The sequence below is a fragment of the Coregonus lavaretus genome (assembly GCF_964263955.1).
Source record: "Coregonus lavaretus genome assembly, chromosome: 2".
Taxonomy (NCBI): Eukaryota; Metazoa; Chordata; class Actinopteri; order Salmoniformes; family Salmonidae; genus Coregonus; species Coregonus lavaretus.
Genome location: NC_139989.1, coordinates 26,703,603 through 26,832,075, shown reverse-complemented (window position 1 = coordinate 26,832,075; position 128,473 = coordinate 26,703,603). Strand labels below are relative to the sequence as shown.

The window sequence follows — 128,473 nt, the reverse complement described above, 5'->3', positions numbered from 1 at the left end:
TATATACACACACAAAAGTATGTGGACACCCCTTCAAATTAGTGGATTCGGCTATTTCAGCCAGGTGTATAAAATCAAGCACACAGCCATGCAATCTCCATAATCAAACATTGGCAGTAGAATGACCTTACTGAAAAGCTATGACTTTCAACATGGCACCGTCATAGGATGCTACCTTTCCAACAAGTCAGTTCGACACATTTCTGCCCTGCTAGAGCTGCCCCCGTCAACTGTAAGTGCTGTTATTGTGAAGTGGAAACATCTAGGAGCAACAACGGCTTAGCCGCGATGTGGTAGGTCACACAAGCTCATAGACCAGGACTGCTGAAGCGCGTAAAAATAGTCTGTCCTCGGTTGCAACATTCACTACCGAGTTCCAAACTGCCTCTGGAAGCAACGTCAGCAAAATAACTGTTTGCCGGGAGCTTCATGAAATTGGTTTCCATCGTCGAGCCGACGAATGCTCAGTTTGATGCACTTGGCTGTCCACACCACACTCTGTAGCGCTTTGCGATCAAAGGCGGTGCATTTGCCATACCAAGCGGTGATGCAGCCAGTCAAGATGCTCTCGATGGCGCAGCTGTAGAAGTTGAGGATCCTAGGGTCCATGCCAAACCTTTTCAGGAGGAAAAGATGCTGCCGTGCCCTCTTCACGACTGTGCGGGTGTGTGTGGACCATGTTAAGTCCTTAGTGATGTCGACCCCAAGGAACCTGAAGCTCTCGACCTGCTCCACAACAGCCCCGCTGATGTGGATGGGGGCGTGCTCTCCCCTCTTTCTCCTATAGTCCACGATCAGCTCCTTGGTCTTACTGACACTTGTGTGTAACAGAACAAATACAAGCACCCCCCTAAATTATTTTGTTATTATAAATTATTTGCTAACCAAATATGAAAAGCAAACCATGGCTCAGTGTACCAAAGATGTGAGTGTCCTGTAATTTTAGCTGACCTATATGCTAGTCAATGTCGCCCTCTTGTGGCATAACCTTAGTACTGCAAAGCATTGGGGTTATTTCTTACTTCAACCAGTCTTCTATACTGAACAAAAATATAAAACGACACATGCAACAATTTCAACGGTTTTAATGTGTTACAGTTCATAAGGAAATCAGTAAATTGAAATAAATAAATTAGGCCCTAATCTATGGATTTCACGACTGGGCAGGGGACAGCCATGGGTGGGCCTAGGTCGGCCTGGTATGTGTGTCGCACACTGCGCCCTAGAAAACGTTGCAAGTTCAGGTTGCGCTCGCACATACCAACTGAGACGCAAAAATACCATCTGAGACGCACGCGCTATGCAGACCAGGTGGCGTCAGCGTGCATAATCTGCAGGTGGATGCTTCTCGAAGATTAGCCAATATCAAATTAAACAACTATCATTAGCAATTAGCTTGTGATAGCCATTGATACAATGCTGCTGTTTAGCAGTAATCAACACATTTCAGACCAACCTTTACAGTACAAAAAGTGGATTTAATATATTTCTGAATATTTTCTCGAAATCTGAGTTCTACCGGCAACTGGACACATACGTTTATAAGACACAGGTGCCTTCCGAATCGAGAACGAAGTAAGTATCGTCAAGTAAGGGTTAGTCGAAAATATCCAGATTATGGCTGAACAGCAGAATTATGCTCGACAAGCTTTAGAAAGCTATGCCGCTGAGGTTCGATTTCACGTTGCTATCATAAGACAGGATGTAGGCGCAAACCTCCTAGAGCTACTGGGCGTGCAAGCACATGCTCCAGCCCTGCTGTAACACACCCAAATTCAGCTAATCCAGAGAATGATAGAGGCCTCTAGTGGCCAAAAGGCCATATTAGCACAGATAGAACAATGAGCAAGGGGCCTCATTTTTAATGCATTTTAGAATAAGGCTGTAACGTAACAAAATGTGGGAAAAGGGAAGGGGTTTGAATACCTTCCGAATGCACTGTATGAACTGTATCATTAGGCCTATAAATGCATACAGCTAGATCTCACCCATACTGATGATGGGAGGGTGTGGTCTTCCGCCTGTAGAGTGGGGGTGTTTGGTCCACATGCTAAGAACGTACTCCATGCTTATCATCCATTTGGGAATGGGAATAACTCCATAGTGGCCTGGAAAGCAGAGAAAATAAACTGTAGTACTTGTTTTGATGTCATTGTGTACATGTTGTCCAAAGGACGTCAAACCTATATCCTCAAATTCAAAATCTGGATCTTGAACGTTTACACAGATACTGGTATGTTGAAAGATAGTGTAGGCTATATTTAAAGAAATACACTTAATAAAATACAAATATAGGTTACTGAAATTACTCAATAGTCTGCTAAACTTAAATTGGTCTCGTGCGGGGCAACAGGTTTAGTACAGAGTACTGGTAACTCCTTACTCCACCCACCACAATGTAGGGCTGGGCAATCATTCAAATTAATTAGAATTTATATTTGTTCGATATTCCAAATGCCTGTAACACAAGGTTTTGTTATTTTTCGATTTTATGAGCGTTTATGTCTGCTTGTTCTCATGTTGTATTTTTGGTCTTGTCTCCTTCGCTCCTCTGTGCTGTGTATACCTTCCCCATTTACCCCAGAGATGTGTATGTAATGACGAGATGTACGTCTTCGCCCTAACAATGAGAGTCATTGTCCCAAAGGTGGAAAGGCAGGCGACAAGCTTAGTCCAAAATAAGCCCATAGAAACGCATTGGCCTTATTTTGGACATATTTTAGCAAGAGAAACCTCTCGCTTCACCTCTTCCTCTATGGTTTACACACACACCAAGCCCCTCTCCCTGTCTCTCACGCCAACAAAGTTGAGAGATCACATCTTTCTCTCTCGCAAGCGGTTTCAACTCGCTATTTGCATTTTGGTCCAAAATAAAAATCGGTAATATGGACACCAAAACACATTGATACATTTTACAGTAGTAGAGAAGTTCATTGTTGTAAATGATACCCTTTTTATGTCTCAACTACTCAAATTGCACGCAGTGCAGTCACTACTAAAACAATAGTATCAATGAACATTGATTCCTGAAAATGAATGCTCAGTTTGTTGCGCTCTGCATTGCGGTACCAAGTACCACTAGCAGCATTTTAGCCAAAGACTGTTTTACTAGCTGTCTAGTCTGTGTTTTATGAAAGTGCAATAAGCATAAAACACAATTTTATAAGGAATTTGCAACTCGTTCTCATTTTTTGAAATAAGGTAGGCCACTTGATTTCAACATCTGAACAAAGTAGACAGGCTAACATGCTTTTCAAACAGTTGGAGAAAGAAAGTTGTGTTCATAACAATTCAACTGTTCAACCTTGTTAGCTAGCAAATAGATCCAAATTGGCTAAACTTGAAATATAAAGATTAGCTGGCTAATCACTAGTACGTGGGCTTGAGAGGTTGTTGATGAGACCTGTTTTAATTTTCTATAGCCTAATGCCTGCTACAAGAAGTTAGTCATTAATAGGGTGAATGTGCATTATGCATGGTTCTAGTTAAATTTGTAACAAAAAAAAGGGAATTTTCATAGACATACTTAAAAAGCCAGATCAGTGATTATTGAGGGGGAAAAAAGCTAGTTGAACTATTTTGATAAAATAATTAAATTATTAGGGGTTCTTATGGTTGTGGAAGGCTTATATTTAGCCTAGGTATAACTTCACAAGCCCTCAATTCATTAGATTGCTGTCTGTTTGAAATGCAGTGTTTGTGACCTTTAAAAATTGTACAACGCTTATTGAGATTTTTTTTTTTTTTTTTTTTTTTTTTTAACATGAGGTATGATTTTTAGGCCATATTGCCCAGCCCTACTGCAATGCAATACACAGTATTTGGGTTGTAAAGAAAAAAGAAAAAAAACTTTACTACCCGTCTCAGCTAAAGTGGGGTGGGTAATACTCAGTAGGGTCGCTACTAACCAAATGTGTAGTTTTGGAGGGGGACTGTGTCGTACATATCCAGCAGCACTTCGTTCGCCACCGGTACAATAATGTCCACTTCACTTCCATGCTACAAGCCCTAACTCACCTGCTTCTCTCCGTCCTCTCTTCCTGCACATCAGTTTTTTAAAGTGATGGCGAGCGGAGATGGAGACCCTGATCAGTTTTCTGTTGTTACATTGGAGCAGCGCGAGCTAAATTGATACATTGTATATAATTTAATCCCTGGTATAACCAAGAGCACAGGCCAGTCTTAGTATAGGCAAGTTCGCTTACATTTACATTTTAGTCATTTAGCAGACGCTCTTATCCAGAGCGACTTACAGTTAGTGAGTGCATACATTATATTTTTCATACTGGCCCCCCGTGGGAAGCGAACCCACAACCCTGGCGTTGCAAACGCCATGCTCTACCAACTGAGCTACATCCCTGCCGGCCAGTCCCTCCCCTACCCTGGACGACGCTGGGCCAATTGTGCGCCGCCCCATGGGTCTCCCGGTTACGGCCGGCTACGACAGTCACGCAGCAGTGCCAGAGGAAAAACAGCTTCGCGACAGGCATGCATGCATGCAGCTTTACAGCATAGCAAATGGCTTGTCTCTAGCTCAAATTTTATTTATTTATTTATTAAAAATTAAAAGACTCATAACCAGAGCTACTTTTTTTCTTCTTGCGAGATTTCGCGAGAATTTTATATAATTTCACAAACCATGTCACAATGCAAATGGTACAGGTAGTCATGATTAGCTGTTCAGGAGTCTTATGGCTTGGGGGTAGAAGCTGTTAAGAAGACTTTTGGACCTAGACTTGGCGCTCCGGTACCGCTTCCCGTGCGGTAGCAGAGAGAACAGTCTATGACTAGGGTGGCTGGAGTCTGACAATTTTTAGGGCCTTCCTCTGACACCGCCTGGTATAGAGGTCCTGGATGGCAGGAAGCTCGGTGCCAGTGATGTACTGGGCCGTACGCACTATCCTCTGTAGTGCCTTGCGGTCGGAGGCTGAGCAGTTGCCATACCAGGCAGCGACGCAACCAGTCAGGATGATCTCGATGGTGCAGCTGTAGAGCGTTTTGAGGATCTGAGGACCCATGCCAAATCGTTTCAGTCCCCTGTGGGGGAATAGGCTTTCCCGACTGTCTTGGTGTGTTTGGACCATTATAGTTTGTTGGTGATGTGGACACCAAGGAACTTAAAGCTCTCAACCTGTTCCACTACAGCCCCGTCGATGAGAATGGGGGCGTGCTTAGTCCTTTTTTCTTCTCCTGTAGTCCACAATCATCTCCTTTGTCTTGATCACGTTGAGGGAGAGGTTGTTATCCTGGCACCACACGGTATTACAGACTCAGTCAGGGACATGCTGAAAAATGTTAGTGAAGACACTTGCCAGTTGGTCAGCGCATTCTCGGAGTACACGTCCTGGTAACCCGTCTGGCCCTGCGGCCTTGTGAATGTTGACCTGCTTAAAAGTCTTACTCACAGTCGGCTACGGAGAGCGTGATCACGTAGTCATCAGGAACAGCTGGTGCTCTCATGCATGCTTCACTGTTGCTTGCCTCGAAGCAAGCATAGAAGTGATGTAGCTCGTATGGTAAGATCGCGTCACTGGGCAGCTCACGGCTGTGCTTCCCTTTGTAGCCTGTAATAGTTTGCAAGCCCTGCCACAACCGACGAGTGTCGAAGCCGGTGTAGTACAATTCGATCTTAGTCCTGTATTGACTCTTTGCCTGTTTGATTGATTCGTTGGAGGGCATAGCGGGATATCTTATAAGTGTCCGGGTTAGAGTCTTGCTCCTTGAAAGCGGCAGCTCTACCCTTTAGCTCAGTGCGGACGTTGCCTGTAATCCATGGCTTCTGGTTGGGGTATGTACGTACGGTTACTGTGGTGACGACATCATCGATGCATTTATTGATGAAGCCAGTGACTGATGTGGTGTACTCTTCAATGCCATCAGAAGAATCCCGGAATATATTCCAGTCTGTGCTAGCAAAACAGTCCTGTAGCTTAGCATCTGCTTCATCTGACCACTTCCTTATTAACCGAGTCACTGGTGCTTCCTGCTTTAGATTTTGCTTATAAGCAGGAATCAGGAGGATAGAGTTATGGTCAGATTTGCCAAATGGAGGGTGAGGGAGAGCTTTGTACGCGTCTCTGTGTGTGGAGTAAAGGTGGTCTAGAATTTTTCTTCCTCTGGTTGCACATTTAACATGCTGGTAGAACGGATTTAAGTTTCCCTGCATTAAAGTCCCCGGCCACTAGGAGCGCTGCCTCCGGATGAGCGTTTTTCCGGTTTGCTTATGGTCTTATATAGCTCTTTGAGTGCAGTCTTAGTGCCAGCATCGGTTTGTTGTGGTAAATCGACAGCTACGGAAAAAAATAGATGAAAACTCTCTTGGTAAATAGTGTGGTCTACAGCTCATCATGAGATACTCTACCTCAGGCGAGCAAAACCTCGAGACTTCCTTAACCTCTACTGGATGGGTGTCCCGAAATCAGGACAGTTGTTACTCAATACGGATAATGGACTACAATGACGTTGTAAACAAAAGCACATTTTCACGGACATATACATGTCTTATATGGGCAGAAAGCGTCAACAGTGAAGAGGCGACTCCGGGACGCTGACCTTCTAGGCAGAGTTGCAAAGAAAAAGCCATCTCAGACTGGCCAATAAAAAGAAAAGACTAAGATGGGCAGTCTGAGATATGGCTTTTTCTTTGCAACTCTTCCTAGAAGGTCAGCATCCCGGAGTCGCCTCTTCACTGTTGACGTTGAGACTGGTGTTTTGCGGGTACTATTTAATGAAGCTGCCAGTTGAGGACCTGTGAGGCGTCTGTTTCTCAAACTAGACACTAATGTATATGTCCTCTTGCTCAGTTGTGCACCGGGGCCTCCCACTCCTCTTTCTTTTCTGGTTAGAGCCAGTTTGTGCTGTTCTGTGAAGGGAGTAGTACACAGTGTTGTACGAGATCTTCAGTTGCTTGGCAATTTCTCACATGGAATAGCCTTCATTTCTCAGAACAAGAATAGACTGACGAGTTTCAGAAGAAAGTTCTTTGTTTCTGGCCATTTTGAGCCTGTAATCGAACCCACAATTGCTGATGCTCCAGATACTCAACTAGTCTCAAGAAGGCCAGTTTTATTGCTTCTTTAAATCAGCACAACAGTTTTCAGCTGTGCTAACATAATTGCAAAAGGGTTTTCTAATGATCAATTAGCCTTTTAAAATGATAAACTTGGATTAGTAAACACAACGTGCCATTGGAACACAGGACTGATGGTTGCTGATAATGGGCCTCTGTGTCATGGTCTGGGGCGGTGTGACTGAGCTTGTTGTCATTGCAGGCAATCTCAACACTGTGCGTTACTGGGAAGACATCCTCCTCCCTCATGTGGTACCCTTCCTGCAGGCTCATCCTGACATGACCCTCCTGCATGACAATGCCACCAGCCATACTGCTCGTTCTGTGCGTGATTTCCTGCAAGACAGGAATGTCAGTGTTCTGCCATGGCCAGCGAAGAGCCTGGATCTCAATCCCATTGAGCACGTCTGGGACCTGTTGGATCAGAGGGTGAGGGCTAGGGCCATTCCCCCCAGAAATGTCCGGGAACTTGCAGGTGCCTTGGTGGAAGAGTGGGGTAACATCTCACAGCAAGAACTGGCAAATCTGGTGCAGTCCATGAGGAGGAGATGCACTGCAGTACTTAATGCAGCTGGTGGCCACACCAGATACTGACTGTTACTTTTGATTTTGACCCCCACTTTGTTCAGGGACATATTATTCAATTTATGTTAGTCATATGTCTGTGGAACTTGTTCAGTTTATGTCTCAGTTGTTGAATCTCGTTATGTTCATACAAATATTTACAAGTTAAGTTTGCTGAAAATAAACGCAGTTGACAGTGAGGGTACGTTTCTGTTTTTGCTGAGCTTTTATTTATATATATATATATATATACACATACAGTGGGGGAAAAAAGTATTTAGTCAGCCACCAATTGTGCAAGTTCTCCCACTTAAAAAGATGAGAGAGGCCTGTAATTTTCATCATAGGTACACGTCAACTATGACAGACAAATTGAGAAAAGAAAATCCTGAAAATCACATTGTAGGATTTTTTATGAATTTATTTGCAAATTATGGTGGAAAATTTGGTCACCTACAAACAAGCAAGATTTCTGGCTCTCACAGACCTGTAACTTCTTCTTTAAGAGGCTCCTCTGTCCTCCACTCGTTACCTGTATTAATGGCACCTGTTTGAACTTGTTATCAGTATAAAAGACACCTGTCCACAATCTCAAACAGTCACACTCCAAACTCCACTATGGCCAAGACCAAAGAGCTGTCAAAGGACACCAGAAACAAAATTGTAGACCTGCACCAGGCTGGGAAGACTGAATCTGCAATAGGTAAGCAGCTTGGTTTGAAGAAATCAACTGTGGGAGCAATTATTAGGAAATGGAAGACATACAAGACCACTGATAATCTCCCTCGATCTGGGGCTCCACGCAAGATCTCACCCCGTGGGATCAAAATGATCACAAGAATGGTGAGCAAAAATCCCAGAACCACACAGGGGGACCTAGTGAATGACCTGCAGAGAGCTGGGACCAAAGTAACAAAGCCTACCATCAGTAACACACTACGCCGCCAGGGACTCAAATCCTGCAGTGCAAGACGTGTCCCCCTGCTTAAGCCAGTACATGTCCAGGCCCGTCTGAAGTTTGCTAGAGTGCATTTGGATGATCCAGAAGAGGATTGGGAGAATGTCATATGGTCAGATGAAACCAAAATATAACTTTTTGGTAAAAACTAAACTCGTCGTGTTTGGAGGACAAAGAATGCTGAGTTGCATCCAAAGAACACCATACCTACTGTGAAGCATGGGGGTGGAAACATCATGCTTTGGGGCTGTTTTTCTGCAAAGGGACAAGGACGACTGATCCGTGTAAAGGAAAGAATGAATGGGGCCATGTATCATGAGATTTTGAGTGAAAACCTCCTTCCATCAGCAAGGGCATTGAAGATGAAACGTGGCTGAGTCTTTCAGCATGACAATGATCCCAAACACACCGCCCGGGCAACGAAGGAGTGGCTTCGTAAGAAGCATTTCAAGGTCCTGGAGTGGCCTAGCCAGTCTCCAGATCTCAACCCCATAGAAAATCTTTGGAGGGAGTTGAAAGTCTGTGTTGCCCAGCGACAGCCCCAAAACATCACTGCTCTAGAAGAGATCTGCATGGAGGAATGGGCCAGAATACCAGCAACAGTGTCTGAAGACTTACAGAAAACGTTTGACCTGTGTCATTGCCAACAAAGGGTATATAACAAAGTATTGAGAAACTTTTGTTATTGACCAAATACTTATTTTCCACCATAATTTGCAAATAAATTCATTAAAAATCCTACAATGTGATTTTCTGGATTTTTTTTTCTCATTTTGTCTGTCATAGTTGACGTGTACCTATGATGAAAATTACAGGCCTCTCTCATCTTTTTAAGTGGGAGAATTTGCACAATTGGTGGCTGACTAAATACTTTTTTTCCCCCACTGTATATATATATATATATATATATATATATATACACACAGTGAGGGAAAAAAGTATTTGATCCCCTGCTGATTTTGTACGTTTGCCCACTGACAAAGACATGATCAGTCTATAATTTTAATGGTAGGTTTATTTGAACAGTGAGAGACAGAATAACAACAACAAAAATTCAGAAAATCACATGTCAAAACTATTATACATTGATTTGCATTTTAATGAGGGAAATAAGTATTTGACCACTCTGCAAAACATGACTTAGTACTTGGTGGCAAAACCCTTTTTGGCAATCACAGAGGTCAGACGTTTCATGTAGTTGGCCACCAGGTTTGCACACATCTCAGGAGGAATTTTGTCCCACTCCTCTTTGCAGATCTTCTCCAAGTCATTAAGGTTTCGAGCCTGACGTTTGGCAACTCGAACCTTCAGCTCCCTCCACAGATTTTCTATGGGATTAAGGTCTGGAGACCGGCTAGGCCACTCCAGGACCTTAATGTGCTTCTTCTTGAGCCACTCCTTTGTTGCCTTGGCCGTGTGTTTTGGGTCATTGTGTTCTTGGGGTCATAGGCAGCATTCCTCCTCATCCAAACAAGACGAGTTGAGTTGATGCCAAAGAGCTCCATTTTGGTCTTATCTGACCACAACACTTTCACCCAGTTCTCCTCTGAATCATTCAGATGTTCATTGGCAAACTTCAGAGGGCACTGTATATGTGCTTTCTTGAGCAGGGGGACCTTGCGGGGGCTGCAGGATTTCAGTCCTTCACGGCGTAATGTGTTACCAATTGTTTTCTTGGTGACTATGGTCCCAGCTGCCTTGAGATCATTGACAAGATCCTCCCGTGTAGTTCTGGGCTGATTCCTCACCGTTCTCATGATCATTGCAATTCCACGAGGTGAGATCTTGCATGGAGCCCCAGGCCGAGGGAGATTGACAGTTCTTTTGTGTTTCTTCCATTTGCAAAATAATCACACCAACTGTTGTCACCTTCTGAACAAGCTGCTTGACGATGGTCTTGTAGCCCATTCCAGCCTTGTGTAGGTCTACAATCTTGTCCCTGACATCCTTAGAGAGCTCTTTGGTCTTGGCCATGGTGGAGAGTTTGGAATCTGATTGATTGCTTCTGTGGACAGGTGTCTTTTATACAGTTAACAAGCTGAGATTAGGAGCACTCCCTTTAAGAGTGTGCTCCTAATCTCAGCTCGTTACCTGTATAAAAAGACACCTGGGAGCCAGAAATCTTTCTGATTGAGAGGGGGTCAAATACTTATTTCCCTCATTAAAATGCAAATCAATTTATAACATTTTTGACATGCGTTTTTCTGGATTTTTGTGTTGTTATTCTGTCTCTCACTGTTCAAATAAACCTACCATTAAAATTATAGACTGATCATTTCTTTGTCAGTGGGCAAACGTACAAAATCAGCAGGGGATCAAATACTTTTTTCCCTCACTGTATGTCAACTTCCGACTTCAACTGTGTGTGTGTAAATATATATATATATATATATATATATATATATATATATATAAGCCAGTGGGGGCTGGTGACGGGAGGACGGCCCACAACAATGGCCGGAATGTAGTTAATGGAACAGCACCAAACAGACGAAAACCATGTGCTTGATACCATTCCACTCACCCCACCCACCACTACGAGCCGTCCTCCCCTCACCAGCCTTATTTACCATTGGTACACACACTTCACCACAGTGATTGTGTTCCCCCTACTCTAGATATGATATGTGTTGTTTATTTTATTTTTACTTTTTAGGGGGTAGATCAGCTTTAATATTTCAGATAGATTGTAACTTCCATCAATGTAATTGTCTGCATCACTTCCAATCCCCCATGTTTTTTTTCTCTCGCAATATATATATATATATATATATATATATATATATATATATATATATATATATATATATATATATATATATATATATATATATATATATATATATATACACATACATACATACATACATACATATCCTTTTTTAAATTATATTGCCCTTCATTACTTTCCAACCCCACCACCCCTTCCCCGATTGGAATAAACTAGTGAACAACAACGCTTAGGCCTCTACTTCCAGCCCATACATACTATATACATTTTATGGACACAGTCAAATTCTACAATAATTATATTTTGTTTGTTTTTACTCCAGAACTTCCTCCGATCATTTTCATGATGTCCATCTGGTTTGCTTCTATATGCCATATTTTTCTAACTGTGCTCTTTCACAAAAGCTCTCAACCTACAACCTATATACTTATTATGGACACAGTATGCTTTACATTAGTTATCTTGTTGTTATTAGTTGTTGTTATTAGTCCCATCCTTCAGCTCCATTCAACACCTCCCAGCTATCTCTTAACACCATCCATGTGTTGTTTATTTGATGTATTGATGCAGGGCTCAGCCGTAAAAGTATTGCATTTTTCTATTTATTCAGTCCGACCCCTGCTGCTGTCTCTGGCTCCACACCTACCCCCACCCGGCCATCTAGAGGTGTGAAGAGGCCAGCCCAGAAGATCTTCATTTTCACCCCTCTACTCCTGCCACCAGTTGTGTTCACTTACCAAAATACATAACTGTTGACATGAATGTGCCTCAGGGCCAAAAGAGCACAGCTGGGAGGCATTGTTGTATTTGTATTTATTATTGATCCCCATTAGCTGTTGCCAAGGCAGCAGCTACTCTTCCTGGGGTCCAGCAAAATTAAACATTACAATACATTCACAACACACTGTGTGCCCTCAGGCCCCTACTCCACTACCACATACAGTGGGGAGAACAAGTATTTGATACACTGCCGATTTTGCAGGTTTTCCTACTTACAAAGCATGTAGAGGTCTGTAATTTTTATCATAGGTACACTTCAACTGTGAGACGGAATCTAAAACAAAAATCCAGAAAATCACATTGTATGATTTTTAAGTAATTAATTTGCATTTTATTGCATGACATAAGTATTTGATCACCTACCAACCAGTAAGAATTCCATCTCTAACAGACCTGTTAGTTTTTCTTTAAGAAGCACTCCTGTTCTCCACTCATTACCTGTATAAAAGACACCTGTCCACACACTCAAACAAACAGACTCCAACCTCTCCACAATGGCCAAGACCAGAGAGCTGTGTAAGGACATCGGGGATAAAATTGTAGACCTGCACAAGGCTGGGATGGGCTACAGGACAATAGGCAAGCAGCTTGGTGAGAAGGCAACAACTGTTGGCGCAATTATTAGAAAATGGAAGAAGTTCAAGATGACAGTCAATCACCCTCGGTCTGGGGCTCCATGCAAGATCTCACCTCGTGGGGCATCAATGATCATGAGGAAGGTGAGGGATCAGCCCAGAACTACACGGCAGGACCTGGTCAATGACCTGAAGAGAACTGGGACCACAGTCTCAAAGAAAACCATTAGTAACACACTACACCGTCATGGATTAAAATCCTGCAGCGCACGCAAGGTCCCCCTGCTCAAGCCAGCGCATGTCCAGGCCCGTCTGAAGTTTGCAGATGACCATCTGGATGATCCAGAGGAGGAATGGTAGAAGGTCATGTGGTCTGATGAGACAACAATATAGCTTTTTGGTCTAAACTGGAGGTGGAAACATCATTCTTTGGGGATGCTTTTCTGCAAAGGGGACAGGACGACTGCACCGTATTGAGGGGAGGATGGATGGGGCCATGTATCGCGAGATCTTGGCCAACAACCTCATTCCCTCAGTAAGAGCATTGAAGATGGGTCGTGGCTGGGTCTTCCAGCATGACAACGACCCAAAACACACAGCCAGGGCAACTAAGGAGTGGCTCCGTAAGAAGCATCTCAAGGTCCTGGAGTGGCCTAGCTAGTCTCCAGACCTGAACCCAATAGAAAATCTTTGGAGGGAGCTGAAAGTCCGTATTGCCCAGCGACAGCCCCAAAACCTGAAGGATCTGGAGAAGGTCTGTATGGAGGAGTGGGCCAAAATCCCTGCTGCAGTGTGTGCAAACCTGGTCAAGACCTACAGGAAACGTATGATCTCTGTAATTGCAAACAAAGGTTTCTGTACCAAATATTAAGTTCTGCTTTTCTGATGTATCAAATACGTATGTCATTCAATAAAATGCTAATTAATTACTTAAAAATCATACAATGTGATTTTCTGGATGTTTGTTTTAGATTCCGTCTCTCACAGTTGAAGTGTACCTATGATAAAAATTACAGACCTCGACATGCTTTGTAAGTAGGAAAACCTGCAAAATCGGCAGTGTATCAAATACTTGTTCTCCCCACTGTATCTACAGTACAATGTCCATGTGTATAGTGCGTATGTTTTCGTGTGTGTTAGTATGCATGTGTCTATGTTTGTGTTGCTTCACAGTCCCTGCTGTTCCATAAGGTATATGAATGAGGGACCTACATAATATTTAGTATGATGTCACCCAGGTGTCTTCACAAGAAATCTCCCATCACCTGCACTACTTTTTCTGTTACCCTCTGCTTTAGAGCAGAAAGAGACTACTATGGGACTTGGCATCAGCAGCACAATCTTGTGTAGAGGACTGAGGGTGTTCTAAATACTAATATATTGTAAATAGTGTGTAAAAAGTATTCTTTTTTTAAAAACTTTGTGTGTGATTTGTGGTGTGTTCACTTATGACATTAGATCAGTGTTGGCTGCTAACTTTGCCCTTGTCTTAAATAGTTAACTTCTGTGTTGGGAGGCATTGGATCAGCATTCTCGTCGCATCTCCTGTTAGTACCATTTATTTAGGGAAGCTAATGAGCCATCGTGTATGACATTCCTGGGAGTGTGTAAACTTGTATTTTGCATTACCATAGCATTTTTGTATGTTCTCTATAGTTATGTACTTGAAAATATATCAATTTACCAATTCGCCCACTTGGGTACATTTGGGCAAACTCGTGAGGGACACCTGGGTGACTTCATACTAAATATAATGTAGCTCCCTCATTATTGAAGGTATCAGTCTGAAACTTTGCACATACACTGTTACCCTCTTGTAGACAACATCTAAATTACCTCCAGCTTCCTATCTGAATGTATGGCTTTTCTTTTTCATGTCAAAGATGATGCAATAAAATACAAATTGAAAACATATGTTTTTATGTTTGTTTTATCTTTTACCAGGTCTATTGTGTTGTGTTCCCCTACATTAATTTCACATCTCCACAAACTTCAAAGTGTTTCGTTTCAAATAGTATCAAGAATATGCATATAATTGCTTCAGGTCCTGAGCTACAGGCAGTTAGATTTGGGTATGTCATTTTAGGTGGAAATTGAAAAGAGGTTAATATTAGACTTCCTGAACCAGCTGTTGTTTACAAATACACACAGACTGCCACCCCTTGTCTTACCGGAGTCAGCCGTTTTATCCTGCCGATATAGCGTATATCCCACCAGCTGTATGTTATCCATGTCGTCGTTCAGCCACGACTCTGTGAAACATAAGATATTACAGTTTAATGACCCGTTGGTAGGATATCTGTGATCGTAGGTCGTCCATTTAGTTTTCCAGTGATTGTACGTTGGCTAATAGGTCGCCGTCGGATCCTTACAAGGCACCCCGACCTACATCCCCGATATCTCTGTCTCTTTCTCATGCGAATGACAGGGATTTGGGCCTTGTCAGGTGTCTGTAGAATATCCTTCGCGCCCGACTCGTTGAAGAAAAAATAATTGTCCAATAAGAGGTGAGTAATCGCTGTCCTGATATCCAGAAGCTCTTTTTGGTCATAAGAGACGGTGGCAGAAACATTATGTACAGAATAAATTACAAATAAGCCGAAAAAACACATATTAGCACAATTGGTTAGGGGGGCGTAAAACGGCAGCCATCTTCTCTGACGCCATTCTTGAGTATGACTCTACAAGCTTGGCACATCTGTATTTGGGGAGTCTCTCCCATTCTTCTCTGCAGATCCTCTCAAGCTATGTCAGGTTGGATGGGGATCGTCACTGCACAGCTATTTTCAGGTCTGTCCAGAGATGTTCGATTGGGTTCAAGTCTGGGCTCTGGCTGGGCCACTCAAGGACATTCAGAGACTTGTCCGAAGCCACTCCTGCGTTGTCTTGGCTGTGTGCTTAGGGGTTTTGTCCTGTTGGAAGGTGAACCTTCGCCCCAGTCTGAGCGCTCTGGAGCAGGTTTTCATCAAGGATCTCTCTGTACTTTGCTCCGTTCATCTTTGCCTCGATCCTGACTAGTCTCCCAGTCGCTGACACTGAAAAACATCCCCACAGTATGATGCTGCCACCACCATGCTTCAAAATAGGGATGGTTCCAGGTTTCCTCCAGACGTGGCGCTTGGTATTCAGGCCAAAGAGTTCAATCTTGGTTTCATCAGACCAGATAATCTTGTTTCTCACAGTATGCAAGTCTTTAGGTGCCTTTTGTCAAACTCCAAGCGGGCTGTCATGTGCCTTTCACTGAGAGTCTTTCCGTCTGGCCACTCTACCATAAAGGCCTGATTGATGGAGTGCTGCAGAGATGGTTGTCCTTCTGGAAGGTTCTCCCATCTCCACAGAGGAACTCTAAAGCTCTGTCAAAGTGACCATTGGGTTCTTGGTCACCTCCCTGACCAAGGCCCTTCTCCCCCAATTGCTCAGTTTGGCCGGGCGGCCAGCTCTAGGAAGAGTCTAGGTGGTTCCAAACTTCTTCCATTTAAGAATGATGGATGACACTGTGTTCTTAGGGACCTTCAATGCTGCAGAAATGTTTTGGTACCCTTCCCCAGATCTGTGCCTCGACACAATCTACGGAAAATTCCTTCGACTTCATGGCTTGGTTTTTGCTCTGACATGCACTGTCAACTGTGGGACCTCATATAGACAGCTGTGTGCCTTTCCAAATCATGTCCAATCAATTGAATTTACCAAAAGTGTACCCCAATCAAGTTGTAGAAACATCTCAAGGATGATAAATGGAAACAGGATGCACCTGAGCTCAATTTCGAGTCTCATAGCAAAGTGTCTGAATACTTATGTAAAGAAGATATGTTTATTTATTTATAAAACATTTGCACAAAAAAAATCACTTTTTCATAATGGGGTATTATGTGTAGATTGCTGAGGATTTTTATTTAAATGTAATCCATTTTAGAATAAGGCTGTAACGTAACAAAATGTGGGGAAAAAAATCAAGGGGTCTGAATACTTTCTGAAGGTACTGTATATTCCTTCCTCCCATTCCTCCAGCCAAATCACAGGTAGGCCTTTGCAAATATGAGCAAATTAGCCATTTTATGCAGTATTCTATACTGAATTTTTTTTTTAAATGCAACAATTTCAACGATTTACTGAGTTACAGTTCATATAAGGAATTGAAATTAATTAATTAGGCACTAACCTATCGATTTCACATGACTGGGCAGGGGCACAGGCCCACCCACTTGGGAGACAGGCTCAGCCATTAAGAATCAGTTTTCCCCACAAAAGGGCTTTATTGCAAACAGAAATACTCTTCAGTTTCATCAGCTGTCTGGGTGGCTGGTCTCAGACAATCCCGCAGGTGAAGAAGCCGAATGTGGAGGTCCTGGTTACACGTGGTCTGCAAATGTGAGGCCGGTTAGACGTACTGCCAAATTCTCTAAAACGACGTTGGAGGCGACAAAACTGCACATTTTAGAGTGGCCTTTTATTGTCCCCAACACAAGGTGCACCTGTGTAATGATCATGCTGTTTAATCATCTTATTGATATGTAACACCTGTCAGGTGGATGGATTATCTTGGCAAATGAGAAATGCTCACTAATAGGGATGTAAACACATTTGTGTACAAAACTTTTATTTCAGCTCATGAAACATGGGACTAACACTTTACATTTTGCGTTTATATTTTTGTTCAGTATATTATACAGTTAACAGTGTGAAGTTAAATTCAATTTGTGTTGTATTGAGTAGAAGTGTGAATATCAGTGACAGATATGTAGCACATGCACATAACGTTTAGAAAATGGGAATAAGGCGAACAGGACGCAGGGCCACTGAATTTCCCCCATTGTATCGCGATACTACTCGGTATCGTGATACTTGGTCTGGTATCGTAAGTAAAATGTTGGTATCGTGACAACACTAGTCTCTACTAACAGAATTTTGTTCGTTTTGAGGTGGACTGTGTTGCACGGCCTACTGCTGGCTTTTCACTCCACCCCCTCCATAGCCCCCAATGCATTACACTATAATAGACTGTACATGGAATACATATTGGCTTGTAGCTAAAGTTGGGTGGAAAATACTCAGTTGGGTCTCTACTAACCAAATATGTGTAGGTTGAGGGGGACTGTGTCGTACATATCCCCATCTCCACCCCCTCCATAGCCCCCAATGCAATACATTGTAGACTTATTCATATTTGCATGTAGAGATAACTTTTCTACCCATCTCAGCTAAAGTGGGGTGGGAAATACTCAGTCCCCCTGAAAAACTAACCATATAAAACTAACTTTTTTTTGTCATTTGGCAGAAGCTCTTATCCAGAGTGACTTACAGTAGTGAGTGTATACAACTCTGTATTGTACAACTCTGCATTGTTGGAAAAGGACCCGTAAGTAAGCATTTCACTGTTAGTCTACACCTGTTGTCTACGTAGTCAATTTTATTTGATAGATAATCAAAAGTATTAAACGTTTCAGCTAGCTAATGTAGCTAGTTCTTTTTTATTTAACGTTTATATTATAAGGGAGTCATACTGAGACCTAGGTCTCTTACAGATGAGCCCTGAATTACATATATTACAAAAGAATACACATATTAAAATATTAAAATCAAAATGCAAGCAGAAAGAAAAACACTGTAATAAAAAACTAACACATTCATCCTCTACCAGCTTTCTGAATTGCCCTAAAGGCACCAAAACATCAAATGTAAGAACATTTAAGATTGTTGCACAACTATAGTGCAAGAAAACGAAAAGCTGATTTACCTAACTCAGTAGAGACCAACGGAATTTCAAGAGTTAGATAGATCCCTGAGACAGTGTGTGGTAACTCATAAGTCTAAAGTTTAGTAAAGATGTTTGGTACAGTGGGACTTTTTGTAAAAGGCCCTTATAAATGAAAACATACACTATATGACCAAAAGTATGTGGACACCTGACCATCGAACATCTCATTCCAAAAACATGGCTATTAATTTTGAGTCTGTCCCACTTTGCAGCTATAACAACCCCCGCTCTTCTGGGAAGGCTTTCCACTAGATGTTGGAACATTGCTGCAGGGACTTGCTTCCATTCAGCCACAAGAGCATTAGTGAAGTTGGGCACTGATGTGGGCGATTAGGCCTGGCTCAAAGTAGGCATTCCAATTCATCCCAAATGTGTTTGATGGGGTTGAGGTCAGGGCTCTGTGCAGGCCAGTCAAGTTATTCCACAGCAATCCCGACAAACCATTTCTGTATGGACCTCGCTTTGTGTACGGGGGCATTGTCATGCTGAAACAGCAAAGGGCCTTCCCCAAACTGTTGCCACAAAGTTGGAAGCACAGAATAATCTAGAATGTCATTGTATGCTGTAGAGTTAAGATTTCCTTTCACTGGAACTAAGGGGCCTAGCCCGAACCATGAAAAACAGCTCCAGACCATTATTCCTCCTCCACCAAACTTTACAGTTGGCACTATGCATTGGGGCAGGTAGCGTTCTCCTGGTATACGCGAAACCCAGATTTGTCCGTCAGACTGCCAGATGGTGAAGCGTGATTCATCACGCCAGAGAACGCGTTTCTTTCCACTGCTCCAGAGTCCAATGGCGGCAAGCTTTACACCACTTCAGCCGCCGCTTGGCATTGCGCATGGTGATCTTAGGCTTGTGTGTGGCTGCTCGGATATGGAAACCCATTTCATGAAGCTCCCAGCGAACAGTTATTGTGCTGACGTTGCTTCCAGAGGTAGTTTGGAACTCGGTAGTGAGTGTTGCAACCGAGGACAGACTATCTTTACACGCTACAGCACTCTGCGATCCCATTCTGTGAGCTCTTAAGAGTTCTACTTCACAATAACAGCACTTACAGTTGACCAGGGCAGCTCTAGCAGGGCAGAAATGTGTCGAACTGACTTGTTGGAAAGGTGGCATCCTATGACGGTGCCACGTTGAAAGTCACTGAGCTCTTCAGTAAGGTCATTCTACTGCCAATGGTTGTTAATGGAGATTGCATGGCTGTGTGCGCGATTATATACACCTGTCAGCAACGGGTGTGGCTGAAAGATCCGAATCCACTAATTTGAAGGGGTGTCCACATACTTTTGTATATATAGTGTAGTAATGTATCTATCAACCTACGTGACATCAAAGAGGGCCAACCAACGTTCTGGTAGAGAATGCAGTGTTAGAGACAGACACAAAATTGTACAACAATAGCGAACGTTAGCGAGATTTGCTAGGTGGTCACTTGACTTGGTTACGAATGTCGAATAATTGGCTAATTTCCAGTTATAATAAAAAAGTAGGTAACTAGCGTTAGCTAGTTGACTAGCTAGGTAATTTAGTTAGCCAACTTGTCGAGTTAACGTTACACCCCACGATAAAATAACATTTAATAAACAGCTTTTCAATCCTTGACCTCAGCGAATGTTTGGTCACACAGTCCAGGCAGATGTTGGGGTAGCTAACTTAGCTAGTTTTTCTCAAGAACGACAACAGTTAATGTTAGCAGTTAAGTTAAATAACTATATAAAAGTATAGATATAAATGAGAAGTTTCCGTAGCTAACAGGCTAGATTATGGGGAAGGGCATTTGATTACCAAGTTACATTTGCACCGTTTTTAAAAACGAGGGTTGTGAATTTAAAGACACGGGCGTCGATAGCAAATGTCGTTAACTTGCTAACGTTAGCCAATGTCTATTCCCTTTCTTTGGCTAGTTATATTCAAAAACGTGTCAAATTTACATTACAATATTTTATTCTAGCATGGATACAGTCTAAGAGGGACAAACCCCACACAAGAAAATGAACTTACCAGCGAAACCACCAGGGAGGATGATGACAACTCTGGTCGAAATGAGTGACGAATATCCTAGCTCGCTAACGTTATCCATAGGAAACGTCCGCATATATATTAGTTGCTGGGTTGCTTGCTGGCTAGCTTTAGCTTAGCAATCAAGCTATTGAGCAATCCACAAACACTATGCAGTATTTAGAATGTAGCTACACTTTTCCCGGTTTTTATTTTAAATTGTGTGTTGGATCAATATTTTGCTGTCCAACATCAGAACTTCAAGGGATATCATAGCTGTTGCTAAAAATGTGTTCGTCCAAAAAGATTACAGCTGACCAAAACAAAATTTGCGTTGGCAAACAGACGGTTTGTGATTGGACAGCGAGTGCCACCAATCACCTGTGGAGAGGATGAGCTCACTGTTTAGTTTACTTCAGAGGACCTAGTAAAAACCTTACGTTCTGTGTGGTGCATACGTTGGATTTATCGAACATATGCGTCAAACTGTATGTGTAAACGGGTTGACAGAAATGGTAGCAGAAGGTGAATGTTGAACTTTTCTTGCACACATATCTAGATGATGCTGCATACTATTTTGCGCAAAAACGAAGTCGGTGTGTTCAAAGTGTTACTGAACGGACCGGGCAGATGTAGCAGATGAATTATATATTCTACTATTACTCCATTAATTATTGATTAAGCCAATTGGAAGACTGTGAAATGTGTGAATGTATTGTATTAAAATTGAATTGTATACATGTATGGCTAATTTGATGTAAATTCCCTGCAGCTAGACAATGTACATGGATAATTTAATCTGACCTGATAATATGAATTTAGTGTGGGAAAGTATTGCTGGAGCAGCAGTGTAGACACACTCATGTACCAGGCAGACAGACACAGTGACAATATTCCATATGAAATACATTGTTGCAGTGTGATGCAACATTTTCCCTCTCCCCTCAAGGGAAAGGAGTGTCTCTCTCACCCTCCCCCACCCCACCACCTCTCTCCCTCTCCTTTCACAGCTTTGGTGTGCAGAGATCCGTCCTGCTTTCAGCTGCTTCTGCCTGCCTCCCTTCGGATGGGCTAATGCTGCGATGTCTACAGCCCACATTGCCCATCAGACACAGATGAGAGCGAGAGAGAGAGTCGGAGGAAGCATATGGAATTATCTTAAAATAAACCTCTTGGCTGTAAAAACTCTGCATTTAACAGAGTTCTGTGCTAGCTAGATGTTTGCATCGTGTCACAGAGGGAGGAGGGTAACATAACATAGTGATTCATATCACATTCTCAGCAATGTCATCACCAGCCATCTGGGTTTATACAAATGTTTATGAGAAATTGACTGTACAAATTGTGCGCCATGTGATCACAAAGAGATCCCTCTTTAGCACTGCCCTGTGGTTTACAGTGAGAACATTCTAGGAGAGAAATGATTGTGGCTGAGACAGGTCAATGGGTTTGTAAAGGAGGGACTAAAGGCTGTGTCCCAAATGGCACCCTATTCCTTACATACAGTAGCAACCTAAAAGGGCAGTCCCCCTTACACTGTCTGACTGCCCCAAACTGAGACATAACAAGTGGTGCTATTTACAGTGCCTTCGGAAAGTATTCAGACCCCTTGACTTTTTCCACATTTTGTTAGGAAACAACCTTATTCTAAAATTGATTAAATAGTATTTTTCCCTCATCAATCTACACACAATATCCCATAACCTCCCGAGTGGTGCAGTGGTCCTGGTTCGAATCCAGGCTCTGTCGTAGCCAGCCGCGACCGGGAGACTCATGGGGCGGCGCACAATTGGCCCAGCGTTGTCCAGGGTAGGGGAGGGAATGGCCGGCAGGGATGTAGCTCAGTTGGTAGAGCATGGCGTTTGCAACGCCAGGGTTGTGGGTTTGATTCCCACAGGGGGCCAGTATGAAAAAATAAAAAAATAATGTATGCACTCACTAACTGTAAGTCGCTCTGGATAAGAGCGTCTGCTAAATGACTAAAATGTAAAATGAAAAATACTGAAATATGACTTTTACATAAGTATTAAGACCGTTTACTCAATACTTTCTTGAAGCACATTTGGCAGCGATTACAGCCTCGAGTCTTCTTGGGTATGACGCTACAAGCTTGGCACACCTGTATTTGGGGAGTTTCTCCCATTCTTCTCTGCAGATCCTCTCAAGCTCTGTCAAGTTGGATGGGGAGAGTTGCTGCACAGCTATTTTCAGGTCTTTCCAAAGATGTTAGATCGGGTCCGGGCTCTGGCTGGGCCACTCAAGGACATTCAGAGACTTGTCCCGAAGCCACTCCTGTGTTGTCTTGGCTGTGTTCTTAGGGTCTTGTCCTGTTGGAAGGAGAACCTTCGCCCCAGTCTGAGGTCCTGAGCGCTCTGGAGCAGGTTTTTATCAAAGATCTCTCTGTACTTTGCTCCGTTCATCTTTGCCTCGATCCTGACTAGTCTCCCAGTCCCTGCCGCTGAAAAACATCCCCACAGCATGATGCTGCCACCACCATGCCTCATTGTAGGGATGGTGCCAGGTTTCCTCCAGAGGTGACGCTTGGCATTCAGGCGAAAGAATTCAATCTTGTTTTCATCAGACCAGATAATCTTGTTTGTCATGGTACAATGATATTCTAGACGATTCTGTGTTTCCAACTTTGTGGCAACAGTTTGGGGAAGGCCTTTTCCTGTTTCAGCATGACAATGCCCCTGTGCACAAAGCGAGGTCCATACAGAAATGGTTTGTCGAGATCGGTGTTAAATAACTTGACTGGCCTGCACAGAGCCCTGACTTCAACCCCATCGAACACCTATGGAATGAATTGGAATGTCGACTGCGAGCCAGGCCTAATCGCCCAACATCAGTGCCCGACCTCACTAATGCTCTTTTAGCTGAATGGAAGCAAGTCCCCGCAGCAATGTTCCAACATCTAGTGGAAAGCCTTCCCAGACAAGTGGAGGCTGTTATAGCAGCAAAGGGGGACCAACTCCATATTAATGCCCATAATTTTGGATTGAGATGTTCGACAAGCAGGTGTCCACATACTTTTGGTCATGTAGTGTAGTTTTACACTTAGGACATGACTCTGCCGTTGTGCTGTAGAATTTGTGAATTTTGTCTCTTGGTTAATAAATTCTATACATTATGTTTATACTGGATTAAGCATACATTTTCCTTAACTGTAATTCTGTTAGTTTTTTTTTCCAACATTCCCTCCATCTTGTGCCAATATCAGTTATTTTTAGACATTTGGAAAGATTCTGGGGATGAGCTGTCACGTTGTATAATGATTAGAAGACAGGTGCAGGTATACATATTATGGTTTTTATTACTCCACCCAACACAAACATGTACAGTTGAAGTTGGAAGTTTACATACACTTCATACAGCCTTCATACCGCTCAGGAAGGAGACACGTTCTGCCTCCTAGAGATAAACGTACTTTGGTGCGAAAAGTGCAAATCAATCCCAGAACAACAGCAAAGGACCTTGTGAAGATGCTGGAGGAAACCGGTACAAAAGTATCTATATCCACAGTAAAACGAGTCCTATATCGACATAACCTGAAAGGCCGCTCAGCAAGGAAGAAGCCAACGCTCCAAAACCGCCATAAAAAAGCCAGACTATGGTTTGCAACTGCACATGGGGACAAAGATCGTACTTTTTTGAGAAATGTCCTCTGGTCTGATGAAACAAAAGTATAACAGTTTGGCCATAATGACCATCGTTATGTTTGGAGGCAAAAGGGGGTTGCTTGCAAGACGAAGAAGACAATCCCAACTGTGAAGCACTGTCACGGACGTTGAAGGACGGGTCAGACCAAGGCGCAGCGTGAAATGCATACATGTTTATTTATCTAAATAAACACACGAACAAAACAACGTACCGTGAAGTCCTCAGGCTAAACACAATACAAGCCTATACACGGAACAAGATCCCACAACTAATGATTGCAAACAGGCTACTTAAGTATGATCCCCAATCAGAGACAACGAGCGACAGCTGCCTCTGATTGGGAATCACACCCGGCCAAACACAGAAACACAATACCTAGAATGTAAACATAGAAATAATAACATAGATCTCCACACCCTGACTCAACATACAAGAGTTCCATAAGTCAGGGCGTGACAGTACCCCCCCCCCCACTGGACACCGGTGGAGCGGACTGCTCTGGCTCTGGAGTGGAGCTGCTGACCGGAGCTTGACTGCACCCCGGTGGAGCGGACTGCTCTGACTCCGGAGTGGAACAGCTGACCGGTGCTGAACCAGGCACCGGTGGAACGGGCAAGGGCCGTGCCGGACTGGGAACACGTACCACAGGCTTGGTGCGAGGAGCAGGTACGGGGCGTACCGGGCTGGCGACACACACCACTGTCTTGGTGCGGGGAGCAGGCACGGGCCGTACCAGACTGGGAACACGCACCACTGGCTTGGTGCGGGGAATAGGTACGGGGCGTACCGGGCTGGCGACACGCACCACTGGCTTGGTGCGGGGAGCAGGCACGGGCCGTACCAGACTGGGAACACGCACCACTGGCTTGGTGCGGGGAATAGGTACGGGGCGTACCGGGCTGGCGACACGCACCACTGGCTTGGTGCGGGGAGCAGGCATGGGCCGTACCAGACTGGGAACACGCAACACTGGTTTGGTGCGGGGAGCAGGCACGGATCTTACCGGACTGAGAACCGGCGCTGGAGGTCTACGACTATACCAGTCCTTTACTCTCCGCGCCCAATCCTCCTCCAGTGAGGACTCCTCCGGGAGCCCCCACGAGTCAAGGAACAGAAACTCATCGTCGTCGTCATCCTCCGACTCCTCAGTATAAAACTGTTCCCACTCTTGTTCCCATGGTCGTAGGGACTCAACCTGGAAACCCACCGGGTGCAGTGGTCGGGGCTCTTCTCTCTCACTCCCCGACCACCCCTTTAGCCCCCCCAAAAACATTATCTTGGGGCTGCCTCTCGGGCTTCCTCCTCGGCCGGCGCCTTCTTGTGTTGCCGTTGCTCCTCCCCTGCATGGGCTTCCTCCTTCGCCCAGGGTCCTTTCCCCGCAAATATCTCCTCCCAAGACCACATCTTCCCCACCTGTGTCCAGGGTGTTTGCTCCTGGGCACGCTGCTTGGTCCGTGTTTGGTGGGATCTTCTGTCACGGACATTGAAGGACGGGTCAGACCAAGGCGCAGCGTGAAATGCATACATGTTTATTTATCAAAATAAACACACGAACAAAACAACGAAATAACGTAACGTGAAGTCCTCAGGCTAAACACAATACAAGCCTATACACGGAACGAGATCCCACAACTAATGATTGCAAACAGGCAACTTAAGTATGATCCCCAATCAGAGACAACGAGCGACAGATGCCTCTGATTGGGAATCACACCCAGCCAAACATAGAAACACAATACCTAGAATGTAAACATAGAAATAATAACATAGATCTCCACACCCTGACTCAACATACAAGAGTTCCATAAGTCAGGGCGTGACAAGCACGGGGGTGGCAGCATCATGCTGTGGGGGTGCTTTGCTGCAGGAGGGACTGGTGCACTTCACCAAATAGATGGCATCATGAGGAAGGAATATTATGTGGATATATTGAAGCAACATCTCAAGACATCAGTCAGGAAGTTAAAGCTTGGTCGCAAATGGGTCTTCCTAATGGACAATGACCCCAAGCATTCTTCTAAAGTTGTGGCAAAATGGCTTAAGGACAACAAAGTCAAGGTATTGGAGTGGCCATCACAAAGCCCTGACCTCAATCCTATAGAAAAATTGTGGGCAGAACTGAAAAAGCGTGTGCGAGCAAGGAGGCCTACAAACCTGACTCAGTTACACCAGCTCTGTCAGGAGGAATGGGCCAAAATTCACCCAATTTATTGTGGGAAGCTTGTGGAAGGCTACCCGAAATGTTTGACCGAAGTTAAACAATTTAAAGGCAATGCTACCAGATACTAATTGAGTGTATGTAAACTTCTGACCCACTGGGAATGTGATGAAAGAAATAAAAGCTGAAATAAATCGTTCTCTCTACTATTATTCTGACATTTCAAATTCTTAAAATAAAGTGGTGATCCTAACTGTCCTAAGACAGGGACTTTTTACTAGGATTAAATGTCAGGAATTGTGAAAAACTGAGTTTAAATGTATTTGGCTAAGGTGTATGTAAACATCCGACTTCTACTGTATATAATAATGGGATGTAACCCAAACAAAGAGCGAGGTGTAACCTCTACACAATACACGGTACTCACGAGACCAATGGACATGGGACAATAATCGACAAGGACAATAGGGAACAGAGGGCACATATATACACATGCAAATCAGGGGGAATGGGAACAAGGTGTGCGTAATGACAGTCCAAGGTTGGTGGTAATGATCCATGTCAGTGATGCCTAGAAAGCCGGTGACGTAGACCTCCGGAACTGGTGAACAGAATGAGCAGCAGTACCGGGGGGATCCGTGACAATACCCCCCCGACGCGCTATACCAGCAGCAGTATGACACTGACCTTGGGGACGACCACAGGGACGCGGTGCAGGTCGGTCAGGGTGCAGACAGTGAAAATTCTTGGTCACCGCAGGAACCCAGCACCGCTCCTCTGGGCCGTACCCCTCCCAGTTGATGAGGTACTGGAAACGCCCTGCCCGACGCTTCGAATCCAGGACTTCACGGACCGAGTACGCCGGACCTCCCTCGATGTCCAGAGGAGGAGGCGGGGTGTCACTGGGTCTAGCCTCAGCGAGGGGACCAGGCACCACTGGCCTGAGGAGAGGTGCATGAAAAGTTGGGTTAATGCGGTAATCAGCAGGGAGTTGCAAACGGTATGTTACCTCATTAACCCTCCTCAGGACTTTAAACGGCCCCACAAACCGTGGGCTCAGCTTCCGGCGGGGCAAGCGGAGGGGCAGGTTCCGGGTGGAGAGCCAGACCCGGTCACCTGGAGAGAAAACAGGCGCCTCACTGCGGTGGTGGTTGGCCTGTTCCTTGTGCCGACGCACGGCCCGCTGGAGACGAGTGTGCTCAATGTTCCAGATCTCCTCAGCGCGCCGAAACCACTTGTCCACAACAGGGGCCTCGGTCTGGCTCAGATGCCAAGGTCTGGCTCGGATGCCACTGGAAAGGAGTGCGGTTAGTGGAGGAGTGGCGGAGGGAATTCTGCGTGTACTCAGCCCAAGGTAGAAAATCCGCCCACTACACCAGCCGGTCCTGACAGTAACACCACTTCCTGATTGACCCTCTCCACCTGCCAATTAGCTTGAGGACGGTACCCGAAGGTGAGACTGACCGTGACCCCCAGTTGTTCCATGAACGCTTTCCATATGCGTGAGATTAACTGAGGACCATGGTCTGACACAATGTCCTCCGGGATCCCGTAGTGCCGGAAGACGTGCGTAAAAAGAGCCTCCACGGTTTGCATGGCCGACGGGAGACCAGGCATAGGAAGGAGGCGACAAGCTTTGGAAAACCGGTCCACAATGACGAGAACGGTGGCGTTCCCCTGGGAGGGGGGAAGGTCAATGACAAAGTCCACTGAGAGGTGAGACCAGGGTCGTTGTGGAACCGGCAGGGGAAGCTTTCCATAAGGGAGGTGTCTGAGTTTCTTAGACTGGGCACAGATGGAGCAGGAAGAGACGTAAACCTGGACGTACCTACCCAAGGTGGGCCACCAGTCCTTCTCAGTCAGGCATGCAATGGTACGGCCTATCCCAGGATGACCCAACACAGGCGCCGTGTGCGCCCAGGAAAGGAGGCAGTCCCACACACCCGTGGGCACGTAGGCGCGGTTCTCCAGGCACTGTGCAGGTGCGGGTTCCGTATGCAGGGCCTGCCGTATGTCCTTTCCTCACCATAGGAGCAGAGGCCCAGATACTTGATCTTTTTCGTGGTCCACTTAAAGGATTGCTGTAGAGCTCATGAGTTATTATTTTTCTTTTTCCTATTGCCATTATTTCATTTTTTCCCACATTAATCCTGAGATTTTACAGTATACTGAAAATATTTTTAGCAAGAGGGGCATTGAGTTTTCAATATTGTTCAGGTATGTCAGGAGATCATCTGCAAATAAGTTTAGTTTATATTCATGTTTACCAATACTGATACCTGTTACATTTGGTTCCTGTCAAATTATTTCTGCAAGCAGTTCAATTGCCAGTGCAAACGAGGCGGATGAGATGACATTCCTGTCTTGTTGTCACGTTCGTTTATAGACGGGACGGACCAAGGCGCAGCGTGATATGCATACATGTTTATTTATATTGAATAAACACCACGACAAAACAACAAATGAAACTAAACGTGAAGTCCAAGGTAGACAAACAACATATCTCACACGGAACAAGATCCCACAACTAACAGGTGCCAAAAGGCTGCCTAAGTATGGTCCCCAATCAGAGACAACGAGATACAGCTGCCTCTGATTGGGAACCACCCCGGCCAACATAGATCTACACATTCTAGATCTAAAACATAGAAACAACACAACACGAAATATACACACCCTGACTCAACAAATAAATGTCCCATGAGTCAGGGCGTGACAGTACCCCCCCCCCCCACCCCAAAGGTGCGGACTCCGACCGCGCCACATAAACATAACAGGGTAGGGACCGGGTGGGCATTCCGCCTCGGAGGCGGATCCGGCTCCGGGCGTGACCACCACTTACTCTCCACCTTCCTGTTGCGCCCCTGGTCTGGTCTGGACCTCAGGGCGCTGCTTCCCCTCTCCTTCCTCCAACGATGCACCAAGCCCTGTCTGGACCCTGGTGTGGCAGACTCCGAACCTGGAGAGGGGATGACGTCTGGGTCTGGACTGGAACCGCTGACTGGAGCTGGACCCGATGACGGTGGATCGAACTGCTCTGGCTCCGGAGTGGAGCCGCTGACCGGAGCTGGATCAGGCACCGGTGGAGCGGACTGCTCTGGCTCCGGAGTGGAGCGGCTGACTGGAGCTGGACTGGACCCCGGTGGAGCGGATTGCTCTGGCTCCGGAGTGGATCCGCTGAACGGAGTAGGACTGGACCCCATGGAGCGGATTGCTCTGGCTCCGGAGTGGAGCAGCTGACCGGTGCCGGACCAGGCACCGGTGGACAGGCACGGGCCGTGCCGGACTGGATACACGCACCACTGGCTTGGTGCGGGGAGCAGGAACGGGTCGGACCGGGCTGGCGACGCGCACCACTGGCTTGGTGCGAGGGACAGGAACAGGCCGGACCGGGCTGGCGACGCGCAGCACTGGCTTGGTGCGAGGGGCAGGAACAGGCCGGGCCGGGCTGGCGACGCGCACCACTGGCTTGGTGCGAGGGGCAGGAACAGGCCGGGCCGGGCTGGCGACGCGCACCACTGGTTTGGTGCGAGGGGCAGGAACAGGCCGGGCCGGACTGGCGACGCGCACCACTGGTTTGGTGCGAGGGGCAGGAACAGGCCGGGCCGGGCTTGCGACGCGCACCACTGGCTTGGTGCGAGGGGCAGGAACAGGCCGGGCCGGACTGGCGACACGCACCACTGGCTTGGTGCGAGGGACAGGAACAGGCCGGACCGGGCTGGCGACGCGCACCACTGGCTTGGTGCGAGGGGCAGGAACAGGCCGGGCCGGGCTGGCGACGCGCACCACTGGCTTGGTGCGAGGGGCAGGAACAGGCCGGGCCGGGCTGGCGACGCGCACCACTGGTTTGGTGCGAGGGGCAGGAACAGGCCGGGCCGGACTGGCGACGCGCACCACTGGTTTGGTGCGAGGGACAGGAACAGGCCGGACCGGGCTGGCGACGCGCACCACTGGCTTGGTGCGAGGGACAGGAACAGGCCGGGCCGGGCTGGCGACGCGCACCACTGGCTTGGTGCGAGGGACAGGAACCGGCCGGATCGGGCTGGCGACGCGCACCACTGGCTTGGTGCGAGGGGCAGGAACGGGCCGGGCTGGCGACGCGCACCACTGGCTTGGTGCGAGGGGCAGGAACAGGCCGGGCCGGGCTGGCGACGCGCACCACTGGCTTGGTGCGAGGGGCAGGAACAGGCCGGGCCGGGCTGGCGACGCGCACCACTGGTTTGGTGCGAGGGTCAGGAACAGGCCGGGCCGGACTGGCGATGCGCACCACTGGTTTGGTGCGAGGGGCAGGAACAGGCCGGGCCGGGCTTGCGACGCGCACCACTGGCTTGGTGCGAGGGGCAGGAACAGGCCGGGCCGGACTGGCGACACGCACCACTGGTTTGGTGCGAGGGACAGGAACAGGCCGGACCGGGCTGGCGACGCGCACCACTGGCTTGGTGCGAGGGGCAGGAACAGGCCGGGCCGGGCTGGCGACGCGCACCACTGTCTTGGTGCGAGGGGCAGGAACAGGCCGGGCCGGGCTGGCGACGCGCACCACTGGTTTGGTGCGAGGGGCAGGAACAGGCCGGGCCGGACTGGCGACGCGCACCACTGGTTTGGTGCGAGGGACAGGAACAGGCCGGACCGGGCTGGCGACGCGCACCACTGGCTTGGTGCGAGGGACAGGAACAGGCCGGGCCGGGCTGGCGACGCGCACCACTGGCTTGGTGCGAGGGACAGGAACCGGCCGGACCGGGCTGGCGACGCGCACCACTGGCTTGGTGCGAGGGGCAGGAACGGGCCGGGCTGGCGACGCGCACCACTGGCTTGGTGCGAGGGACAGGAACGGGCCGGACCGTACTGGGAACACACACCACTGGCTTAGTGCGGGGAGCAGGAATGGGCCGGACCGTACTGGGAACACACACCACTGGCCTTGTGCGGGAAGCAGGAATGGGTCGGCCGTACTGGGAACACGCACCACTGGCTTAGTGCGGGGATCAGGTACGGGCCGGACCGGACTGGCGACACGCACCACTTGCTTCTGCTGCCTAACCAGCACCTCTCGCCGTGCCTCTACACTCTCCTTCTCCCTTATAGCCTCCTGTAGCTCCTCCCTCGGACCAAATAACTCCTGCTCCCTCTGAACCAATAGCCCCCGTAACCTGGTGGCCTCCTCTCCTAACCTGCAGAATCGCCCTGTCGCTGCCTCCTGCTGCCTCGTCATCCACACCGTGTGCCCCTCTCGGGTCTCCGTCGTCGGCACTGTTGGCGCCACTGTTGGCGCCGTTCGCGTTGCCGCTGCTCCTCTCTATATCGCGCCTCCACTGTCTCCTCCCAAGGACGGCGATCCATCTTCAGTCCAGGATCTCCTCCCAGGTCCAGGCTGTCTGCTCCTGGACACGCTGCTTGGTCCTATTTTGGTGGGATCTTCTGTCACATTCGTTTATAGACGGGACGGACCAAGGCGCAGCGTGATATGCATACATGTTTATTTATATTGAATAAACACCACGACAAAACAACAAATGAAACGAAACGTGAAGTCCAAGGTAGACAAACAACATATCTCACACGGAACAAGATCCCACAACTAACAGGTGCCAAAAGGCTGCCTAAGTATGGTCCCCAATCAGAGACAACGAGATACAGCTGCCTCTGATTGGGAACCACCCCGGCCAACATAGATCTACACATTCTAGAAATAAAACATAGAAACAACACAACACGAAATATACACACCCTGACTCAACAAATAAACGTCCCCTGAGTCAGGGCGTGACACTTGTGCCACTTTCTAAAGCAATTTCATCAGATAATGTATTATTTGTGTATATTTTTGCTTTATAATATTTATATAATATTTTTCCTAAATTTATTATTTTAGCTGGAAAGTTGAAAGCTTCCAAAGTTTTGAATAGAAAAGGCCATTCAAGACCGTCTTAAGCCTTTTCGGCATTAACAGCCATTATTGATAAATCTATATCTACACTGCTCAAAAAAATAAAGGGAACACTAAAATAACACATCCTAGATCTGAATGAATGAAATAATCTTATTAAATACTTTTTTCTTTACATAGTTGAATGTGCTGACAACAAAATCACACAAAAATTATCAATGGAAATCAGATTTGTCGACCCATGGAGGTCTGGATTTGGAGTCACCCTCAAAATTAAAGTGGAAAACCACACTACAGGCTGATCCAACTTTGATGTAATGTCCTTAAAACAAGTCAAAATGAGGCTCAGTAGTGTGTGTGGCCTCCACGTGCCGGTATGACCTCCCTACAACGCCTGGGCATGCTCCTGATGAGGTGGCGGATGGTCTCCTGAGGGATCTCCTCCCAGACCTAGACTAAAGCATCCGCCAACTCCTGGACAGTCTGTGGTGCAACGTGGCGTTGGTGGATGGAGCGAGACATGATGTCCCAGATGTGCTCAATTGGATTCAGGTCTGGGGAACGGGCGGGCCAGTCCATAGCATCAATGCCTTCCTCTTGCAGGAACTGCTGACACACTCCAGCCACATGAGGTCTAACATTGTCTTGCATTAGGAGGAACCCAGGGCCAACCGCACCAGCATATGGTCTCACAAGGGGTCTGAGGATCTCATCTCGGTACCTAATGGCAGTCAGGCTACCTCTGGCGAGCACATGGAGGGCTGTGCGGCCCCCCAAAGAAATGCCACCCCACACCATGACTGACCCACCGCCAAACCGGTCATGCTGGAGGATGTTGCAGGCAGCAGAACGTTCTCCACGGCGTCTCCAGACTCTGTCACGTCTGTCACATGTGCTCAGTGTGAACCTGCTTTCATCTGTGAAGAGCACAGGGCGCCAGTGGCGAATTTGCCAATCTTGGTGTTCTCTGGCAAATACCAAACGTCCTGCACGGTGTTGGGCTGTAAGCACAACCCCCACCTGTGGACGTCGGGCCCTCATACCACCCTCATGGAGTCTGTTTTTGACCGTTTGAGCAGACACATGCACATTTGTGGCCTGCTGGAGGTCATTTTGCAGGGCTCTGGCAGTGCTCCTCCTGCTCCTCCTTGCACAAAGGCGGAGGTAGCGTTCCTGCTGCTGGGTTGTTGCCCTCCTATGGCCTCCTCCACGTCTCCTGATGTACTGGCCTGTCTCCTGGTAGCGCCTCCATGCTCTGGACACTACGCTGACAGACACAGCAAACCTTCTTGCCACAGCTCGCATTGATGTGCCATCCTGGATGAGCTGCACTACCTGAGCCACTTGTGTGGGTTGTAGACTCCGTCTCATGCTACCACTAGAGTGAAAGCACCGCCAGCATTCAAAAGTGACCAAAACATCAGCCAGGAAGCATAGGAACTGAGAAGTGGTCTGTGGTCACCACCTGCAAAACCAGTCATTTATTGGGAGTGTCTTGCTAATTGCCTATAATTTCCACCTGTTGTCTATTCCATTTGCACAACAGCATGTGAAATGTATTGTCAATCAGTGTTGCTTCCTAAGTGGACAGTTTGATTTCACAGAAGTGTGATTGACTTGGAGTTCCATTGTGTTGTTTAAGTGTTCCCTTTATTTTTTTTAGCAGTGTAGTTCTTTAGCGTATGGTATTAAACTGAAACATGTTCTTGTATTTGTAAGTGTCTATTTTTTATAAACCCCCTTTCCTTGATACAGTGGGGAAAAAAAGTATTTAGTCAGCCACCAATTTAGCAAGTTCTCCCACTTAAAAAGATGAGAGAGGCCTGTAATTTTCATCATAGGTACACGTCAACTATGACAGACAAAATGAGAAAGAAAAATCCAGAAAATCACATTGTAGGATCATTAATGAATTTATTTGCAAATTATGGTGGAAAATAAGTATTTGGTCACCTACAAACAAGCAACATTTCTGGCTCTCACAGACCTGTAACTTCTTCTTTAAGAGGCTCCTCTGTCCTCCACTCGTTACCATTCTATTGCTAATGAGATTTGTTATTATTTTGTCACAATTTATTAAACGTATGGGTCTGTAATCAGCAGGGCACTCTCCAGATTTTCCTGGTTTTAATATAACTCAAATAACTGTTTGATAAATGGAACTAGGAAGCACTGAATTCAGTGACCTGTTGTCATTTCTGTCAATAAGGGTGCTACTTTGTCCCAAAATGTTAAATATAATTCTATGGGAAAGCCGTACATTCCTGGTGCTTTTCTCCACAAAAATGTTGGGTGATTGCTGCAGCACCCTCAGCACCCCTACGTCCTGTGGCTATGCTGGCAATATACAATGCCAACACAATCTCACACTCAATTCATGCAAATATGTACAAAACCATTTCAGCAGATTTTGTGCGCTTTTGTGCGCTTTTTGTAAAAAAAAAAATACATCTGTGCGACTTAATTTGTAGGAAAATACCAACATTTTTGTGCGACTTCATTCATAGGAAAAAACATTTTTTGGGGGCAAACTTTGGAACAATCTTTTGAAAGTTATTGGAGCAATGCATTTTGGGCAACTACTTTTCAGATAGAGTTCAATGTGTCAAATCGGAGGGCCTGTTGTCTGGACCTCTGGCAGTCTCTATGGGGGTGCCACAGGGTTCAATTCTCGGGGCGACTCTATTCTCTGTGTATATCAATGATGTCGCTCTTGCTGCTGGTGACTCTCAGATCCACCTCTACACAGACGACACCATTTTGTATACATCTGGCCCTTCATTGGACACTGTGTTAACAAACCTCCAAACAAGCTTCAATGCCATACAACACTCCTTCAGTAGCCTCCAACTGCTCTTAAACGCTAGTAAAACTAAATGCATGCTCTTCAATCGAACGCTGCTTGCACCCGCCCGCCCGACTAGAATCACTACTCTCGGCGGGTCTGACTTAGAATATGTGGACAACTACAAATACCTAGGTGTCTGGTTAGACCATAAACCATAAGCATCTCCAATCCAAAGTTAAATCTAGAATCTGCTTCCTATTTCGCAACAAAGGTTCCTTCACTCATGCTGCTTAACATGCCCTCGTAAAACTGACTATCCTACCGATCCTTGACTGCCCAGTCCAGCTCCGGTCAGCGGCTCCACTCCGGAGCCAGAGCAGTCCGCTCCACCGGTACCTGATCCAGCTCCGGTCAGCTGCTCTAATCCGGAGCCAGAGCAGTCCGCTCCACCGGTGCACAGTCCAGCTCCGGTCAGCGGCTCCACTCCGGAGCCAGAGCAGTCCGCTCCACTGGGGTCCAGTTCAGCTCAACTGGCTTACCTGGTTAAATAAAGGTTAAATAAATAAAAAATAAATAAAAACATTAGCAAACCAAATGTACAACTGCAGAGCATTTATCACATTTTAGACAGTTAACTTAATAGTTATAAGATATCTAGCTGGCAAACATTTTAATGTGAATTCCATACTGTAGCTAGATCCCCTGGCGCGTGCTGCAACAGTGAGTGACATACAAGGCTCTGGTTTCTCGTCATTGTGTGCTTGTAAACAAACACCATGAAAAACTATAATAATAATAATAATGTGACAGGTGAAATGAAGAACGCGATCTGCTTTATCTACTAACGGATTGCAGAAGTTGACTGCAGGTGTTTACTTTAAAACTAGCTACAAATATTCAAATGTATTAAAGAACATTGTTTTGACCAGTGTTGTGTTCGAGACCACCTAAAGCGAGACCGATTCAAGACCAAGAATTTCTGCGCAAACTGTCAGAAACTGTCTCAGGGAAGCTCATCTGTGTGCTTGTCGTCCTCACCAAGGTCTTGAACTTACTGCAGTTCAGCATCGTAACTGACTTCAGTGGGCAAATACTCACCTTCGATGGCCACTGTCACGCTGGATAAGTGTGCTCTTCATGGATAAATCCCGGTTTCAACTGTACCGGGAAGATGGCAGACAGCGTGTATTGCTGATGTCAACTTGTGAACAGAGTGCCCCATGGTGGCGGTGGGGTTATGGTATGGGCTGTCATAAGCTACGGACAACAAACACAATTGCATTTTATCGATGGCAATTTGAATGCACAGAGATACCGTGACGAGATCCTGAGGCCCATTGTCGTGCCATTCATCCGCCGCCATCACCTCATGTTTCAGCATGATAATGCACGGCCCCATGTCACAAGGATCTGTACACAATTCCTGGAAGCTGAAAATGTCCCAGTTCTTCCATGGCCTGCATACTCACCAGACATGTCACCCATTGAGCATGGTTAGGATGCTCTGGATGGACGTGTACGACAGCGTGTTCCAGTTCCCGCCAATATCCAGCAACTTCGCACAGCCATTGAAGAGGAGTGGGACAACATTCCACAGGCCACAATCAACAGCCTGATCAACTGTATATGAAGGAGATGTGTCGCGCTGCATGAACTGGTGGTCACACCAGTTAATGACTGGTTTTCTGATCCACGCCCCAACCCTTTTTTTTAAGGTACAGTATCTGTGACCAACAGATGCATATCTGTATGTCCAGTCATATGAAATCCATAGATTAGGGCCTAATGAATTTATTTCAATTGACTGATTTCCTTATATGAACTGTAACTCAATAAAATCTTTGAAATTGTTGCATGTTGCATTTATATTTTTGTTCAGATTATATTATTATTTTCAATGATGTTCTGATTTAATCTCTTCAGTTTTTGTTGAAAAGGAAAGTGTTAACACTGAAGAGAAAAACACATCCAATTCTTTGCTGGTCCTTGGGGAGATAAATATAGCTAGCTAAGTCAGCAATTGGCTAGGCCATCAGAAGCCAAATAGAAGGCATTTGCCATTCAACTGTATTAGGGCAACATTTTGGAGTGACAGTGGAATCAACCAATCACATTTTTACTTGGAATGGGTGGGACCATTTTTACAAAAACGTATGGAAACTTCTGCCTTCTCGAAGGCCATCAGGTCACTACACAATAGCGAGCAATAGTTTTCCCACGGTCTAGCTACAGTGACTTGCGAAAGTATTCACCCCCCTTGGCATTTTTCCTATTTTGTTGCCTTACAACCTGGAATTAAAATTGATTTTTTGGGGGGTTTGTATCATTTGATTTACACAAGATGCCTACCACTTTGAAGATGCAAAATATTTTTTATTTTGAAACAAACAAGAAATAAGACAAAAAAAAACAGAAAACTTGAGCGTGCATAACTATTCACCCCTCCAAAGTCAATACTTTGTAGAGCCACATTTTGCAGCAATTACAGCTGCAAGTCTCTCTATAAGCTTGGCACATCTAGCCACTGGGATTTTTGCCCATCCTTCAAGGCAAAACTGCTCCAGCTCCTTCAAGTTGGATGGGTTCCGACGTTGTACAGCAATCTTTAAGTCATACCACAGATTCTCAATTGGATTGAGGTCTGGGCTTTGACTAGGCCATTCCAAGACATTTAAATGTTTCCCCTTAAACCACTCAAGTGTTACTTTAGCAGTATGCTTAGGGTCATTGTCCCGCTGGAAGGTGAACCTCCATCCCAGTCTCAAATCTCTGGAAGACTGAAACAGGTTTCCCTCAATAATTTCCCTGTATTTAGCGCCATCCATCATTCCTTCAATTCTGACCAGTTTCCCAAGTCCACAACAATGCTTATACCACAGCAACCTGATTGGATGGGCCTGTCAGTGCCTGGATCCCCAGTGGGTGGGCCTGTGTCCACGCAGGCCAACCCATGCCTACCCTGATGCAAACAGCCATGATGACAATTGGACACCACAAATAGTCTACTAACCAACTCTTCGGACCAAACTTTTTCAATACCTGGTTTGCATACCCATTGTTGCCTTAGTTAGCATCCACTGGCTTCCACAGGTGTAAGGAGAGGGACACGGACAGGTGCTGGGTTAATTTCCTGTATCTGGCCGGACAGAGATGGGGCACTGCCCACATTCACTCAGCCCTAAAGCTACTGTATGTAGGAACACAGAAAAACCTATATTGTCAATAAATTATAATAACATTTTAATCTCATGAATGGTCAGTCATTTGAGAGTGGTTACCCCATCCCTCAGTTGTTTACCAAAAGAGTGGTGGGTGCCCAGTTTGTTGCTGCTTGAATCCCAGATTACCCCTCTAATAAGCCACACTCTGTCATAAAGCCTGCTGTTCAAAGGCCATTAAAATTATTGATATACAACCCAATTATTATTCATAATGGAAAAGTCAGGCTGTTGAAATGGCAGATTGTGGCTTTAACCTTTGACCTTGTTCTCTTCCTCCCGGAGTGCCCGTCAGGTCCTGATGTAGTTCTGGTGACTGCAGTGGTGTCTGGCTCCATGGTGGTCCTGGATGTGGTCTCTCTACTGCTCTGGAAACGACTTACCTCCCATCCACGACTAGAGGGAGTTCGCCCACATCCAGAAAGAACTGGGAGGGATGACTTGGGACAGGGTGCGGGTGCTCTGGCTACCCTTTGACCCTATGGGCCCTGGTCAAAAGTAGTGCACTATATAGGGAATTGGGTGCCATTTGGAACACAGACAGGGTTTGGCTTTCCCTGATATGGCTGTGGTGTAGACACCATGAAGGCTATAGCCATATCAGGGCAAGTGTCTCACCAGACTCAAGTTAACTTACTTGTGGAGAATATACAGTACAGTACAGTAGCTGTGTTTGTCTCTTCACTCTCTGAATTAGGATTGTGATGGGAGAAATCATTGGGAATCATATGTAGACCTACTGATATTGTTCTTCCTCTGTTCCATTGTAGGGTGACAAACCGATCTACAAGAGAGCCATAACTGTTCTCAATCCCAAGTATAAAGCTCAATGATGGACGTGTTGCCACCAACTCAATTTTTAAAAACTAATTCTCAGAAATTATTCAAGGGGACAATATAAGAATAAACATTAGTTCCTCTCATAATTTCTATTGATAATTTCATTCACCCACTGCCATAGGGTTCTTACCCTCTAGTGCCACCTTGTGGACAAATAAAACAACATTATATGTCATTAAAACATATTCAATATTCATTTGATTAAACACTTTTGTTGCATTAGCCTCTTGGAGTGACACATTTCACCTTAGGTCAGAATTGGAGGAAGGGGAAGGGGGGTGGAGAAAGGATGCAGAAAGTAAGAAAACAAACATACAGATGTCAGGCAGATTACATTTAATATTTATATTTACAGCCATTCACTGGCGTAGAGAGGTGATGCAGTGAGGTCTTTCCACACAAATAGGCTATCAGTTACATCTGCCTCCATTATTGGATCCAGTGATAAGGACCCAATGTTCTCTATAGGTTTTACACACCTTTCCTCTCCACAGTGGAAACTAGAAAAGTGAGTTAGACAGCAAGGCTGAGTCCCAAACGACACCCTATTCCCTTTATAGTGTACTACTTTAGTAGGCCCATTTAGTGCTCTGGTCGAAAATAATGCAGGAATAGGGTGCCATTTGGATGCAATCCAAGTCGTTTTCAAATGAGAAAAATTATCACCAAGATGAATACAAAACAAAAAATCATGAATATAATTTGTGATAATGCCAGATGAAATTGAGCTTTATTGGCAATTTTTCTTCCCATCCTATTTGCATTTTAATGCACTTTCAAACTTTGTTTTTCTTTTTGTTTTCCTCTCCCCTTAGCCTACTCCTAGAACAGTTTTAATTTGAAATAAAGTTTTCAGGTACTCAATTTTAATATTGATGATGGCTTATTACATTATTACAGAGCAGGGTGTGTCAAGAGGTATCACTGTCTGTTAAGCCTCACCCCCCAGAGTTTTACTCATACTTACTTAATCATTTTCGTTCCTGGAGGAACATAGGGCCTGTACTAGAGTTTCACTTATACCAAACCTGAAAAACTATCTGATGTTTTGCCTATTTTGTAAGGCAAAGTCTGATCATCTCTATAGGGGTTGGAGATGGTTAAGTCTTAGAAAAAGCCTCTGACCCTCATATCAGTCTGTGTGGTGTGTTTGTGAGCAAGCAGGTGTTGAGTGAGCCATAGAAGGATCAGAGTTTACTAGCTAAGCATGGGTCTGTAACTAAGACAGAGTAGCAGCGACAGAACAGGATAAGGCCTCAGCCTGACTCACAGACACAACTGGAGACTGTGTCTGCATCCCAAATGGCACCACCTCTGGTCAAAAGTAGTGCACTTAATAGGGAATAGGGTGGCATTTTTGAGAAAGCCTATGATTCAGACTGGGGATGGAGACGCTCTGATGTCTGCAGCAGTAAGACAGAAGACTTAGCCTGAACAGCTGTTGTGCTGCTGATGTTACTCTGACTGGGTCTTTGGCAGAGCGGCCCTGGCTGGGTGGTGTTGGTGGGGGAGGGGGAGCCCGCTGGTTGAACCTGCTCAGGGGGCTTCTGGGGCTGGGAGGTGGGCTTCAGAGACTGTCCTGATTCCCTGGCTGTTGTCTCTGGTTCTGGGTGGTGGGTCTCTGGGTCTGGTTCCTCTCCAGAAGCTCTCTCTCCCACTGGTGCGTAGATTGAAATCGACTGTGGCTAGCCCCGGAGCCCATGCTGCTGGGGCATCGGGAGGACGAGGAGGGGACTGAGGCCCGAGACGCCCTCCGCCGGAGGTTCTGGGAGATGGAGCGGTGCAGGTTGGTCATGGAGGAGGAGCTTGCTGCCATTGGTGACCACCCAGGGGTGGCGGAGGGCCTGGGTGGCGGTGAGGCAAGATGAAGGATCCACCGCTAGGAGGCGCTCAATTAAGTCCTTAGCCTGGTTGGGACACAGAGGGCCAGGGCTGCGACAGGAAGATGTAATCATTCACACTATATACAGTAATAAGACTTACAGTACAGACTTAGACATGTTATACAGGCTAGAAACGAAAATCCAACTGTCATAATTGTAACGACAGACGCTTGGAGATGAGAAGCAAGTACAGGGTGTGGATTGAATAATAAATAAACATGAAACAAAACAAGAACAGGGTCTGGACATGAGAAACATAACATCAATGCTGACTGGGGAATGAACCTGAGGGAGTGACAGATATGACTTGATGGAGTCCAGGTGCGTCCCATAATTAAGCGCAGGTGCACGTAATGATGGTGGCAGGTGTGCGTAATGATGAGTGAACTGGTGACCTTGAGCACCGGAAAGGGGGAGCGGGAGTAGATGTGACAATAATAGTTAGCTATCAGTCTGAATGCCCATATTACTGTAAGTAAGACTTTCCTCAACTAATTTAACTCTGACTCCACTGCTCATCTAGACAGATGGTCTATTATCCTGAATTTCTGAAGTAGCGGAGTACATTTTCACTATCCCCCTGATCCCCTTACAATCGAACAATTACAGGATAGAGTGCTGAGTAAAAATCTAAGTTCTAGATTGGAAAACGAAAATGTATTCAAAGTCCTGTTCAATCAAGCTATGTGGCCGTAGCCTACGCCAAATAAAGCGTAGGCTAGTCTTCGTCCCAAATAGCACCTTATTCCCTTTATAGTGCACAGCACTACATATGAGACACATACCAATATTTGATTAAATAGGCCTCTAAGCCTGTGTTCCCTGACCTTTGCTGCCCAACAGGATGAAATGTAAAGTTTCATTCCAAAACGCTATACATCCATTTTCAGAAATGTTAGTAAATTAGCTTTTATTGTTTAAAGAAATTCTGAAAGAGATTGGTGTTTTTTTCCCACTATCTAATCATGGCAGACATGTTTTAGTTTAAATCTATAACTTGATGGTTTAATTTCAGAGAGACAAATAATCATGTTTTTGTAATGCTATATACAGTAAGGGAAAAAAGTATTTGATCCCCTGCTGATTTTGTACGTTTGCCCACTGACAAAGACATGATCAGTCTATAATTTTAATGGTAGGTTTATTTGAACAGTGAGAGACAGAATCACAACAAAAAAATCCAGAAAAACACATGTAAAAAATGTTATAAATTGATTTTTGCATTTTAATGAGGGAAATAAGTATTTGACCCCTCTGCAAAACATGACTTAGTACTTGGTGGCAAAACCCTTGTTGGCAATCACAGAGGTCAGACATTTCTTGTAGTTGGCCACCAGGTTTGCACACATCTCAGGAGGGATTTTGTCCCACTCCTCTTTGCAGATCTTATCCAAGTCATTAAGTTTTCGAGGCTGACGTTTGGCAACTCGAACCTTCAGCTCCCTCCACAGATTTTCTATGGGATTAAGGTCTGGAGACTGGCTAGTCCACTCCAGGACCTTAATGTGCTTCTTCTTGAGCCACTCCTTTGTTGCCTTGGCCGTGTGTTTTGGGTCATTGTTATGCTGGAATACCCATCCACGACCCATTTTCAATGCCCTGGCTGAGGGAAGGAGGTTCTCACCCAAGATTTGACGGTATATGGCCTGTCCATTGTCCCTTTGATGCGGTGAAGTTGTCCTGTCCCCTTAAAAGAAAAACACCCCCAAAGCATAATGTTTCCACCTCCATGTTTGACGGTGGGGATGGTGTTCTTGGGGTCATAAGCTGCATTCCTCCTCCTCCAAACGCGGCGAGTTGAGTTGATGCCAAAGAGCTCGATTTTGGTCTTATCTGACCACAACACTTTCACCCAGTTCTCCTCTGAATCATTCAGATGTTCATTGGCAAACTTCAGACGGGCCTGTATATGTGCTTTCTTGAGCAGGGGGACCTTGCGGGCGCTGCAGGATTTCAGTCCTTCACGGCGTAGTGTGTTACCAATTGTTTTCTTGGTGACTATGGTCCCAGCTTCCTTGAGATCATTGACAAGATCCTCCCGTGTAGTTCTGGGCTGATTCCTCACTGTTCTCATGATCATTGCAACTCCACGAGGTGAGATCTTGCATGGAGCCCCAGGCCGAGGAAGATTGACAGTTATTTTGTGTTTCTTCCATTTGCGAATAATCGCACCAACTGTTGTCACCTTCTCACCAAGCTGCTTGGCGATGGTCTTGTAGCCCATTCCAGCCTTGTGTAGGTCTACAATCTTGTCCCTGACATCCTTGGAGAGCTCTTTGGTCTTGGCCATGGTGGAGAGTTTGGAATCTGATTGTTTGATTGCTTCTGTGGACAGGTGTCTTTTATACAGGTAACAAACTGAGATTTGGAGCACTCTCTTTAAGAGTGTGCTCCTAATCTCAGCTCGTTACCTGTATAAAAGACACATGGGAGCCAGAAATCTTTCTGATTGAGAGGGGGTCAAATACTTATTTCCCTCATTAAAATGCAAATCGATTTATAACATTTTTGACATGCGTTTTTCTGAAGGTTTTTGTTGTTATTCTGTCTCTTACTGTTCAAATAAACCTACCATTAAAATTATAGACTGATCATTTCTTTGTCAGTGGGCAAACGTACAAAATCAGCAGGGGATCAAATACTTTTTTCCCTCACTGTATCTGCCTCACTCTCAGATAATAAGTAGTACTGGTAGGTTTTGCACAGTCAAATGTAACAAATATCTACATTTTTAATAAAGAAATGTACAAATGATACATTTTTGACATAAATATTTAAAATTTAAAAAATAAATATATATTCTATACAGTAATATGAGATCTGTATGTAAAACATTTACATTTGACATTTTAGTCATTTAGAAGAAAATGTATATTTGCACGGACCCAATATTGCACTGACTATGCACATTCACAAGACTAAATATACAAACTATATAAACACTCACTCACACACACACTACACTGACACTCTCACACAAAACCCACAAACACACACACACACACACACACACACACACACACACACACACACACACACACACACACACACACACACACACACACACACACACACACACACACACACACACACACACACACACACACACACACATGCATACCGACACAACACAAACACACAAACACGCATACATTATTTTGTAACTCTGCATCGTTGGGAAGGTCTCGTAAGTCTACAAATTGGATTTGATTTGAGTTGTGGATTGCTCTTTAATTCCAATTAAATTCTTGAATTTGAATTGGCTCTACAGGAAGCAAATTTGAATTGAATTTGAATTAAAGGAAATATAATTTAAGTCAGTGAATTTCAATCATCATAGTAATGTTTATTTTGACATCATGTATGGTTACCAATACCCTATCATAAGGTTGAAACATTTCATTTATAAAACTCAATTTTAAATATTAACAGTGGTGTTGAAATATTCTAAGATCATGTTGTTGGTTGTCTAAAAATTCATAATTCCCTTAATGTTTTTAAATCAGAAAAAATACATTACCCAAAATGCATTAGATCAAATAATAATCTCATTTCAAACTCAGCTCCACAGCATCACCACATATAGTATAATAGTAGTGCATAAATATATAAATACATACAACAATGTAAATCGCAAGCAGAATTACAACAACAAAAACAACAAATGTGGATACAGTTCATGGGGTAAGCAAAATCAGATTAAATTCTTGCCCTCGTCTGAGCCACTCTCTCCAAGAACAGTGCTTCCATGTTCAGAAGACTAACCCCACTGATTTTGCTTGCCAGCTTTACTATTTTGTGTAGTTGTTTTCAGTTTAAGATGAATAGTTGATTGTACCAGGCTTGGAAACAGAACATGAGAGCACTCTGAATAAGGGATGTGTTGAATATGCTTGTTAGTGTTGTGTGCAACAGTGAAGAGGCAGTTAATTGAATGCAAGCTTTAAAAAAAAGGAAATTAAATCATTTCTAGCCTGCCTATCTATGGGAAACAGGGACCTGCTCAGTTTTCCACCACAAAATTGCCAAAAATAGTAGAACCAGCTCACCTGCTTTTACAATATGATTTGACTATTAGATGTTCAATGTTTATTTTGGAAAAAATAATATTTTAAAAGGAATAGTTTCACCATATTAAATTGAGAGTTCAGTTAATGTAACAGGGTTGACTTTAAAATGAGGGACAGAGGTAAATGAATCACAATTTTGGGGTTAAAGATGGAATCCTTAATAGTGAATTTGCAACGTCTGTTTGTGATATTACAACAACAAATATGTTTTTTCCCTCGTACGTCATTGCACGCACGATAGAACAGCAGCATGTGTACTGTGCGACGCTCCCCCAGCGCTCCTCACCTCTGCTTGTCAACAACAACGACCGTGGGGCGGACAGTGGCGCTGTTTCCCACTACTGTGGATTCCATCTTTAAGTGGGTAAAATATTCCTATATGTCAAAATGCTGAATTTTCACACTTTAGCAAGTCTTTATTCATATTGAAAATCTGATTGATTGAATTCTCCACAAGGTCTATATTAAAGGGCACTTCATTTTCTATAACATGATTTTTTAATTCAGTATTGGGGCACAATTTCTACTTAAAATATCAAAGGCACTTATTTCGTGGAACGACCCATCTCATGACAAAGAAAAATACTGTTTGACATGTTTGAGTTATAATCAAACTAATATTTGAAATAGTATAGTGTTTGTATTCTTTGCATTAATAGGTGGCATATCCTTTGGATAAAAGATTTGTCAAATGATTGAACATTTTAAGTTTCAATTCTCAATTGAATTGGTTTGAATTAAATTCTACTACCTTCAATTCAAATTCAATTCAAATTCTGCTTCCTGTGGGGTGTGGCCCATTCAAATTCAATTCAAATTCATTGTTTGAATGGAATTAAATTCAGAAATTGATCCCAAACCTGGTTTTATATTAACTTCACAATACAACCCTGCGGACATGTATCTATCTAAGGGGTCTTTTGGTTCTTTGTCATTTCAAATTATTCCCCTTGTAAGGAAAAAAACCACCCTCCTGAATAGATCATCAACATGCAGTGTCTTTCAATAAATAATATACCATCCATTTAGTAAATCATAATCCTTTTGGCATTCTGTCATAGAGACAATGTTCCCTTAATCAAGTTGTCCTTACAAGTAATCCAAACGGTGCTAAAGAAAAATCTAAAGCCTGAAGCGTGCTGTTACTTTGTGACCTTTGTGTCACCTCTCCACATTCAATGTAATATCGCAGGTGCAGCTGGCACTAATGCAGTTGTTTTGGTATTAGACCGTATAAGATCCTTAGCATTGGCTTGACAACAGTGACTGTGCCTTGACAATGAAATCACCTTGTGTAATAATAATACATACAGTAGATTGATTATAATACTTTAGAAATACTTTAAGAACAGGATTGACTTGTTTCCTCAACAACCAAGACAGACAAACTCATATCAATGTCATTCAACAAAGAGGGAGGAGAAGAAAAAAGAATGACTGTAATTTATCTCCCACTAACCTCTCTATCACAGAAGGTTGGTGGCACCTTAATCCTTAATTGGGGAGGACGGGCTCGTGATAATGGCTGGAGTGGAATAGGTGGAATGGTTTTAAATACAACAAACACATGGTTTCCATGTGTTTGATGCCATTCCATTCGCTCCGTTCCAGACATTATTGTGAGCCGTCCTCCCCTCAGCAGCCTCCACTGCTCTCTCTATACAGTTCCTTCGGAAAGTATTCAGACCCCTTGACTTTTTCCACATTTTGTTACGTTACAGCCTTATTCTAAAACTGATGAAATAATTTTTGTGCAAATGTATTATAAATAAAAAACAGAAATACATTATTTACATAAGTATTCAGCCCCTTTGCTATGAGACTCGAACATTTATCTCAGGTGCATCCTGTTTCCATTGATCATCATTGAGATGTTTCTACAACTAGATTGGAGTCCACCTGTGGTAAATTCAATTCATTGGACATGATTTGGAAAGGCACACACCTGTCTATGTAAGGTCCCACAGTTGACAGTGCATGTCAGAGCAAAAACCAAGCCATGAGGTTGAAGGAATTGTCCGTAGAGCTCTGAGACAGGATTGTGTCGAGGCACAGGTAGCAAAACATTTCTGCAGCATTGAAAGTCCCCAAGAACACAGTGGCCTCCATAATTCTTAAATGGAAGATGTTTGGAACCCCCAAGACTCTTCCAAACTGGAAGAAGGGCATTGGTCAGGGAGGTGACCAAGAACCTGATGGTCACTCTGACAGAGCTCCAGAGTTCCTCTGTGGAGATTGGAGAAACTTCCAGAAGGACAACCATCTCTGCAGCACTCCACCAATGAGGCCTTTATGGTAGAGTGGCCAGACGGAAGCAACTCCTCTGTAAAAGGCACATGACCACCCACTTGGAGTTAGCCAAAAGTCACCTAAAGACTCTCAGACCATGAGAAACAAGATTCTCTGGTCTGATAAAATCATGATTGAACTCTTTGGCCTAAATGCCAAGTGTCACATCTGGAGGAAACCTAGCACCATCCCTACGGTGAAGCATGCTGGTGGCAGCATCATGCTGTGGGGAGGTTTTTCAACGGCAGGGACTGGGAGACTAGTCAGGATCGAGGCAAAGATGAACGGAGCAAAGTACAGAGAGATCCTTGATGAAAACCTGCTCCAGAGCACTCAGGACCTCAGACTGGGGCGAAGGTTCACCTTTCAACAGGACAATGACCCTAAGCACACAGCCAAGACAAAGCAGGAGTGGCTTCAGACAAGTCTCTGAATGTCCTTGAGTGGCCCAGCCAGAGCCCTGGACTTGAACCTGATCGAACATCTCTGGACAGACCTGAAAATAGCTCCCCATCCAACCTGACAGAGCTTGAGAGGATCTGCAGAGAAGAATGGGAGAACTCCCCAAATACAGGTTTGCCAAGCTTGTAGCGTCATACTCAAGAAGACTCGATGCTGTAATCGCTGCCAAAGGTGCTTAAACAAAGTACTGAGTAAAGGGTCTGAATACTTATGTTAATGTGATATTTCCGTTCTTTTAGCGAAAATGTATAAAAACCTGTTTTTGTTTTGTCATTATGGGGTATTGTGTGTAGATTGATGAGGAAAAAACTATTTAATCCATTTTAGAATAAGGCTGTAACGTAACAAAATATGAAAAAAGTAAAGGGGTCTGAATAATTTCTGAAGGCACTGTATATACTTTTGAAGCTTTGATTATTTGTAATAGTGTAATAATTTGTTGCCTTGGGCTAAGTGCCATTAACCTGTATTATTACCATCAATACACAATGCAAGGCGTGATAAGCTTCACTCACTTTAGGGCTGGATGATATGGCCAAAATATCATATCACAATATTCTTCCAATTTATGACGGTATGACAGTATTTGACAGTATTTTATGTTTTTTTAAATAAAAAAAGTTATAAATATGCTTCACGAGTAGCGCATGACCCTATGGCAACACATACATTCTGATTGTTTTATACTGTTCAATCAAACCTTTTCAGCATTTTCATCAATTTATGCATTTCCTTCACTCATTTGTTATCATTTCCACACTACCACATTTGTTTTGTCTTTGTATGCCTCTTTTTATGATTTCTCTTTTCTATTTTTTTCCTCTAGGCAGGTAGCCTAGCGGTTAAGAGTGTTGAGCCAGTAACTGAAAGGTTGCTTGTTTGAATCCCTGAGCCAACTAGGTGAAAGATGTGTTGATGTGTCCTTGAGCAAGGCACTTAACCCTATTTGCTTCTGTAAGTCACTCTGGATGAGAGCATCTGCTACATGGCTAAAATGTATGACTAAGTATTTTCAATGGCAGTTCTTACTTCGGCCTTGTGCCGATTTCTAGGGTACTTTTGGCACCAGCATTGCTTCACATGCACTATTCATGGCAGAAAATAGTACATGTGCGCAGCCAAAGCTCTTGCTAGCAAAATAGCAGTTCTCAACTGTTAGCAGTCTCTTACTGGTGGTAGAAAAGGGCGATTGACATCATTTTTCGAGTTTCATCACTCAGTTATTACATTTATATTACATTTAACAAACAAAAGGTAAAATATGGTTTACCGCCCAGCCCTTACTCACTTTACTGCTAAGTAGAGAATGATGACTTGAATTAACTTCATCTCACTCACAATTTCCACAACATAAAAAAATATATAAACTGTAACAAATCGGCTCTCTGACTAGAATAAGGGCAACAACAACAACCCAAGGAAAACCTTTGAATGAATGTTTCTCTTTCTAAACCTCACTCTTCAGGGAAGGTCTCGCTCCTCCCCATTTTAATCCAGAAATGCATTTCTCCTTTTTTGTCTCTCACCCAGTAATGACAATTAATCAACCATGAAATTGACAATCGTGAGTGCCAGCAAGAGGAATTCAAAGCGAAGCAGGTCTCACATAGACACAGTGCACTAGACTAGAGAGAGAGAGATGGAGAGAGAGAGAGAGAGAGAGAGATAGAAAGAGAAGTCTGTCTGTCTGTATCTGAGCAGAGTAGTCTACTGCACACAGAGCAGCACCTTAAACATGCTCCTCACAGACTCCTTCATTATGTTATTTCACACCTGAGAGGCAAAGAAGTCAGTCACAGTCACTTTGTCTGGAGGGAGAAACAGGATTTGATTGAGCTCAGTCACAACTACAGACCACTGTCTGTTCCTCTTAATCATTGTGTTGTTCTGATCATTTATTGTTAATGTCTTGTATACATTCAATATGTCTTGGTCAAGACAGGGTTTCTAACCTAAAATGGAGGTGAAAGCTACATTATCAGCACATACAATATTAGTAACTCACATATGGGTTAAAACAACATGAACCAACTAATATGACAGAGGGTCTATATACTGTACTATATGATGGATCTTTATACTATCCCTAAGTATTGCCTCCCAATATCAATACAATAAATACACTGTTCAGAGAGAAGAGTTGTAGAAACTCTGTTGTCTTTGGAAGTGGGCCACCGCCACCTGAAGTAGAAGTTGATTTTCTTGTTTTATTTTGTAAATGTTCCATGTAAAGAAAACAGTGGCTTTATTAGGTTTGGTGGAAGGGGTAAGAGCCTGAACCATATATCATTGATTAAGAGAAAGTCAGTTTGGGAGCGAAAGGCACAATAAGGCTACACCCCAAATGGCATGCTAATCCCTACCTACATGCACTACTTTTGACCAGAGCCTTATGGGCCCTGGTCAGAAGTAGTGCACTACATAGGGAATAGGGTGCCATTTGGGAGGTAACCTAATAGGAGAAAAAACTACAGGGCCTGGTGTATTGAGCAACATCTTGTTAGCTATTAAAGAGAGAGATGACGATATGAAGAATCAATGGCTCACTTCACGCCAGCTTTGTTAGCGCCAGGATACATCCTCACCTGACAAACATGTAATTACAACAAATGAAGGAAACGCTAGAGGCTAGGATTACAGCTTTAATGTTATTGTGTGGATAATACACTCAGAATAATATAAATCTGCACGCAAGCCTCTCAGACACTAAAGATTTATTAGCTGCTGTTGCGGGACGTCGAACCCAAGCAGGATTTTTCCATAGCAACAAAGACAACCTTATACAACATTAGTACATCTATACCATATATATACCACATTAGTACATACAGTACTGTATATACCACTATAATAGCACTGTAATTAAGGCCAATGGAAGGATGTAGCCTGGTGTTTTCAATCGACCAAATAGCTAGCCTGCATTTATATTCTAATGCCAAACATACATTACCATTAAAAACGAAATATCATTTTCAGGTGGTATTTTTTAAAATGTCATGACTAATGTGCGTGTAGCCTTGTGTAGCTCAGTTGGTAGAGCATGGCGTTTGCAACGCCAGGGTTGTGGGTTCGATTCCCACTGGGGGCCAGTATGAAAATGTATGCACTCACTAAACTGTAAGTCACTCTGGATAACAGTGTCTGCTAAATGACTAAAATGTAAAATGTAATGTGCAATATAGAGAGGAGATTGTTTTTATATATAATAATAACTTATTACATTTGTAAAGCGCTGTTCATTATACAGAATAATCTCAAAGTGCATACAATAAAATAAAATAAAATAAAAAAAATGGACCCAACTAGACAGGCAACTGACACAAAGAACACAGCTGACGCTACAAGGGACAAGGACACCAAATCACACAGCTATCAACAAAAAGCCTTCCTAAAGAGAAAAGTCTTTAGGCCCGTTTTAAGGGAGCCCAGAGTCTATGGTGCCTTCAGGTGGTCCGGGAGAGCATTCCAGAGGCTGGGGGCAGTCGAGCTGAAAGCCGATCCCCCAAAGAGCGGAGCTTGGTCCTGGTATAGACTGCCGAGTTCATTCACAGTCCCCTCACTAGGTGGCAGTCTGGGCTAACCATTAGAATCATACATAGCTCTTGCTGCTAAATCTACCATACTGATGTTTGAGTCAATATTGTGTGACTTTTGTCAAACTCATGCTATACTTCATGCTTTATTGTGCACATGTTGTGAGACCTGTGGCGCTATACTCCGGTACGTGTGTGTGTGTGTTAGTGTGTGTGTGTGTGTGTCTGTGTGTGTGTGTGTGTGTGTGGGTGAAGGAGGACTGGGGTTCAGGCCAGGTGACTATAGGCTGTTTACCCAGCAGGTCTCACCTTTCAGTCACTGTTTGCCCCCTGGGTGACACCTGGGCTATCCGTCATTTCCTGCCCCGCTCTTTCTCTCTCCTCCTCTCTGTCTCCCTCCTCTCTCTTTCGTTCTGTCTCTCCCCCACTGTCTTACTCTCTCTGTCTCCATTTCTCTCTCTCTTTCACTCTCTCCCTCTCTTTTTCTCTTCCCCTCACCTCTGCCTCTCTCTCACCCTTTCTCTTCGTCTCTCTCTCTCTCTGGCTGTCTCCTCACCATTTACTGTAGGGGAGAGTTGGGTAAGTTGTGCCAAAGGGTTAGTTGAGCTACCCCTTGTTTCTAGAAAACCATACACAAAATTAAGCATATGACCAAATATTCAGGAAGAGGTCATCATTTCTTGGAGTCTGTGAAGGAAGAAATGGACAGTGGTAAGCAAATTAGGTCCCAAAAACTGATTTTCACAAAGTCAAATTAATTTACTGTGTTATAGGTTTCATGATGCTTGTATCTAAACCAAAGTAGATAAATAACATACATTTTTGTAAACTAATCAAATCTGTTAGTAGTTGGATTTATTGCACCCGTTACTGAGATGGTTGTTCTCATTTAGATTGTTTAGGTAGTCTCATTGATCAATTTTCTCTACCTTGGCAGTATTGACGTCACCAGACCCAGGCTTTCGGGGCTTTAGCCCCGAATGATTTTGTCTCAGCCCCAAGTCTTTTGCCCTACTGGGATGGTGTAAAACAAGTTAGGCTACACTGCATTACACACTGCAATGAATACTTTGCAATAACTTAATTCACCTTTGCACTCCTTCTAAACAACGCAATTTTTAAAAACTTTTGCAAAAGGTGATATCTACAAACCTTCGTCCACTCTGTTCATAACAGATTGTAGTTTTGGGAACAGAAAACTGTATTGAGATCAAATGTTTCATTGATGAGAACATTTGCAGAATGTCGGCCAAAATCCATCTCGTTCCATCTTCTCCCAATGCCCGGCAATGGGCTTCCTCTCACTACCATATTTGGTAGTGAGTGGAAACGCCAAGCGATGCTTCATATAACAAAAAAATATCTGTGTGAAATATCCAGTGAAATATCTGTCTCATTGTTCTATCTGTGGTGCAAAGATGAGAAGGAGGTAAACTTTGTTAGCTTGCTATTACTATAGCACATTTTGTTAGCCCTTGATGATGTTATTCAGAGTTATTGACCTCACAGTAAGCCAGATTCGAGTAACTTACATTTCAACATGTTGACTCAAAAGCTGCACTGACAGATACCGTTAAGCTAACTCACTCACTCACTCACTCACTCACTCACTCACTCACTCACTCACTCACTCACTCACTCACTCACTCACTCACTCACTCACTCACTCACTCACTCACTCACTCACTCACTCACTCACTAATGTGAGTGATTACCCAGTCTAGCTAGCAGTTCTGCTTCATTAGCAACCCAGCAAATGTTATGAGCAGTGTTTTGACAGTACAGTTATTGATTAGCTACCTGGACACTGAATCCAACTGCTGGCGCTCTGTTCACCACCCGACAAAGTATCACTAGCTAAGCAATTACTGTCTAATCAAGTACTGTCCAAATATGCTAAAAATTAGTAATAAAGATAGCTAGCTAACATGGCTAACATGACGTTAGCTTCTTTTGGTAACGTCAGCACAATTAGCTAGCTATCTGTTGAAAAAACTAAGCTGGATAGCTGAGTTAACATTTTTTCCAATTTATAGAATATGGACATACGGAATTGAAGATGCAGCTCAGAAAACAGAGATGGTTGTTGTATTTGCAAGAGTAAGTGAATAGATTGTGTGTGTGTTTACAATACAATTATTTAGCATCTAGCTACATAGATGGGTTGGCTGACAACGTCACGAAAACTATGTGCGCGCTTCCATGGGGCATAAGTCAGCCTGTTGTGATTCTGGATGGCCAGATTGCTAGCAAGAATGACACTGCCACGTGGGGAATCATAAGTGGCTTATTTCAGCATGTTTCATCATCTTATTGATACCATGTCTTGCTTTGAGGTGTTTTGACTGATTTCATGTCAATGCAAATATGGCTAAAATTCACTAGCTAGCTAACCAACAACTGTAATGATCTATTTGAAACAACAAATGGTCATTGTGCAAATGTATTTGTTTTCAATAAACATTGGAGACGAAATATAGCTTACATGTTAACAATCTAAGCCAACCTGTTTTGCCACATGGTTGCACATATTTCGATTTTGTTGCTAAAGTGACAGAGAGAGAACACAGGTACAGTGCCTTGCAAATGTATTCATCCCCCTTGGCATTTTTCCTATTTTGTTGCATTACAACCTGCAATTTAAATAGATTTTTATTTGGATTTCATGTAATGGACATACACAAAATAGTCCAAATTGGTGAAGTGAAATGAAAAAAATAACTTGTTTCAAAAGATTTAATAAAATGAATAACGGAATAGTGGTGCGTGTATATCTATTCACCCCCTTTGCTATGAAGCCCCTAAATAAGATCTGGTGCAACCAATTACCTTCAGAAGTCACATAATTAGTTAAATAAAGTCCAACTGTGTGCAATCTAAGTGTCACATGAGCTGTCATATGATCTCAGTATATATACACCTGTTCTGAAAGGCCCCAGAGTCTGCAACACCACTAAGCAAGGGGCACCACCAAGCAAGCGGCACCATGAAGACCAAGGAGCTCTCCAAACAGGTCAGGGACAAAGTTGTGGAGAAGTACAGATCAGGGTTGGGTTATAAAAAAATATCAGAAACTTTGAACATCCCACGGAATCCATTATATAAATCCATTATAAAAAAATTGAAAGAATATGGCACCACAACAAACGTGCCAAGAGAGGGCCGCCCACCAAAACACATGGAACAGGCAAGGAGGGCATTAATCAGAGAGGCAACAAAGAGACCAAAGATAAACCCTGAAGGAGCTGCAAAGCTCCACAGCGGAGATTAAAGTATCTGTCCATAGGACCATTTTAAGCCATACACACCACAGAGCTGGGCTTTACGGAAGAGTGGGCAGAAAAAACCCATTGCTTAAAGAAAAAAATAAGCAAACACGTTTGGTGTTCGCCAAAAGGCATGCGGGAGACTCCCCAAACATATGGAAGAAGGTACTCTGGTCAGATGAGACTACAATTGAGCTTTATGGCCATCAAGGAAAACGCTATGTCTGGCGCAAACCCAACACCTCTCATCACCCCGAGAACACCATCCCCACAGTGAAGCATGGGGGTGGCAGCATCATGCTGTGGGGATGTTTTTAATCGGCAGGGACTGGGAAACTGGTCGGAATTGAAGGAATGATGGATGGCGCTAAATACAGGGAAATTCTTGAGGGAAACCTGTTTCAGTCTTCCAGAGATATGAGACTGGGATGGAGGTTCACCTTCCAGCAGGACAATGACCCTAAGCATACTGCTAAAGCAACACTCGAGTGGTTTAAGGGGAAACATTTAAATGTCTTGGAATGGCCTAGTCAAAGCCCAGACCTCAATCCAATTGAGAATCTGTGGTATGACTTAAAGATTGCTTTACACCAGCGGAACCCATCCAACTTGAAGGAGCTGGAGCAGTTTTGCCTTGAAGAATGGGCAAAAATCCCAGTGGCTAGATGTGCCAAGCTTATAGAGACATACCCCAAGAGACTTGCAGCTGTAATTGCTGCAAAAGGGGGGGGGGGGGGGGTGAATAGATATGCACGCTCAAGTTTTCAGTTTTTTTGTCTTATTTCTTGTTTGTTTCACAATAGCAAAACAGTCCTGTAGCGTAGCATCCACGTCATCTGACCACTTCGATATTGAGTGAGTCACTGGTTCTTCCTGCTTTAGTTTTTGCTTGTAAGCAGGAATCAGGAAGATATAATTATGGTCAAATTTGCTAAATAGAGGGCGAGGGGGAGCTTTGTATGCGTCTCTGTGTGTGGAGTAAAGGTGGTCTAGAGTGACATACTGGTAGAAATGAGGTAAAAAGGATTTAAGTTTGCCTGCATTGAAGTCCCCGGCCACTAGGAGTGCAGCTTCTGGATGAGCATTTTCTTGTTTGCTTATGGCCTTATACAGCTCGTTGAGTGCGGCCTGAGTGCCAGCATCTACAGTTTATCATTAGGTACTCTACCTCAGGCGAGCAATACCTCGAGACCTCCTTAATATTAGACATCGCGTACCAGCTGTTATTGACAAATAGACACACACCTCCACCCCTCGTCTTACCAGACGTAGCTGTTCTGTCCTGCCGATGCACGGAAAACCCAGCCAACTGAATATTATCCATGTCGTCGTTCAGCCACGACTCAGTGAAACATAAGATATTACCGTTTTTAATGTCCTGTTGGTAGGATAGTCTCGAGCGGAGATCATCCAGTTTATTGCACGTTGGCCAATAGAACGGATGGTAGAGACGGGTTAACCACTTGCCGACGAATTCTCACAAGGCACCCCGATCTCTGCCCCCTGTTTTTCCGTATTTTTTTCACGCAAATGACGGGGATTTGGGCCTGGTCTCGGAGAAGCAGTTTATCCTTCGCGTTGGACTCATTAAATATAAAATCTTCGTCCAGCTCGAGGTGAGTAATCGCTGTTCTGATATCCAGAAGCTCTTTTCAGTCATAAGAGACAGTAGCAGAAACATTATGTACAAAAGAAGTTACAAACAATGCGAAAAAACACACAAAATAGCACAGTTGGTTAGGAACCCGTAAAATGGCAGCCATCCCATTATATGTGTGTTTGTCTGTTCAGAATACACCATATTACTACACTATGCTGTCTCTGTAATGATATAGGATATCCAGGAAAGCAGAGCTTCAGACCACAAGGAAGAGAGGGGAGCAGACAGGACAAAGCGAGAACACAGGAGAACATAGAGACAGGGGAGGCCCACACAAGACAAACATGGCATATTTCTCTGAAGCCAGAGGAAGTAGTCCTTGCTAAATATTACCTCTCAAAAAAAGAAAGATGTCCTGTGTGTATAAATTGTTAGACCCTGATATGTTCCCATCACCGAAGGCAATCATACAGTCCGCGCTGACCATCCCAGTTAACAGCTTTGAGAGGTCTTTCAGTGCATTAAGATGTCTACATACCTGGCTTAGGAACCCAATGACCCAAGATAGAATGCATCATGACAATTGACAAAGATACAGTATACAGTACATACTAACACGCTTGGGAAAGAGTGAAGTCATAGACAGGTTTGCACCTACAGTTTAATTTAGTTTAATTTCTAATCTTTATGGATGGACTAACATCCTAGTACTGTGTAATATAACTCGCAAACGTTGTGAATATTTAGTTGGAGAAAGGATTGTGTGCTGGTATGTACGTGTGTAAAATTGTGAAGTGTTGTTACTACAGGGTTGTTGGAGGGGGTGTATTTGTTTTGTGTAATTAATTAGGTCAAAATATTGTCCTGTAGCTAATTGACCTTGGAATCTGTGATTTATTACCACAAATATGATAAAATCATGATTTTCAAGTGGGTTTAGTGCCTGCGTTTGTACATATTATCTGCAAAAGTTGTGTTAGTTTTTCCCAAAAAAGTATTGACACCATATTCCATGGGTTTACTGACAACAATCCGTTGAATTAATATTAATATTAATTCCCCCGGAGTCAGCCCCAGGTCTTCAAGGCTGAGCCCCGGATGTTCTGAATGTCTAGTGACGTCCCTGCTTGGCAGTCATTGTAGGTGATTAACCATATCAGTCCCGAAACCACTGCAAAAATCGGCTTTTCATTTATCTGACGTTTTTGTAAAAAGACCCGGCCCAGGGCCCTTCGGGATCTGCCCTTGTCTCACAAACACAGCTCTAGCTCAGCCCCCATTAATCACACAGACTAATAGTTGGTACCAACGGATGCAGAAAAAAATTACGAATCCAACCCAGAAGTCTGTAGCTCAAACACAAAATGTTTAAAAGGGGTTAGAATCAGTGCTTAATTTGTAAATTTGGAAGCCGAGAGGTGGGTCACCTGGGGGGCTCTGAGTTACCGGAACGCATGAGAAAAAAAATCACCTGTTTAATAAAGCATTGCATGCATTATCATCACTTTTGCGTGCTGGCATAGAGCAGTACACTCTAAAAATTAGGGGTTCAACAAGGGTTATTCTAAGATCTTCAAAGTTCTTTGAAGAACCTTAGGGTTCTTGGCACTGAAAATCTTCCAAGAACCCTATAGAAGGTGGGGTTCATCGAGGAACCTCATTAGTTGGTGGGGGTTCTTGCAGGAACCTAACCGCCCAACTGAAACATTTGGATTTGAATTTGAAAGGACAGCAGGTGCAGGCACTTAACTGAAAAATTTAAAGATCTCCACAATTTAAGGTAAGGTTTGTCCCTTGTATGATCTAAATTGATATTGTTTTATGATGATACCATCTATCTTTTCATATTTGTACAAATCTTTCTAAAACAGAAAATGGATACAATTCAATGGATATCAATCAACAAAGAGGTAAGAATATGTATGCTATAAGAATATGTTGAAGGCTAGCTGTATTGGGTGCAGATGACTGAACTGCTCACTTTTGTGTCTGTGTCTGCAGGTTTACAGACGAGGTAGCATACAAAGGTATGTCAATTGGTATTGGTATGTTATGCAGATCACATGTACAATCCTCCTCCCTTACCTCTTCAACGAAAATCCCATAGGCCTCTACATTATGGACAAGGTATGTGTATGAAAACCATTATGAAAATAGTTTTATTCATCCACATTTACCACAAAAGCCAAGGTATGAATTCTGTCGTGTGCATGTTTTGTTAATCATCTGTATAATTTCTATTTTTTGGATTCACAGACTTCACCCTCTGATGAATATAACAGAAACCCTGTTCGATCACCATGCACTGCAAAATCATTCTGGCTATGGATACGGACAACATCAACACATTAACATCAACATGCCAGAGGATATACCCATTGGACTTTGGGCTCTGCTGGGAGTTGACCTTATATTTGTATTTTTTTTATTCTGCTTTGCCACTAAAATCCTAATAAACACTGACAACTAAAATATGGTGTTATTGTTGTTATTGTTAAGCGTATTACTACTACTACTACTACTACTAATAATAATAGGGGAGGGGGGAGTAGTTCAAAAATGAACCCCAAAAGGATATTGAAAAGGTTATTTGAGGATCAATTGAAAGGGGTTCTTTGAAGAACCCTTTTAAAGAGTTCTTCGAAGAACTTATACGGGTTCCCCCACAGTTTCAATTTGAAGAACCCCTAAAGGATCCTCCAGGAACCTTTACTTTTTAGAGTGTAGAGTAGAGGCACTTGCAGAAGTTGCACACATGGGGAAAACATTTTTAAGCCTAGGGTCATGGAAAAATTTCACTTTTTATAAACGCATTTCATGCAATTCTACATAATTTTAGATGACTGGAGACTTTAGCAGAATATTTTTTAATACCTCACAAATGATCGAAATGACAGGTTACTTTGACACTGACAAACTGAGAATCTGAGATCAGTAAAAACGACCTTCCATCAATAGCCTACGCCTAGGTGTGTGGAGACACACAGATTGTACAATATGAGGAGGAAATTATAGTCCTAAAAAAGCTTTCCAGTTTCAATGACTCACTCAATGAGTATGTTTACATGCACACCAATAATTCAATATTAAACTGATTGGTTTTCTGAGCAATCGTTCAAATTAGTAGGACATTCAAACAGCATAATCGGCGTTCCAGAGGTGTATTTGATCTGCACATGTGCCAGCACCGGGTAGCACAAGCCTCCCTCTTATGCGTGACTGAAGTGAGTTCGGAAAAAGTGAAAGTATGCATCTTATAAATAGTTTTACACTTTACAACCACGGAGCGTTACGGTAACACTTTACTTGACAGCTAGCGTCATAACACATTATCATAACCATGTCATAATATGTCATAACAGCTGACATAACGTGTCAAAACCTGTCATAATATGGTCATAACACTGTCATGACACATATATTTAGACCTGTTTTATGGCTGGTTATGACACCTAGATAAGAGTGTCAAAACACACAAAAGCTAACACACAAGGCAAAACATTTCATTACACCATAGCCTACTTGTCAACAGTATTTTTATGTTATATAACATTTTCTGAAATTGACCATATTAAATTATCATTGTAATTGCGCACACATTGATGTCAGACATGCACCTACCTCAATGCTCTGTTGCTGATGACTGGGATGAATGCAGGAGCAAATTTCAGGAGCAGGACAAGACACCCTCTTTTTGACTGATGACTGACGTAAGGGCAAGTGATCGCCCTATCTGGCTGATATGATTCTGATGGTCATAATGCTTCTTGACAGTGTCATAAAGTGTATTTTCTTAGTCCAAGTAAAGTGACACAAGATGGTCATAATGCTTCTTGACAGTGTCATAAAGTGTAAAATAATTACTTTAAAGAATTCAATACAATAACCACAAACAAAATAAAACGTATTGCCAGGGAAAGAACACATTTGAATAAATGTGGGTTTTGACACTCTTCTGTAGTTGTCATAAAATAACCAGCCATAAAATAACGCAATATATGTCACAACAGGTGTTAATATACAGTGGGGAAAAAAAGTATTTAGTCAGCCACCAATTGTGCAAGTTCTCCCACTTAAAAAGATGAGAGAGGCCTGTAATTTTCATCATAGGTACACGTCAACTATGACAGACAAAATGAGAAAAGAAAATCCAGATAATCACATTGTAGGATTTTTAATGAATTTATTTGCAAATTATGGTGGAAAATAAGTATTTGGTCAATAACAAAAGTTTCTCAATACTTTGTTATATACCCTTTGTTGGCAATGACACAGGTCAAACGTTTTCTGTAAGTCTTCACAAGGTTTTCACACACTGTTGCTGGTATTTTGGCCCATTCCTCCATGCAGATATCCTCTAGAGCAGTGATGTTTTGGGGCTGTCGCTGGGCAACACGGACTTTCAACTCCCTCCAAAGATTTTCTATGGGGTTGAGATCTGGAGACTGGCTAGGCCACTCCAGGACCATGAAATGCTTCTTACGAAGCCACTCCTTCGTTGCCCGGGCGGTGTGTTTGTGATTATTGTCATGCTGAAAGACCCAGCCACGTTTCATCTTCAATGCCCTTGCTGATGGAAGGAGGTTTTCACTCAAAATCTCACGATACATGGCCCCATTCATTCTTTCCTTTACACGGATCAGTTGTCCTGGTCCCTTTGCAGAAAAACAGCCCCAAAGCATGATGTTTCCACCCCCATGCTTCACAGTAGGTATGGGGTTCTTTGGATGCAACTCAGCATTCTTTGTCCTCCAAACACGACGAGTTGAGTTTTTACCAAAAAGTTATATTTTGATTTCATCTGACCATATGACATTCTCCCAATCCTCTTCTGGATCATCCAAATGCAGTCTAGCAAACTTCAGACGGGCCTGGACATGTACTGGCTTAAGCAGTGGGACACGTCTGGCACTGCAGGATTTGAGTCCCTTGCGGCGTAGTGTGTTACTGATGGTAGGCTTTGTTACTTTGGTCCCAGCTCTCTGCAGGTCATTCACTAGGTCCCCCCGTGTGGTTCTGGGATTTTTGCTCACCGTTCTTGTGATCATTTTGACCCCACGGGGTGAGATCTTGCGTGGAGCCCCAGATCGAGGGAGATTATCAGTGGTCTTGTATGTCTTCCATTTCCTAATAATTGCTCCCACAGTTGATTTCTTCAAACCAAGCTGCTTACCTATTGCAGATTCAGTCTTCCCAGCCTGGTGCAGGTCTACAATTTTGTTTCTGGTGTCCTTTGACAGCTCTTTGGTCTTGGCCATAGTGGAGTTTGGAGTGTGACTGTTTGAGGTTGTGGACAGGTGTCTTTTATACTGATAACAAGTTCAAACAGGTGCCATTAATACAGGTAACGAGTGGAGGACAGAGGAGCCTCTTAAAGAAGAAGTTACAGGTCTGTGAGAGCCAGAAATCTTGCTTGTTTGTAGGTGACCAAAACTTATTTTCCACCATCATTTGCAAATAAATTCATAAAAAATCCTACAATGTGATTTTCTGGAATTTTTTTCCTCAATTTGTCTGTCATAGTTGACGTGTACCTATGATGAAAATTACAGGCCTCTCTCATCTTTTTAAGTGGGAGAACCTGCACAATTGGTGGCTGACTAAATACTTTTTTCCCCCACATTATGACCATATTATGACAGGTTATGACAAGTTCTGTCAGTTGTTATGACATATTATGACATGGTTATGACCGTGTCATAACGTGTTATGACGCTAGGTGTCAATTAAAGTGTTACCTAGTTTTCATATACAAACGTTACAATGTCTGAACTCAGAATCAAAAACTATTTGCAAAAATAACATGGTCACTGTGGTATTTTGATTGGCGATTTTCTGCATTTATCAAAAGTTCCATCAGTAGCCTAATTTCATGTAAACAGGATTATTAGTGAAATTGTTCTTCTTGCAAAGCATGCAAAGTTTAAACAAACTATTATATTAACCTGACTACCCACAATAATCGCATTATTTTGTGCATGTAACCATGCTCCATGATGCGCAGCTGACGATGGCTGATGTGCTTGTGCCAAAAGCCTATCTCTCTATTGTTTTACTTAAAACAATGCTCTTCGCTCAATAGGCCTATTTGAAGTTGATAACATATTTGGTAGCCTACAGACAGATTAGCCTTCTCTTTTCAGCAGAATCCATTTGCTTTCCAACCTGTGTTTTCCCGCCATTGTATTTCAAATATTGCTGTTTTGTCTGCATGCTGTTCACTGACAGATTTGCTGCACGTTCCTGACTGTAGGCATTCCTTGTGATTGGGCTACACACAATTCACAGCTTTAAAAATAAGCTACTGATCCTCTGTGGCTAAATTATAGGCCTACTCCTGGTGTAGTATTCAGAATTATTTCATTCATTTCTGAACAGACAGCAGTAATTCTATAACTTTGGCAAATGCATTTAAATTCATCAGGGGTGCTACGGCACCTCCGGCACCCTTCCTGCGGCTATTCTATAAGGAAATAAATGATGAAGTGCAACGCTGGAGAGATGAGAGTTGCAGGCTCATGTATATTAGAGCAGAAAGAGGGAGAGAGATCATAGAAAGTGAATCTCATTCTAGTTCTGTGAGAGATACAGGTGCGCTTCTCTCTCTCACCACAGCAATGGCCACGCGTTGGTCTATAGGCTACAATGTTGCGCAAACCATAAACCCGGGCCGCCCCAACACAGATTCATTCTTAGAATGTCAGGCATGTTTTCACATTATGTTTTTTTAGGGGGCAGGAGAATTACAGAGGAGGCAACTTGAATTAACTCTGATTGATTTTATTATAATTTTTACATTGCAAACAGTGATAATAATTGTTGTTCATGCCACGAGAGGTACCGGCTCTTGGCATATGGGTTTCCAGAATGAAACAGTCCAAAATTGAGAGGCAGGATCCGGCTCATATTAAGCAATGGTTATGTAGGGTTTTGAGCAGAGGCAGCGCGCTCCTCTTCTCCAACGCTTCAATTCACTTGAAATGTGCATAAAGTAGAGCAGAGCTCAACCTTTTCTACTGCTCCACTAGTAGGGTTCTCACCTTCCCACAATCGCCCACACATTTCTCTGCGTGCCCTCCTTTCTTCTGCCAAATTCGTTGTTGGTGAAAACCCACTTTTAGAAGTCCAAATCGCGCCGGCATCGCGGTTGGACTCATTGGGTTAAAAGTTCATTTTTGGATATCCTAACTCTGGCTGGATTCCAATAGGATTTACATATCACTTTGCAAGCCAGCATAATGTGACTTGCCCGATCTGGCCTACAAACCTTGCCTGGCTACCCATACTCTTTGCTTCAGACAAACGCTACGCCACGTCGACAGCTGGATCTGAGTACCTCACCGACCCTTTACCGAATGCGAACATATTCGGGGCCATCTGATTGGTCCAGAAACCGATGGGTGGGGCCAGAGCTAGAACATACGTGGGTAAAGCGGTAGTTGGCTTTGATACTCTGATTGGTTAGAGACGATCCAATCGCTGATGACTTCGTTTTGTGCAACACCTGTCGTGCCCCTCATCACCACAAATTACTTAAATGATGGCAGTCACAGACTAAAGTATGTACAGAGCAGTGGAATAATTTAGTGTGCGTCATCAGGCTACTGCAAACCAGGAGTTTCAGATCACTGTGATGGGGTAAAACAAGGCTGTCAAAGTATGGCCTTATGATATATGTAATGTAATGTATTATCTCTCCTGAGTGGCGCAGTGGTCTAAGGCACTGCATCGCAGTGCTAACTGTGCCACTAGAGATCCTGGTTCGAATCCAGGCTCTGTCGCAGCCGGCCGCGACTGGGAGACTCATGGGCGGTGCACAATTGGCCCAGCGTCGTCCAGGGTAGGGGAGGGAATGGCCGGCAGGGATGTAGTTGATAGAGTAGTTGATAGAGCATGGCGTTTGCAACGGCAGGGTTGTGGGTTCGTTTCCCACGGGGGGCCAGTATAAAAAAATATATATATGTATTCATGCTGGCTCCCCTTCCTCTGCGGAAGCATAGCTCCCGCTCAGCCCAGTCAAAACTGTTCGCTGCTCTGGCACCCCAATGGTGGAACAAGCTCCCTCACGACGCCAGGACAGCGGAGTCACTCACCACCTTCCGGAGACATTTGAAACCCCACCTCTTTAAGGAATACCTGGGATAGGATAAAGTATTCCTTCTAACCCCCCCCCCCCCCCCCCCCAAATTGTAAAGTGGTTATCCCACTGGCTATAGGGTGAACGCACCAATTTGTGAGTCGCTCTGGCTAAGAGCGTCTGCTAAATGACGTTAATGTGCCCTTGAGCAAGGCACTTAACCCTAATTGCTCCTGTAAGTCGCTCTGGTTAAGAGCGTCTGCTAAATGACTAAAATGTAAAATGTAAATGTAAATTCACTAACTGTAAGTCGCTCTGGATAAGAGCGTCTGCTAAATGACTAAAATGTAAAATGTAAATGTAATGTAAAATGTCATAAAGAGTTTAATGTCGATGATAAAATATTCACTTTGACACTCGCTTGGTGAAGACACCCTGGGATATATGCAAATACGTTTTTATACCCTACAGTGTTAAAACAACACCCCAAAAACGTTTTAGAGTTGCAGTCCATTTTTGCCACAAATGGCTTTGTCACTGTGGCAGTGTATTCATGGATGCCAAGGGAAGCCAGGCTTCCCCAAAAACTTCCCCAAGAAAAAAAGAAATAAAATAATTTATCTTTCGTCTCTCTGTGTTTCATAATTGTCCTTCAAATCGCAAGAGGCTGAATGTACAGTATCTCACCGGAGAAAGCATCTGAGTGAGCTAAACAGCGCCCCTCTGTTTCTGTATGCGTAGGCCATCTATCTGATGCTGTCTGGTCCAAAAGAGTATGACATTGTTGCTGCCCTTAGCATTGAACGCAAGGGAAGCCAGCGAGCATCTGGCCTCCCTTGATAAAAAGTATAAAATAATAGCCAATCAACATTGAGCTAAACTGAGTGAGCTCAACTGTGAATCGTCCTGACACAACAAAAAAAATTGTCAAGGGAAGCCAGTTTGGATTTGGCATCACTCCTATCAAATGCTCGCTAGCTAGCTGGCTAGCTATAATTGGCCCTTTCCTAAATTAGCCATGGATGGAGATTTGGACTTGTGGTTTTACTTAATTCTCCGTACTGGCCATTGATTATAACGGCGATTCTGATCCAACCATTAATTCATACATTGTGCCCCTGGCTGAGAGGATGGAAGTTCAATATGTAGCTATATGTAGAAGGCAAATGTTAACTAGCTAATGTTGGCCATGAATGAAAGTTAGGCTAGCGAGCAAGCATTTTAGCCAGGTAGCCTAGGACAACAAAAAATAAAAGCGTGTACTGTAAGACAGAGTGATAGACCGTTTCGTCAACATGAAAGAGAGGAGGATGGCATTGGCGTTTCTCTACAAGTAGGGTAAGTCAAAATGTTTTTTCTACTTGCACGAACGCGCACGCACACACACATGCACACAGAACCATGGACAGCCACATCATATTTAGCTGACGTTGATTGTACTAAATTGTTTTTGGTTTCTTTTAGTTGTCACTGTATTAGACTAAGCATAGGTGATTTGATGATGTTGAAATGTTGAAGTCGAAATGGTGTTGGAATAGTGGCAGCAGCTCCCGTTTTCTTTGCGACTTACACTAAAAAGGCACATTTGTACCTTTACCAAAGGTGCACTTTTGTACCTGTGGACTACATGTAACAAAGGAACTATCTCGTCCCCTAAGGGTGCACTATTGGTTCTTTTAAAGTTAGAGTCCTTAATTGAAACAATAACAAAGCGGACACCCACTTTTCTTGGTTATAAGCCGAGAGATGGGCCTGGATAAATGTAACCACTCTCAAATTCATAGACAGAGCTATGAATGCAAAGACCGACCATCCATGATATCAAAACTATAGTTTTAACCATGGTTTGAGGCTATACAGTGTTTGTTTACATTTACATTGTTTACAAACATTGGAGTAAAACAAGCTTATATTTTGGGTTCTGATTGGGTACGCCAGTTGAACTAAGCTCAGGAGGCATTTATAAGTTATATTCTTGAAGAATCAATGGTTATCATTAATTTATAAGTCCAAAAATGTATGTAGGGACTAAAGATTCTAGCTTTAAGGTACAAATTGCAAGAGTACAATGATATACCTATAACTACAGTGGCAAGCGTTTGTACCCCTTTCAGTACTATTCTAAACCTTTTTTTCTGAGTCTAGGTAGGACTCTAGAGATGACAGACCTTTATACTTAATGTGATGCATACGTCCATTATATAGCTTAATATAGCTGTCATCTTAATAGCTAATCAACATAAACGGAATATGTGTATGTGTGGGTATGGGTGTGTGTGAGTGTGTGTGAGTGCATGTGTGTGCGTGTGGATATGTGTGTGTGTGTGAATGTGTGTGTGTTCATGGACGTGTGTGTGGGTGGTATGAGAGAGCGAGAGACAGACAGTCTGGTGGAACACTACAGTGTACAGGTGTCAACCTCACGCCTGTCAACATGTGATTGACGACTAATCCATCAATAACAAAGCTCTGCATCGATATTTAGACATATATGATGACTTCATCTCTGTAGCTCAATTGGTAGAGCATGGCGCTTGTAACGCCAGGGTAGTGGGTTCGATACCCGGGACCACCCATACGTAAAAATGTATGCACACATGACTGTAAGTCGCTTTGGATAAAAGCGTCTGCTAAATGGCATATTATATTATTTATTATTATTAATCACATTTATTTATAAAGCCCTTTTTACATCAGATGATGTCCCAAAGTGCTTACACAGAAACCCAGCCTAAAACCCCAAACAGCAAGCAATGCAGATGTAGAAGCACAGTGGTTAGGAAAAATTCCCTAGAAAGGCAGGAACCTAGGAAAAAACCTAGAGAGGAATCAGGCTCTGAGGGGTGGCCAATCCTCTTCTGGCTGTGCCGGGTGGAGGTTATAAGAGTACACGGCCATTAAGGCCAGATTGTTCTTCAAACGTTCATAGATGACCAGCAGGGTCAAATAATAATCATAGTGGTTGTAGAGGGTGCAACAGGTCAGTACCTCAGGAGTAAATGTCAGTTGGATTTTCATAGCCGAGCATTCAGAGGTCGAGACAGCAGGTGCGGTAGAGAGAGAGAGAGAGAGAGAGAGAGAGAGAGGAGAGAGAGAGAGAGAGAGAGAGAGAGAGAGGGAGAGAGAGAGAGAGAGAGAGAGAGGGGGTGAGAGAGAGAGAGAGAGAGAGGGAGAGAGAGAGAGAGAGAGAGAGAGGGAGAGAGAGAGAGAGGGAGAGTCGAAAACAGCACGTCCGGGACAAGTTAGCACGTCCGGTGAACAGGTCAGGGTTTCATAGCCGCAGGCAGAACAGTTGAAACTGGAGCAGCAGCACGACCAGGTGGACTGGGGACAGCCAGGAGTCATCAGGCCAGGTAGTCCTGAGGCACGGTCCTAGGGCTCTGGTCCTCCGGGAGGGAGAGAGAGAGAGAGAATTAGAGGAAGCATACTTAAATTCATTTGCCTTGCCGTTCACCTTCGCACCCCTGGGCCAGACTACACTCAATCATAGGACCTACTGAAGAGATGAGTCTTCAGTAAAGACTTAAAGGTCGAGACCGAGTCTGCGTCTCTCACATGGATAGGCAGACCATTCCATAAAAATGGAGCTCTATAAGAGAAAGCCCTGCCTCCAGCTGTTTGCTTAGAAATTCTAGGGACAATAAGGAGGCCTGCGTCTCGTGACCGTAGCGTACGTGTAGGTATGTACGGCAGGACCAAATCGGAGAGATAGGTAGGAGCAAGCCCATGTAATGCTTTTTAGGTTATCAGTAAAGCCTTGAAATCACCCCTAGCCTTAACAGGAAGCCAGTGTGGAAAGGCTAGCACTGGAGTAATATGATTGAATATTTGGGTTCTAGTCAAGATTCTAGCAGCCGTGTTTAGCACTATCTCAAGTTTATTTAGTGCTTTATCCGGGTAGCCGGGGAGTAGAGCATTGCAGTAGTCTAATCTGGAAGTGACAAAAGCATGGATTAGCTTTTCTGCATAATTTCTGGACAAAAACTTTCTGATTTTTGCAATGTTACGAAGATGGAAAAAAGCTGCCCTTGAAATATTCTTGATATGTTCGTCAAAAGAGAGATCAGGGTCCAGAGTAACGCCGAGGTCCTTCGCAGTTTTATTTGAGACGACCATCAAGATTAATTATCAGATCAAACAGCAGCTCTCTTTGTTTCTTGGGACCTAGAACTAGCCTCTCTGTTTTGTCCGAGTTTAAAAGTAAAACATTTTCAGCCAACCACTTCCTTATATCTGAAACACAGGCTTCCAGAGTAGGCAATATTGGGGCTTCACCATGTTTCATCGAAATGTACAGCTGTGTGTCATCTGCATAGCAGCGAACGTTGACATTGTGTTTCCGAATGACATCACCAAGAGGTAGACTATATAGTGAAAACAATAGTGGTCCTAAAACGGAACCTTGAGGAACACCGAAACTTACAATTGATTTGTCAGAGGACAAACCATCCACAGAGACTAACTGATATCTTTCCAACAGATAAGATTTCAACCAGGCAAGAACTTGTCCGTGTAGATTAATTAGGGTTTCCAATCTCTCCAAAAGAATGTGGTGATCGATGGTGTCAAAAGCGGCACTAAGGTCTAGGAGCACGAGGACAGATGCAGAGCCTTGGTCTGACGCCATTAAAAGGTCATTTACCACCTTCACGAGTGCAGTCTCAGTACTATGATGGGGTCTAAAACCAGACTTCTTTTGTTTTTGTAAAATTTTTGAGAGGAATGGGAGATTCGATATAGGCTGATTGTTTTTTTTACATTTTCCAGGTCAAGGTTTGCTTTTTCAAGAGAGGCTTTATTGCTGCCACTTTTAGTTGAGTTTGGTACACATCCGGAGGACGGGGAGACGTTTATTATGTTCAACATAGGAGGGCCAAGCACCGGAAGTAGCTCTTTCATTAGTTTAGTTGGAATAGGGTCCATGCAGCTGGAAGGTTTAGAGACCATGACTATTTTTGTGAATGTGTCAAGAGATACAGGATTTAAAAACTTGAGTGTCTCCATTGATCCTACGTCCTGGCAGTTCTGTGCAGACTCAGGACAACTGAGCTTTGGAGAAATACGCAGATTCAAAGAGGAATCCGTAATTTGCTTTCTAATGATCAAGATCTTTTCGCCGAAGAAGTTAATGAATTCATCACTGCTGAAATGAAAGCCATCCTCTCTTGAGGAATGCTGCTTTTTAGTTAGCTTTGCAACAGTATCAAAACATTTTGGGGAATTGTAGAGCTCATCACTCCCCCTAACTGGGAGAGGACCAGATACAATTACTCGATGCCAACACATCTTTCTAGCTAAGTTACACGCTGAAGTTATATTGCACTTGATGACCTCTGACTGTTTCATCCTAACATTGTTGGTGCCGACGTGGATAACAATATCCCTATACCATCTACACTCGCCAGTTTTAGTCTCAGCCAGCACCATCCTCAGATTAGCCTTTACGTCAGTAGCCCTGCCCCCTGGTAAACAATGGATGATTATTTTTAAGTATAATATTGTGGGTAATGGAGTTGCCAAGGGTTTTCTATTTTTCAGAGCTAATGGTGAGGGCTTGGGCGACTCCCGTAACGAGTGGAGGAGAGACCAGAGGAGGGTTGGCCTCTGACTCGTTGCTTAATTGGGAGAACCGGTTGAACGTTTCTGTAGGCTGAATGAGCGACACTGGTTGAGCATGCCGACGGCATTTCTTTCCAGAAGCCTTTAGAATATTGTCCGGCTGCGGGGACTGTGCGGGGGCGATTTACACTACTATCTGTACTTACTGGTGGCACAGACGCTGTTTCATCCTTTCCTACACTTAAATTGCCCTTGCCTAATGATTGCGTCTGAAGCTGGGCTTGCAAGTCGGCTATCCTCACCATAAGGCGACAGTTCTCCTGCATATTATGACTCCAGCGCCTGCAATTTGATGGCATCGCGTAAATTTTACTACTTAGCTTTTTCGGCTGGTGGAACTCCTGGAGAACCATGTCCAGATAAAGCGTCTGGGGTGAAAATGTATTTATGTGACAAAGGGATGTATAAGGTAGGCTGCTACAGCTAGCCTGGGTGCCAGTCTATCTTTGCTCTCTTGCCAACTCCTATAGAATTGGCTTGACAATGAGCAATGGGGTTGGCAAGAGCACAAACAGATCTGGGACCAGGCTATTCTACAGCTGCTTATTGCAACAAACATAACATTTCCCCATTTATCTGAGAAATATTCTGAAATAAGTCTTATAGAAATCCCACCCAGCATGGTAGCAGCCAGACAGCTATTGTTCCTTTGGTGGTCTGTCTGGTCAGTGTAGCAGCAGCACACATTGGGATAATAGAGCAAGGCCAATGTAAGGGTGGCTCTTATATGCCAGACTAAAATGTCACGCCGCTGCATAGAACAGAATGGGGCCATGCTTTAAAGCCTATTGAATAATCCCAGACTGGGGTGTAATCAGCGTGAAAGAACAGACCCAAACCTCCCCACACACACACCACCACCACAGAGACTGAGCTTGTGTGTGTGTGTTTATGTGTGTGTGCGTGGGCTCCACAGAACAGAACAGTCTGTTAAAAATATCCAGTTCCGTTCAGCATGGAGCAGAGTGGAGAGGAGATAAACAACAAGAAAGGCCTTATTTCCCCTCTAAGCATTTTCAAAGAACTAAATCAAATGGAAAGTGGAGACACCACAACAAACATACGTATCTGTTCAAGTGTGTCACCGTGCTGATGCGCTGAAGGGGATCAATGGAGAAAAACTTAATATGATGTTCTGAGACATTCAGTCAGACGTTCAGTTCAGTGATTCAGACTGTTATACTATTAGAACTGAGAGACTGTGGTGAAATAATGATGAGGATATCATGTGTGTGTGTCTTCTGCATGAGTGAAATAAATGCTTTATTGTCACATACACCAGATAGGTGCAGTGAAATGTGTTGTTTTACAGGGTCAGCCATAGTAATACGGCGCCCCTGGAGCAAATTAGGGTTAAGTGCCTTGCTCAAGGGCACATCGACAGATTATTCACCTTGTTGGTTTGGGTATTCGAAACAGCGACCTTTCGGTTACTGGCCCAATGCTCTAACCACTGGGCTACCTGCCGCCCTAAAAAAGACAGTGTGTGACAGTGAAAGACAACGAATGAAAGACAGTGATTGAAATCTGAGTGAAAGAAAGAATGTTTTTGCGTGGCAGGCAGTGGATGTGGAAGGACTTCACTCAGACCCTGGCCTGCTGTGCACAGTGGGCCTACACATCCAGACAACCAAACAACCAAACCAATAGAGCATTCAAAGGAAAACAACATTTAAAGGGGCAATCTGGGATTTTGATCTCATGGATGGTCAGTCTTTGCATCCGTAGCTCTGTCTATGAATTTGAAAGTGGTTATATTCAAATCAAATCAAATCAAATCAAATTTTATTGGTCACATGCGCCGAATACAACAGGTGCAGACATTACAGTGAAATGCTTACTTACAGCCCTTAACCAACAGTGCATTTATTTTAAACAAAAAAGTAAGAATAAAACAACAACAAAAAAGTGTTGAGAAAAAAAAGAGCAGAAGTAAAAAATAAAGTGACAGTAGGGAGGCTATATATACAATAGAATAAAGTGACAGTAGGGAGGCTATATATACAGGGGGGTACCGTTGCATAGTAAACGTGCGGGGGCACCGGCCAGTTGAGGCAGTTGAGGCAATATGTACATGTGGGTAGAGTTAAAGTGACTATGCATAAATACTTAACAGAGGAGCAGCAGCGTAAAAAGGATGGGGTGGGGGGGCAGTGCAAATAGTCCGGGTAGCCATGATTAGCTGTTCAGGAGTCTTATGGCTTGGGGGTAGAAGCTGTTGAGAAGTCTTTTGGACCTAGACTTGGCACTCCGGTACCGCTTGCCGTGCGGTAGCAGAGAGAACAGTCTATGACTAGGGTGACTGGAGTCTTTGACAATTTTGAGGGCCTTCCTCTGACACCGCCTGGTATAGAGGTCCTGGATGGCAGGGAGCTTTGCCCCAGTGATGTACTGGGCCGTACGCACTACCCTCTGTAGTGCCTTGCGGTCAGAGGCCAAGCAGTTGCCATACCAGGCGGTGATGCAACCAGTCAGGATGCTCTCGATGGTGCAGCTGTAGAATTTTTTGAGGATCTGAGGACCCATGCCAAATCTTTTTAGTCTCCTGAGGGGGAATAGGCTTTGTCGTGCCCTCTTCACGACTGTCTTGGTGTGTTTGGACCATGATAGTTCGTTGGTGATGTGGACACCAAGGAACTTGAAGCTCTCAACCTGTTCCACTACAGCCCCGTCGATGAGAATGGGGGCGTGCTCAGTCCTCTTTTTTTTCCTGTAGTCCACAATCATCTCCTTTGTCTTGGTCACGTTGAGGGAGAGGTTGTTGTCCTGGCACCACACGGCCAGATCTCTGACCTCCTCCCTATAGGCTGTCTCATCGTTGTCGGTGATCAGGCCTACCACTGTTGTGTCGTCGGCAAACTTAATGATGGTGTTGGAGTCGTGCCTGGCCATGCAGTCATGGGTGAACAGAGAGTACAGGAGGGGACTGAGCACGCACCCCTGAGGGGCCCCCGTGTTGAGGATCAGTGTGGCAGATGTGTTGTTACCTACCCTTACCACCTGGGGGCGGCCCGTCAGGAAGTCCAGGATCCAGTTGCAGAGGGAGGTGTTTAGTCCCAGGATCCTTAGCTTAGTGATGAGCTTTGAGGGCACTATGGTGTTGAATGCTGAGCTGTAGTCAATGAATAGCATTCTCACGTAGGTGTTCCTCTTGTCCAGGTGGGAAAGGGCAGTGTGGAGTGCGATAGAGATTGCATCATCTGTGGATCTGTTGGGGCGGTATGCAAATTGGAGTGGGTCTAGGGTTTCTGGGATTATGCTGTTGATGTGAGCCATGACCAGTCTTTCAAAGCACTTCATGGCTACAGACGTCAGTGCCACGGGTCGGTAGTCATTTAGGCAGGTTATCTTAGAGTTCTTGGGCACGGGGACTATGGTGGTCTGCTTGAAACATGTTGGTATTACAGACTCAGTCAGGGACATGTTGAAAATGTCAGTGAAGACACTTGCCAGTTGGTCAGCACATGCTCGGAGTACACGTCCTGGTAATCCGTCTGGCCCTGCGGCCTTGTGAATGTTGACCTGCTTAAAAGTCTTACTCACATCGGCTACGGAGAGAGCGTGATCACATAGTCGTCCGGAACAGCTGGTGCTCTCATGCATGCTTCAGTGTTGCTTGCCTCGAAGCGAGCATAGAAGTGGTTTAGCTCGTCTGGTAGGCTTGTGTCACTGGGCAGCTCGCGGCTGTGCTTCCCTTTGTAGTCTGTAATAGTTTTCAAGCCCTGCCACATCCGACGAGCGTCAGAGCCAGTGTAGTATGATTCAATCTTAGACCTGTATTGACTCTTTGCCTGTTTGATGGTTCGTCGGAGGTCATAGCGGGATTTCTTATAAGCGTCCGGGTTAGAGTCCCGTTCCTTGAAAGCGGCAGCTCTACCCTTTAGCTCAGTGCGGATGTTTCCTGTAATCCATGGCTTCTGGTTGGGGTATGTACGTACGGTCACTGTGGGGACGACATCATCGATGCACTTATTGATGAAGCCAGTGACTGATGTGGTGTACTCCTCAATGCTGTCTGAAGAATCCCTGAACATGTTCCAGTCTGTGCTAGCAAAACAGTCCTGTAGCTTAGCATCTGCGTCATCTGACCACTTTTTTATTAGCCGAGTCACTGGTGCTTCCTGCTTCAGTTTTTGCTTATAAGCAGGAATCAGGAGGATAGAGTTATGGTCAGATTTGCCAAATGGAGGGCGAGGGAGAGCTTTGTATGCGTCTCTGTGTGTGGAGTAAAGGTGGTCTAGAGTTTTTTCCCCTCTGGTTGCACATTTAACATGCTGGTAGAAATGAGGTAGAACGGATTTAAGTTTCCCTGCATTAAAGTCCCCTGCTACTAGGAGCGCTGCATCTGGATGAGCGTTTTCCTGTTGATTAATGGCCTTGTACAACTCATTCAGTGCAATCTTAATGCCAGCATTGGTTTGTGGTGGTAAATAGACAGCTATGAAAAGTATAGATGAAAACTCTCTTGGTAAATAGTGTGGTCTACAGCTTATCATAAGATACTCTACCTCAGGCGAGCAAAACCTTGAGACTTCCTTAGTATTTGATTTTGTGCACCAGCTGTTGTTTACAAAAATACAGAGACCGCCACCCCTCGTCTTACCCGAGTCTGCCGTTCTGTCCTGCCGATGTAGCGTATAGCCTGCTAGCTGAATGTTGTCATTGTTGTCATTCAGCCACGACTCCGTGAAACATAAGATATTACAGTTTTTAATGTCCCGTTGGTAGGATAACCGTAATCTTAAATCGTCCATTTTATTATCCAAAGCTTGAACGTTGGCTAATAGGATTGATGGGAGAGGCAGTTTACTCGTTCGCCGTCGGATCTTTACAAGGCACCCCGACCTACGTCCACGGTATCTCCGTCTCTTCCTCACGCGAATGACGGGGATCTGGGCCTTGTCTGGAGTCTGTAGAATATCCTTCGCGAACGCCTCGTTGAAGAAAAAGTGTTCGTCCAACGCGAGGTGAGTAATCGCTGTCCTGATATCCAGAAGCTCTCTTTGGTTATAAGAGACGATGGCATAAACATTATGTACAAAATAAATTACAAATAACGCGGAAAAACACACATAATAGTACAATTGGTTAGAGGGCTGTAAAACGGCAGCCATCTTCTTCCTGCCCTGTTTTGTTGTTGTTAGAATACCACTTTTGCCCATTTAGGAAATGCATGATGGAACTCAATAACAACTCACCTCTCCATGGAAGCTGTACCTCCCACTGAGTCTAGGCCTGCTGTCATTTTCGAAGGGCATGGAGCCACTGAGTAGGATGTAAGCAATGACCCTCAGGGCCAATATGTCCACCTGGCAGGAGTAGGGACTCCTCAGGACCACCTCTGGGGCCATGTACGCTGGGGTCCCACACGTGGTCCTCATTGACCAGTCTCTTCTACCGCCACCTCCTCCATCCCCTCTTAGATCCCTTCCATTGCTTCCACCACCCCCCTCCATCCCTTCTACTGCCCTTTCCATCCGATATTTGTGCTAGCTAGCCAACGTTTAATTTTTGCTGCGTTATGAAAGGAACTAGACACGGACACGAATTATCTGTTTAGTGTGTTAACACACTATTGGTAGTTTGTTGTAACCAAGTATTGGTGCTAAACTGTGTGTTATTGGATGCTTGCATGCTAGTTAGCTATGGCGTCATAGTTAGGCATCGTGGGCTGTTGTGGGTAGTTATTGTAGGTTAGCATTGTTTTCGGCGGTGCTGGGTGTAGCACGAAGCTAGCTAGCTAGCCGTTTTTCAAACAAAGTCAACACAGTAGCCATTGCTAGCTAGCCAACACGACCAGCTAACTGTACTGTAGTAGCTAAATACAATATACTTGTGCTAGCTAGCCAACGTTTAATTATTGCTGCGTTATGAAAGGAACTAGACACGGACACGAATTATCTGTTTAGTGTGTTAACACACTATTGGTAGTTTGTTGTAACCAAGTATTGGTGCTAAACTGTGTGTTATTGGATGCTAGCATGCTAGTTAGCTATGGTGTCATAGTTAGGCATCGTGGGCTGTTGTGGGTAGTTATTGTAGGTTAGCATTGTTTTCGGCGGTGCCGGATGTAGCACGAAGCTAGCTAGCTAGCCGTTTTTCGAACAGAGTCAACACAGTAGCCATTGTGTGCTGTACTGTGGCAGCTAAATACAATATATTTGTGCTAGCTAGCCAACGTTTAATTATTGCTGCGTTATGAAAGGAACTAGACACGGACCCGAATTATCTGTTTAGTGTGTTAACACACTATTGGTGGTTTGTTGTGACCAAGTGTTGGTGCTAAACTGTGTGTTATTGGATGCTAGCATGCTAGTTAGCTATGGTGTCATAGTTAGCTAGCTGAATAAAGTGGGTTGAGTCTATTCCTTGAAACATTGAACCGCTGTGGTTCACAACAATTCTGATTTCTAAAGGTGGAAGTTGGGAGAGTTTTTGTTCGGGTGGTTCAGTGAAACAATTATAGTTTCTGAGGTGGAAGTTTTGGTGAGGGAGGCCCTGCTCTCTCCTCTCCCAGATGTTTAGTTCATTTCATTCCGATCTCCTCTGCATTATTGTAGCCATTTGCTACAGCCTGTCAACTATACCTCTGCCTATCCCTGTTCTCTCCTCTCTGCACAGGCTACACAAACGCCTCACACCGCGTGGCTGCTGCCTCTCTAACCTGGTGGTCCCTGCACGCACCCCACACCTGGAGTTCCAGGTCTCAGGCAGCCTCTGGAACTGCCGTTCTGCTGCCAACAAAGCTGACTTCATCCCAGCCTATGCTAACCTCCAGTCCCTCGACTTCCTGGCGCTGACGGAAACATGGATTACCACTGAAAACACTGCTACTCCTACTGCTCTCTCCTCGTCTGACCATGTGTTCTCGCATACCCCGAGAGCATCTGGTCAGAGGGGTGGTGGCACAGGAATCCTCATCTCTCCCAAGTTGTCATTCTCAATTTTTCCCCTAACCCATCTGTCTATCTCCTCATTTGAATTCCATGCTGTCACAGTCACTAGCCCATTTAAGCTTAATATCCTTGTCATCTATCGCCCTCCAGGTTCCCTTGGAGAGTTCATCAATGAGCTTGACGCCTTGATAAGTTCCTTTCCTGAGGATGGCTCACCCCTCACAGTTTTGGGGGATTTCAACCTCCCTACATCCACATTTGACTCATTTCTCTCTGCCTCCTTCTTTCCACTCCTCTCCTCTTTTGACCTCACCCTCTCACCGTCCCCTCCTACTCACAAGGCAGGCAATACGCTTGACCTCATCTTTACTAGATGCTGCTCTTCTACTAATCTCACTGCAACTCCCCTCCATGTCTCCGACCACTACTTTGTTTCCTTTTCTCTCTCGCTCTCCTCCAACACTACTCACTCTGCCCCTACACAGATGGTAATGCGCCGCCGCAACCTTCGCTCTCTCTCTCCCACTACTCTCTCCTCTTCCATCCTATCATCTCTTCCCTCTGCTCAATCCTTCTCCCTCCAATCTCCTGATTCTGCCTCCTCAACCCTCCTCTCCTCCCTTTCTGCATCCTTTGACTCTCTGTGTCCCCTATCCTCCCGGCCGGCTCGGTCCTCCCCTCCAGCTCCGTGGCTTGATGACTCATTGCGAGCTCACAGAACAGAGCTCCGGGCAGCGGAGCGGAAATGGAAGAAAACTAAACTCCCTGCCGACCTGGCATCTTTTCACTCCCTCCTCTCTACATTTTCTTCATCTGTTTCTGCTGCTAAGGCCACTTTCTACCACTCTAAATTCCAAGCATCTGCCTCTAACCCTAGGAAGCTCTTTGCCACATTTTCCTCCCTGCTGAATCCTCCCCCCCCCCCCCTCCTCTCTCTCTGTGGATGACTTCGTCAACCACTTTGAAAAGAAGGTTGACGACATCCGATCCTCGTTTGTTAAGTCTAATGACACTGCTGGTCCTACTCACACTGCCCTACCCTATGCTTTGACTTCTTTCTCCCCTCTCTCTCCAGATAAAATCCTGCGACTTGTGACTGCAGGCCGCCCAACAACCTGCCCGCTTGACCCCATCCCCTCCTCTCTTCTCCAGACCATCTCCGGTGACCTTCTCCCCTACCTCACCTCGCTGATCAACTCATCCTTGACCGCTGGCCATGTCCCTTCCGTCTTCAAGAGAGCGAGAGTTGCACCCCTTCTCAAAAAACCAACACTCGATCCCACTGATGTCAACAACTACAGACCAGTATCCCTTCTTTCTTTTCTTTCCAAAACTATTGAGCGTGCCGTCTTTAGCCAACTCTCTTGCTATCTCTCTCAGAATGACCTTCTTGATCCAAACCAGTCAGGTTTCAGGACTGGTCATTCAACTGAGACTGCTCTTCTCTGTGTCACGGAGGCTCTCCGCACTGCTAAAGCTAACTCTCTCTCCTCTGCTCTTGTCCTTCTAGACCTGTCTGCTGCCTTTGATACTGTGAACCATCAGATCCTCCTCTCCACCCTCTCCGAGCTGGGCATCTCCGGCGCGGCTCACTCCTGGATTGCGTCCTACCTGACCGGTCGCTCCTACCAAGTGGCGTGGCGAGAAGCTGTCTCCGCACCACGTGCTCTCACCACTGGTGTCCCCCAGGGCTCAGTTCTAGGCCCTCTCCTATTCTCCCTATACACCAAGTCACTTGGCTCTGTCATATCCTCACATGGCCTCTCCTATCATTGCTACGCTGACGATACACAACTAATCTTCTCCTTTCCCCCTTCTGATAACCAGGTGGCGAATCGCATCTCTGCATGTCTGGCAGACATGTCAGTATGGATGACGGATCACCACCTCAAGCTGAACCCTGGCAAGACGGAGCTGCTCTTCCTCCCGGGGAAGGACTGCCCGTTCCATGATCTCGCCATCACGGTTGACAACTCCGTTGTGTCCTCCTCCCAGAGTGCGAAGAGCCTTGGCGTGACCCTGGACAACACCCTGTCGTTCTCCGCTAACATCAAGGCGGTGACCCGATCCTGCAGGTTCATGCTCTACAACATTCGGAGAGTACGACCCTGCCTTACACAGGAAGCGGCACAGGTCCTAATCCAGGCACTTGTCATCTCCCGTCTGGATTACTGCAACTCGCTGTTGGCTGGCCTCCCTGCCTGTGCCATTAAACCCCTACAACTCACCCAGAATGCCGCAGCCCGTCTGGTGTTCAACCTTCCCAAGTTCTCTCACATCACCCCCCTCCTCCGCACACTCCACTGGCTTCCAGTTGAAGCTCGCATCCGTTACAAGACCATGGTGCTTGCCTATGGAGCAGTGAGGGGAACGGCACCTCCGTACCTTCGGGCTCTGATCAGTCCCTACACCCAAACGAGGGCATTGCGTTCATCCACCTCTGGCCTGCTGGCTCCCCTTCCTCTGCGGAAGCATAGTTCCCGCTCAGCCCAGTCAAAACTGTTCGCTGCTCTGGCACCCCAATGGTGGAACAAGCTCCCTCACGACGCCAGGACAGCGGAGTCACTCACCACCTTCCGGAGACATTTGAAACCCCACCTCTTTAAGGAATACCTGGGATAGGATAAAGTAATCCTTCTACCCCCCCCCCCCCCCCCCCAAAAAAAAAAAAAAAAAAAAAAAAGTGTAAAGTGGTTATCCCACTGGCTATAGGGTGAATGCACCAATTTGTGGGTCGCTCTGGATAAGAGCGTCTGCTAAATGACGTAAATGTGCCCTTGAGCAAGGCACTTAACCCTAATTGCTCCTGTAAGTCGCTCTGGATAAGAGCGTCTGCTAAATGACTAAAATGTAAATGTAAATGTAATCCATCACCACCACCCTCACCATCCACACTTCCTACCTCACCACCCGAACCTCCACACAGACCTCCACCCCTTCCACTGCCTCCTCCAACCTCACTATCTCCAACTCCACCTCCGCCTCCGCCTTCGCCATCTCCACTTCCACACTTCCACCATCTCCACTGCCCCCTCCGTCTCCACCTCCACCCTCACCCCCTCCAGGGTCCCTGTTCCCAAAGCTGGACAGCCCTAAGTCAGTCACCAGAAGGCGTGAGTCAGCTCCATGGTGGTAGTACAACAGATTCTCAGGTTTCAGGTCTCTGTGTGTGATGCCCAGAGAGTGAAGATACCCCACTACGGCAAGCGTCATCTGCGGGGCACGAGTAGCATCACGCTCAGTGAAGTGGCCCTTAGCAATGACACGGTCAAACAGCTCCCTGCCCGTGGCCAGTTCCAACATCACGTAGACCCTCTGAGGCGACTGGAACACCTCCACCAGCTGCACCACATTGGGGTGGCTCACCCTGCCCAGTACCCCCAGCTCCGATTCACACACCTCGAGCCCCTTCCTGGCTTCCACCTCCATCATCTTGATTGTGAAGGGCTGGCGGGTTGCACGGTGCTCGACGCGCACCACCCGGCTGAAGCGACCGTGACCTATCAGGGCCTTGATGTCATACCTGGAAGGGCAGGGAAGGATCAGAGATGGGCGTGTGTGGGAAATAGAATGGTATTCCATTCTGTTATTTTCTACAGTCAATTCTATTCTTGTGAAATTAGGAAGCCTATGGGAAATAATATATTGAAAAGAGATTGTAGAATCATCATCATCATCATCATCATCATCATCATCAACATGATCCTTATCATCAACCATAACAACTACATCAGCAGCAACAAATTATATCTACACATACCTGCACACATGAATTTGCACTGATTTATATTATACTACTGATCTTCAACTGTAACGGTTTTCCACAATTACCTTGCTGTGACTCGGGGATCAAACTTCGCCCTGTACTTAGCCACTTTGTTGTGCCTCTGCTGCCCATCCTGGGCCATCGATTGTTGAATGTGTGAAGGCGCCTGGTTAACTCTGATGCTCCAAAGGGCTTTCTGCTTCCCTTTACACTTCTGTGGCTCATCATCAAACTCTTTTCTTTTGTGACCGTAGCCCACTACTGACTTCACGAAACTCACGCAACCAATTTTCAAGGGGCTCTGGTAGCACTTTGCTGGTCCCTCAACCCATTACTAAAATGCTAAAAATGATATAAAGTGAGAGTTGTCGCTTGCTTAACTGCACGCACAAACTTTGACAATCTCACGAGACTTCTCATGCTCGGTATGCGTCTGCAGCAGTCAACTTTAGCCTATACTATAACACATAAACGGCTAAATTCATGAAGAGGAGACGTGTATTTCAAACAGACTTGGGTGTAGACAGTTATGAGAAGAAGAGTGAGTGAGCAGATGAAGACAAGATAGACAGGTGACTGGTGTTTAGAATGTGTGAATGGATTCACTGAAAGGGATTTTCTCGCATTTCTCTCACGCAGGTGCACAAGGTGAGAATGCACTTCCATTTTTTAAAACATTTTAGTCATTTAGCAGACGCTCTTATCCAGAGCGACTTACAGGAGCAATTAGGGTTAAGTGCCTTGCTCAAGGGCACATGGACAGATTTTTCACCTAGTCGGCTCGGGGATTAGAACTAGCGACGTTTCGGTTACTGGCACAATGCTCGGTTCCTGGCCAGTGGCGGCTCCTGAAAAAATTCTCAGGAGGGGCAATTTTTCTGATGATTTAGGTGACCTACACACATTTAAAAAAAAGATATGTCCAGCAACAACATGAAGACAGGGGCAGCATATAAGTCAATACCAGAAGCATTTATTGACTGATCTCAAAAGTGTTGGCTTACCAGGGTTGGTGGAGCCCTCAGTTTCATCTTTGCCTCGCAAAGCTAACTCAAACACTCCGCAAAACTTCACACACTGGATTAGCCGGCTGAGGATGTGGCGGTTCTTGCTAATGTCGTAGTAAATATATTTGTTATAGTGAATATGGAATATGATATGTTGAGTAAAATGTTGTGCTAAGATCTATTTAGGTCAGGAGCTGGTTATAAGTTCTGTTCCTATCCAATAACAATGGACAAAAGGGTCCTATCTTGTCAGCCTTGTCAGCAGGTGGCCAAGGACAACACCCACGCCATAGGCCTCTCAGTTCTTCCAACTCACGAGTTCTTGCTCTGAGGACACACACACACACAAACACACACACACACACACACACATCATCACTGTTAAACACACACACACACACACACACACACATCATCACTGTTAAACACACACACACACACACACACACAAAAATCCCCTCTCTTAGGCTGAACATTTGAAGACAGAGAACCCGACTCAGAGCCAATGCAACAGTGACAGTAGCCTGGAGGTGACCTCGCCCAACTCATCAGGACCAATCAGAAGATCAGAACTACTAGATTGAACCTACTTCATTTATTGCATAAAATGTCTGCACACAATGTTTCGGGGCTCTCTTCAGATAATAATAATAATAATAATAATAATATGCCATTTAGCAGACGCTTTTATCCAAAGCGACTTACAATCATGCGTGCATACATTTTTGTGTATGGGTGGTCCCGGGGATCGAACCCACTACCTTGGCGTTACAAGCACCATGCTCTACCAGCTGAGCTACAGAAAGTGGATACTCATGGATGCGCATTGCAATTGTAAAATGTCAACACAATTGGAGACACCACGTCATTTTTGGAGACATGTTATTGACAGTAAACTATTGTAGATGCGACTGCTAACTAAATAAAACATTTTAGCTGGCTAGCTAATCATCTTAGCTAAATGTGGGGCAAACAATTCAGTTATTTACCGTTAATTTGAGGGATTGGGGTGAAAGAAATCGAGTTACATAGTGATACTTTACGATATACTGTATTGACAATATCGCAATATTTTAGCGCTAGTTGGCTGTACCTGCACCAAAACACCATTATTGTTCCTTCATAGCTTGTTCTCAATCTTTTCACATTGGGAGCCAATTAGTTTTCAGCACTTTTATTTCCATGACTGATCAAAACTCGTTCTCATGGCTTTCTGATCCCTCTGCAACAGACATATGGTGCGCAATAAAATCACAGTATCGAATCGCAATACGTATAGAATCATGAGACTCGCAATGCTGATGCATATATCTTATCGTGAGGTTCCTGGCAATTCCCAGGCCAAGTCCATTTGCCACAACAAATCTCTTCGCTAGCAAACGCGATGTCTTCTCCAAAACGACAATGTGTCTCCAGCAATGTTTACTTTTTTGACGTTCTATGGCATCTCCACTTTCCAAGCATATATGACCACATGTAATATTTTGGTAAGTGATGCAAATAGTGAACTATGTAGGGCCAGGATGTAAAATATATGTAGCTGCAGCAATTTCTCTTATCTGATATGGTAAGTAATGGGGCTTAATGTATAGCTCCCTAAGAGTTTGACGAACGGGTCCGTGAACGCGATTCCAGATATATTTACCTCTGAATAAACTGCCTTTATTACACCATATCCACATCCAGTAAACTTGTGATTATCAACACTAACCTCATCGTTGTGGCGGCGGACAGCTAGCATGTATCCCTCGTCATCCAGTTGAGTGAGTCGCAATGTCTTTTTTCGTTCGTACCAATTTTTGGAAAATCCTCGGGTGTAGGACTTTCCGCCTTTAGTAGAAACCTGTTGAATTATTAAATTTGGTCTGGGAGGTCCTAATTGTTTCGTTGCCAATTTATCTTAATTTGTTCGCCGACAAAAAGGAACTTCTTTCAAAGACACAATCGAGTTGGACTGAAGCCTAGCCATTTTGATAGTAGTAGTGAATTGATTGAGGCTGCTACCTGGTCTTTTCTTAGTTACGTTCATTCGTGGTTACGTTATGTATGACGAAAGCGCGTAAGTGCAAGCCCACAGACACCCATAGAGAATGTATTGAAAGCTTTGAAATGTGAAAAAAATAGATTTTACATGACAGGCTATGAGAGACTTCTGGGCGATTTTCAACCTGACTGAAATCGCCCAAAAAACGGGCGGGGCCATTTGAAGCACGACTTTAGCCTGATTTGACATTTAGTGGCTGTCAGATCAGACGTGAACACTGATAACTGCTGTTGCCGTGATATAATTTTTTATAAATTTATAAAAAAAAAAAATATATATATATATATATATATTTTTTTTAAATAATTGATTAGAAAAAAAATCCCTTCCTTTTCCCGTTTGGCAGTGCGTCGCCCATATCGCCCTATTGAACAAGCCGTCCCTGTTCCTGGCACAACGCTCTTAACCACTAAGCTACCTGCCACTTCCACTCTTCCACATCAGTCAGGTGCCAAAAATAAAGCATTCTTGAACTGATAGTTGTCATTTCTGAAACTAACACTACTTTCTGTCCTCTCTTCCGTGTTATGCTACCTGCAATGGTGACCACTGGCCATGCGGGGCAAGCCATTATTCATCACTGATGCGGCAAACCAATGATGAGATAATGGTTTTCATCACGGCTCCGTCTCCTCTGCCAACGCCGTGGGCTATCTCCTGAGCTATACGCCCATTCATTTCGCATCGGCGCTGCTTGAACGGCTTCTCTATCTGTCCCTGCATCCACACTGAAGATCATGGGGTGTTGGTCCTCTGGTTCCTACAAATACTATATTAGATTAGACGCCAAGGAGATGAGTGATGATTTCATCTGTGAGATTGGTATAGTTTACCACGCTCACTGTCAGTAGGCTATTTTATATTGATGCTTTGCTTGGGCAGTGAGCTACCCTGAAGGAGCAGAGCCTATATCGCCAAGACTTGCATTATTCGTTGCTTAATAAATGGTTAAACATATTTACACATGGCATTTTTTTTTCTGAAATGTATTAATGACAACATTCAAGCTGACAACAACTCGGACTGCTGGTCTCTACACATGATAGGCACATTTCCTCTCGGTTCAATTGCTGTTTACCACACCAGTCTGTAAGCGCCTTATTTTTTTTTACAGGAATGGAGAAATGTTATTTATTTATTTCAGCATCTTGAGAGAATTAATGCGCGGTTAGGGACCATCTGTAAAGGTGGCGGTGCTATCTTTATCAGCATCATAAAAGCTGGTAGTATTTCTACCACAAATAATATGCTTCCAAGCCGAACTGAAATCTCATCAAAAACATGTTGGGTCGTTTTAACAGCTTTTAATTTCTTTAAAACCGGTCAAATTGATATCATTTGGAAATTATTGCATTTTCTCCCTGGTCCCTAAACGTCTTTGCCACGCCAATCAGAGATGAAAACAAACTTTACCGATGTTAACTAGATTGAAGCATTCATTCTATCAATTTATGACATTATTCTGGTGAGCAAAGGTTTATTTAGTCTTCTAAGACAACAAATAAAGCTGGGACAATAAACTGAAAATTATCAACACCAACTATACCAATCTATACCCTAACCCTAACCCTATTTTGCTGATATCGTTCATTACGATAACTAGCCTATACTAGAGAAATGTGAAGTTTGAAATTAAATAAGTTTGCTAATATGGGTGATTGTTAATGGGTCAATTAAAGTGTAGAACCATCAAACTAACAGTGGTGCACATTGTTATAAACTTATCTTTCTATTTATTGTTATCACATCAATTCAGGCAATTTATTCCGATACGGATTTTTGTCCATATCGCCCAGCTCTAGCAACAAGTAATGACAGAAGAGAAGCTGCATGTATCTAATTATAGACAAGTTGACTAAGAAATAGCCAAACAAAATGTCGGAAATTGTAAGCAGAAACATAAGCCTTCCTAAAAAGGCCTGTCAAAAAAACATTTAGCCATCTCTGACGCTACAGTGTATTTTCTATATTTGCAGGTTAGGGTCAGGTGCGGCCCTCACATTTTCACTTTATCACATATAGTCGGGTGGTTGAGGATTGGTTATTAGCAAATGCGGTTGGGTGCGGGTGAACAAACAGCTGACCCGCGCATCACTAACACACACATAGAGTCTCAACCCAACAGAGGATACACATCAGATCATCAGCCAGGCGGTAAATCGTCCTTCAGAAGGCCTCCTCAGGGAGTCAGTAGTTAAGTGTTATCAAACCACTATCTGATTACTAAAAGGCTGTCCCCTATTATAGATTAACCACAACATGTGTGTGTGGTGTTGGTAATGCAGTTTGCTGTGTGGGTTTGTGTGTTTGTGTGTTGATAATGCCGTTTGCTGCCTGCCGTGTGCTTTTGAGTCCTTGGGAGAGTAAACCCTTCAGGAAAAAATACATGAATTTCACGTGATCATGTGTTTCACAGCAAAATTTCAACATGTGATACCATGAAACTACACTTGAAATTGTATTTATATATATACAGTGAGGGAAAAAAGTATTTGATCCCCTGCTGATTTTGTACGTTTCCCCACTGACAAAGAAATGATCAGTCTATAATTTTAATGGTAGGTTTATTTGAACAGTGAGAGACAGAATAACAACAAATAAATCCAGAAAAACGCATGTCAAAAATGTTATAAATTGTACTGTACATCGCAATATTTTAGTTTAGAATTCTTGTTCTCAAATTTGTTGAGGCTGTTACCAGAAGATACCACTTGTTTTAGCTGACCAAAATAAATCACACTAACGTCTAGAATGTAGGGTGACCATTTAAAATACCCAAATGCGGGACATCAAGATGATTTTGCGGGACATTCACGGGACAGTCTAGCCCACATGAATACAAAATGTTGACCGCGTTCTTCACGTTTTACCAGTGAAACCCCAAACTGAATCTGCATGCCAATCATTTGATCTCAATCAGTTTCATGGGAATATGCATTTAGATCTTCTTCAATTCATTTTCGTGAGCAAATTAGAGCAGATGGTCTTAACAAAATATATAGCCTTCCTGTATTTGGTTTCAACCCAAGCAAATAGAGTATCTCAGTATGAGTCATAATAACCATAAAACCTAGTGATCAAATAGGGAAATGGTTCCAATCGTTTTTCAACCATTCATTTTTCCCATAGGGGATTTTAAATCTCTCTAGGACAAGGTGACTTTTATCAATATATTCGCCTCTAATTATCCCTCAAAATGAAATGCTAATAAGCTGCTAATGTGGCTATCATAAAGAACTACAAATGCCACGATGATCTGGACGAGACTGCCGAATCGAGGCAAAGGTAAGAATCTCCGGATTAACTATCTAATGTTAGCTAAATGTAGTAATGAATAAATTGGGAACATTTCTGGAAATTGACAATTCTTTGAACTGTCTTGTGCAAGTTTTAAATTGACACAATATCGGTTAGCAAAGGTGACAGCTAGAGATGACGTGCAGGTGCTTGCAGGGATTTGTAGTTTTGCATGATGTCTACTTTGATACTAATTAGCATTTTCAAATCTGAGATTAAATAGAGCAGAATATATTGATAAAAGTCACCTTGTCCTAGAGAGATTTACATGGTTATCAAAACGTCACACCAGGGTAAACCTACACGAAACACAGCCCTTAACTTAAATGTTTTTCCTTTAATCCCCTATGGGAAAATGAATTGTAGAAAAACGATTGGAACCATTTCCCTGTTTGACGACTAGGTTTTATGGGTATTATGACACCTCCACTGTGGGGCTCTATTCTGCCTAGTGGCGCACGCTGTTTTGGCCCATAAGATTCAATTTTTTTGTCCATTCAGCTTACCATCCTAAAATCTCATTATAAATTACTAAAGTGGTGTTATTGGTGTAACAGTAATGTTATATTATGCTATTATATTTGGTTCTGTTACAGTGAGGGGGAAAAGTATTTGATCCCCTGCTGATTTTGTACGTTTGCCCACTGACAAAGACATGATCCGTCTATAATTTTAATGGTAGGTGTTTTTGAACAGTGAGAGACAGAAAAAAAACAAAAAAATCCAGAAAGACGCATGTCAAAAATGTTATAAATTGATTTTCATTTTAATGAGGGAAATAAGTATTTGACCCCTCTGCAAAACATGACTTAGTACTTGGTGGCAAAACCCTTGTTGGCAATCACAGAGGTCAGACGTTTCTTGTAGTTGGCCACCAGGTTTGCACACATCTCAGGAGGTATTTTGTCCCACTCCTCTTTGCAGATCTTCTCCAAGTCATTAAGGTTTCGAGGCTGACGTTTGGCAACTCGAACCTTCAAATCCCTCCACAGATTTTCTATGGGATTAAGGTCTGGAGACAGGCTAGGCCACTCCAGGACCTTAATGTGCTTCTTCTTGTGCCACTCCTTTGTTGCCTTGGTCGTGTGTTTTGGGTCATTGCCATGCTGGAATACCCATCCACGACCCATTTTCAATGCCCTGGCTGAGGGAAGGAGGTTCTCACCCAAGATTTGACGGTACATGGCCCCGTCCATTGTCCCTTTGATGCGGTGAAGTTGTCTTGTCCCCTTAGCAGAAAAACACCCCCAAAGCATAATGTTTCCACCATGTTTGACGGTGGGGATGGTGTTCTTGGGGTCATAAGCTGCATTCCTCCTCCTCCAAACGCGGCGAGTTGAGTTGATGCCAAAGAGCTCGATTTTGGTCTTATCTGACCACAACACTTTCACCCAGTTCTCCTCTGAATCATTCAGATGTTCATTGGCAAACTTCAGACGGGCCTGTATATGTGCTTTCTTGAGCAGGGGGACCTTGCGGGCGCTGCAGGATCTCAGTCCTTCACGGCGTAGTGTGTTACCAATTGTTTTCTTGGTGACTATGGTCCCAGCTGCCTTGTGATCATTGACAAGATCCTTCCGTGTAGTTCTGGGCTGATTCCTCACCGTTCTCATGATCATTGCAACTCCACGAGGTGAGATCTTGCATGGAGCCCCAGGCTGAGGGAGATTGACAGTTATTTTATGTTTCTTCCATTTGCGAATAATCGCGCCAACTGTTGTCACCTTCTCACCAAGCTGCTTGGCGATGGTCTTGTAGCCCATTCCAGCCTTGTGTAGGTCTACAATCTTGTCCCTGACATCCTTGGAGAGCTCTTTGGTCTTGGCCATGGTGGATAGTTGGGAATCTGATTGATTGATTGCTTCTGTGGACAGGTGTCTTTTATACAGGTAACAAGCTAAGATTAGGAGCACTCCCTTTAAGAGATCAAATACTTATTTCCCTCATTAAAATGCAAATCAATTTATAAAAATGTTTAAATGCATTTTTCTGGATTTTTTTGTTGGTATTCTGTCTCTCACTGTTCAAATAAACCTACCATTAAAAGTATAGACTGATCATTTCTTTGTCAGTGGGCAAACGTACAAAATCAGCAGGGGATCAAATACTTTTTTCCCTCACTGTATGTAGAATACTAATTAATCATTATGTGATCTTCCAATACATTGATTCAGCTTTGATCGAACTTTACTAATCGAGCACCATTGTGAGAAGTGGGAGAGCTCGTTCAAGCAGCATTACACCCCTACTCCCGCTGCACCAAACAGCTATACTCTTTTGCCACGCCAAAAATTGGGTGATGCTGAAATTAGATAACAAGGGGCTGTTTATGAAAATCTGGGAATATTTGTCCAAGGAAACATTTCTGGTTTGTCTCAGGGAATGTAAAACAGTTAGGAAGGGATACTTTTAAAATGGAATTGAGTAAAGTAGCAGCAATGTTGAATTAGCAACTAATGAGCATGGAGAGCCTCAGTAGTTTGATGGAATTACCTTATATTATTCAGTCTAATACGGCTATTTACTTACTTCTGTAGCAATTCGTCAGAATCACACTTTTTGTAAGTAGTTGCAACTGTCCTGTCCAAGTTTAGCTGGAATTTAGACAGAAAGGACTTGAGAAATGTGATTGGTTGACAATAGGCCTATGACATTGGCCTAGGTCTCGTCTTGCGCTGCGCAGAACATCAGAATTGGAGAAGTGTTTAACATCACCAGTATCACATCCTTATGATATATATTTTTTCATAAGCGCAACGTGACTGCAAGACAGGTTGGAACGTTTTGACTGAAATACGAGACAAATCAACCTTTTTTTCTAAATTAGTGGTGGTCGAATTTGTTGATAAAATACGGAACATGATTGTTTGGTTGCGGGATGCGGGACAAACGGACAAAATGCGGGACTGTCCCTCACAATCCGGGACATTTGGTCACCCTACAGAATGTGAATTTCACGAAAGAAAACAAAAAGTATAGTATAAAGTCAAAATAAGCCTAGGTTTGTGATGAGGTTTTAATGGTATTTCATATCAGTACACGTAGTGTCCACAATGTACTCCCTGCGACTGCAGAACCCGCTGTTGTGCCCTTGTGACACACACACACACACACACACACACACTCACACACACACACACCCTTTTCCACTCCCTAATCTCAGCAGCTTCCTGTTCACATTAGATAATAGATATTTTCAGAGGGCCACACATGGCCAGATAAAATACAATTGGATTGATCAATCTCTTAGATTTGTTCTTCTATCCGTGGTGAGTCAAGCCACTCATAACCCCCTTCGTCAGTAATTAAGCAATGGAACACCACTCTGTAATTGTTGTTTTACGGCAAAGAAAGGAGCACGGGGGAGCAGGAAATTATACACAGAGCATGTTTGCTTATTATAAGCCATTGACAGGAGAAAAGGAAGAGATCAATGCTTTGGATAACAATTGTTTTTCACACTAGGGCAGCTTGACCTGAAGCCTTTCATACAATTCTGGGGAAAGGTGTAACATTACAGTTCTTCTGTCCAGAAGCTGTGCAGGGAGCAATAAAGGAAAATAAAATGGATGCATCCCAAATTGCCACCTATTCCCTTTATAGTGCACTACTTTTCTCCAGGGTCTAAAGGGCTCTGGTCAAAAGTAGTTCACTATATAGGGAATAGGGTGCCATTTAGGATGCACACAATAGCAGAGAATCAAACCTAATTACAGTGACAAGTGAGGCGATTGGGTGGTTTGTCAGAGGCAGAGAGCAGAGGACGCTATGGCTGCGTCCAAAATGGCACCCTATTCCCTATATTGTACACTACTTTTGATAAGAGACCTAATCAAAAGTAGTGCACTGCTTTTGAACAGTGACCTAGTCAAAAGTAGTGCACTATATAGGGAATAAGGTGCCATTTGCAGGATCCTAGGGGATACACACACACACACACACACACACACACCCTCCGCAACCCCAGCCAAAGAGGAGTAGAAAGGACAGCAGACAAATTGGCAGAATCATGAACATTGTGCAAGTTGGCAAAATTGGATTCAGGTGACGAATTCTATTGTTGGTTCACCATGGTTAGTTAAGGCTTTCTCCAGTCTCTTTCTGTCTATAGACTCACATAACGAACATGATTTCTTAATTACTTTTACATCAGGCTAGAGTTTAAAAGCAAATTATGGTGGAGTAAGGTTGTTAATCAGAGTTTACAATTACTCAGATTTGGAATTTGAACTGTTAGGTGAAGATACAGTATCATTGCTCTATTCCTGGTCAAATAATGTTGGACTGGAGTCGCAAGACGAGTGTGAGTTGTTTATAATGTTCTTCAGGTCAGGGATAACACTAGCTCTGATCCAGGGCATTACATGCAGATTGCTGTTAAAGAAGGCTCAACATCAGCAATCCGCATGTAACGCCCGGACCAGAGCTAGAATAGTGCCTGACTCTGAAAGGCCTCTTCCCAAAACGAATCACCCCTGAAAAAGCTTCCCCCAAAAGATCCATCTAGGTGAATAAATGTGATGTTCCTCCTACTTATTCTGCCACTAAACTGTTCTGTTTTGAACCTGACCTTTGATATGTGGGCTCAGATGGAAATGTCAGACAAAACACTATGATTACAACAGTGCAAACTGCAAAAAAAAACTGTTGGGCAATTTTTTTCATTGTATTTTTTATTTTAGCTTTATTTTATCAGAGAGTCATACTGTGTCACGGATTCTGCCGAGGCTGCTCCTCCTCCTTGCTCGGGCAGGCTTCGGCGTTCGTCGTCCCCGGAGTACTAGCTACTGCCGATCGATGTTTCGGTGTTTGTCTTGTTTTGTCTTGAGTAGTTACACCTGTTGTCTATTATGTTTGATTGTATAGCCTATAAATTCCCTTGTCTCACGTTTGGTATTTGTGTGTTATTGTTTTGTGTCTAGTCGGTGTTCGGCCTTGCTGTAATTATCCATACTACGTAGATGGTGTTTTTCCCTCCAGTTGCGGAGGTTTTGTTTTGTACTTTACATTTAGTAAAGTAGTCTGCTAGGATCTCTGTGTCCTGCGTCTGACTTCACTCGCCGCATACACCTCACTCCTTGACATAATAACACACCACCATGGAGTCAGCAGGATCAGCGGTACCGACGGGATCATTGGAGGAGCGCGTAAGCAGCCAAGACGCCATGATCCAGAGACTGGGCACCGCCATGCAGGATGTTATGGACACTTTGAGCCGATGGGAGAGAGGAGGTTTGCCCACACCTCCTCCAACAATACCACCACCATCGGCCATACCCATCGTTCCATCTCCGGAGTCCAGTGGGATTCGGCTCTCGCTCCCGAGGGCTTATAATGGCACCGCGGCCGGGTGTCAGGGTTTCCTGCTCCAAGTAGAACTCTACCTGGCAACCATTCACCCGGCGCCCTCGGGATACGAGAGCGTTTCCGCCCTCATCTCCTGTCTGTCCCTGCAAGGCATTGGAGTGGGCCAATGCCGAATGGAGGGGAATATACGCCGCCACAGTCAGTTATGCGGAGTTCTCCCGCCGCTTCAGGGCGGTTTTCGATCATCCCCCAGAGGGGAAAGCGGCGGGGGAGCGTCTGTTCCACCTCAGACAGGGGAAGAGGAGCGCGCAGGAATTCGCACTGGATTTCCGGACTCTGGCGGCCAATGCGGGATGGAATGAGAGGGCCCTCATCGACCACTATAGGTGCAGCCTACGGGAGGACGTTCGCCGAGAGTTGGCCTGCAGGGACACCAACTTAAGCTTCGATCAGTTGGTGGACATGTCGATCCGTCTGGATACCCTGTTGGCTACCCGCGGACGTCCGGAGCTGGGGCCGTCCATTCCATCCCCCAGCACCTCCGAGCCGAGCCCTATGGAGCTCAGGGGTGCTGGTGCTAGAGAGAGGAGGAGAGAGACCAGGAGAGAGGCCGTCCCCTGCACCAACTGTCGCCGCAGAGGACACTCTGCGGTTCGGTGCTGGGGAGGGTCTGCTTGGGATCGAGGCAGCAGGTCACGCACTGATGAGTCATTCCAGGTGAGTAAGCGCCCAACTCACCCAGAGCTCTCTGTTGTCCACTTGTGTATCCAAGTTGTGTTTCCCGAGGTTTATTCTCACTCCCAGCATAAGGCGCTAGTCGATTCATAATTTTATTGATCGCAGTTTCTGTTATAAGTTAGGAATTCCCCTCATACCAGTCGATGTGCCCTTCCCTATCCATGCCCTAGACAGCCGCCCTTTGGGGTCGGGAATGATTAGGGAGGTCACAGCGCAACTTAAGATGAAGACGCAGGGGGGTCATGAGGAGATTATACAGTTGTATTTGATCGACTCTCCTGCGTTTTCCGTGGTGTTGGGGCTTCCTTGGTTATATCTCATGACCCCAACATTTCGTGGCAACAGAGGGCTCTCAGGGAATGGTCTGATCAGTGTGTCGAGCGGTGTATAGGTGTTTCCGTAGGGGCGACAACGTTGGAAAGTCCGAACCAAATGCCAGCACTGCACTTTCCTCCTGAGTATACAGATTTGGCACTCGTCTTCAGTAAGAAGAGGGCGACTCAATTACCACCTCATAGACAGGGGGATTGTGCGATAGACCTCCAGGCAGGCGCTGCACTTCTGCGTAGTCATGTGTATCCTCTGTCTCAAGAGGAGACGGCGGCTATGGAGACATACGTCACCAAATCTCTGGGACAGGGATACATACGGCCCTCCACTTCTCCTGCGTCCTCAAGTTTCTTTTTTGTGAAGAAGAAGGATGGAGGTTTGCGCCCGTGTATTGATTACCGTGGTCTCAATCAGATTACCATTAAATACAGTTATCCTCTCCCTCTGATTGCGAGTATGACGGAGTCATTACACGGGCCGCGATTCTTCACAAAATTGGATCTCAGGAGCGCTTACAACCTGGTGCGCATTAGGGAAGGAGATGAATGGAAAACAGCATTTAGTAACACCTCAGGTCACTATGAGTATCTCGGGTTAATGAATGCTCCTTCAGTCTTCCAATCATTTGTGGACGAGATTTTCCGGGATTTGCATGGACAGGGTGTAGTGGTGTATATTGATGACATTCTAATATACTCCGCTACACGAGCCGAGCATGTGTCCCTGGTGCGTCGGGTGTTGGGTAGGCTGTTGGAGCATGACTTGTATGTGAAGGCGGAGAAATGCCTGTTTTTCCAGGAGTCCATCTCCTTCCTGGGACATCGGTTGTCCGCGTCAGGGGTGAAGATGGAGATTTACCGCGTTTCAGCCGTGCGTAATTGGCAGACTCCTACCACGGTTAAGGAGGTGCAGCGGTTTTTGGGTTTTGCCAATTACTACCGGAGGTTTATCCGGGGTTTTGGACAGGTAGCAGCTCCCATCACCTCCCTGCTAAAGGAGGGCCCGGTACGTTTGCAGTGGTCGGCTGAGGTGGACAGGGCTTTTAGACATCTGAAGGACCTGTTCACCTCAGTTCCGGTGCTGGCACATCCGGACACCTCTTTGGCATTCCAAGTGAAGGTGGACGCGTCAGAGGCGGGGATTGGTGCTGTACTGTCTCAACGCTCGGGCACGCCTCCTAAACTCCGTCCCTGTGCCTTTTATTCTAAGAAGCTCAGTCCGGCGGAACGTAATTATGAAGTGGGGGACAGGGAGCTGCTAGCGGTGGTTCAAGCCCTAAAGGTGTGGAGGCATTGGCTTGAGGGGATTAAACACCCTTTTCTCATTCTGACTGACCATCGTAACCTGGAGTACATCCGGGCAGCTAGGAGACTGAACCCTCGTCAGGCTATGTGGGCCATGTTTCTGGCCCGGTTTGTATTTAAGCTCACGTATATACCAGGGTCACAGAACGTGAAGGCAGACGCCCTGTCCCGGCGATATGACACAGAGGAGAGGTCCATTGAGCCCACTCCCATACTTCCGGAGTCTTGTCTGGTGGCACCGGTGGTGTGGGAGGTTGATGCGGAGATCGAGCGGGCGTTACGTACAGACCCTACTCCTCCAGAGTGTCCAGAGGGGCGGAAGTACGTTCCGCTCGAGATCCGTGATCGACTGATTCATTGGGCTCACACGTCACCCTCCTCTGGTCATCCTGGTATTAGCCGGACAGTGCACTGCCTTAGTGAGAAGTACTGGTGGCCAACCTTAGCTAAGGACGTGAGGGTTTATGTCTCCTCCTGCTCGGTGTGCACCCAGTGTAAGGCACCTAGACACCTGCCCAGGGGGAAGTTACAACCCCTACCCGTTCCACAACGGCTGTGGTCTCACCTATCGGTGGACTTTGTCATGTACCTTCCCCCCTCCCAGGGGAATACCACGATTTTGGTCGTTGTGGATCGGTTTTCTAAGGCCTGCCGTCTCATTCCAATGCCAGGTCTTCCTACTGCCCTACAAACTGCTGAGGCCCTGTTTACCCACGTCTTCCGGCACTACGGGGTGCCTGAGGATATAGTGTCTGATCGGGGTCCCCAGTTCACCTCTAGAGTCTGGAGGGCGTTTATGGAACGTTTGGGGGTCTCGATTAGTCTTACCTCGGGTTTTCACCCTGAGAGTAATGGGCAGGTGGAGAGAGTAAACCAGGATGTGGGTAGGTTTCTGAGGTCTTATTGCCAGGACCAGCAGGAGGAGTGGTTGGGGTATATCCCCTGGGCAGAGATTGCCCAAAACTCACTTCGCCACTCCTCCACTAATCTTATTCCTTTTCAGTGTGTGTTGGGGTATCAGCCGGTCCTGGCACCCTGGCATCAGAGCCAGATCGAGGCTCCTGCGGTGGTGTCATGTGAATTTTTATCTCTAATTCACCCTAAGCTTGAATCATTACCAGAGGTTGTAAGGCTCTGGTTTTAATCATCAATGATTCAAGGTCCACAACTCACAAGTCTTATCTGTATTTTTATTCATGGCGAGAGCTCTGCTCAAAAACACAAATCTCCTGTTTTTATACCCCTTGACAAACAAAGACACTATGCTCCTCCCACCTTTCTTAAACAGTTTCCGCCTTCCCCCTTGAATGGTTAGTAACGCCCCTTCTGTTAGTGGGTTGACACTACATGATAATTCTAACATTTATACTGTGTTTGGGGTGAAATTCTTTAGTCATTATTCTTAAAATCCAAATTAATCTAACAATCCACCCCTTTGACTAAATATTCCCACATTCAGGATAAATGTATTTTACAAGCATGATTAATCTCAGAGATCACATCAGAACTAACAAACATTTCATCCAATTGCGGTCTTTCAGGGTCCAAATCCTCGTCATCCACCAAGCCTGGAGGATTGTTTTTCACATTCCCCTGGTCAGAGTCCGGAGTCAGTCCATCTCTCATCATTGTTTAGATACTGCATTTCACCAACGCTTGACTCACCAATCCTCGGACACAGGGAACAAGACAACAACCACATAATACAAGAATACCCATACAAACACTGATCGCTCCTAAGATGGTGGCTGCTAGGGTTTTCCATTTACCAAATATTTCATCAAACCACCCTATCCACAATGTACTAACTTCTGAGTTCAGTTCATCCTTCACTCAGTGCAGTTAATTCTGTAAGAGGTCTGGTGACTGTCCCATCCAGTGTGGTGTTGTTAGGGATAAATATGCAACAATGGCTTATCTTTCTATAGACACCGGCCCTTTCTGCCTGATCTAGAACCAACCTCTACTAAGTTATGAGCGGGATGGCGGATAATCGCTCAGAGATCCCCTTTACTGCATCTCTAGTCTTGTCAATAAATCGCTGTTGGTTGTAATAGATATAATTTATCCAATCCATATTTTTGTTTGTCCCCCACCAGAAAAATGTTGTAGTAAAACTCTCCCATATTTGATTTATAGCTTTGTATTTGTCTGGAACACCCCTGGGGATGCCTATACCATCTATCCAAATTGGGCTATTTCCTTCCTGACTTATTTATTTTTCTCCTAATTATTCTTCCTGTCACTGGTCTTTGATGACCAATTCTTACAGGTTGGACCAACAATACTGGTGCACAAGTACCCACCCATCCCTCTGGTAATGTCTGCCGAATGCTCCCTTTTTTAGTGCATGCCCACCACACATCAGTCAAAGGGATGGTTAGGTTCCTATTTTTTTTTTCCTTCCTTCCTTATCTAAATCAGTCACATTAATTATCTCCTTACAGCCATCAAAATCACCCAAGTTACGGGTGCCATTTCTATGTCTGTAACACTGGTATTCGCCAGGAGTTAAAGTGAATCTAGGTGGGCTGGCAGAGTATGTCAATTTTGCCAGCCCAATCCCTGTGCAATTTGGCTCTTTTTGATTGGACCCCAGGTCTAATACACAGGGAAACATTGCCTTTGGCATTGGGGCGGTCAACATTGGTCGCCCAATGGAGCATGCATAACAATTGGTCTCCCCCAAGGCCCTAGTGGTGTATTTCATCCACTTTAACCAGAGATTCTCATCAGGGACCCCCTCCACTTCCCCATTGTTCCATTCCTGGAGGAGAAAATCTTTCATAGTGGACGGGTTAGTCAAATTGACTCCGTCATCCCTTGACTGATTTACTCGGTCTATTGCCATCAATGGATTAATGCCAGTACCTGCTCCCTCTATCTCTTTTGACTCCATTAAATATAATCTTAGACAAGTATCCCGTCCGTATACGTCCGCGCAAGCCCAGTAAGTTCTTTTCATGTCCTCTTTAGTGACCTTTACTATTGTTACTACCATCTCCGTGGGGATGTCGTTATACCTTCTTATCCTCCATCTGGACGTCCAGCCCCCCCCCGTCTCATATCTCCTTCCCCCAGTATGTCTAAATACCTGAGCCCAGGAACAATCCGCTGAGGGGGCTGAACATAAATACAACGGGATCTTATAATCCCATGTTGCTTGCTTATCCGCTCTGATAAGATCCCTAATCATAATTTTGAATCTTACGCCCCACCCTTCTCTGACTCCTATTTTGTAGATCACTCGCCCTTGATGGTCAGTATGTCGGGTCGCTTTCCCTTTATTTCTTAATAATGGTAAGGCCATAGCGTAATTGGTGCGAGGTGGTGGTGGATTTTGACCTACCACGACTATTGCCGAGACTATGATGCAGCTCAGGGTCACCCATATTCCCAAAAACCCCCAACCCTCTCCTGTCTTGAGTCCTTCTGCTCGGTACCACCCCATACTCACACCCTAGGAACACACTACAGTGATGATAGGTCTGGGTAGGAGATCTTCGTTGACAGAGGTGACCCCCGCACCCTGTGGCGCAGTTCCGCTCGTCAACTCTGCGTGTGCTAAGCGGTGCTTGTATGTGGTCCTACCTTCTTGCAGTGGGTAACATGGACCCAGGTTCCTCTCTCTGCTATTCTAATGGCCAAGGTGGTTACCAACATAACCTGATAGGGCCCTTCCCAACAGGCCTGCTTCCAGTTTTCCTTCTAGTGACTGGATGCTCACCAGTCACCTGGTTAGATAGTGGGTCACCTTCTCCTTTAGTTCACCTGTGGGGCACAAAACCTCTGACATACGGGTGTGGTTAATAAACTATCTTCACACATGTTCAGATTAATGTAACAATTTCTGACTGCATTCTCTTTTTAGACTATCTAAAAAATGTTTTTTTTTAAAGTATTTTGTCCTCTCCTTCGTATATTATCTAATACAATTAGCCTCTTCCCCCCTCTTGACACATAGTTCTGCTTATGTGTCAATTTTTTCCACCTTCCTAAACATTCCCTTAGGTTATTTATCAACCAATTGCCATGCCTTTCATTTTTGATATTCTTTTTTGCTTCTTTATTGCTCCTCCCACTTCCTTTGTCTTTATGGCGGCTAAATTCGACTTTCATTCAGTTCAGAATCAATTAGTAATCCAATCAAACAATCTCTTATCTTGTAAAAACACTTATGTTTAGTTCAACCTCTGTTCTACCCCGGCTCTCCCGGGCTTGACCTGAAGACTGATTGTTGGACATGACAAGTCTATTTTTTAAGTCACCTAAGTCTTCTGTCTAGCAACAAAGAATAAAAATCATGATTAACCCAGTTATATCTAATAGCCCACCAAAAAACTTCATCATCTTTAAATCACTACCAATGTCATATCCCTCGTTACTCTCTACCATTTGGATAACATCCCTGATGTATGTATGCCTCCTTAGAGTTCCAAATTACTTTACCATGGGCTACCATTGCCTTCTCATAGATAAGATCACTTAATTTACCCGTATGCAGTACATAATGGAGTACGCAAACTTTACAGCACTTTATCATTATCAATAAGCTCATCATTTGTTTTTTGTTTTAACGGTTTTGGCGCTTCAAATATAGCAGTTTTCCTGGATGAGTTTAACATTCGCCCCTCCTGTGTTATAGTGTGTCCTAGGTAAATGACCTCTACCAAAGTTGAAGTTTCTTTTTGCTCACTTTGTGTCCCTGTTCTGCCAGGAAGGTTAACAATTGGATTGTATCCCTCTTACATCCTTCCTGGATGGGATTAGCCAATAGAATATCATCTACATAAACTAACATTTGCGTCCTTCCCTATGTTCAAACTTTCCCAATTCCTAGTTATAGCCTGGTCTAAGATTGTAAGACTTTCCGAGTAGCCTTGAGGCATCCTAGCCTAAGTCCATTTCCTTCCCTGAAAAGTAAAGCCAAACCACCCCTGACTATCCGGATGAACTTGGATACTAAAGAAAGCATTAGCTAAATCTATCACTGTAAAATAGGAGTTCTCTGGTTTCAATTGGTTCAGCAATGTATTTCAGCAATGATATTTCTATTAACCCCCTGCAAGTCCATGACCATCCTCCAGTCGGCGCTAGGTGCCTCCTTTCTAACAGGAAAAATTGGAGAGTTTCATTGTACCTCATCTCCAGGAATTATCACCTCTCCCTTAAATAAATGCTCAAATGTAGGTGTTATCCCTTTTATTGCTTCTGGTTCCATAGTATATTGCTTTTGGTATGGTCTATTATCGAATCGAGGAATCACTTGTACTGGAGCTACCCCCTTAATTAGTCCTACATCTGCTGTCCTTGTCTATCCTGGAGTTCTACCGATCCCAGCTATTTCCCCTAGTGGCCATTAAATACTCTGCTCTTGTCTGTTCCTTTTCTTACTCTGTTAGTCTCTGCTTTTCAAGCTCCAGAAACTGTTATCTCTGTCTCTCAGCCTTTTATTCTCTCCCTCTCTAACTTCCTCTGTCTCTCTAAGTATGTCTCTGCCTCTCCTTTTTCCCGCCAACCAGAGCCACAAATCATTCTCCTTGTCCTCAACTCTCAACCCTCTCAGCTCTATCGCTACTTCCCTCCTATCATTACTGAATCAATGATAATACATTTACATTCTAGTCACCCAGCAGACGCTCCTATCCAGAGCAACCTAGTGCATACATTCGTATTATTTTTACTGGCCTCCCCCCGTGGGAATCGAACCCATAACCCTGGCGTTGCAAACACCATGCTCTATCAACCGAGCTCCATCCCTGCCGGCCATTTTCCCCCCTACCCTGGACGACACTGGGCCAATTGTGCGCCGCCCATGAGTCTCCCGGTCGCTGTCGCCCGAGACAGAGCCTGGATCCGAACCAGGATCTCTAGTGGCACAGTTAGCCCTGCGATGCAGTGCCTTAGACCACTGCGCCACTCAGGATAATAATAACTGCAATAACTATCAATAATAATTATAATAACTATTACGAATTATATTGTCCTTTTTCTGATGTTCAAATTGTAGTCTATTCATTTTAGTTTAAAATATAAAGTTATTTATAACAAATCCAGAACCCACCACAGGCTGGCGCTATTCCCCCAGCACAACAGCCAATGCCACTTGCTTCCTTGTAACGAAAATAAATTATCGTTTTAAAATTGTCCAATTGTTTGTATTCCATGCCTTTCATTTTCAGTTCGCTATTCAATATATTTAACAGTTTTCTCTGATTCGGCCCCAATCAATAAAACAAACGCTTGATATTATTTATCAGCATACACTTAATGACATCCCTACCATTTGAACGATGTCCTGTCTCTCACTCCCCCCCTCTCCTGCTCCTTCCTACATTATGGGGGAGGCGCGGGAAACTTCCCTACAATTTTACTTCTTAGGAAATAATGTCATTAGTACGTATAACATATTTTCATAGACATATCTAGAATATTACTAAAGCTATCTAATGCAACTTTTAATACACGTAAAAAAACTCTCTCTCTCCACCCATTCCTTTTTGAATAAGTGCGTCTTCCTAGTTACCCCATAACCACGCCTCAAATATTTTATTTAGCATTTAACCAACCAAATACTAAGTAGTATCCGGTTATCATTCATACCCGCCGTTGAATTTCCTCATACACACATATTTCACCTTCTGCCATTCAAATGCCCAACACGACAGAATAGTTCCATGCAAACCTCTATTGGCTCTTCCAGTCGCTCCGGATTAGGGCGTCTGCCAACTGACCAAAAACGCAAATATTCTCCACCTTCCCACTCATAACGTACGTCTACGTTTGAGTGCGAAAGCTCATACACACGCATAATAATATGTCATTTAGCAGACGCTTCCATCCAAAGCGACTTACAGTCATGCGTGCATACATTTTTTATTATGGGTGGTCCCGGGGATCGAACCCACTACCTTGGCGTTACAAGCGCCGTGCTCTACCAGCTGAGCTACAGAGGACCACTTCGTTGGATTTTATAGGTACCTCTCAAATAATCGCTTTGTGGTGTTTTTTTTTATTTTATTTTTTTTATTTTTTTTATATACTTTGTTTATTGAATTTTCAGTACCAGCATTTAGTAGATAATTGCACTTGAAAGTTATTTGGTATGAATATGGAACAACAATTTGAATACAACGATACAGCAAAACATAGAGAGACAAACATGAAAGAAAAAATAGACATTAAATACATAAATAAGATAAAACACAAAAAAAAAAAAAAAAAAAAAGGAAAAATATCTGTTTTGATCCAGTTGTTATAGGTCAGCTAGCACAGTTATTACCGTCCTTAACATCCGAGATGTCGTATATGCACATACCAGGCTTCTTACATCACCAATATATAAATATACATCACTCTGGAACTGCAGGGAAATGTATTCTTTTAACATAAGAAAAGAAGGGAGCCCACTTTGCATAGAATTTGTCTACAGACCCATTGAGTGTCTGTTTTATTTTCTCCAACTTTATGCAATTCAAAATAGATTTAATCCAAAGAGCATGAGAAGGGGCTGCAGAGGATTTCCATCTAAGTAAAATTAATCGTCTCGCTAACAACGTGACAAAGGCAATTACATCCTTATTCATTTTGGTCAATTGTATTGTGGGTAAGGAAACTCCAAATAATGCAATGAGAGGGTCTGGCTCGATCTGTGTGCCGCTTAATTCTGAGAGTGTGTTAAAGATGTCTTTCCAGAAACCAACAAGAGATGGGCAGCACCAAAACATGTGCACATGATTAGCAGGGGACTGGTTACATCGAACACAATTAGGGTTCACATCCTTGTACATTTTTGATAGTCTTGCTTTGGTCCAGTGGGCCCTATGAATGAGTTTGCATTGGATGAGGCCGTGTCGAGCGCAAATAGAAGAGCTATGTACCCTTTTGAGTGCCCCTTCCCATAGTTCATCAGATATTTCCTCACCCAGTTCCTCCTCCCAAGAGGATTTGATATTGTTTAATGAGATGGCTTGTAGTGAGCAAATTTGACTATAGATTATTGACAATGTGCCTTTCTGATTAGGAAGTGGGGTGAGAAATGTGTCGAACTGTGTTCCACCAGAAAGGTTGGGGAATCCTGGATCTATGCTGCGGACATAACTCCGGACTTGTAAGAACCTAAAAAAATGATGTCTGGGGAGACCAAATTTAGCTGATAATTGTTGAAACGTACTAAATGTATTGTTAGTATACAGATCTCTGAATCTTTTAATACCGAGATTAGACCATGTTGAGAAAGCACCATCAATCATAGATGGGGGAAAAGCCGGGTTTGAGGTTACCGGAGCCAAGGAAGAGGTTGTTTGAAACCCAAAGTGGCGCCTAAATTGATTCCAGATCTTCAATGTTGTTTTGACACATATATTATTGGTGAAGGAGGAGTAAGGGCCTGTAATAGAGGAGTGAGCGAGGGAAGACAATGATGCCGGTGTAGACGAGGCAGCCTCCATCTCCAGCCAAGTTGGGGGTGGGAATATCACTCTGCTCTGCAACCAGTACTGAATGATCCTAAGGTTAGCGGCCCAATAATAGAATCTGAAATCTGGTAGAGCTAGACCGCCGTCTGGTTTGGGCCTCTGCAAGAGCTGTTTTCGCATCCTAGGAGGCTTTTTGTCCCATATAAAGGGTAGAATTAGGCCGTCGATCTTTTTGAAAAATGTATTGGGTAGAAATATTGGAAGGCACTGATAGAGGTATAAGAATTTAGGGAGAGTATTCATTTTAATAGAGTTAATTCTAGCAACTAAGGAGAGGTGTAGCAAAGACCACCGTTCCAAATCGTCCTTAGTACGGGTTAAGAGAGGAGCAAAGTTGGCTTGAAAAAGGTTTTCAAACCTAATTGTGACATGTACCCCGAGATAAATAAAACTACTGTGAGCTATTTTAAATGGCAAGTTATGTAAAGGGGATTTTTTTGCAGCCATGTTAAGTGGCATCAATTCACTTTTACTGAGATTTAGTTTATACCCTGATAAGTGACTGAAGGATGCGAAAGTGGAAAGGGCAGCAGGGACAGAGACAGAAAGATTGGATGTGTATATTAATAAATCATCTGCATATAAAGACAGTTTGTGTTCGTGCCCGTATCTGACTATGCCTTTGATGAGGGGGTTGGAGCGAAGTGCTATTGCAAGTGGCTCTATGGCGAGGGCAAACAGTAAGGGACTTAAAGGGCAACCCTGACGTGTCGATCTTTGCAAAGGGAAGCGATCTGATTGAGTGTTATTAGTCCTGACAGAGGCTTGGGGGGATGAGTACAGAAGTTTTATCCAGGTCATGAATTTGGAGCCAAAGCCAAATTTATTTAGAGTGTAAAAAAGGTATTTCCATTCCACCCGATCAAACGCTTTCTCCGCGTCCAGGGATATAATGGCTTCAGAGGTATTGTCGACAGAAGGATTGTATATAATATTAAATAATCTTCGGAGATTGAAGAATGAGTGTCTATTTTTTATAAATCCTGTTTGATCCGGAGAGATAATTGATGGGAGGACTGTTTCTAGCCACGTTGCCAGAATTTTGGCTAGAATTTTATAGTCCACATTTAGCAGGCTAATTGGACGGTATGATGCACAGTCAAGAGGGTCTTTGTTTTTTTTAAGAATAACACAAATGGTTGCTTGAGTGAGAGTATGTGGGAGAGCACCATTTACAAATGCATCATTGTACATTTCAATTAGAATAGGGGCTATTTTGGTGATAAACTTTTTATAAAACTCTGTCGGGTAGCCATCAGGCCCTGGGCTTCTCCCAGATTGAAGGGATTTGACAGCGTTAGACAGTTCTTCAACAGTGATCGGCTGCTCTAATTTTTTAACCAAATCCCGGCCGACCGAAGGCACAGAAAGTGAGTGGAAGAAATCATCCAATTCCATTGTATCCGCTTTACTTTCAGAGGTATATAGAGACTGGTAAAATCTCTTGAACTCCTCATTGATCCCCCCAGGATCTAATGATATCCCAGATGATGTACGGATTTTTGTAATCTGAGATGATGATGATAGTTGACGTAACTTGTGAGCTAATAATTTACTGGCTTTATCTCCTTGTTCATAGTAAGTGCTCCTAGACTTGACAAGCATTTCAGTAACCTGGTCTGTTAATAGTGTGTCAAATTCTGCTTGCAGAGTTAAACGTTCCTTATAGATATCCGGGGATGGTGAAACGGCATAAATGTCATCTAATTGGGCAATACAGCGTGTTAACATAGATAACCTATTCCTTTTCAATTTGTTCTCATGTGCGGTGTAGGAGATAATTTCACCTCTGATATAAGCTTTCAAAGTTTCCCAGAGAGTAGACGCAGAGATGTTTGGGGTTCTATTTGTAATCATGAAAAAGTCGATTTGACTCAAAACAAAACTGACAAAGTGTTCATTACTGAGCAGTTGAGTTTTTAGTCGCCAAGGCGGTCGCTGATTGTCAAGATTTTGAAAAGCTACTTCCATAGTAACAGGGGCGTGGTCAGATACAACAATTGGGTTATATGAACATGAAGATATGGAGTGGAGGAGCCGGTCATCAACAAGGAAGTAGTCTATGCGCGTAAAAGTGTGGTGAACCGATGAGAAAAAAGAGTATGCTTTCCCAGCTGGATTAACCATTCTCCAAGGATCTGAGACTGCGAATTCAGACATAAAGGTTCGAACAACTCTAGCTGAGGTTGATAAGGTGGTAGGTTTAGTGGAGGATCGATCCAATTGTGGGTCTAACCAACAGTTAAAGTCACCTCCTAAAATCAACATATGGGTGGACATATCTGGGAGTGTAGAGAAAACCGATTTGAAAAAATCACCATTGTCCCAATTAGGAGCATAGATATTAACAAGAAGAATCTTTGTATTGAGCAGCCTACCACTGACAATTATATATCTACCATGGGGATCTGCGATCACCTTAGAACATGTAAAAGGTACCGATCTGTGAAGTAAAATAGCCACCCCTCTCGCCTTACTCTGAAATGAGGAATGGAACACCTGACCCACCCATCTGCACCTAAGACTTGAGTGTTGTGATACCTTCAGATGAGTTTCTTGGAGAAAGATGATGTGAGCTTTCAAATGATGAAGATGGTGTAGCACCTTACTACGTTTAACTGGGTTATTTATGCCCCTGCAGTTCCAGGTAAGAAAATTAAAGCCATTCCCTCCAGCAGTATGGGCTACACTAGGCTGAGTCATATCTTAAGAGAGAGAGAGGATGTGTAAAGGACAAGGTACAATGTAAACTGAAGATCTTAGTTGAACCTAAAAGCGCAAATGTAAAAAACAAAGACAAGCGAAGAGGCACAAAAAACATATACAAACTGTATACAAATAGAGAGTGAACAAACCCTTCCCTCACACCCGCCCTTGCCGAAGCATCTCCCCAAATGAGATGCAAGCAAAACCCTAAGTACAAAGAAAGTTTAGAGCTAAGCATGATAACTCTTACTCTGTGCTACCTAAGATTAGTGACCATTTAACTAGAGTAAGCCAAACATGGATAGAATGGTCCCCAACAGGGTCTAAGGAAAACTATCCTCGATTAAGAGAGGTTTAACCTCGACGTAGATGGTAAATGATCAAACTGAAACAGCCATGCAGACCCCCAGATATTGGCATTAGAGGCGGCAAACCTGGGCTGGAAATAAAGAGATAAAAAAGAGAATGACATTCATATGTCGATGAACCCAGCAAAGATGGCTTCGTTAGTCACCCATTCGGCCTGCTAACTAGCCTGCTAGGAAGACCAGCCAGCCAACCATTTGTTACACACCTTGCGGTACAACAGCCGCTTTCACGTTCTTGTTGATGAAATCTGCCGCTATAGCCGGGTCCTCGAATCTGTGCATGGAGCCGTCCGGTAAAGTCAGTCTCAAAACCGCAGGGTAGATGAGGCCGAACTTCACGCCCGGGCAGGCGTGTAGTTGGCGTTTCACAGCTCCAAAGCTAGCCCGCCTCTTAGCCACAGCTGTTGTGTAGTCCGCAAATATCGAGACTCTTTTACCCTTATGTAGAAGAGGGGATGCTTCTCCCGATCTTCTCAGTATGTCGTTGCGGACGTGAAAGAAATGCACCCTGATGACAAATGGTCGTGGGGGTTCTCCATCTCTGGGTCGGCTACGCAGAGTGCGGTGAGCCCGGTCTAGCAATGGCTTCTCCTCTAGCCCGAGCAGCTCCTGAAGTAGCTGGGCCATGTACTCCATGGGCCTTGGGCCCTCCACTCCCTCCGGTATTCCCAGTAGACGAATGTTGTTCCTCCGCATTCTACTTTCCATATCTTCGCATCTATTATCGAGGAATGCCACCCTAGTTGTCAATGAGCCGACGTTAGCCTCTAGCTCGCTAATGCGAGTGCTGTGGTCTGTAGCACCTCGCTCCAAATCCGATAAAGTCACCCCATGTGCGTCGAGCTTATTCTGTATACTCTCGATAGATTTTTTAAGCTCGTCTTTGATCGTTGATATCTCTGACCTGAGATTGGTAGAGAGACAGTCAATTTTTCCGAAAATGTCGGTTTTGAGGGTGCCTATCACGGATTGCAGCATCTCCACAGTCAGTGTTTCCGTGGGGCCGGCATTGGCAGCGTTCGGTGGCGGGGGTGAGTCGGGAGAAGTTGCAGGCTTGTTGCGGCCTGCTCTTGCAGACTCTGTTTTTGGCCGGGTTGATGTCATTACGAATTTAAATTTATTAAACTTGAACTGAGTTGTTTATGGGTCTCTTCAGACGCCTGGGCAAACAGAAATGTATGCAATTTTGCAAAGTTAAATATATAAATTTGGTCACTAACTCAGGAGCGATAGGGAGACGCGTGCTACATCCTTGGCTTCCAACAGCGCCCCCCCGTGGTGTTTTTAGCCAATTCTATTCTTAACCTGACTACCTCCTGTTGTAAAACTTCCCCCTCTTTGTTCTCTTCACTGGCCTCTTTACTCTTCCCCCCGTCTTCCCGCCCTTCCAACATTCCGGCTTGGCCGTCATATGGTGGGGGAAGGACGGGGATCACCCCTAATCTTCTTTTACACATGACAACGGTGTCATCTGGGCTTTCTTTCCAAGCTTGCTCTACCAACTCTGGATATAACCTCTCTCCTCTTTGCTGTGGGGGAGGTCCTGAAACTTCATTTTTCTGTATATCCCTTTCTCTCTCCTTCGCGCTTCAAAAAGCCATACCCTCGCTGTCTCTAGCCTTCCGCTCGCTGTTTTTTCATCTAATTTTATATGCATCTGCCTACTAACTTTTTTACTTCGAGATGCCCAATAAATTCATACCTCTTCTCCCAAATGGATCCCTAAAACATATTTCTTTCATCTCCCGTTAATTCTCGGACTTGTTTAGAAGATGTCTTTCCCATCGTTGAACAATAAGAAATCCTTTCCCCCCTTTTTGTTTTTTTAATAATTCACTCCCGAATTATTTCCGTAGGAGCCAATCTCTTAGTGCGCCTCTTGCTTTTGTAATTAACCCTTTAAAATTATTTAACCCCTAACCCAGAGTTTCTATTTAAAACTCCGGTTTCATGAAAAGAGTAAGTTACCCAATTTTCCTCACACGACTTATTTTTTTCCCTCCACCCCTGAAATAATGATCATGTCTCCGAGGGATTAAGTCTCACACACATACGACCTTATCATCCGTCAAACTTGTTTGCACAGTTCTAGCAAATGCCCAGTCGCATATATGAACTCCCGACACATCCCTATCATACGATGATAATTATTTCCCTGTTTATACTGAACATTGCAATTCGTACAATGACAATATTAACTTAGTTTACATTTGTGATTGCAATTCACTACCATGTCATTTCGGACTAGTTTTTTTTTGTAATAGCTATTTACCTCTAGGATCAATTGCGGACCCTCCCTGTCGTAATAATTATTACCTTCTTTGGTAACTAAGTTCAACTCATTTTACCAAAATCCATGAATAAAAATTACTGACCTTTTCCTTGCAGTCTGGATTAAAATGCTTTTTCAAACTTGTTAACGTCTTTATCGTTCATAAAGAGTAATCACCGGCCTGTTTATTAACCTTAACGTGGAAGGCCAGGACTATTTTTCACGGATGTGATCACCCGGCCGTGCACGGATTTCGGTGTCTCTAGAACGATAAAGATGTATTAAGCTCCGCTTCGAAGGACCAATCTGTCATGTGAATTTTTATCTCTAATTCACCCTAAGCTTGAATCATTACCAGAGGTTGTAAGGCTCTGGTTTTAATCATCAATGATTCAAGGTCCACAACTCACAAGTCTTATCTGTATTTTTATTCATGGCGAGAGCTCTGCTCAAAAACACAAATCTCCTGTTTTTATACCCCTTGACAAACAAAGACACTATGCTCCTCCCACCTTTCTTAAACAGTTTCCGCCTTCCCCCTTGAATGGTTAGTAACGCCCCTTCTGTTAGTGGGTTGACACTACATGATAATTCTAACATTTATACTGTGTTTGGGGTGAAATTCTTTAGTCATTATTCTTAAAATCCAAATTAATCTAACAGGTGGATGAGTGGTTTCGGCGCTCGGAGGAGACATGGAACGCTGCGCATGTCCATCTGCAGCGGGCTATCCGTAGGCATAAGGCGAGCGCCGATCGCCACCGCAGTGAGGGTCCAGTTTATGCACCTGGAGATCGAGTCTGGCTCTCGACTCGAAACCTGCCCCTTCGCCTACCCTGCCGGAAGCTGGGTCAGCGGTTTGTGGGGCCATTTAAAGTCCTGAGGAGATTGAACGAGGTATGTTACAGGTTACAACTGCCCATAAATTACCGCATTAACCCCTCGTTCCATGTGTCTCTCCTCAGGCTGGTGGTAGCTGGTCCACTCCAGGAGAATGAGATACGAGAGGCTCCTCCGCCCCCACTGGACATCGAGGGGGCTCCGGCGTACTCAGTCCGGTCCATCGTGGATTCGAAACGTCGGATGGGGGGTCTGCAGTATCTCGTGGAGTGGGAGGGGTACGGTCCGGAGGAACGGTGCTGGGTGCCTAGGAGGGACATCTTAGATCCCTCCCTCTTGACGGAGTTCCACCGGAGTCATCCGACTAGCCCTGCTCCGTGTCCTCCTGGACGTCCCCGAGGCCGGGGTCAGCGCTCGGCTGGAGCCGCGCGTCAAGGGGGGGGGGTACTGTCACGGATTCTGCCGAGGCTACTCCTCCTCCTTGCTCGGGCAGGCTTCAGCGTTCGTCGTCCCCGGAGTACTAGCTACTGCCGATCGATGTTTCGGTGTTTGTCTTGTTTTGTCTTGAGTAGTTACACCTGTTGTCTATTATGTTTGATTGTATAGCCTATAATTTCCCTTGTCTCACGTTTGGTATTTGTGTGTTATTGTTTTGTGTCTAGTTGGTGTTCGGACTTGCTGTAATTATCCATATTACGTATATGGTGTTTTTCCCTCCAGTTGCGGAGGTTTTGTTTTGTACTTTACATTTAGTAAAGTAGTCTGCTAGTATCTCTGTGTCCTGCGTCTGACTTCACTCGCCGCATACACCTCACTCCTTGACATACTGAGACCAATATATTTTTTACAGATGAGCCCTGAATTACGTAAATTACAGAAAATACTCTTGGCCATCACTGAGACCGGGTGTGATAACTCGTATGTCTAAAGTTTATTAATGATGTTAGGTACAGTGGGACTTTTTTTTAGTCATGTAGCAGACACTCTTATCTAGAGCGATTTACAGTTAGTGAGTGCATACATTTTTCATACATGACATCAAAGAGGGTCACCCAACTTTCTGGTAGAGAACGCAGTTGTCACAGCGACGTGTATGCGGTAGGCGAAGTCAAGACCAGGACACCGAGCTACTGGCAGATACTTTACTGGATACAGTGCAAATACAAAGTACAAAGGCAACCTCATACAGAGAGGAAATAATACGACCCGCACACATGGGCAACTGCCGCAAAGACCAAAACAATTACGCACAATACACAATGAGAAACAGAGGGTTATAAAGGGAACACAATAAAACATAATGGGAAACAGGTGTAAACAATAAAGACCAAACAAGACAAACACGAAACATAGATCGGCAGCAGCTAGTACTCCGGGGACGACGAACGCCGAAGCCTGCCCGAGCAAGGAGGAGGAGCAGCCTCGGCTGAATCCGTGACAGTACCCCCCCCCCCCCCCCCTTGACGCCGACCCCGGCCTCGGGGACGGCCAGGAGGACGCGGAGCAGGGCGAGTCGGATGACTCCGGTGGAAATCCCTCAACATGGAGGGATCTAGGATGTCCCTCCTAGGGACCCAGCACCGATCCTCCGGACCGTAACCCTCCCACTCCACGAGATACTGCAGGCCCCCCATCCAACGCCTCGAATCCAAGATGGAACGGACTGATTACGCCGGAGCCCCCTCGATGTCCAACGGGGGCGGAGGAGCCTCTCGTACCTCACTCTCCTGGAGTGGACCAGCTATTACCGGCCTGAGGAGAGACACATGGAACGAGGGGTTAATGCGGTAATTAATGGGCAGTTGTAACCTATAACATACCTCGTTCAATCTCCTCAGGACTTTAAATGGCCCCACAAACCGCCGACCCAGCTTCCGGCAGGGCAGGCGAAGGGGCAGGTTTCGGGTCGAGAGCCAGACCCGATCTCCCGGTGCATACACCGGAGCCTCACTGTGGTGATCGGCACTCACCTTTTGCCGCCTGATCGCTCGCTGTAGATGGACATGCGCAGCGTTCCAGGTTTCCTCCGAGTGCCGAAACCACTCGACCACCGCAGGGGCTTCGATCTGGCTCTGATGCCAAGGTGCCAGGACCGGCTGATAACCTAGCACACACTGAAAAGGCGTAAGGTTAGTTGAGGAGTGGCGAAGTGAGTTTTGGGCTATCTCTGCCCAGGGGATATATTCCGACCACTCCCCCTGCCGGTCCTGGCAATAGGACCTCAGAAACCTACCCACATCCTGGGTCACTCTCGCCACCTGCCCATTACTCTCGGGGTGAAAACCTGAGGTAAGGCTAATCGAGACCCCCAGACGTTCCATAAACGCCCTCCAGACTCTACAGGTGAACTGGGGACCCCGATCAGACACTATATCCTCAGGTACCCCGTTGTGCCGGAAGACGTGTGTAAACAGGGCGTCAGCAGTTTGTAAGGCTGTAGGGAGACCTGGCATAGGAATGAGATGGCAGGCCTTTGAAAACCGATCCACAACGACCAAGATCGTCGTATTCCCCTGGGAGGGGGAAAGGTCCGTGACAAAATCCACCGAGAGGTGAGACCACGGTCGTTGTGGAACGGGTAGGGGTTGTAATTTCCCTCTGGGTAGGTGTCTAGGCGCCTTACACTGAGCGCACACCGAGCAGGAGGAAACATAAACCCTCACGTCCTTAGCCAAAGTGGGCCACCAGTACTTTCCACTTAGGCAGTGCACTGTCCGACCAATACCAGGATGGCCAGAGGAAGGTGACGTGTGAGCCCAATATATTAATCGATCACGAACCTCGAGCGGCACGTACTTCCGACCCTCTGGACACTGTGGGGGAGTAGGATCGGTACGTAACGCCCGCTCGATGTCCGCATCAACCTCCCATACCACCGGTGCCACCAGACAAGACTCCGGAATTATGGGAGTAGGCTCAAAAAAAATGGACCTCTCCTCTGTGTCATATAGTCGAGACAGGGCGTCTGCCTTAGCATTCTGTGACCCTGGTCTATAGGTGATCGTAAATACAAATCGGGTGAAAAACATAGCCCACCTAGCCTGGCGAGGGTTCAGCCTCCTCGCCGCCCGGATGTACTCCAGGTTACGATGGTCAGTCAAAATGAGAAAAGGGTGTTTAGCCCCCTCAAGCCAATGCCTCCACACCTTCAGGGCTTGCACCACAGCTAACAGCTCCCTGTCCCCCACATCATAATTGCGCTCTGCCGGACTGAGCTTCTTAGAAAAGAAAGCACAGGGGCGGAGTTTAGGTGGCGTACCTGAGAGAGTACAGCACCGATCCCAGCCTTGGACGCATCCACCTCAACTTGGAACGCCAAAGAGGGATCCGGATGTGCCAGCACCGGAGCCGAGGTAAACAGGTCCTTCAGATGCCTAAAAGCTCTGTCCGCCTCAGCCGACCACTGCAGACGCACCGGACCCCCCTTTAGCAGGGAGGTAATGGGAGCTGCTACCTGCCCAAAGCCCCAGATAAACCTCCGGTAGTAATTGGCAAAACCCAAGAACCGCTGCACCTCCTTCACCGTGGAGGGAGTCTTCCAATTGCGCATGGCTGAAACACGGTCAATCTCCATCTCCACCCCTGACGCGGACAACCAGTGTCCCAGGAAGGAGATGGACTCCTGGAAGAACAGACATTTCTCCGCCTTTGCATACAGGTCATGCTCCAACAGTCTACCAAGCAACCGACGAACCAGGGACACATGCTCTGCGCGGGTAGCGGAGTATATTAGAATGTCATCAATATACACCACTACACCCTGTCCATGCAAGTCCCGGAAAATCTTATCCACAAACGATTGGAAGACTGAAGGAGCATTCATTAAACCGTATGGCATGACGAGGTACTCATAGTGACCCGAGGTGGTACTGAATGCTGTCTTCCACTCATTTCCCACCCTAATGTGCACCAGGTTGTACGCGCTCCTGATATCCAATTTTGTGAAGAATCGCGCCCCGTGTAATGACTCCGTCATACTAGCAATCAGAGGGAGAGGATACCTGTATTTGATGGTGATCTGATTGAGACCACGGTAGTCAATACACGGGCGTAAACCCCCATCTTTCTTCTTCACAAAAAAGAAACTCGAGGACGCAGGGGAAGTGGACGGCCGTATGTATCCCTGTCTCAGCGATTCGGCGACATATGTTTCCATAGCCGCTGTCTCCTCCTGAAACACAGGATACACATGACTACGGGGAAGCGCAGCGCCTACTTGGAGGTTTATCGCACAATCCCCCTGTCGATGGGGTGGTAATTGAGTCGCCTTCTTTTTACAGAAGGCGAGAGCCAAATCGGCATATTCAGGTGGAATGTGCATGGTGGGAACTTGGTTCGGACTTTCCACCATCGTGGCCCCTACGGAAACACCCACACACCTCCCGACACACTGATCAGACCATCCCTTGAGAGCCCTCTGTTGCCATGAAATGTTGGGGTCATGAGACGTCAACCAGGGAAGCCCAAACACCATGGGAAACGCAGGAGAGTCAATCAATTACAACCAAATTATCTCCTCATGGCCCTCCTGCGTTTTCATCCTGAGCGGCGCCGTGACGTCCCTAATCAACCCAGACCCCAAAGGGCGGCTATCTAGAGCATGGATAGGGAAGGGCACATCCACTGGAACTATAGGAATCCCTAACTTATGGGTGAACTGGCGATCGATAAAATTCCCAGCTGCGCCTGAATCAACTAGCGCCTTATGCTGGGAATGAGGAGAAACCTCGGGAAACACAACTTTAATACACATATGCGCAACAGGGAGCTCTGGGTGAGTTGGAGACCCTCCCCAGCACCGACCAGCAGTGTGTCCTCTGCGGCCACAGTTGGTGCAGGGGACGGCCTCTCTCCTGGTCTCTCTCCTAGTACCAGCACCTCCGAGCTCCATAGAGGTCGGCTCGGAAGTGCTGGGTGATGGATTGGACGGCCCCAAGTCCGGACGTCCGCGGGTAGCCAACAGGGTGTCCAGGCGAATTGACATTTCCACCAGTTGATCGAAGTTTAGGTTGGTGTCCCTGCAGGCCAATTCCCGACGCACGTCCTCCCTCAGGCTACATCTGTAGTGGTCGTTGAGGGCCCTCTCATTCCATCCCGCATTGGCAGCCAGCGTCCGGAAGTCCAGTGTGAACTCCTGCACGCTCCTCCTCCCTGTCGGAGGTGGAATAGACGTTCACCTGCCGCTTTACCCTCTGGTGGATGATCGAATACTGCCCTGAAGCGGCGGGTGAACTCTGCATAGTTGACAGTAGCGGCGTCTATTCCCCCCCACTCGGCGTTGGCCCACTCCAGCGCCTTGCCGGACAGGCAGGAGATGAGGGCGGACACGCTCTCGTATCCCGAGGGCGCCGGGTGGATGGTTGCCAGGTAGAGTTCCACCTGGAGCAGGAAACCCTGACACCCGGCAGCTGTGCCATCATAAGCCCTCGGGAGCGAGAGCCGAATCCCACTGGACCCCGGAGATGAAGCGATGGGCATAGCTGATGGTGGTGGTATCGTCGGAGGAGGTGCATAGCTGATGGTGGTGGTATCGTCGGAGGAGGTGTAGGCCAACTTCTTCTTTCCCATCGCTCCACGGTTTTCACCACCTGTTCCATGGCGGTGCCGAGAGCCTGGATCATGGCAGCTTGTTGTTCTACGCGCTCTTCTATTGATCCAGCTGGCACCGCCGCTCCTGCTGACTCCATGTTTAAAGGTGCGTAATTCTGTCACAGCGACTTGTATGCGGTAGGCGAAGTCAAGAGCAGGACACCGAGCTACTGGCAGATACTTTACTGGATACAGTGCAAATACAAAGTACAAAGGCAACCTCATACAGAGAGGAAATAATACGACCCGCACACATGGGCAACTGCCGCAAAGACCAAAACAATTATGCACAATACACAATGAGAAACAGTGGGTTATAAAGGGAACACAATAAAACATAATGGGAAACAGGTGTAAACAATAAAGACCAAACAAGACAAACACCGAAACATAGATCGGCAGCAGCTAGTACTCCGGGGACGACGAACACCGAAGCCTGCCCGAGCAAGGAGGAGGAGCAGCCTCGGCTGAATCCGTGACAGCAGTGATGAGTACTGAAATTGTCGCCCGTAATAAAGCGCTATGATAAACTGCATCTAGCATCTTTAACGACGTGGCAGCTGCGTTCATATAGATGATGTCCCCATATTCTAGGACCGATAGGAACGTCGACTGAATAATCTGCTTTCTACTATTTAGCGAGAGGCAGGACCTATTTCTATAGAGGAAGCCCATTCTTAGCTTCTTTACTAACTAATCAATATGCTTTTTAAAAGACAGGTTTTCATCTATCCTGATGCCCAAATATTTGTAAGCAGGAACACGATCAATATGGACACCAGCAAGTACAGTGCATTCGGAAAGTATTCAGAACCCTTGACTTTTTCCACATTTTGTTACGTTACAGCCTTATTCTAAAATAGATGAAATTCATTTTTTTCCTCATCAATCTACACACACTACCCCATAATGACAAAGCAAAAACAGGTTGTTAGAAATTTTAGCAAATGTATAAAAAATAAAAACAGAAACACCTTATTTAGATAAGTATTCAGATCCTTTGCTATGAGATTCGAAATTGAGCTCAGATGCATCCTGTTTCCATTGATCGTCCTTGAGATGTTTCTACAACTTGATTGGAGTCCACCTGTGGTAAATTCAATTGATTGGACATGATTTGGAAAGGCACACACCTGTCTATATGAGACATTATATATATTATTATATTATATTATATATACATATATTATACATATTATATGAGACATTACGCCAGGCATTACTGGAACCATCTCGTCCAAAAAGTTATACTTTTGAATCATCTGTCCATAGAACGTTCTTCCAAGAGTCTTGTTGATCATCCAGGTGCTTTTTGGCAAACTTGAGTCAACTTTTTGGACGAGATGGTTCCCATTATGCCTGGCGAAAACCAAACTCTGCATTCCACAGTAAGAACATCATACTAAAGGTCAAGCATGGTGGTGGTGGTGTGATGGTTTGGGGATGCTTTGCTGCCTCAGGACCTGGACGACTTGCCTTAATAGAAGGAACCATTAATTCTGCTCTGTATCAGAGAATTCTACAGGAGAATGTCATCCGTCTGTGAGCTGAAGATGAAGCGCAGCTGGGTAATGGAGCAAGACAATGATCCAAAACACACAATCAAGTCTACATGAAAATTGCTAAAAAGCAACAAATTGAAGTTTTGGAATGGCCTAGCCAGACCTAATCCCAATTGAGATGTTGTGGCAGGACTTGAAACGAGCAGTTCATGCTTGAAAACCCACACGTCACTGAGTTAAAGCAGTTCTGCATGGAAGAGTGGGCCAAAATTCCACCACAGCGACGTGAGAGACTGATCAACAACTACAGGAAGCATTTGGTTGGAGTCATTGCAGCTTAAGGTGGCACAACCAGTTATTGAGTGTAAGGGGGCAATTACTTTTTCACACAGGGGAATTGGGTGTTGCATAACTTTGTTTATGAAATAAATGAAATAAATATGTAATTTTTGTGTTAATTGTTCACTTATGTTCCCTCATCTAATATTAGGTTTTGGTTGAAGATCTGATAACATTCAGTATCACAAATATGCAAAAGTAGAGAAAATTAGAAAGGGGGCAAATACTTTTTCATAGCATTCATAGTAACAGGGCTGTAAAATGAAATGGTGTCTGTTTCCACTTAGATACAATGTAGTTACAACTGTATTGGACGAGTCCATCCAATGAAGACAACAACAAATCTGTACGTGATCTTACCCTGTTGTTATGGTTGTTATGGGAATCAAACCCACTACTCTTGCGTTACACTATAGCATGAGGCTAGATTTATGATGTGTTGAATTTAAATGTTAAATTTACAGGGTACGAACATTACATTCAAGGTAAACAATGGATCTATAAGTTTTGCAAGAAAACCAATTGTAATACACATTTTAAATCTGAGGACAGTAATATTTTACAAACACATAAAGTTACTCATAAGCATTAATTTCTGATGAAAAAACGCAAATGTGAACGATTTGTGGATATATAGCATAAAATCTTAATGTGCAACCTGCTTTTGGCCACAGTTGAGAATGATACTATTGCCTAAGCATTTCTATATATTTTTGTTGTTGTCATTTAGCAGACGCTCTTATCCACAACGACTTACAGTAGTAGTGAGTGCATACATTTTTCATACGGGTCCCCCGTGCGTATCAAACCCGCAACCCTGGTGTTACAAGCGCCATACTCTACCAACTGAGCCACATGGGACAAAATGCAAATGCTGGTGAGAAATGGTGTAGTGTTTACATTTTGTGCAAAGTTTTTATTGATTTGTGTTAAGCCCTGAACACAACGCTCCACTGACCCAGATAACAGAACATTTAGAGACAGCTCTCTCTTTGTGTATTGTCTCACGCTCGTTATGCCCCTAGTGCCCCCAGACAATCCACTAAAATCCTCCCAAATGGCACCCTCTTCCCTATATAGTGTACTATTTTTGACAGGAGCCTGTCAAAAGTAGTGCACTACAGTGAGGGAAAAAAGTATTTGATCCCCTGCTGATTTTGTACGTTTGCCCACTGACAAAGACATGATCAGTCTATAATTTTAATGGTAGGTTTATTTGAACAGTGAGAGACAGAATAACAACAAAAACATCCAGAAAAACGCATGTCAAAAATGTTATGAATTGATTTGCATTTTAATGAGGGAAATAAGTATTTGACCCCTCTGCAAAACATTACTTAGTACTTGGTGGCAAAACCCTTTTTGGCAATCACAGAGGTCAGACGTTTCTTGTAGTTGGCCACCAAGTTTGCACACATCTCAGGAGGGATTTTGTTCCACTCCTCTTTGCAGATCTTCTCCAAGTCATTAAGGTTTCGAGCCTGACGTTTGGCAACTCGAACCTTCAGCTCCCTCCACATATTTTCTATGGGATTAAGGTCTGGAGACTGGCTAGGCCACTCCAGGACCTTAATGTGCTTCTTCTTGAGCCACTCCTTTGTTGCCTTGGCCGTGTGTTTTGGGTCATTGTCATGCTGGAATACCCATCCACGACACATTTTCAATGCCCTGGCTGAGGGAAGGAGGTTCTCACCCAAGATTTGACGGTATATGGCCCCGTCCATCGTCCATTTGATGCGGTGAAGTTGTCCTGTCCCCTTAGCAGAAAAAAACCCCCAAAGCATAATGTTTCCACCTCCATGTTTGACGGTGGGGATGGGGTTCTTGGGGTCATAGGCAGCATTCCTCCTCCTCCAAACACGGCGAGTTGAGTTGATGCTAAAGAGCTCGATTTTGGTCTCATCTGACCACAACACTTTCACCCAGTTCTCATCTGAATCATTCAGATGTTCATTGGCAAACATCAGACGGGCCTGTATATGTGCTTTCTTGAGCAGGGGGTCCTTGCGGGCGCTGCAGGATTTCAGTCCTTCACGGCGTAATGTGTTTCCAATTGTTTTCTTGGTGACTATGGTCCCAGCTGCCTTGAGATCATTGACAAGATCCTCCCGTGTAGTTCTGGTCTGATTCCTCACCGTTCTCATGATCATTGCAACTCCACGAGGTGAGATCTTGCATGGAGCCCCAGGCCGGGGGAGATTGACAGTTATTTTGTGTTTCTTCCACTTGCGAATAATCGCACCAACCGTTGTCACCTTCTCACCAAGCTGCTTGGCGATGGTCTTGTAGCCCATTCCAGCCTTGTGTAGGTCTACAATCTTGTCCCTGACATCCTTGGAGAGCTCTTTGGTCTTGGCCATGGTGGAGAGTTTGGAATCTGATTGATTGATTGCTTCTGTGGACAGGTGTCTTTTATACAGTTAACAAGCTGAGATTAGGAGCACTCCCTTTAAGAGTGTGCTCCTAATCTCAGCTCGTTACCTGTATAAAAGACACCTGGGAGCCAGAAATCTTTCTGATTGAGAGGAGGTCAAATACTTATTTCCCTCATTAAAATGCAAATCAATTTATAACATTTTTGACATGCGTTTTTCTGGATTTCTTTGTTGTTATTCTGTCTCTCACTGTTCAAATAAACCTACCATTAAAATTATAGACTGATCATTTCTTTGTCAGTGGGCAAACGTACAAAATCAGCAGGGGATCAAATACTTTTTTCCCTCACTGTACATAAGGAATAGGGTGCCATTTTGAACACATACAAATAAGTATTTTTTGGTGATACCTAGCACTATGGGAATTACAATCTGGTGTGTGTAGAATGTGTAGGAGGTTATCAATACAATTTAGTTATCTAGATATCTAATAACATTTGATATACCCAATACACCCACATATTCCTCATTCAACAGATCAATCTTACTATTTCCAATTAAGATACTGTTCCCAGTTCATTCACAAGCAGTGGTGCACGGATGAAAAACAAGATTAAGAAGAAGCGATGTGAGTGACTCACCTAACAGATAATTGTAACCAGATCATAATATTAATTCAATAAAATGGAAAAATAGGAATCTTTTGATATAAATGGAGTGTAGTCTAGATCTGATGCCATGATAACAGTTGTTGAGATTGATTACATGTGACGTAGAGCAATTAAAATAAATTAAAAATTTGCATTTTAATAACATTATTATCATCAGTTAAATGAATTAATTAGACTTGATTAGTTTGGTTTCAGTATGACAAGTGCGGCTCAATAGAGCGTGATGACACTAATAGAAGTGGAAGAGAAGAGAGCTTCAGCACTGTGACAGATAGCAGGGAGAGCTATGGAGGAGAGTGAGAGTTAGTGAGTGAGTGAGTGAGTGAGTGAGTGAGTGAGTGAGTGAGTGAGTGAGTGAGAGAGAGAGAGACTGTGGCTGGGGGCTCAAAAAAGAGAGGAGGAGCTAGACAGAGCCAGGCATGGTAGGCATGGCAGGCACAGGCTGCAAACTAGCCTAAATGGAAATGTTTCCTTTATACACACATAAACACAAATGACAGCTGGGATTTGGGTCAGCTTAGCCATGACCAAAGACCAACCTCTACAAATAGAGATAACCAGTGGGAAAATAAAGTTGCCTAAGTCTAAAGGCCAATGAAATACATTTTGCTGAAGAGAAAACTAATTTGCAGACTTTTCCATAGAGGACCTAATGCACCTGTAGTGTTTTCTTACAGTACCTCTATTATCCCCCTTACCACATGCACACACTACACACACACACAAACACACTGTTTTACAATACCACTTGGGTTAAGGCAAAAACTATCAAACTATGAGAGTGTACATATTTAATTAAGGTACCTCCCCAAGTGCCTGAGCTTAGGTAATGAATTGTGTCAAAAGGAGGCACATACTAATTCTCCATACTGATTACCATCCATTAATTAATAGTTTACATGGGGAGATAAGATGACTGGAGCCTCGGACTAGCATAGAAGGGGTCTTACATCTACTCAGGCAATGCCCTGGACAGCTGAAAATGCCTTACATTTACTCTGGCAATGCCCTGGACAGCGGAAAATGTCAGTTTTATCCTAGGGAACTGAATAGACGTTTCTCTGACCTCCGGCTAAGTGGGAGGAGTAGGTTTATCTTATTACACCACTGAGATGATCTGCCTCCCAAATGGCACCCTATTCAAATTGATAGGGAAACATGGTACTGGAATGTGTAATGGCTGTATGGTAGAGGGTAGAACATATCCCAGTCCGCGTGATCAAAACAATCCTGAAGCATGGATTCCGATTGGTCAGACCAGCGTTGGATAGTCCTTAGCACGGGTACTTCCTGTTTGAGTTTGTGCCTATAGGAAGGGAGAAGCAAAATGGAGTCGTGGTCAGATTTGCCGAAAGGAGGTTGTGGGAGTACCTTGTAAGCATCCCGGAAGTTTGAATAACAGTGGTTGAGTGTTTTAAATCAAATCAAATCAAATCAAATCAAATTTTATTGGTCACATGCGCCGAATACAACAGGTGCAGACATTACAGTGAAATGCTTACTTACAGCCCTTAACCAACAGTGCATTTATTTTAAACAAAAAAAGTAAGACTAAAACAACAACAAAAAAAAGTGTTGAGAAAAAAAGAGCAGAAGTAAAATAAAGTGACAGTAGGGAGGCTATATATACAGGGGGGTACCGTTGCAGAGTCAATGTGCGGGGGAACCGGCTAGTTGAGGTAGTTGAGGTAATATGTACATGTGGGTAGAGTTAAAGTGACTATGCATAAATACTTAACAGAGTAGCAGCAGCATAAAAAGGATGGGGTGGGGGGGCAGTGCAAATAGTCCGGGTAGCCATGATTAGCTGTTCAGGAGTCTTATGGCTTGGGGGTAGAAGCTGTTGAGAAGTCTTTTGGACCTAGACTTGGCACTCCGGTACCGCTTGCCGTGCGGTAGCAGAGAGAACAGTCTATGACTAGGGTGGCTGGAGTCTTTGACAATTTTGAGGGCCTTCCTCTGACACCGCCTGGTATAGAGGTCCTGGATGGCAGGAAGCTTTGCCCCAGTGATGTACTGGGCCGTACGCACTACCCTCTGTAGTGCCTTGCGGTCAGAGGCCAAGCAGTTGCCATACCAGGCGGTGATGCAACCAGTCAGGATGCTCTCGATGGTGCAGCTGTAGAATTTTTTGAGGATCTGAGGACCCATGCCAAATCTTTTTAGTCTCCTGAGGGGGAATAGGCTTTGTCGTGCCCTCTTCACGACTGTCTTGGTGTGTTTGGACCATGATAGTTCGTTGGTGATGTGGACACCAAGGAACTTGAAGCTCTCAACCTGTTCCACTACAGCCCTACAGCGCGTGTACCATCAGTCGATATGTTGATAGAACTTCGGCAGCCTAGTCCTCAAATTTGCTTTGTTAAAATCCCCAGCTACAATAAATGCAGCCTCAGAATATGTGGTTTCCAGTTTGCATAAAGTCCAGTGAAGTTCTTTGAGGGCCGTCGTGGTATCGGCATGAGGGTGGAAATAAACGGCCGTGGCTATAACGGAGGAATATTCTCTTGGGAGATAATATGGTCGGCATTTGATTGTGAGGTATTCTAGGTCGGGTAGCTTGTGAAAATAATTTTGACGAATACACTGATACGGTAACTGAGTTTATCAGGAAGTGTATAGGAGATGTCGTACCCACTGTGACTATTAAACCCTACCCTAACCAGAAACCGTGGGATAGACATCAGCAGATGTCACAAAGTGTTATACAGAAACGCAGCCACTGCATTTAAGCATGGCAAGTTGACTAGGAATATGGCAGAATACAAACAGTGTAGTTATTCACTCTGCAAGGCAATCAAACAAGCAAAACATCAGTATAGAGACAAAGTGGAGTTGCAATTCAACGGCTCAGACACGAGACGTATGTGGCAGGGTCTACAGACAATCACTGACTACAAAAGGAAAACTAGACACGTCGCCGAGACCGACGTCTTGCTTCCGGACAAACACATTCTTCGCCCGCTTTGAGGATAACACAGTGCCACCGACGTGGCCAGCTACCAAGGACTGTGGGCTCTACTTTTCCGTGGCCGACGTGAGTAAAACATTGAAATGTGTTAACCCTCGCAAGGCTGCCGGCCCAAATGGTATCCCTTGCTACGTCCTCAGAGCATGCGCAGACCAGCTGGCTGGTGTGTACTGGCATATTCAATCTCTCCCTATCACAGTCTGCTGTCCCCACATGCTTCAAGATTGCCACCATTGTTCCTGTACCCAAGAAAGCAAAGGTAACTGAACTAAACGACTATCGCCCCGTAGCACTCACCTCTGCCATCATGAAGTGCTTTGAGAGACTAGTCAAGGATCATATCACCTCTACCTTACCTGACACCCAAGACCCACTTCAATTTGCTTACCACCCCAATAGATCCACAGACGACACAATCGCCATCACTCTGCACACTGCCCTATCCCATCTGGACAAGAGGAATACCTATGTAAGAATGCTGTTAATTGACTATAGCTCAGCATTGAATACCATAGTACCCTCCAAGCTCATCATTAAGCTCGAGGCCCTGGGTCTGAACCCCGCCCTGTGCAACTGGGTCCTGGACTTCCTGACGGGCCGGCCCCAGGTGGTGAAGGTAGGAAACAACACCTCCATGCACGCCTCCTACTCAATCATCAAGTTTGCAGACAGTAGTAGGCTTGATTACCAACAATGATGAGACAGCCTACAGGGAGGAGGTGAGGGCTCTGGGTGTGTGGTGCCAGGAATTTATCCTCTCACTCAATGTCTACAAAACAAAGGAGATGATCGTGGTAACAGCAGAGGGTGCACCACCCCTATCCACATCGATGGGACCGCAGTGGAGAATGTGGAAAGCTTCAAGTTCCTTGGCGTACACATCACTGACAAACTGAAATGGACCACCCACACAGACAGTGTGGTGAAGTAGGCGCAACAGAGCCTCTTCAACCTCAGGAGGCTAAAGAAATTTGGCTTGGCACCTAAAACCATCACAAACTTTTACAGATGTACAATTGAGAGCATCTTGTCGGGCTGTATCACCGCCTGGTACGGACACTGCACTGCCTGCAACCGCAAGGATCTCCAACGCCCAACGCAATTCCATGGGCAAAGTACCCGCCCTCCAGGACACCTACAGCACTCAATGTCACAGGAAGGCCAAAAAGATAACCAAGGACATCAACCACCCGAGCCACTGCCTGTTCACCTCGCTATCATCCAGAAGGCAAGGTCAGTACAGGTGCATCAAAGCTGGAACCGTGAGACTGATAAACAGCTTCTATCTCAAGGCCATCAGACTGTTAAACAGCCTTCACTAGCATATTAGAGGCTGCCTATAGACATAGACTGGAAATTTGATTTGATTTGAAACGGCTGAATCATCGGATGGGGCTACAGTTTCTCCTGACCCCCCCCTGTCTCAGCCTCCAGTATCTATGCTGCAATAGTCTATGTGCCGGGGGGCTAGGGTCAGTCTGTTATATCTGGTGTTATTCTCCTGTCTTTTCCGGTGTCCTGTGTGAATTTAAGTATGCTCCCTCTAAATGACCTGTTCACCGAACATGCTACCTTGTCCCAGACCTGCTGTTTGCAACTCTCTCTCTCTACCGCACCTGCTATTTCAACCTCTAAATGCCCGGCTATGAAAAGCCAAGTGACATTTACTCCTGATGTACTGACCTGTTGCAACCTCTACAACCACTGTGATTATTATTTGAACCTGCTGGTCATCTATGAACGTTTGAACATCTTGGAGAAAAATCTGGCCTTAATGGCCATGTACTGTTATAATCTCTACCCGGCAGAGCCAGAAGGGGACTGGCCACCCCTCAGAGCCTGGTTCCTCTCTAGGTTTCTTCCTAGGTTTCTGCCTTTCTATGGAGTTTTTCCTAGCCACCATGCTTCTACATCTGCATTGCTTGCTCTTTGGCGTTTTAGGCTGCATTTCTGTATAACACTTTGTGACATCTGCTGATGTCAGCATCATTATTTCTAACCAAGCTATGATCCCTTATTGATGTCACCTGTTAAAGGGGGAGGAGACAGGTTAAATAAGGATTTTTAAGTCTTGTCTATGTATGCCATTCAGAGGGTGAATGGGCAAGACAAAATATTTAAGTGCCTTTGAACGGGGTATGGTAGTAGGTGCCAGGCGTACCGGTTTGAGTGTTTTCTCGCTCAAAAGGACATCCAGCCAACTTGACACAACTGTGGGAAGCATTGGAGTGAACATCGGCCAGTATCCATGCCCTGACAAATTGAGGCTGTTCTGGCGGCAAAAGGGGTCGCAACTCAATATTAGGAAGGTATTCTTAATGTTTTGTACACTCAGTGTATGATCTACTATTTAACCCCATTCATCATGTTTAAATCTATAGAAAGTGCAGAGACCTACAGACAGACATAGCGTATTGTCTCATATCCTCAGAAAGACGTGTACAGAAATTCTGACACACCACAGAGATCCTATGAATCACTAGTTCTATATTTAATTATGTGACACACGATCAAACACTAACATTGTTATTAACTGTACACATAGGCCCTTTAATTTGTCATTACTGTTAATGTTTTCAAGGAAGATAATGGTGACAATTTTACGCATGTGGGTATTTATTCTTACACTAGGTCTATGTGTACAGTTAATACCAATGTTAGTGTTTGAACGTGTGTCATAGAAATAAATATAGAACTAGAGATTTATAGGATCTCTAGTTCTGTACACGTCTTTATGAGGATATGAGACAATACGCTATGTCTGTCTGTAGGTCTCTGCACATGCATGGCTGGTTGCATGTCTACAGGCATGAAGTGAACATATCAGTATGGTGTGTTGGTGAAGCGCTGATGTGTGTGTGTGTCCGCCTGTGTGGGTGAATATCTGATGTCTGATCGGCACTGACCGGCAATGCAGACAGAATCTGATCCCAATGGGCCCTGGTCAAAAGTAGTGCACTAAATAGGGGAATAGGGTGCCATCTGGGACACAAACCGAGCTTCCTCTGAAATGTTAATTTTCACAGGTGGAAGCACAGGGCTGGGAATACCTTTTCTCTAAATCAAGAAACAGCTTAACCAAGTATTTTACAACGCATTCCTGTGGGACACTCACCGCTGCACGGGTATGAAAATTTGCCATACAAAGAGAAGAGATAAAAAAATATATAATAATAATAATCCCTGCTTCAGTATAGGGGAACAAACCTTTATTGATATACAGTGGAGAAATCCAGAATCATTTGTGTGGTCATTTATATAATTACTGCTGTTCAGGTGGTGCGGCAGAGCACCCAGCAAGACAAAATAAATGGATTCAAAAGTGATTGGAAATTGAATGGATACATTCAGTAAAATGTTTTGAATGGGTAGGAAATGTAGAACTACCACAGTATATTATCCATTTCTCTCTACAAGGACAGGATTTCTGATATCAATGGATCAATTGTGCAAATGAAAGATTTATTCTCATCAATAAATAATGTGCATTATCACCTATGTGCTGTGTATCAACTTGACTGAGTGTGTAATGACAATAGGTTTCAAACCAGAGGCCAAATGGCACCCTATTTCCTATAAAGTAAACTACTTTTGACCAGGGACCAAATAGCCCTGCTCAAAATTAGTGTACTATATGGGTCGTTCTACAGAAGTGGTGTAAATTGGGGGTTTAAAAAAAAACATAATTTGTATCCTATTTCTCCCAAACATTCAGTACACAAGTATTCCAGCATATGTTAGGTAGACATACAGTATATACTACTCACACACTTTGTTTGTATTGCATATTTGAAATATTTACCTGAATTCCTTACCACCCCACTAAATGTATCACTATTGAAACATAGTGAAAAAGTTGCAATAAAGGGAGAACCATGCACTGTAGTGATCATTTTGATTAACATATCTTATACAAATTAATTTTAGATATTTTATTTGCATACCAAATAAAATTTAAAACATGATTTTAACCCATACACAAAAATGTATGCACGCATGACTGTAAGTCGCTTTGGATAAAAGCGTCTGCTAAATGGCATATTATTATTATTATTATTATTATTATTATTAACCTGACTTTTCCCGTATGGGAAAAATGAATGGTGGAAAAACGATTGGAACAATTTCCCTGTTTGACCCCTATGTTTTATGGGTATTAGACAGCTCCACTGTGGGGCTCTATTGAGGGCTTCCACCATTTCAAAGTAGTCAACTGGGTAGGGATTCCTATGGGTTGGGAATGATAAGCCAATGATCAGAGAGAATTGTCTTCTTCAAATTCGGTTGCCTATTGTTTGTCAACCAAAGACTAAGGTAATATACAGGTGCCAAGACCAAGATTTACTGTATACCAGGACATTGTTCCAAGTTTCATTCCCAGACCCAGTGATCTGAGATCATGACAAGCAATGTTCGCTCACATTTTTTGGGGCACTGAGCAAATGTTATGTATTTTGAGTGGAAACTTGAATCTTGTGAGGATTTTGTGCAACGGTTACAGAGCGGTTACAGTGAACACTAAGGCTGTACCCTTACATTTTTAGACAGTAGCCAATAGGCTATTGTGGCTATTTGAGCAAAATGTAGGCCTACCAACAAACCCAATGGAGCAAATCCCATAACATTTTCACATGGGAATAGCTTTGATTTCTATGATATAGCCTACAGTAGCCTATATGTGGTGTTCAATACAGGCCTACATTGCATGAGACTTTTAATAACATTTTTACATTATGAAGGGCATGACATTAATTAATGATTTTTTACTTGGACTGTAACACCATGGGCCAAATAGGTGACTGTACATAGCATTGTATTGTGTTTTATGATGCAAGAAACCACTTCACAAAATAAAAGTAATTATTATTACCATACAGAAATTTTGATAATGTAGGCTACCCCTCTGCCTATTGGTTTATTTGCACATTCAAGCATGTTTCAAAATACAAAATATAACACTGGCCCTTTAATTAAGACATAAGCTTTTTACCTGACTGGCTTTTCAAAGACTGCTTGAAATGTAACCTACACATTTTGAGCTCTTGTAGGAAGTATTAACTCCCCCATTGCTGACCTATACTCAGTGGTGGAAAAAGTACCCAATTGTCATACTTGAGTAAAAGTAAAGATACCTTAACAGAAAATGACTCAAGTAAAAGTGGAAGTCACCCAGTAAAATCCTTCCTGAGTAAAAGTCTAAAAGTATTTGGTTTTAAATATACTTAAGTATCAAAAGTAAATGTAATTGCTAAAACATACTTAAGTATCAAAAGTAAATGTAATTGCTAAAATATACTTAAGTATCAAAAGTAAAAGTAAAAGTATAAATCATTATAAAATTATTATATTAAGCAAACCAGACGGCACCATTTTCTTGTTTTTTAAAGGGGAACGCTCCAACACTCAGACATAATTTATAAACTTTGCATGTGTTTAGTGAGTTCACTAGATCAGAGGCAGTAGGGATGACCAGGGATGTTCTCTTGATAAGTGTGTGAATTAGACAATTTTCCTGTCCTGCTAAGCATTCAAAATGTAACGAGTACTTTTGGGTATCAGGGAAAATGTATAGAGTAAAAAGTACATAATTTTCTATAGGAATGTAGTGAAGTAGAAGTAAAAGTTGTCCAAAATAGAAATAGTAAAGTAAAGTACAGATACCCCAAAAAACTACTTAAGTAGTACTTTCAAGTATTTTTACTTAAGTACTTTACACAACTACCTATACGTATCTATAACTGTGCTAATAACTCACTAACTAGCAAAGAATATCGTTCTTCAAGATGTTAAAATGTTCATAGATGACCAGCAGGGTCAAATAATAATCACAGTGGTTGTAGAGGGTGCAACAGGTCAGCAACTCAGGAGTAAATGTCAGTTGGCTTTTCATA

At 44.4% G+C, this 128,473-nt stretch overlaps 1 pseudogene across 1 annotated transcript; it reads right to left on the bottom strand.

Moving 5' to 3' along the window:
* Positions 1-40,351: 40,351 nt before the first annotated feature.
* Positions 40,352-107,417, bottom strand: LOC311138626 (serine/threonine-protein kinase H1-like; annotated as a pseudogene). Its single transcript has 6 exons — positions 107,329-107,417; positions 80,511-80,760; positions 79,706-80,202; positions 79,560-79,655; positions 74,982-75,244; positions 40,352-40,916 (listed from the first exon to the last, which is right to left on the bottom strand). The product of its transcript is annotated as a serine/threonine-protein kinase H1-like (transcript).
* Positions 107,418-128,473: the final 21,056 nt, after the last annotated feature.